The following is a 123524-nucleotide window of genomic DNA, read 5'->3' as shown; positions in this document are numbered from 1 at the left end:
TGGGAGTGTGGGAATTAGACAAGATAGTGTGAGTGATGTGTGTGTGTGAGGTGCATACCCAGCATCCCCTGGGAGGTGGAAGTCTCGTCCCTGTCCCCAAGGCTCAGGACCTCTGCAGCCCTCAGCCTCTCAGAGCTCCCATAGGGCCTCTCCAAGGTCGCCTTGGAAAAACAGAAATGCAGGGAGCCGGGAAGCTGGCAAGGAGAGTCCTGAAACAGCAGCCCCCCTCCCTCTTTTCCCTTCCTCACATTTCTCTCTCACCCTGCCTGAGCAACCAGCTCTGGGCAGGAGAAAGCCAGATGAGAAAAGGGCTCAGGTCTGGAGTAGGGACCCTGTAATAGGATAAAAGAGGGACCCCTTGAAAAGCAGAAGGAAAAGTAATTATTACTGAGCTCCCATGATGGGCCCAGCACATTCGATCTTTCCTCTCTAAGGCTATGGGACAGGAATTATCTCCATTTTACAGATGAGAAATGGGGTTCAGGGCAGATACCTACTCTGCCCCAGGTCCCAGAGCAGAAAGGGACAAAATCAGGATTAGACGTAGGCTTATGTTACCCTAAAGCCTGTGCTCTCAGCCCAAAGCCGCCCCAGTGTTTGTGCCGTGAGCCCATGGGGCAGGGGTCTCTGTGCACAGGGCCCTGAGGGGACCATTGAGTGACAGGCTGACTTCGAATTCCAGGCTGTGGGGCCCAGGCCAGTCTAAGGATGCCCAAGGGTCCCAGGCAGGGTCCAGGGCAGCCCAGGGTCCGGGAGCAGAAGGCACAGGCCCAGAAGGAGTTAACTGCATGAGGGGCCTGAGTGAATCAGAGGCTCCGCAGGCTGAGATGGAAATTCCCTGTGCATGGCGTGTGGTCACCCAGAAAAGGGAAACGGTGCTTTTCGGAGCAGGGGACAGCGGGGGCTGGAGCTTGGGAGCAGATGCCTACTTGGGTGGGGCTGGCGAGGGTGTCGTGACCAAGGAGGCCTAGCCTCCGGGTCTGCTCAGGTCCTGGGTGGGAAAGAGGAGGTGAGGAGCCGCCAAGCCAGCCAGGCCTGGTCATGCTATCATGTGTCCATGGGCTCTGATGGATGGGTAGGAGTTCACCAGGCCCAGAGGAAGGAAGGACACGCAAGCTGTGGGAACTGCTGAAACCAAGGCACAGGGGTGTGACTCAGAATGGAGAGCCCATCCCCCCTACTTTTGCTGGGAAACTCTTTCCTGTCCTGCAGAGCCCATCCCAAGTGGCACCCCTCCCACCACAGGAAGCATCATTTCTTCTCAGTGTCCCCCGGCCTCAGTTTCCCTCTGGAAGCTCTCAGGATTTTGCCTTTTCCACAGGACTGTGGGCAGGAGCCGTGTCCTAGCTTTAGAGACAGCTTGTACTCATCATAGAGCTGGCACCGAGTAGGTGCTCAGTGTTTATGAAATGACAATTTCACAGAAGAGGTTTCAGAGGTTCAGAGAAGTCAGGTGACACTCCATCAGCCAGCGGGCTATGGCTGAGCAGGCCTCGGGCTGGGGCTTTTGCCTCACCTGGGACTTGGCAGGATGGAAGGAATGGGGAAGGCAGATCCTTCCCTCGGGACAGGGCAGAGGGCACCAGGCACTGATGGCCTGGCCAGGAATAACCATCTGACAATTCTGCTGTCCAAGGCCTGCTTCCCCCTCAAGCTTCAGGCCAGCCTGCTTCTGCCCTTATAACAGTGCTGGGAAACTTCTGTCCTCCCAGAGGGGAGACTGAGATTTGAGTGAAGCAAGGGGGCAATCAGATGGGGAGAGAAGGGGACTGGGCGTTCAGAAGTCTCGAATCTCAATCCAGACACTGTGCAGCTGTGAACGTCGGACACATGGTTTCCCCTCTGAGCCTCAGTTTCCTTTATGATGGAGATAATGGGATAGGCTTCTTCTGGGGACAGAAGGAACTGACTGATATAAACTGTAAACCTTGGGAGCAACGTGAGGCAGTTTGTCTATTATTAGCTATTAGTATTAATTGTGTCATGTGGTGTCTCTCCTTGGCGCAGTCTCCTACTGCAGCACCACCCTGCCTGCCACCTGCTAAGAAGGGTGTGCGTGCTGTGGTCTCAGGCCCAGTGTCTGTCATCCCAGCTCAATGATGCACCGGCTCGAGGGCCTGCGACCCACACCAGCCCAAAGAGTGGGCTGAAACTCTACTCCAGGAGAGTGGCGGCTGGGGCCTCCTACCCAAAAACATGTCCCTGAAGTTCCCAGGTGCCACAAATTCCTCCACAGCACCCCAGATTCCTTGGCCCCCTGTGAAGGTTGAGGGTGCCCAAAGAAGCCACCCTCAGGCAGGGACAGGCAGCATGGTGGCTCCCATTGCTGCTGGAGATTTTCCAAGCACGAAGGGGAACTGAGAACTGTGGGAATGTGCCTTGCGCAGGCCAGGGTGGGCTGGGCCTGGTGGGAGGGGGCTGCTCTAAGGAGCCCAGACTGATGGGGTCCTGCGAGTGAAGAGGAGAAGGGGACCTGCAGGCCGGCAGCTGTGGGGCTGGGGAGTCACTGAGACGTGCTTGGCAGGTTGTCCAGAGAGAGCTGGCCAGGCAGTGGGAGGCTGGGGAGCTGCATGGGGAAGGAAAGAGGAAGCCATGGGGAGAGGGGGGATGGGGCTGCTGGGGATGGAGTGGGAGTGGGGGCTGGGGGCCTGGAGCCACTTTGGCCACAGCCACTTCACTTCTCCTGGTTTCGGTTTGTAAATAGCTGCTGGCTCCGTGCAGACGGGATGGGCCCTGCCCCTTCTGTGGCCTGTGTCCAGGGAGGCCCAGGTTTGAGTAGCTACGGATACTCAAACCCTGGATTTGAGGACCCCGAGAGGCAGTAAGGCCGGCCCGGCCTTTGACCTGGGTGGGCAGTTTCTGGTGGGCCCAGCGCTGGGCAGTCCCAACCTGTGGTCACTGAGGTAATGCAGCTGAGACAGAACTTGATGACTTGGCCATATTGGGCTTATTTATAACTGGGCCTTCGTGGGCACAGCAGCTGCTGAGCTGCCAACTCAGCACATGGGCTGGCCCAGGGCACCAAGGCAGGAGACAGAATGGTGGAGCCCAGGCTCACGTCATGGCTGGTCAGGCTGGGCCTCAGGGTCTTGGGATCCCCAAGGCCTCTCTGGCTGGAACCAGTCCTTGTGCTGCCTGCCATGGGCAGGCCTTAAGACATGGCGGGGAGCTACTTGTGGGGCAGGCATCTCAGAACCTCCTGGGCCAAGTGGGTGGCTGAACTCAGTCAGCGGACTGACCGGTCAGTTCCCTGGGGCTTAGGCCTTGGCCTTCCTGCAAAAAAACTCTTCCTCCAGAGGTCAGACACTGTCAGCAAACCCAACAAGAAGCAAAGTCATCTCCCCTCCCCTTCTTGCAATAGCAGCTTAAAAACAAAACAAAACACATTCGGGAAAAGGGCAGAGCTGACTCCTAAGGCCTGGCCCTAATGGTGGGACACCAGGCACCTGACACATGGGGAGAGGTTCGGGTCCCTTCTGGGGCTCCCACATGGCACCACGTGGGCACTCGTGTCCTTGGCTGACTGGAAGAGCTGGTCCTGCCCCCACCCTCCAAACAGCCGCTTGTCTTTCTTCTGAGGAAGAATGGGGGTGGAGGGTTGTCAAACCCTTTCCTAAGGTTTGCAGGAATAAAGATGTTCTTAAAATCTTTCTCCCACTTTTGAATCCTTCTGGATCAACCTTGTCACCTACCACTCCGTCCCATCAACCCCCTGCCTCCCAAACTTGGTCCTGGCCATCCCACCTCCAAGCCTGGTCCCAGTGTGGCCTTCCACCTGGCATGCCCGGTCCGTCCCCTCAGTCTATCCAAGTCCCCTCTCTGTCCGGGCCTGTGCCGAGCCCCACTCTGAGAGTCCCAACTTTAGTGCTCACCCCTGTCTCCAAAGCTGAGGCTCTTGGGATATAAAAATCAACAGATGTCTGAATCGGGGCAGAAATGAAGGAGGGAGTTGAAATCATGGGTGTCATGATCACTAAACAAAAGAGAAGCCAAGGTCTTTTGTGGGTCAGGGATGGTTGGCCAAAGGCATTCAGTGAGTGAAGGACAGCGCTGAGACCAAAGCTACATGCCCTGACACCGGCCTAGAGCTATCACCCCTGGGGCCTCTGACCTCTTGGGCCACCTGCTCAGCCTTGAGTGACAGCCCTGCCTGGCCTCTTCCTCTTGGCGGAAGCTGTTGGGGCTGGGAAAGACGGGGGCCTGGTGTAGGGGGTAACTCAGGCCATCCACCGCCCGGCCTAGGGCCTGAGGTGGCGGGCCCACTTAGGCCCCCTGGGCAGAGTCGGGGCGCCCAGCCCGGTGCCGCCCGGGCTGCAGCTGCCCCTGTTTCCACATCATCAGTAGCAAGTCCGGCGCCTGAGAAAACAGGAAGCGCCCAGTCACCACAGGAAGCATGTGTGCGCAGCCTCCCCGCCCCCGGCCCATTGCAAAATGCCAACAGCCCCATTACCACAGGCACCACACAGTGGCGGGCAGAAATGCTCCAGCCGTCAGGCCTGCCAAGAAGCCGGACAGACAGGCAGACTCCAGCCCTCACCCTCCTGGGCCAGGCCACAGGGTGATGTCCAGCTGCGGCCTTAAGGAGCCTGGGAGACCCTGGGCTCCTGGTCTCATGCCTTCCTCAGGGTTCTCAGTTCAATCCCCAGACTGGCCTGAGCCAGGCCTGCTTTGGCCATCATTAAATCAGAATATGGGGTCAGGGGTCACAGAGAAGCCATTTCTCTGACCTGATGGCTGGCATTTGAGAACTCTGTGCCCAGCCTTCAGACCCTGACGGGGCCCAATCCCCAAGCCTCGGTGAGGCCGTTGGCCTAGAGCCCGCCACCCTCACGACCCCAGGGAACCATCTGCTGTCAAGTCCACAGCTGCCACACCCTCTGCCAGCCCCAGCCCCAGCCCTTCCCAACTGAGACTTTGCCCGCCCCTGGGGTCCTACCCAAGCTAGTCTTTAGGAGGCCTGGGCCTCTCTTCATCCCGCCCTGTCTGCCCCGACTCACCTCCCGTTTCTGGTCCCCTCAGGCTCAACCCTTGGAAGGAGATGGGAGTCCAGTGAGGCCGAGGCCGGTGCCTGGAGAGGCCTGTGCTCCTCCAGCCCCGGGGACAGCAAGGAAAAGAGAAGAGAGCAGAGCATTTCATGGCTATAATAAATCAAAGGGGGAAGTCAAGCAGGAGAAATAAGAAACTTCCCTACCCTGGGCACAGGGACCTGCCAGGCAGCAGCCCCCGGTGCCCCGCAGCCTTGCCTCCTCCCTCCTGCCTCCCTGGCCAGGGCCCAGATCTGGTGCCATCTCCTCAGGCCTAGGCACGCCACCTGCCCAGAGACACCCCCGCTCCGGGCAGCCAACCACCTTGGTCGCTGTGCACCCTGGGGCTAGGCACCTCTCATCTCTGGGCCTCAGTTTCCTGTTAATGAGGAATGACATCCCCAAGGCATGGCTGCTCCCGCACAGAGAGACTGAAAATCAGCACTGCCCCTCTGGACAAGGACCCTCAGGGAACAAAGGGAGGGATGAGGCATCCTGAGAATTCCTAGTGGGAGAGCTGGGCTGGGCTAACAAATGTCTGTGATTGGAAACAGGAGGGCCCAAGCAAGAGGCAGGAGCCTGGAGCAGAGCAGGGAGAACTCCTCTGTGAGAAAGGGCAGGGCCTTGACCTCAATCTGTCCTTGACTCTGTCAAACCAGACCAAGAGGCCCAGGGGATGGGGTCCTTTGTGGGGGCACTGGATATGCACCGCTACTGCATGCATCATGGTGTGTCCTCCTGGAGTGTCCACTCAGGTAGAGACTTAGAAGGGAAAAAAATTTTTTTAAAGGGGGGAAAGCTGACATATTAAAAAGAAGGATGCAAATCTGTATGAATTTTTAAGATGAAAATGGGAACTTCAGAAACATTCTGGCTAGTTTTAGTGCCACTATGAGCCATGCCCTCAGATGCCCAGCAGACCCTTCAGCTCCTCAGCCATTGGGGTACACTGGAGGAGACTCAGGATGCCTGTCGTTGAAGCTCTCCTGAGACGGTGTGCTCAGTCCCTTACTCCAGGGCTCTCCGCTCTCACTACGGGCAAATTCTCATCAACGCCAGCCCTGGGTCTCCTGGTGATGTCTCCTGGCCAGCTGCCAGCCTGGCGCTCAGGGTTCTCGGGAGAGAGTGGCTGAGCCTGGGATCCCTCTGAGCCTCCGAGATCATGCTGCTTCACTCCCAACCCTGTCAGCAGACGAGATAAGAAAGTGGCAGTGACTGTTGGAGTCCAGACTGCAGAGCCAGACAGATCCAACAGCTTGCAGTGTGTGAACCTGGGCAGTGATCTCACCTCTCCAAGCCTCAGTTTCCCCATTTGGAAATGCCTATCTTGAAAATTTGCAAAGAGAGACAGACAAAGGAGATCATGGAATGGGGCCTCAGGGTGTTCCGTGGCCAGCCTCACACAACAACGGCCACTCCCATCTCCTCCTAGAAGCCCCACTTCCTCCCTCCTTTCCCCTCCACCTGCCTGACTCAGGGTGAGAACCTCTGCTCCCTGTTCTCTTCACCCCCAGCGCCCCTGGCCTCACTCTGACCTGTCCTGATCTGGGAGACTGCTGGAGCTGTGGTTCCCAGCCCTACTCCAAGGCCCTCCCCCTCTGGGACAGAGACCTTGGAGGCCCAAAATTCTGCCCTGGCAGGACTCCCCACTTCTGCTAGCACACCACCTGCCCTCACAAAATACCCCCTTTCATCCTCAGACAGCCACAAATGTTTTAACAACTGGTGCCATTCACCAGGCACTTCACATACACAGCATCTTGTAATCCTTGTAGCTGCAGGTATTCTTAACTGCATTTCACAGATGAGGAAACTGAGGCTCAGAGGGGAGGAGTGACTGGTGTAAGGTCAGCCGGCTAGAAAGGTGCAGCTCTAAGATGAGCACTCAGTTCTGACTGCCAACCCAGTGGAAAACCTATGCAAACCAGGAGGCAAAGCAGCACCTCTTTGTCTGGAAGAAGACTTCAATCCTTTTGGGGTGTCACTGGTGCCCAGGCCTGCGGTCATGGCTTATTCCCAGTTGCCCTGCTGTCTTCCCATCACCAGAGTCTCCTGCTTCTCCTGGTCCATCTTGTAAGGTGTCAGAGTTGGGAAAATCCCAGCTTCAGGTGCCCATGAGAGCAGAGAGATGATAAAAATCCAGAAAGGTGAGCAGTGCCCTGAATCAAGTGCTCTGGGCATGCACACCTAGCAGTGGCACTTAACTCCCTGCAGAGATGGACCCAAGGGGGCAGCATTACCTGGTGGTTAGTGCCAGACATTCATGGGTTTAAATCTCAACTCTGGATCTGATAAACCACCCCTGGGTAAGTGACTTCACCCTAAAATGGAGAGAGAAAGATCTCTCCTGGCCTGGAGATTTCACAGAAGGGAAATTTGTTTCTAAGGGCTCAGTTTTTCGCGCATGGTCTCATTTAAGCCTCATAACAGCTCTGACAAGTAGGTATTATTATTACTCCCATTTCACAGATGAAAAAACAGAGGTGAAGGAGTCTTCTCCAGGTCACAGGGGCTTGCAGGGGCTTGAACCCCAATCCCATGTACCTCCAAGTCAGATGCACTTACACTGCCCTAGAGAGGTCTCCCTTTTCTTCTAGGTCAGAGGCCCTAAGTGGCAAGTTAAACCAGGACTGGATGGGGTTGGAGGGCTTTGCCCTGCCCAGCTGTGGTGCAGCCCCCAAATGCCTGACTGTCCTTGCTGTTGGGTTGGACTTGCTGACAGCTGCCTGGGCACCAAAGGGTGGGCAGGGCCTCCTCCAGGCAGTTCCCCTGCCGTATTAGGCCACCCTATCCTTTAACCATGGTGGTGCCTGCCCTCTCCTGTAAGAGGGGTGTAAGACCTTCCAGGGGGCCTGCCCGGTGGGGCCAGGAAACCAAGAAGCTGCATTCGAGCTCCTCACTTGCTTGGGTTCCTTCCAAGGCCCTGGGAGAGGGGCCTCCCCAAATTTGTACTTGTGATTTTTGTCATCTTTTTCTTAATGAGGACCTCCAAATTGTATAAGCATCAGGCGGCATAAAACTGAGCTCAGTCCCCAGGTTGGGGGCAGCTGAGTTCCATCCCTTACCCCACTTGCTTTGAGCTGGCTGGCTCTGTGACTTTAGGAGAGACCCCCACTTTCCCATCTATACAGTGGGAAAGAAGCCTGGAGTCAGGGGGTACAGCAAGGGCAATGAGAGGAGCTCAGGGTACCCACCCTTTACAAAAGCCCCAACTCCACAGAGGCCTTTCACCAGCCGGCACCGGTTCCAGCTCCAACAGCCCTGCAAGGTGAATGAAGGCTCCTACCCTCATTTTCCAGCTAGATAACTAAGGTTTGGAACTGAATGAGCAGGTTGATGCCCATCCCCCACTGCTCCCTGGGGCCTCGGCCCAGGCTGCCGAGTCCCAAGCCGGGAGGAGGGGGCCACCGGGCAGACCCTTGGCTCTGGGAGTCCGGACAGGGGAGGCGGAGGCGGGCTCAGCGGAGGCCGGGGGAGGAGGCAGCATCCCGCACTGTCTCACCGCAGGACCGACCTCGGCCCTTATCTGCACTGGCAGCTTCCTCCCGCCACCCCAGCCCCGCTGTAGGCCTGGCCCCCGCCCCCGCCTCCCGAGGGCCGGCCCAGAGCGCCCCTCCCCCGCGGCCGCCCGCCCCCAGGGAGCGCCGGCTGCAGCGGGCTGTGCTTGCCCAGCGGAGCGGAGAGGGGCCTGGCCCCCAGGTGAGGGGCCGGAAGTGATAAATAACTCCGGCGGGGAGGGGGCATGATCGCAGCGAGGCCTTCCCTGCCCCAGCTTGCCTACCCCAACCAGAGAAGGGCACCCCCAACCAGGCCGCTTCAGCCACAGCTGAGAGGGTTTTTGGGGTCCCTTAAAGCCCCAGGAAGCAGAAGGAGCAGTGGGATCGGTCTCCACCCGGGGGACAGGAGACCCCCAAACCACACACACACACACACACACACACACACACACACACACGGTGTAATGCCCATGGGCGTCCCTGGCACAGGTGTGGGAAGGAAAAGAGAAGTGGGGACACCTTAGAGAAAGTGAAAAGCAAGCCACAAAGTGGAGGAGACGTCTGCCACAGATGCCCCAAAGGATAAGCATCAAAAATACATAAAGAACCTGAAACTAATATTGTATGTCAACTGTAATTGAAAAAAAAAAGTATTTAAAACAACTAGTCCTGACAAAATTAAAAAAAAAAAAATTCTTGCAAATCCATAGGGAAAAACGAGTGATCCCTCAGAAAAATAGATAAAAGACATGAATGGACATGCTAACAGGGGAGGAAACATTTGTCAGATACACATCTAAGCATGCTCAAACTCACTGGTGATGAGGGAAATGCAAATGAAGACCACAATGAGATGTCACCTATTTTACACCATTCGCAGAACAAACCTTAGCAAACCTGGCGCAACCAAGTGTTGGAGAGGAGGTGGAGCCACGGAATCTCCAGTGTGTTGCCAGTAGAGTACAACCAAGTGTTGGAGAGGAGGTGGAGCCACGGAATCTCCAGTGTGTTGCCAGTAGAGTACAACCGATACAACCACAGCCGGGTGGTAAGGATGAGGGCACACACAATCTAGCCTTATCTTATAAAGCTGAGGCCCAGCATATCCCCTCTAGGCATAAAATCAAGAGAAACTTTGGCATGTGCTCCAAGAGACACGGACAAGAACGTTCAAAGCTGCACTGTTCTTAACAGCCAAAATCTGGAAAAAACCCAAGTGCCCATGGACCAGAGAATGGCTAAATAAATTACAGTGGATTCATTCATACAGTGGCACATCATTCAGTAGCGCAAGCAAATGAACCAATTTCGCACAGTATCATGAATGAATCTTAGTCCCATATTGTTGAGTGAATAAAGCCAGTCCCAGAAGACAAATACCCTTCCTGTGAAGTTCAAAACCAAGCCAAACCATGTCTACAAATAACAACGTGGGCTCCTTCCTTCTGATACTCTTGTTATTAGGGGTGACAGGATTACCCACCCAAAAGATTCATGAGTATACTCAAGACTTACGAGTAATACTGAGAAATTATTACAACCAGTAAGAAAAGGTAGTTGGCTCCTGTGCAGTATCAGTAGGTCGTTCAAAATGTAATGGGAAAATATCCTATTCAAAATAGCCACAAAAATGTAAAATACCTGCAAAGAAACTTATTAACAGTTATGCAGGACTTACATGAAAACAACTGTAAAAATCACTGAATAATATAAAAGAAAACCTTAAAACAGTTTTCTCCCTTATTAACTAAAATAAACTAAATCAAACAGAATACTGTCTAGGCATGTACGTACGTATGTATGTATGTATATGAAAACACTATTTAAAAAAAAAACGACTGATCATCACAAAGTTCAAGTTCCCCCAAGAAGGAGGCAGGGATATAGGATGGGGGAGGGTAACAAGTAAACAAATATATCAATAAATAAACACATAAATTAAATAAAAGAGGTCCCTGCAAAAACTCAGATGACAGTGCCTAATGCATAAGATTTCACCCCAATTTGTGCTCCTGAGGTTGGAGGCAGGAAAGGGAGACATCAAATTCATTTGGACAGACTTTTATTCAGGGTATAGGCAAGCTTGCCTTTCTTTCCAGAAGCCCAAAGGCGGGGGGGTGGGGGGGTGGGGGGTGTGGGGGGTGTGGAGGGAATGCCTGTGTATACAGGGGACAAGACTAACGGCCCCAAAGACAAACAACACTAAGGGCTTTCAGGCTGGACGGATCCAGAAGGCTTCAGGGAGGAGGTGGCCTTGTAAACGGTCTGGATTTCAATCCACAGAGATGGTGGAAAGGGAAGAACATGCCAGGCCTGCCAGGGGTGGGGTGGGGGTTACAAAGGGGGTCAGAAAGGCAGAGAGGCTGGACAGAAAGTAGTGAGGCTTGGCTGCACAGGGGCTGCCCAGGAAGAGTTGCTGAGCGGTGGGGGAGGGGGAAGGAGAGGTCCTGTGGAGTTGTGAGACATCATCTGGTCAGGGCTCAGGATTCAGGGGAGAAAGCACCCCGGAACTCATGAAGGAGCTAAGACTGCTCTGGAAAGAACAACCTGAGGGAGGGTTGGGTTCAGCGGTTCCAAAGGGCCAGGTCCTCTGTAGGAGCAGCGGGCCTGGCTGAGCACCTCGCTCTGCCTCTTTTCACCTGTGACCTATGACCTGAGCCTCAGATGCTGTTCTATAAGAGATTGTTTCCTGCCTGCAGAGCCCCACGGAAAGCCCTGAGAAGGAGAAAGCCAAACTCTGGGAGCAGAAGAAATGTGCATCCACCCCTCAGCCCAGAACCTCTAGCCCTGCACTGCCAGAGGAGGGGGAAATTGTCAGAGCATTGGCAATGCGAGGCCATGGCCTGGTCTCACAGCCACCACCTGGTCACAAGGCTGGGGCAGTCCCATCTTCTGGAAACAGAAGGACTTGTTGCTGATTAAGACTCCCAGTAAAGGTACCAGAGCCGGCAACAACGTGTTGAAGTCAAACCCTGGGCAACGTAGTGAAGTCAGAGAAATGAGTCTGCAGTGCCCCAATCCCAGATGCCTCCCAGCTACTCAGAGCCAAGCAGTGCCCAGGCCCACCCTGCCCTGCTGAAGCTTGTCTCTGAGGCCTCCAAACCGATTGATGAGTGTGTTGGAAAACACTCCTCTGTGCTCAGCAAAGAGAGGAGAGAGGGTGGCCCCCCCACCCTATGTCTTTATCTGTTCGTTTCATTGCTGTAACATTTTCTTTATACCCATGTATCTACACCTATAAATAATAATAATCTCTAACCCTTAAATAGAACTTCCCACATGCCAGACATAGTTCCAAGTGCTTTATGTATATTCATTTATTTAATCCCCACAACAATCCAATTCAGTAATCCATTTTACAGATGAGGAAACAGGCACATGGAGTTAAGTAATTTGCCCCAGGAAGTCTGGTACCAGAATCTGGCTGTCTTAACCATCAAGCTAGGAGGCCATTAAATATACATATACATGCAGTCATGCAGTACATAATGACTGTTTCGGTCAACAAAGGACCACGTATACGATGGTGGTATACCATATCACTTAGGCATCTAGTAGGCTATACCTTCTAGGTTTGTGTAAGTGCTGTGATGTTCACACAACAAAATCACCTAATGACACACTTCTCAGAACATATCCCAGTTGCTAAGTGGCACATGACTGTACATATGATGAGAAGTTATGTAATTTTTACATAATCGCATAAATGTGATCATATACATGTTTTAACATGTTTTTACATTTTCCTTTTATATTTTTCCTCCCCTCACCATAGAATCCATTTTATCACCCTAATGTGTGATCTCCTGTATCTTTTATTTACTCACAATTATATATGGGTTTACATATACTGATACTTCTCATCACACGTACATATACAAGGTTCCTTTTTGTCATTATTTTAAAATAGTGGATTATATTAAATAAATATTTCTGCATCTCTCTTCTATACTTGGAAGCCCCTGGGAGATCTAATTCACTATTTTTAACAGTCACACTTTAATCCACCCTGTGTCTTTCTACCTGGCCCTCCTGCTCATTGTCAGCTTCTAGAGTCCCATCCCCACCCCCAATGTGCTTGTTTAATCCATTAGGGAGTCTGATAGTGGAAATTCCTGGCCTGGTGAGAGGAAAGGCCAGTGAGAAGGCAGTAAGTGGCATTTCTGGCTGGGTCTTGCCCATCCCCTGGCTGGTGGCCTGCAGCCCTCAGCCCCCAGAGGAATGCTGACTATGTTATTGTGAAATCATTTGTATATTGTGAAGTGCTTTGCATATTGTGAGTGATTTGCATACACGGTGGAGGGTATCTTAGAGATCCCAGAGCAGCATCCCTGAGTATTTTCCTTCCCTTTGCAAAGAAAGCAACCAAGGACTTCCACTTCAGAACTCAGGGAGGGGCACAGGAAGACATCCTGGCAGGCCTCCATAGATCTGGGGGTGAGGCAGACAGGGGCTTTCAGAAGAAAGCTGATCCCACCTGGAAGGAGCTGGGAGTCTAAGAAGGGCAGACATTGGAGTGTGAGGTGGAATAGGACTTCACGTGCAGCAGGTGAGAGCAGAATGTGCCCTCAGAGATCCCAGGAGGGGAGAGCACCTCAGGACAGAAGGTAGCTATCATGGGAGGCAAATGAAGGTCAGAGGCTTGGAGACCCGTCACAATTTCTGCCCAAGTGGGTATCCACATGCCCTTCCTGAATATTCTACAGTCCTGGCTGATTCCCAGGGAAGGATGCAAAGTGAAAACGCCAAGCCAGACTCCCACCCCCTAGAAGTGAAAGGTGCTACCACATGCTCTGGGTTCAGGGACACCCAGGTTTGAATCCTGACTCTGCCATCTATGTCATTGTTTCACCCTGGGCGAACAGTACCCACCTCAATGGGATAGAATGACGATTCAGTAAGAATGCAAGTACAGTGAATGACGTATAGTAGGTGTTCAGAAAATTGCAGTTATAATAATAATGGTATTGTTTGCTGCACTAGTCTAAGAGGGTCAGGCCGACTACTTCTAGGTGAGGGGAGCACAAAGCCTTTGCTCCCTCAGGTTTGCAGTTCAGAGCAGCAGTGTCAAGCCACCATGCACTGGACCCCAAAGGGTTACAGGCTCTGGAGACAAAGGCCTGAGGTTCCCAGTGAAAAACCAAAGCATAAAAATAATTCGATGAGTAAGAATAAAATTCCCTCTTCTGAGGTTCCCGGGGCTAGGCCCCTCCCTGCGGCAGGCACTTCCCCTTTCCCTTGTTCATGGAGGAGCCAGACTGGGCTGACTCAGAGCTGGAGCTCTGCAGCCATCCTCCCACCCAGGACCCGGGCCGGCCGAGCAAGGGGCTGCGAGTATGGCAGCCGAGCGCGCCCCCGCGCGGAGCCGGGAGGGACTGCAGCCAGAGAGAAGCAGCGGCAGCCAGACCCGCAAGCCTAGCCGCCCGGCCGCTCGCGGTCCCTACAGACCCACTACCTCCGCCCTGCCCAGCCCCGCTGAACGCGGTACTTGGGTCTCCCACTTCCGCCCGCCTCCCGTCCGGCCCGAGCGGAAGTGCGCCGGCCGCCCGGGTCCCCCATGGCCGCGCAGCGGAAGCGCGCCCCGACAGCCGCTCCCTCCGACCCCGCGGTGCGCGGCGCGTCGGGTTCCGGACAGGTCCCGTGTGACGTGGCCGCACACGGGGGGCGGCTCCGGGCCGGGGGCCGGCCGGCCGGGCCGGGCGGGGCAGACACGGGGCGGGGCGCGGCAGACCCGGGGCGGTGCGCGGCGCCGCAGCTGGATGGCTGGGGCCGCCAGGAGCACTGCCGCCACCGCCGTACGGTGAGTGACCGCCCGAGCCCCCCACCCCCACCGCCCCGGCGGGATGGACCCGGCGATCCCTCCGACCCCGGCCCGGCTCGCCTCGTCCTGGGCTGACCTTGGTCTCTCGCCCAGAGCCCGGAGTTAAACTTCCTTGGGCTCTTCTTCTCCCGCGTCGTGCACACGTCACTCCCCATCTCTCCCTCGCTCTCCTCCTCCTCGTCTATCTCCCCACTATTTCTGGCTCCCTCCGTCTTGACTCTTGTTTTCTCCCTTCCCTTTCCTCTCTGACTCTCTCCGTGCCCCCTTCCCTTCTCTCAAATCTGTGGTCCCCTTACCTCTACATGACCCGCCTCTGCCTCCAAGCCAGGCCTGGCCCAGTCCTGCCTTTGGTCCCCAGTGGAGCCCAACGGGTTTCATCAGGGTCTCCCGTTCAGGCCTGGAGATCCACGACGCGGGCATCTTTTCAAAGGCCAGAGGCAGTTGCTTTCCCTTCCTGCCACCTCCAGCATCGGATGAGGAAACTGAGGCAGGCACATCACCGGCTCAAGGTCACAGCCAGCACGAGGCAGGGCCCACCACATGTAAAACTCATGCCTGAATTTCCAGACTGAACTTCTCTCTTGGTTGACTCACATCCTCCTTCTCTAATCACTGGCTGGTACATTCCTGCTGCCCACTGCTCTGGGCCGCCTGCAACATAAGGAGGACATTCCTTCATGCCAGGCACGTTCAGCTCATCTCATCTGCACAACTGTGTGAGGGAGGCAGTTCTTATCTTCATCCTGTAGCTGAGGAAACAGAGGCTCAGAGAGGGGGCTTGCCCACAGTCAAATAGCTACAGGTGCAGAGCACAAAGTTAATGGCAGGTCTCCAAAGCCAGTGCTCTGAGCATCTGTGAGGCAGCCCCTAACTGAAGGATTTCTTCCGTCTTACCTCCTGTCTCCGTGCCCCAGGCACAATGGACTCATTTCCTAGGAAGAAGCTCTAATAGCACTGTCCTAGCTCAGCTGCTTTGTTTCCCCACCTGCACCTCCTAATGTCACTCCATCAAGCTAGATAGTTCCGGCTTCAGTCCCTGGGGAGTCCTCACCAGGGTACATTCTGGTGGCAAAACCTCCCCTGGCAGCCAGAGACACCCTGCTGGGCTGGGCCTGCTGGTGGCTGAGGAGAGCCCAGCCAGCGCCTCACCCTGTCATTAGGGAAAGTTTAGCCTCAGGCGGACATGCTGACACACAGTCTGGAGCTGGCTTAGAAGGAAAAAACGTATGGCTCTTGGAGTGAGGTGTGGAGGAGCAGAGCCCCTTTTGCTCTGTGCACCCACCGTTTGGATCCTCAGAGGCCCTGGGCCAGGCAAGCAGGAGGGCAGATGCTATGGCAAATGTGGGGTGGGAAAGGTTGAGATGCCACGTTTCATAGCGGTATTTGGCCAAGGGTGGCAGCCCAGGTAAGCAGCCTCTGTGTTTTTCAGCACGTGGCATGTCTGGATGTCCCTGCCCTGGCTGTGGCATGGCGGGCCAAAGGCTCCTCTTCCTCACTGCTGTTGCCCTGGAGCTCCTGGGAGGGGCTGGGGGTTCCCAGCAGGCCCTCCGGAACCGGGGGGCTGCAGCAGCCTGTCGCCTAGACAACAAGGAAAGCGAGTCCTGGGGATCCCTGCTGAGCGGGGAGAGGCTGGACACTTGGATCTGCTCCCTCCTGGGCTCCCTCATGGTGGGACTCAGTGGCGTCTTCCCGTTGCTGGTCGTTCCCCTGGAGATGGGGACCACGCTGCACACAGAAGGTGAGTGGCCCTGCTCCCACCCTCCTCTGGGGCAGCCAGCGGTGTGGGCAACATGCTACTGCTCTTCCACAGAGAGCTGGGTGTCACGTTCTGGGGTCCCGTGTGTCTGAGGCGGAGGGTGAGGACAGAATACAATTTCTCACCATGGTCCCTTCTTCATTCATTAGTGCATTCATTTTATCTGAAAGAATAGCAGTCAGCAAACATTCACCAAGAAGCAGTATAGGTAGTGGTTAGAAATACGGGTGCCAGCCTGCCTGGGTTCAAATCTTGGCTCTGCCACTGACCGACTGGGTGCCATTGGGCAAGTTACTTAACTTCACTCTGCCTCAAGCTCCCCACCTTAAAAATGGGGATAATAAGAGTATCTACCTTATAGGTATTATTGTGACAGTTAAATGAACTCATATCAGTAAAGCACTTAGACTTCCTAGTGCAGGGAGAAGGCTACGTGTTTGTGGGACCCTTGCTTGGGGTGGGGATGCAGTGGCCAGCCAAGCCCTGCCTCTCCCTTCAATCTCTGCTCATAGTGTGCAAAAGAGCTCTCAAACCAAAAGCCCCTGGGTCTTCTTTACCCAGGACAGGCTGGTCGCAGGCCTGCCTCGGGCGGGGGTCTGGGAGGAGGAGTAGCCGTGGGTGGAGGCTTTCCCTTGGCCACCCTTTCATATGGTCTGCATGTACTGTATCCACAAATGACATGTTGTAATGAAAAGAACACAAGATCAGATGGGGAGTTGCTAAAAATACAGGTGCCTGTCGCCCCCATCCAAGAGTATGATATAATAGGTCTGGAGCAGGGCCCCAGGAATCTTTGAAATGAGTGCCTCAAGGGCTTGTGCCCCCTATTCATTCAGCAGGTGGTTCTGAACACGTCCGTGCTGGGCCCTGGGATGAGGGCTGGTGTCACAGCTATGAATGGAGCCCTCCTGGGGCCCGGGTGTCACACCTGTACGTCAGCTCAGGCCCTCTCATGGCATCCCTATGAGGTCAATGTTAGGAAGGACTTGGATTATTAGCTCCATTAGCACAGGCACAGAGAGGTTCTTTGACCAGTCTGAGGTCACACAGCCTAGAAGCAGCAGCTTCCTCTGGGATGCTTGCTACCCCAACCCCAAGCTGCCTCTGTCCTCTGGGCCTCAGTTTCTCTATCATACCAACGATTTGGACATGGCCCTCTTTGGGCATTTCCAACTCTGGATGCTGCAAGCCGGCAAAAGTCCCCATATCTCTGTCACATTTCTGAGAGTAACACTGACTGAGAAAGAAAAGAAAATTCCCATTTAATGAGTACTTCCTATGTATATTGTCACTTAATTCCCACAAGATCCCTAGAAGTGACTGAGTCCCAGAAGTAATCTGCCCAAGGTCACCAGCTGGTGGGTTGGGGAGCTGGGACCTTAACCATGAGGCAGTAGTGGTTCCACAGTCGTTCAGCAGGTTGTGGTATATTCCTGCTGAGCACCCAGCTCTTGCTGGGCCTGGGGGACGGGGGATCCAGGATGGGCAGCAGCCTGTGTCCAGCCTTCCAGAGGCTTGAGTTCTGGTTAGGACAACACAAAGAGCCTAGAAAGCATGGTGAGGCAGAGGGTGGGCCAAGGGCCTCAGTGGATCAGCCTCCAGGCCCCAAATCTCTGCCTTGCAGCTGGGGCCCGGCGCCTGAAGCAGCTGCTCAGCTTTGCCCTGGGGGGACTCTTGGGCAATGTGTTTCTCCACCTGCTGCCCGAGGCCTGGGCCTACACGTGCAGTGCCAGCCCTGGTGAGTGAGGCCACAGGCTGGAGGCAGGAGGGTGGGGGGTGGAGAGAGTATGTACCCCTGCTCAGGGATGGCCTAGGCCCTGCCGTTCTGCCAGAATGATAGAGAGGGCTTCTGGGCACTGGCAGGGAACTTGTCATGGTCTCAGTGCCCTGGTCCCTGTGGGAATCCCTGGGGCCCGGCTGCCCCACCAGCCAGTCCTGGTTCCCCCTGCCCCGACCATGCCCTGGACTAGGTCCCATTCCAAATGGCCTCCCTTCTATGGCCCTGGCTGTGCCCGGCCTGTCAGTGTTTCCCTCTGCAGGTGGTGAGGGGCAGAGCCTGCAGCAGCAGCAGCAACTGGGGCTGTGGGTCATTGCTGGCTTCCTGACCTTTCTGGCTTTGGAGAAGATGTTCCTGGACAGCAAGGAGCAGGAGCGGACCAGCCAGGTGAGTCCCAAGCCCTGGGAGTGGGATACCTCAGCGTCTGTTGTGTGATGATGCCGGGGCCTGGAGCCCCAGGTTCTGAGTTGAACCCTGAAAAGAAGGTCTCTTGGCCTTTTCGGAGCTCGGGGAGGCTGGGCCAGCTTGTTTGGGAGGATCTGGGGAGTGAAGGCATCAGCCTGCGCCATGGCACGTTCTTATGGACTGGCAGTGACAGCAGTGCCGGGGAGATGGACCGGCGGCAGAATTGGGAGCACCTCACTGACTGCGCAGCAGAGTAGTCTAGCCAAACAAAAGCGGCGTTCCCTCTCTCTGTTTCTCCATCTCTTGCTTCTATGTCTACCCTGGCCAAGTGGGGGGCATCTAATGTCACCTCTCCCTCCTTCTCCTGGCCCTAGGCCCCCAGCAAAGACCCCGCTGCTGCTGCCGAGCTCAGCGGAGGCCACTACCTGGCCCAGCCGGCTGCAGAACCCGGCCTGAGCGCCGTGGTCCGGAGAATCAAAGTGAGTGGCCCACTCAGGGCCCCCTCCTCCTGCAGCTGCCCCACCCCGAGTGGTCGGCCCAGCTCACCCGGCCTGCGCAGTTCAGCCCGGCTTTCTCTCCTCTCACCTAGGTCAGTGGCTATCTAAACCTGCTGGCCAACACCATAGACAACTTCACGCACGGGCTGGCTGTGGCTGCCAGCTTCCTTGTGAGCAAGAAGGTGAGTGGGGGTTTGGGGCAGGTGGGGCTTAGGCCGTTCTGGTGGGAATGATGGCGCCTGTGTTGACCGGTTGGCTCTACCTCCAAAATAGGTCTCCAGCCCATCACTTGTTCCCTGCGTCAGCAACACCCTCATCTGAGTCCCCCGTCCTCCCTGTTGCACTCCTGGACACAGCCTTTTGTCCCGAGCCACTGGTCTGTTCTTGCTGCGAACACTCCTTGTTGGGATCACATGCCTCTGCCAGGCTGCTGAGCTTGGCCCTTGCCTGCTTCTAGATGCTTCTCCCTCTGCCCTCTGTGCTCTGGCCCCAGTGGTCTGCCTACTCCTGCATTGGCCCAGCTCTTTGTCCCCTCATGGCCTCCACCTCTCACTGTCCCCTCTGCCTGGAATGTTCTTCCTCCCCCTCTTTGATGGCTGGCTCCTCATCCTTCAGGCCTTGGCTTAAACGCACTTCCTCCAAGAGGCGTTGCTGACCCCTCTAAATTAGGCCCTCATCACTCATGCTCCATGGCACCCACCCTGACTGCCCCCCAGCACCTGTCACGGGCTGTGAGTACACGGCTTCTGTGTGTTTACTCAGTCCTGGACCCTCCCTTCCAGACTCTTAGCTTCATGAGAGTAGGTTCCTTATCTGGTTGATTGGCTGCTGTATTTCTAATCGCCAAACAGTGGCCAGCCGGAGCACTCAGAGCAGAGTAAATATTGGTAAATGAGGGAACAAGTGGGTGCCCTGGCCCTGGGCACGACTCCCATAGACTCCCCTTCCTGCAGATCGGTCTCCTGACCACCATGGCCATCCTCCTGCATGAGATCCCCCATGAGGTGAGTGCCAGAGGGTCCCATGGTCAGCACTGGGGGCTGGAGCTTGAGGGAGGGGTTGGGGTGGGACTCCCTGGCAGTGGCAGGCTCCAGGGCTGCACTTCCGAGGCCTGGAATTGCGCAGCCCACCAGGCTGCAGCTACCATCTCAGCTGTGCTCCAGCCTCCTGGCGCCTGGGGTCTCATCCAGGGGGTGCGGGCTGGGTGGCCCAGAGGCAGGGCTGGTGCGGGGGGCTCGGTGTGCATGTCTGTACCTGTGCATGTCAGGGGATCTGGCCCCACTGACGCTCAGAGTAATCATCCGGGACTCCCCTCAGGTGGGCGACTTTGCCATTCTGCTCCGGGCCGGCTTTGACCGATGGAGCGCAGCCAAGCTGCAGCTCTCGACGGCACTGGGGGGCCTGCTGGGGGCCTGCTTCGCCATCTGTACGCAGTCTCCCAAGGGAGTAGGTACGGGCGTGGTGGGTGGTGGCAGGTGGCGGTCAGCAGAGGGGCCCTGGCCAAGGGCAGTATCCAGGCCGGGTTCTGCCCCCAGTCTACCCTGGGAGGGGGTGCAGTACACACGGCTTCCCCGGGCTCCCAGCCAGTCAGGCCTTCTCCCGCTGCAGAGGAGACCGTGGCCTGCATCCTGCCCTTCACCTCTGGTGGCTTCCTCTACATCGCCCTGGTAAACGTGCTGCCCGACCTCTTGGAGGAAGATGACCCGTGGTGAGTGACCCACTGGGACTGCTCCTCGCAGGGCCTTTTGGGGTCCAGCGGGGAGGAGCTTCTGGCCTCTGTGCCCCCCTGAGCCCTGCCCTTCTCCCCACAGGCACTCCCTGCAGCAAGTGCTTCTGCTCTGCATGGGCATCGTGGTGATGGTGCTGTTCTCGCTCTTCGTGGAGTAACCACCCCTGACTCCCCCCCACCCCCCGCACAGCAATAAGACTCGGATTTACTCTGTGACCATGTGTGAGGCAAAAGAGGGCGAGTGTGTGTGCGAGCAAGCCTCTGACCAGACAAGAGGATGGGGTGTGTGCTTGCGTGCGTGGTGTGCACACGACCAGGTATGTGTGAGACCGACACTGTGATTCCTTGTGCAAGGGCCCAGGGCCCAAGCCTGCGCCCACCATGAACCCGCTGTGGTCCTCTCCGTCATCCTCCCGGAGTGAGCAGTGAGGAAAGAGCAGCATTGGTCCCAAGCAGAGGCCTCTCCCCACCAGGACCCTAAGGAGAGTGAAGGGAGCCCCAAAGCTGTCTCCTGCTGGGGCCTCATGAGTCCTGGCTGAGGTAGTAAAAACCCTGCTCATGCAGCCAGTCCTGGGGGGTCAGGCTGGGGTGACTTCTCTTTTGTACCCATCATCCTGGCCCTTCCTTTGCCAGCTCTAAGGCCAAAGAAGGGAAGCAGCTGCTCGTGTAACCCCTAGCCCCACTCAGCACTGACAGTTCTCGTCCCAGCATGAGGCTGGGAGATGCTTTCTAAGACCTTTTCCTCATGGCTACCTACCCTAGGCCAGCTCCTGTTCCCCTGGCAGTGCCAGCAGCTCCTGCCACCTCCAGCTGCCAAACAGCAGCCTGCTGGGCAGCCAGAGCCAGGGCAGTCCTGGGCCAGAGGCCTCCTGGTCCAGCTCAGGGATGCTCTTGCCAGCACAGGGTCCAGGCAGATATTCTGGAGGCAGAAAGAGTGAGGCATGGCTGCCTTTCCCTGCTATGGCCCCTTTTCCTGTCCCACTGTGGGTGGGAGCAAAGTGGGGGTAGAGAAGGCTCCATGTTGTCAGCACTCAGGAATGTGCTCTGGGAGAATGCTGAAGCCATAATCCCCAGCTATTTCCCTTGGCTGGTGCCCAGGTACACAGCTGGTCCACTCCACAGCCAGGCTCCAGCCCTGCTGCTTAACTGTGGACGTTTTGAGAAGTGGCCATCAAGAGGGTCTGAATTGTTTTAGTTTTGCTGTGGTTCGATTTGTAACTGTAAATACTTGTTCTGTAGATAAGATGCAAATAAATATTATACACAAACTCGCTGCCTGTTTCGCACACCACCATCCATGGCCAAGCAGAGCTTTCCCGGGTGCTGGCTGCGGCCAGGCCAACCTGGCTGATCTGTGGCTGGTCTCATCGTCCCCACCTTCCCCGCTTCTGCTTCGTGCTTGTCTCTGAACAGTTACCCTTGCAGAGCTTCTTGGAATGGGACAGCATTTCATGTTTTCCTGGCATGTTTTGTTAGCTTTTTTATCTCAAAATGAGCCTGGCACTATGTCATTGTAGCCTTGGCACCAAGGGTGGCCACTTCATTATATAGCCCTATGAGCCAGGGCTTTTTCCCTGCCTGTCCCTGAATAATTTTATCCAGGAAGGAAGCTCCATCACAAAGGCTTGGCCTTAATGAAAAAATATGGGATCCTTATTCTAAACAACCCTTGCCTCCTCCGAATGTGCTGCATGCAAAGATAGCAGCAGACAGCAGGGGGCGCTGCTTCTCCACAGAGCTATCAGGAGAAAGCAGAAGCTGGGAAGTGGAGTCCCACCCACTCTCCAAGCCAACCAGAACCACCTCCAGTAGCCTGTTGGCTGAGCTGTCTGCACAGCGCCGCGGGGTCTGGGACAGGCTGTGAAGCCTGAATCGCTGCACCCTCAGCTGTGAGTGCCTGGCTCGAATCAGTATCTACTCAGCAAAAAGGGATCTGTTTCCACTGTGAAATCCCCAGGGATCTGGTGGGTCTGTGCCTGATCTGTTAAGGAATCCCAGCCGTCTGGCTGGCCCTCACCCTCCCCAGGCGGCCCTGGGGCTCCACCGTGGAGCCTCAGGTGGTGCCTGCATGGTTCACTCAGGAGCCATGGCCAGACGAATGCCCCCACCGGTTAGAAGAGGGAACAGGGAATGTAGGAGTGGGGGTAGCTGAGCCCAGGGTAGGGAACACAACCAGAAGCAGGGTGAGGGGGTTGGGGGGGGGAGCCACATGGGGGCACATCAGGACACTCCCGTTGGAATGGGGCTTCGAAGGCCGGCCTGGAGGTGTTGGGGCTACAGGGGAGGGGATGGGAGCTGGGAAAAAGCCCAGACCCCCAGAAAGGCCCAGGCCCAAGCAGCTCTCAGGGAGCACACTCCCCTCAGGGAGGCGACCGTGGGAAAGGAGGGTGTAAGGGCTTTTGCCGGAGGGCAAGTGAGAGCTGGAGAGTTCTGAAGGGCTGCTACTTTTTCAAAGGCCATTCAGGGGGCCTTTCAGAGGATATGGGGCCTGACAGGGAGTGGGGATGGCAGAACTGTGGGGAGAGAACACAGAATGAACAAAGGTTGGGCCTAGAAAGGATCTCACAGTGATCTTGCTCCAGCCAGAGGAAAGGGGCCAAAAGAGCTAACGGGGGCATGTGGATAAACAGGAAGCTTGGGGACTGGGAAACAAAGGAGGGTCAAGGGAAAAAGACCCAGAACCTGGCTTTACAAGAAAGCAAGGCCCAGGGCCAGAGCACCAAATGCAGAAAGGCAAAAGGCTATCTCTACTTAGGCCCTTCATTCTAGAGCTACAGCGCCACCACCTCTGAGGCTCAGGGGGGGTGGTGGGAGAGGGGTCTGGAGGGACACGGTGGGAAAGGCCAGAAGACCCGAGGACAGCGGGAGCACTCGCCCATCCCTCCCACAGGGCAGCACCTGGGGAAGGGGTCCCGTGTGTGCACCCCCACTCATCCACGCAGAGCCCAGGGAAGGTGAGCAGACAGGCAGCAGGGACCTGAAAGCTTTTTATTGGGCGTTTCAGCCAGCAGGAGGCCAGGGCGTGGTGCGGCGGGCAAGCCCTAGGCGTAGTACTGCAGGTTGGCTTTCTTCTTGGCCTGCACCTCCAGGATGCCCTCCATGTAGTCCTCGTGGGTCAGCTCCGTGGCACCCCTGCGGAGTGCGATCATTCCCTACACCCAAGACAGACAGGCTCTAGGGTGCCTCCCGCACCCCTGGCCCAGTTCCCAGCAGCCACAGCTTTCTCGGCCTCTTCCCCTCAGCAGTCTCCACCGGCCAAATCTCCCTGCCCTGTCAGGGAAGGGGGCAAGAAGGCATGAAGCGCCCACCCACCTGACCCCAACACTCACCGCCTCCACACACACAGCTTTGCACTGGGCCCCGTTGAAGTCATCCGTGCAGCGGGCCAGCTCCTCATAGTTCACATCAGGGCTGTGGGGAGGGGCGGGGGAGGAGATGGGCTCCCAGACTGCCCCAGCAAGTTGCGAGCTCAACTAGCCGGGTGACTGTGGGCCACTACCACCCCACTGTGCCTTGTTCTTTTCTTGGTACAAGATGGGGGGAGGAAGGGGAACAGTCAAAGCAGGTTAGACCAGGTTATACTATGTGTCTCCTGAGCTCTATCTAGCCTTCTAGAAATCTGTACCTGCGACCCCAGCGACTGCCTCAGCCTGAGGCAGGGGAGCAAGAGGATGTGGAGACAAAGGATGCTGTCTGCCCCTCTCCTTAGTGATGCAGGCCCTTCATCAGCCCAGCACTGCCACTTGCTGGTCTCGGGCCAAGCACTGTGCTTGCCATTGCCATATCCCCATGAGGTCAGTGCCATTATCCCGAAGTCCCACATAAGAAAACTGAAGCTTGGAGAGGTTAGGCCACCTACTGAAGGTCACAGAGATCTGACCCCAGGTCCATCTGGCTCCTGGCTGAATCCCCCTGGCCACGTTGGACTGTGCTCATCTGCTAGGGAAGGGGAGGCTGGGAAACTGAGGGCCTCTGGCCTGCAGACTTTCCAGTCATGGGGGAGAAGGGGACGAGTGGATTCTAAGGAGCAGAGTCCTCAGAATTAGGGCCTGGGCCGCAGCAAGACTCTATCTGAGGGACGTGGGGAGAACTGGAGGTTGTTGGGCAGAATAATGCTTGTGCGCGAACAGATCTGGAGGGGGTGGATGGAGGCCTGGGCAACTCAGCATGAGGACAGACAGACTGCGCTGCTGCTGCCCCTGCAGGGGTCGCGCCCTGCTTGCAGTGACCATGCCCACCTAACGTTCATCTTGCGGGAGTGGATCTGCATGATTCTGGCCCGGGCCTCCTCATTGGGCATCGGGAACTCAATCTTTCGGTCCAGGCGGCCTGAGCGGAGCAAGGCAGGGTCCAAGATGTCCACCCTGTTAGTGGCTGCAATTACCTGAGCAAGGAAAGCAGCAGCAACTTGAAGAGGAAGGGGTTCACAGACAGGCAAGTCATGGCCATGACAGGCAGACAGGCAGCCGAGGGGCCCAGTGAAAGGGCAGGGGATGTTCAAGACAGACTCCCATTCCAATTTAGCTGCACGGGCCAGCGGACTGAGACGGTCCCCTGGCTGTTAAGCCCCATGCTCTTGATCTGTGAAGTGACAACAGTACTCACCTTTACTTGAGTGTTGGGCTGGAACCCGTCCAGCTGGTTCAGAAGCTCCAGCATCGTCCTCTGAACTTCCCGGTCCCCGGCTTTCTCACTGTCAAAGCTGGGGTACACAGGAGGCCCGAGACACTGGTGAGGCCACAGCTCGAGTTGAGCCCTCCTCTCCTCCACCCACCAGAGCCTAACCCAACCCATCCAGGGCAGGGGAATGTCTCGCTCAGCTTGAGGCCCCCAGCCCAGGGACGGGCAGAGGGAAGGGCTTGGTAACTGCTGATTCCAACATTCAGAGACTGGAGAGACTGTTGGGATCAGGTATTGAGCTGAGGATAAAACAGTGAGCAAAACCAGCCACTGCCTGGGCTATCCCCCTGACGCACGTGCCATTGCGGACTGAGCTAGAACTTACAAATCCAGGCATCCAGCCCAGACTTGGAGCGTAATGGGGAACCCAGGCAGGCCTCCCTGAGGAAGTATTCCTCAGCTGAGATCAAAAGGCTGAAAACTCACTGGCCGGCCAACCAATCATTGGAGAAGAGGGGGAAAGGAAAAGCACATTCTAGAGATGGAACAGCAGGTCTAAAATCTCTCCCACCGCAGAGCCAGAGCGGGCCTGCAAGCCGAGGGTACCCTGTGGATAGAGTCCAGAAGGAGGGGGGACGTAGGGGCAAGAATGGAATAGGCTGAGGGGAACAGGGACAGCCACACAGGGAGCCTTACAGGCCATGGAAAGCCCAGCATTTACCCTAAGGAGCAACATGGAGGCCCAGAAAGGGTTTTCAGTAGGATCTGTTTGTGTGAAGGACTGTGGGTGCATGTGAGTGAGGTGACCAGGTTTTGTAAGGAAGATGATGCCAGCTGTGAGAATGGATGCTCAGGGGAAAAGAAAACAAGCAGGGAGGCTAGTTGGAACTTAGGAAGGAAAACCACAAAAGTAGAGACAGAGTGGGATAGTAGGAATTCAGAACAGTCCCCTTGGTGGCACCCAGCACCCCTTTACCGCTTGGTGCCGATGGCATCCAGCTCATCAATGAAAATGATGGACGGAGCTTTCTCCTTGGCCAGGGCAAAGGCGTCCCGGACCAGCTTGGCACCATCCCCGATGAACATCTGCACCAGCTGGGGGCCAGCCAACTTCAGGAAGGTGGCCTGGGTGGGGGGAGGATGGGGACTGAGAGTCAGGCCAGAGCACGAGAGGTCCCTTGGAGCCCGTACTGCTCAGCTCCTGCCCACTTCCCCCTCATCTTTCCCAAAGCACTCACCTTGGTCTGTGCAGCGCAGGCCCGGGCCAGCAGGGTCTTCCCCGTACCTGGGGGCCCATACATCAGTACTCCCTTTGGAGGTTGGATCCCCAGGTTCTCAAACTTCTCCTTGTGGTTCATTGGCAGAACAATGGCCTCCACCAGCTGCCAGGAAGAAGTCCTGGGTGAGGAGAGTGAAGCCCTAAGGGCTCCTACAGCCCAACATTTAATGGCTTCAACCCCAATCTGCAACCCTCCTGTTCCTGCTCAGGGATACTGCCTCTCCTTCCCCCATATCAAGAGAATGCAGAATGTTCACTCCCACCAAGGCCGACTAAGGTCTTTCCAGCAACAACAGGATATGGTGGAAAGACACTGAACATTGAGTTCCAGTCCTGGCTCTGGCCCTAACCTTCTACGACCCCAGGCACGTCCTTCAGTCTCTCTGATCTTAGTCTCCTAAACTGTTTCACAGCATCCTTCTTGCCTCCCTAGGGGGACTATGAGGATAAGAGGCATATTAGAGGGAAGTGCTCTGATCAATGAAACAGAAAAACACAAAAAGCTGGCGAGACTGGTGGTGGCTGCCACGCCTCCCTCACCTCCTGAATCTGCTTGTCCAGGCCCCCAATGTCACTGTATTGTTCTGTGGGTCTCTCGTCCACCTCCATGGCCTTCACCCGTGAGTCGTACTCTGTAGGCAGGGTCTCCAGGATCAAATAGGAGTCTTTGTTCACACCCTGGGGGCAAAACACAAAGCCTTCAGATTTGTCCTAGCTCAAGGCCTAATTAATAGGCTGGGTAACAGGTGTTTATAGAGTGAAAAGAATGATATGGGACTGGGCAACACAAGATTCAAAGAGCAGATAGACAGGATCTCACTCTCCAGGCTGCTCTGCCAAGATTCAGGACCAATAGTAACCTGGGCCTGGGTGAGGGGTTCAGTGGGAGAAACCTCATTAGAAAAGCTCTGCTTCGGCTCGGGGACACCACTCACCACCAAATCTCCCGGCTTCAACTTTTCAGCATCCACCAACCCAATCACAGGCAGGAAGTATGTCTGTAGGAAAGATTCCAGAAGCAGTCTCAGTTACTGCCCTCAGTAAGGTTCCCCAGTCCTTTCCCCACCCATGCCTCACCCTCCTCAGTTCTCCTATTGTTGAGTCAGCCTCACCTGCCGTGTAGAGGTTTTGATCACTGCACATTTGCCCTTCCTCTGTGAGTCCAAGTCAATATTGGCACCATCCTCCTCTTGGTCATTAGGATCAACATCCAAAAGCTGGAAAGGGATAAAGCTCAGATCAACAGGCCCTGCTCAGCCCACTGAACTCCCCAGAGCCAGGTGCTTCCTGGGCTGAGAGAGTCCCAACACCTGCAGGGCTGGCCATCCCTACCTCACTCCTCAGACTAGCCCTGAGCCCAGCAAGTGCAGCTGATCAACCAGGGGACTGAGAACATCTCTGGTTAGGTGTTGCTTCTCTGCCCCGAGGAAGAATAACCAGTAGAAAAGAAGACGAGTGAGGTTTCTGAGGCCTTTCTGGGCCCTAGAAGGGGTGGCCCAACATGCAATTTGGGCCTCAAAACTTCGACCACTCTTCCCCCAATGGCCCCATCGCCGGCTATCTCCAAGCCCCACTGACCCCTCTCTTCCCCTCCACATACACACACACCTCGATGACGTTGGAGACAAGGTATGGCAGGGTCTTGTTCACTTTGATTTTCTCACTGTTCTCTTTGATCTTGTCCTTCATAGCTTGAAGCTCGTGGGTTACTCGTAACACTTCGCTCTTCATAATCTGAGATGAAGGTGAGTGGAAGCCAATGTTCAGCTTTGGCTTTGTTTATCCCAGGGCCTTGTAATTGGTGAGGTCCAGGCTGCCCAGGGGACCCTCCCGCATCTGCTCACTCAGCTCTTAGGCTTTGTGAATGCTGAGCCTGACTACACCCACGTCCGCAGAGGTCAAAACAGGAGGCCAGTCTGGAGACCTCCTGATGAAGTAATTGTAGTAGAGGGAAAAAAGCAGGACTTTGAGTCAAACAAGTACAGGTTTTAGGCTCTGCCTTTCATTAAGGACTGGGTACTTCACAATAAAAACCTCTCTGAGCCTCAGTTTCCTCATCTATAAAATGAGGATTTCCTAAAAAGATTTCCGAGAGGAATACTTGTAAGACCTAGTTGAGAAAGGCAGTCTGATGATTCCTGCTCACATAGGCCTGGTCTCCCAATAGCCTGTCCCTCTTCTGATCTCTCTTAAGGCTTAGTTTTCTTTTCAATTTCCTGGTTCAAGGAGGAAACCGCGTCTGGGATAAGCAAGGCCTGCCTTGTACGCCCACCTTGATTTCACTGTCCAGCAGCCGTGTGCGCTGGATAATCTCTTCTGTGGACATCTTGAGCACCTCCTCCCCGATTCCATCTTGCTGTTAAGAAAAAAAAAACTTTTTAAAACTCAGGGCAGGTATCCCGCTTTCTCCAAGCTCACTTACAGCCTCAGTTTCCCCGCCCATAAAACTAGAATGAAGCAATCGGGACCCTTGCCCACATCCCAAGGGGCCCTACTCTGGGATCGGGCCAGATCTTGGTCCCCAGGCACCTCCTCCCTTCCTGCCAAATGCGTCTCCCCACTGGCCACGACTCCAGGACCCCCAGCTCTCCCAGCGCCCACCTCAGCCTCATCCCACACGGTCGCCATCTTCTCCTGCCGAGTCACGCTACTCTCAACTTTCGGCAGCAGATTCATTTCCTGGAGGAAAAGGCCGAAGATCGGACTGGGAGGAGTGGCGGGAAATTAATATTGTCTTTCTTAACACCACCTGTTGACTAGTGGCAGACCTCTTTCTTCAGGTCCTGACTCTTGACCAATTTAGCGGCGCGTTGCCATAGCGAATCTGCTTCTCCGATTCAAAAGATGAAGCGCGGGCCACAGGACCCGCCCCCGCGGCTACTGAAAGGTTCCCGCCCTCGTCCTGTTTTCGCCCGGCGCTAGGAGTGGGTGTGTTATTGGCCGGCGCCAGCAGTGGGCGGGACCTGGATATATAACCGGAAGGGACGGGGAAGGGACCGGAGTCGCAAGGGCCCTTGGGAAATGTAGTCCTCGTCGTGCTCGTAACTGAAAGGGTGCTTTTGAACGGGTGATTCAATCTCAGAGTCTGGCCCAGTTAGTAATTAGGGGATTCGCTCTGCCTCCCAAACCATAAACAACATATGCCAGCCGTGTGCAAAAGGCAAAAAAAAAAGGGGGGGGGCATGACACCTTAGACTGCATTTTTATAATTATTATTTATTAAAATACAACCTGGTCACCTTATTAAAATACAACCGGGTTACCTGAGAGCATCATTAACTAGTTAGTTTTAAAGAGAGAGATCACTGCTGCCACTAACTTCCGAGCAGGTGCCACAGAACTTCCCTGTGGGAAGAGAGCTCAATTGGCAATCAGCCTCTACAATTAAAAACATTATGGGGCCGGCCCGGTGGCTCAGGCGGTTAGAGCTCCATGCTCCTAACTCCGAAGGCTGCCGGTTCGATTCCCACATAGGCCAGTGGGCTCTCAACCACAAGGTCGCCAGTTCAATTCCTCAAGCAACTAAGATTGAACACGGCACCTTGAGCTGAGCTGCCTCCCGGATGGCTCAGGTGGTTAGAGCACGGGCTCTCAACCACAAGGTTGCCAGTTCGATTCCTCGACTCCCTTAAGGGATGGTGGGCTGTGCCCCCTGCAACTAGCAATGGCAGCTGTACCTGGAGCTGAGCTGCACCCTCCACAACTAAGATTGAAAGGACAACAACTTGACTTGGAAAACAGGCCTGGAAGTACACACTGTTCCCCAATAAAGTCCTGTTCCCCTTCCCCAATAAAATAAATAAAAAGTAATTGAGGTTAAAAAAAGAATGAATGTATCAACTTTACCCCCACATCTGTAATCATTTCTTTTCATCTCACTGAGTAGCAGAGATCTCTTTGGATCTTATGAGACTCATTTGCTGCACTTGTGTCCCCTGTTTCTAGAGGATCTCTACTTAACCCTCTGAGGTGAGGCCCAGGGCACTCCTAAAATGAACTTCTTGTAAGCCATGTAACATATTTTAAGTCAAACCAACATCGATAGACCCTAAACGTGGTGAAAATCTATCCACTGTTTTTCTTGGAATGCAGTTGAAGGCATTTCATTTGCAGCTGCTTGCTTAGGCTGACAAAGCACCCTCACAGATAATAGTATGTATTCCATCCTCTCAACCGCCCTGGCCTGTGGACAGACTGAATTATCATTGTCAATGTTATTAGATGAGGACGTGGAGGATCAGAGAGGTTAAGTGACTTGCCCAAGGTTGTTCAGTGAGTCAGTGTCAGCACTGGCGCTGCCAACTCCAAATTCACACTTTTCAGAGTTGCCTGACAGGAATCAAGAAGCCCAGTTGGGGAGGGAGCTGTCCTGTCTGTGCTGGTCTCAGCACACCTGAGGCAGGTGCATCCTGCTCTGGGGCCTACATTTGGAGATCCCAGCAGATAGGAATATGTTTAGAAAGCCTCCAGTCTGGGCCTGTGATAGGTGGTGGCAGGCCAAACTTTAGACAGGCTCCTCTGAGCCCTCTTTTCCACTAGTCTTGACCTTGGGCCCTGTCCTTGGGTCCTGTCCTCAGCCTGCCTCACCCAGTTTTAGCAAGAATCCTGCTAAGTCAGGTTATCAAGACCCCCTGATCAAGTTCCTCATCTCTCACCTTTGATATATAAATCCTTGGCCTGCCTTTAACAAAAATCCTGTTAGGCAAACTTAGCAAGAATCCTCCTACTGTGATATCTCCGCTTAGTAATTTTCTATCCACTGAACCCTCACTGTGCTTGTTGGCTATAAATCCCCAACTGTCTTTGCTGTATTGGGAATTGAGTTCAGTTCTATACTGAATTCTCTATCTCCTATTGCAATTGACACTTCTCATTACCTCCATGGCCTATCACTCCGATTCAAACAAGCATCATGTCTCACCCAGATTATTGCAGGGGCCTCTTCGTTAGTTGGCCTGCTTCTGCCCTAACATTCCTGTGATAGTTAATTTTATATGTCAATTTGACTGGGCCATGGGGTGCCCAGATAATTGGTCAATCATTATTCTGGGTGTTTTTAGATGAGATTAACATTTAAATTGGTACATTGAGTAAAGCAGATTGCCCTCTCTAATGTGGGTGGGCCTCGTCCAATCAGTTGAAGGGATGAATAGAAGAAAAGGGCTGACCCTCCCCCAAGTAAGAGGGAATTCCTCCTGCCTGACTGCCTCGAGCTGGGATCTTGGTCTTTTCCTGTCTTCGGCGTCAAACTGAAACATCAGCTCTTCTTAGTTCTTGAGCCTGCCAACTTTCAGACTGGAACTACATCCTCCTGGACATCAGGCTTTCTGACTCAAACTGGAACTAAACCATCACTATTCCTGGGTTTCCAGCTGGTTGATTCACACTGCAAATCTTTGGACCTGCCACCTGCCAATTCCTTATAGTAAGTTTTTTCACATATCTATATCTACATATCTGTATATCTATGTATCTATATCTACAGAGGGTGCCAAAAATATATATATGCACATTTTAAGAAAGGAAAACTACTAACATTATAATAATCAATATATACTGATAACAAAAGATGAATACAAGTCATGTTTGACTTCTGCAATTACAAGAGGTACTCTAAGTGGTTACGATCAGCGTCCAGACACTTCTGATTATGGCGAACTATTGCTTGAGCAACGTTGACCAAAGTGTCCACTTGTATACTTTTTTTTGGTACCCCCAGTATATCTATATATCTATGTCTATATCTTTATCTATATCTACATCTATATCTATATATCTATACCTGTATATCTATCTATATCTGTCTTCTATTGGTTCTGTTCCTCTGGAGAACCCTGACTAATGTACTTCCTAAAGTCTGTTATTTTGAAGAATGTTAAATACATTAAAAAGTTAAAAGAACAGACAATGAGTACCTGTATACCTTTCACCTAGATTCACCATTTGATCACATTTTGCACATTTGCTTTTTCTCTGTGTGTGTTTTTTTCTGAGCCATTTCAAAATAAGTTGCAATGTAGAATTACTGTTGTACACCTGAAACTAAAATAATATTGCATGCCAACTATACTTTAATTAAAAAGATAAGTTGCAGATGTCGACAAAAAACATCCAGCCTAAGAGAAAACATGTAAGAATTTATTTGAGCCAAACTGACAACAATTGCCGGAAAGCAAAATCTCAACAGTTTGAGAAATGCTCCGCGAAATGGCAGTTTGTAGCTTACTTTATACATAGAACCAAAGGAGGAAGGTTACATGGAATCCACTGGTGATAGATTAAGGGGGTGGGAGAAAGCAAAGGGGGCGGAATCTCTGGGACTGGATAAAAGCCAATTGGAGAGACAGGTACTTCTTTCACATAGGTGGGTACAGGACAGTTAATAGTTCACATAGAGATGTTAATCAAGGGACAAGAATAATAATGAGGGATTCTGTACTTTCCTGCTCTGGTCCAGAAAAAGGGATTACAAACATTCCAAGGACGTCATTTTAGGTGCAAAAAGACAATAGACAGGCCCTCGTAATGGCACAGATTAACTTTATGAAGGAAGCTTTTGGCTAAAGATATGACTTCCTACCATGGCCCACTTAGTTATGAAATTTTTTATGCTCACGCCATTTTATGTGGTTATTTTCAGTCTCCTGAGCTTGTCAGGTTTAACCTGTAGCCCCTCTTCCGTCCTCACAGACATCATGACACTTCACCTCTAAATATTCCAGCTATGTCTTCTAAGGATAAAGACATTCTTATATGTAACTATAATACATTATAGTCTAATTCATTGTCATACCTAAGGAATTGAATGTTGATACAATAATACCTAACAGAGTCCATATTAAATTTTCTTCAATTATCCTGAAAACATCCCTTACAGCCTTAAAAAAACTTCAGTAGCAGGTAGAGGATCACACAGCATTCAGTTGCCATATCCCTTTAGCCTCCTTTAATCTAGCGCAGTTCCCCGTCCTTTTTTGGTCTTTGATGACATTGACATTTTTGAAGCACCCAGGCCAGTTGTCTGGTGTAGTCTGTTTTCAACACAGCAACCAAAGGAATTCTTTTAAAACCTAGTGAGATCAAGTCACTCCTCTACTCAAACCCCTGCAGCAGCTGCCTTCTCATTCCGAGCAAGAGTCCTTGCAATGGCCCCCAGGGCCCTGGGTGTTCCCACTCCCCTTTGAATTGCACCGGGACCTGACTCCACCTCCCTTCCTCCCCGCCCACAGCTACAGGCCTCCTGCTGCTCAGGGACCAGGCCAAGCCTGCGCCAGTCTAGCACTCTATTCCCTTTTCCTGGAATGCTCTTACCAGGACGTTTGCTTGGTTCACCTCCTCACCTCCTTCAATTCTTGACTCAAATGCCTCCTTCTCATCCAGGCCCACCCTTACAACCTGTTAAAGCTGCAGCCCGCCGCTCCCTGCCCCAGCCCTTCCCCAGGCTCCTAGTCCCCTTACTACTCTTTTTTTTTTTTTTAAATTACATATTTTATTTTGAGAAAAACTTCAAATTAGAGAAAAGTGGAAAATACAGTGTAAATAACTTTTCTCCTTCAATTTCAGGAAGTTAACATCGATATGTTTCTACCACCTAATCCTCAGATCCCATTCATGTTTCACCAATTGTCCCAGTAACGGCCTTTACAGCAGAAAGATCCAGTCCAGAATCAAGACCAGAATCGAGTATTGTATTTAGTTGTGGTGCTTAAGTCTCTTTCAATCTGGAATAGTTCCGCAGTCTTTCCTTGGCTTCATGACCTTGACACTTTTGAAGATTGTAGTTACTTTGTAGAATACTTCTAAATTTGTGTTTATTTGGTGTTCTTCATGATTTTACATTTGGGTGGCTCATCTTTGGTAGGAATATCACAGAAGACATCCTGAGTTTCTCACTGCATTAATTTAGATAGCACCTGATTTCATTTTGTCCCATTACTGGAGATATTAACCTTTCTCACTTGATTCATCTGGTGTCTGCCAGCGTTCTCCACTGTGAATTCACTCTTTTTTTGAAATTAAGAAGTATTTTGTGTGGAAGTACTTTGGAAATATGTAAATATCCCATTCTTCATCAAAATTTTTATTTATTCATTTATTTATTTATATCAGTATAGATTTTTGTTTTATCCAATAAAATCTGTTGGTGTTATTGCTATGGACTAAATGTTTGTGTCCCCCAAAAATTTATATGTTGAAGCCCTAACCCCCAGTATAATGGTACTTGGAGATGGGAGGTAATTAGGGTTAGATTAGGTCATGAAGGTGGGACCCTCATGATATGATTAGGGGCTTGTACGAAGAGGGAGAGAGAGAAATCTCTCTCCACTCGCAAGCATAGTGAAAGGCCATGTGAGGACACAGTGAGAAGGTGGTTATCTGCAACCCAAGGAGAGAGCCCTCTGATACCAGCCCTGCCGGCACCATTGATCTTGCACTTCCAGCCTCCAGAACTGTGAGAAAATAAATTTCAGTCGTTTAAGCCAACCTGAGCTAAGACCAGCATTACTAGTGGGTCAGGGGGAGTCCACTCAAGCTGGCTCTTGTGTCCTTTTGAATTATCCTCATCATTCTTTCGGCTTTCTTGGCCGTCTGACCCAAGATCTTCCAGGTTCATCTTATACCTTCCTTGGTCCAGGCCTAGAATCAGTCATTTCCCCAAAGAGCCTTGATTCCTTTTACTGGAACATGGTATTTAGAAGCCAATATCTGGGTGTTAGACGCACTCATTGCTACTGGTATTTCACTGCTCCTGGGCCAGTGTGCGTATGCGCGCGCAAGCGCTTGCACACACACACACACACACACACACACACACACACACACGGAACTATTTTGAAATCCATGAGTTCACACTGACCCCTACAGTTCCAATTCAACACCACAGGGTCCCTTCTGGTTTTCTTTTCTTGTAACTCTCTTTTTTAGTAGTGACCTGGCTCGCATTACCCTTAATATAGCTACTTATTTGCTCAGTCCCCCTATGTAACCAATTTCTCATTGCCACTCCCTTCCACGCACAGGTCCCTCTTCACACCATCATGGTTCTAATGCCCCACATGTAGTCCTGTTCCTGCTACTCAAGCTCAGACATCTCACACCTGACCTTCCTCAACTTGGCTGCCTCCTTACCCTGCTTTGGCCCCAACAGCCTGTGCCAGGCTGCCCCTCCTTACCCCACTTGGTGCTCTGCACTGGGCCACACTCCACCACCACCATGGTGTCACCTCCTCACTTTGCTCAGGCGCCAGTTCCCCATGCTAGGCCTTCCTCCTCCAGGGTGTCCTCATCACCCAGCTTTGGCTCTGACACAACAGGCCGCCCTGTGCACAGACACTGTCCTTGGGCTCCACTCCCAGACCATCCATCTGCATTGATGTCCTCCTCTCCTGGATCGGCTCCAACACCCAGCACCAGGCCTTGCCCTCGCGTGAGCTCCTGTCTCACTGTACTTGGGCTCTGACACTCCAGCCTGAGCCACCTATAAGTGTGGTCACCCCTATGCAGACTCTGTGCGGGTTTCTCCCACAGGGGGGCTTCCCTGTGCAGACACCTCCTCACACTGCTTGGGTTCCCAGACCCCACACAGGCCACCCCTCCACAGGGATGCCTGCCTTGCTCTGTCACACCTAATGGTTTTAGGACTGAAGAGAAGGGAAGGCAATGAACAAGAGGAAGAGGCACGCTGCTCTATTCTTTACTGTGCCAAAGCACTTGCCACTTTTGTATTCGTCCACTAGTTTTTGCCATTAGTTTTGCCATAACAAAATACCAGAGAATGGGTGGCTTAAGCAAGAGAAATTTATTTCCTCACAGTTCTGGTGGCTGGGAAGTCCAAGATCAAAGGGCCAGAAAATTCGGTTTCTGGTGAAGGCTGTCTTCCTGGCTTACAGATGGCTGCCTTCTTACTGTGTCCTCCACACCATCTTTTCTCTGAGCAGCATGGGTGGGGGTGGTGGGGAGAAAGCTCCCTGGTGTCTCTTCCTCTTCTTATAAGGACACTAGTCTAACGGATTACAGCCCCATCCTTACGACCTCATATAACCTTAATTTATTCCGTAGAGGCCCTATCTCTTAATACAGTCATACTGGGGGTTAGGGCTTCGACCTATGAACTCTGGGGGACACAATTTAGTCCATAACATCTTTCTATCAGACAGTCTATGTTGCTTGATTACATGTACTGTTTATCGCATCCTCCTACCCAACCTTGCATGTCAGCAGCTCTCTTCTGCCAGGGATCTTTATCTCAGTCTCACTGGCATCCCAAGAACCTGGAAGGGCAGCTGGAGGCACTCACACACATGTTGGGAGGGGTGCTTGTGTCTGAGGAAGCTTACAGGGAAAGCCGCATGCCCACTCTTCCCCAGCCCCTCAGACCTCGCTAGGGCAGGGAAGTCAGAATCGCTGGGACCAGGTACAAACGGTTTATTTTTCTATAAAGAGCAAAGTACAAAGAGGAAGGGGAGGGCAGCTGGGCCTTAAGGAGCAGCAGTGGACTCAGGCCCTGGTGGAGGCCCCAGGAGGCCCTGGCAGCTGCCCCAGGAATAAACAGCATCCAAGACATGGCCGGTCAGGGATCTCCAGTGTGATGATGGAGAAGGAGCAGGGGAGGTGAGGTGGAACCCCAAGATTCTTAACAGAGTCACACAAAGCCAGGCTTCATTGACGAGCGGCGGCAGTTGGGGCAGCTTCGTGTCCCATTGTTCTGCAGGCACCTTGGGAGGCAAAGGGCTCTGTCCACTCAATGAGCCTGTCTTTCCACCCCAGGCCCAGCCTCTCTCTCCTCCCCTCCCCTCTGTAGGGGCTAGGAAGGTGTCAAGGGAAGGGGATGGCCCCCAGGCTCCTGCCAGCAATACTGCTTGTCTCTCCCACTCTGCCTGGATGGGGGGAGAGGGGGTAGGGAGAGGGGGGAGCCTGGGCTGGGCATCAGTAAGTGGGGATGGAAGCCTATACCTGCCACAGCCCTGAGGCAGGTCTGGCCCTGAGGTCTGAATCCTGTCACCTTTGAGAAGTGTCTCTGAATTCTCTTCGGGGAGAATAATAGTAAGAATGGGACCTCATGGGGCTGCCAGGAGGATTCAATGAATTATACCTGGGAAGCTCTTCAGACATGCTTGGGAAGCAGAAAGCACTATGTAAGTGTCTGCGGTTATTACTGCGACTGTGATTAAGCCCTAGAGCACGCACAGAGGCCTGCATGCCCCTGCCACTGCCGGCCAGAGCCCTCACCGGAGGTGGAAGATGTGGGAGCAGGGCAGGGCCTGCAGCCGGCTGTTCCTCTCGCCTATGGACTCCCCGCACAGGCCACAGTACAACTCGGTCTCCTCCACGCACTCGTGGAAGCGCACGACGTGGGCTCGCAGCTCCCGTTGCAGCCCCTTGCTGCGGCATATGCTCTCACTCAGACAGTGCAGCTTCAGTTGGCTCAGCTGGGCCAGCAGGGACCGGAGAGTGGACGGAAAGGACGAGACCGGGTCAGTGTTGCTGAGCAGCCACCCGCTTCCCTCCTTGCCCAGCCCATGAAGCTGTCCCCATTGGGTCACCAGGCAGTCAGTTCACATGGGGTCCAGTGTTGGCTGAATTCCTGCCTTGCTGGTGGACTTAGGAAAAACATCCTGCCCTCTCTGGGCCTTGGTTTTCCCTCATGCAGAATGAGGGGATGGGTGAGGTCAGTTTTCCTCACCCCTAGAACCTGCTGTATTGACTCCATAATTAATTCGCTTTCCTGTTTTCGTTAATTAAATATACACAACAGCTTGTAGGCTTTTCTGATCAGCCCAAGATACTGGGCTAAATCTGAGTGGCTATAATCCAGCCAAAGTCACATATATTTGGCATTTCAGTTGGACTGTGTACCCTATCCCAGAGAAATGCACATCTTCTAGGAGATTTGAGAAACATTGAGCCTATTTTCAACATTTAAAGGTTTGGATACAATTATTAAATGTAGAGAGGCCATACGCCTTTGGAGTTAAGAGAGGCCAGGGACCAAATAGTGGGCCCTTGAATACCCTTCTGAGCCTCGCTTTCCTCATCTGTAAAATGGGGCCCATTGTGCCTACCTTGCAGGGAGACAGTGAGGACTGGAAGCCATACCTGTGGTGCCCCTCTCTCAGTGAGTAGAGGCCACTGTTGGGAGTTTTAATGACCATCCAGAAGCCTCTGAGGAATTCTGATATCCTCTGAGCTACAGAGTTCTTGCCCTGCCCTTTGAAGCACTTTCTGGGTAGGAGAGAAACAGCTGGGGTCTGGGGGTGGCTTGGGGCAATTCCTGGAGATCAGGCAGGGCTCAGGGCATGAGCAGGCTCAGGGGGGCCCCCTACCCACCCAAGATCCCACCTTGGGCTCTTGATTCCAGACTCAGGAGACAGAAGCAGGTCTGACCTTGTTCCCCACCTCCTCAGCCAGGTCCTGGGCTCTCTCAATGGCATCCAGAGCCTGGAAGGTGAGCACAGGCCAGGGTTGTGGGCAGAGCTGTCTGACAGAGGCCGTGGCTCATAGGATAGGGAGGGGTAGGGAGAGGTGGACATGGGGCGGGTGACAGAGCTGGGCAGCTGCCCTGTGTGTGGAGGGAGCAGGAAGAGCCTGGGGTGCAGTCATAAGACCTGTGTGGGCAAGTTACCTTCTGCCTCAGTTTACTCAGATACAGAGGAGAAGCATATTTCTGTCCTGTAGGGTGTTGTGAAATCATGGCAAGCGGTTAAAGCATCCTGAGTTCAAACCCCAGCTCTGCCCCTTAACCAGCTGTGTGACTGGGCAAGTCACTGGCCTTCTCTGAGCCTGGAAAGTGGCTTGGAATGTCTTAGCCTCACAGGATCGGGGTGAGGGCTGACGGTAGACAAAGTGTCTGAAAGAGTCCTGCCCAGGACCAGATAGACTCACAGATTGTTGGCTGACCTCCTGGCCCCAAATGGGAGCAGTGGGGAGAGCTGGGGGGCTGCAGGATTGGGCCCAGCCTCACCTTGTCCAGCGCCTTCCTGGCCACCCAGCATTTGGCCACGCCCAGCAGCACCTGCACCTGCCCCACACGGTTTCCAATCTCTGTCATGATGCTCATGGCAGAGTCGTACCTGGGAAAGGCTGTCTACACAGCCAGATGGGGGGTGGGTCAGGCTGGGCCAGGACACCTCACCCCCACCCCACATCCCGGTAACTTCACCTCTAGGTCCCCACGGCTCCGGTGGATGTCAGCAAAGCAGAGCAGGCAGAGTGCCTGTAGTGGTCGGTCCCCATGCTGCAGTGCGATCTTCATAGACTCCTGTGAGGGAGGCCTGTCACTCAGGCCTGCTCATCTGCCGTCCACCACTGGGGCGCCCCCACCCAGTGGGCCCCTCTGACAGGCAGCCCAGGGATCACCAACATCTTCAGAGCCCAATACACCCATCACGGTGCTCAGGCCCCATGCACTGAACCAATGAGACCTCACAGCACCCAGCAAAGGGCAAACTGAGGCTCAGAAAGCAGAAGTGACTCCATCGATGTCACCTGGCTAATAAGTGGCAAAGTTGAACACAGGTCCGTGGAACTGACTACTTAAAGTGCCTCTAGAGGGTGTGTGATGATGGGCAGAGGGAAGCCCCCTCCCTGAGAATGTACTGGAAGAGAGTGAGGTTTAGGGCAGGAGAAACATGCACACTTCAGGGGCTCAGCTATAGAAAGGCTGGATCAGGGACAAGCCTTGGGGCCTCAGTGGGCTGATTTGGAAGGAGGCCCTGCTGTGAGTCCCAGACCCTGGCCCACACCCCCACTTGCCCCCTTCCCTGCTGCCCCACCTCACAACACTCCATGGCACTGCCCAGGTGGCCCAGAAGACGATATGCCACCGCCATGTGGTACTGGCTCATGGCCCGGTACTTGAGGCTCCAGCCCTTGCCGTAGTCGTTGACGAGCTCTGCGGCCTTGCAGGGGAAGAACAGGGCTTTCTCATAGTCCTGCAGGGACACAGGGGGGGGCCGGGATGGGATGGGGCACACTGATGGCAGGAGCTGCCCCTCAGTCCAGGGTTCCAGGTCCTGGCTTCTCCACCAGCCTGGGGCCCACAGGCCCCACCAGGTGTTCATTCATTCATTCTAGAATCCAGGGAAAGAGTGATCTAGGCAGAGGAAACAGCCAGTGTAAAGATGTAGGTTCTACCACTGAAGGGGTTTCATCTGTTTTGCTGATGTTTGGTAATATCCCATGCTCAGTTTTTTTGGCACTTAGTAGCTGCACAATAAATATTTGTTGAACGAATAAATGAATGAGAAGGCAAGAAAATACAGTTGGCTTCTCACGCAGTGCCAGTTGGGCCTCTCAGCTTCAGAGACACACGGAAGGGTGGCAGTGGGAGGGATACCAGAGCCTCACTTGAGTTTGCCTCCTGGACCCAGCAGCAGCTGCTCCCTGCAGGCTCCGTGACTGGTTACCAGAGCAGCCGGCTCAGAAGAACATCAGGACAAATACACTGCGGCAGTGAAATCATTCTCTCATCCTTTCTTTCTCCTCAAGCCTCCAAACGCCCTTTCTACCTGCCCATTATGAGCTGATGACCTCGCCTCACACTCCACTGGGAAAACAGAAGAAAATCAGAGAGAGCTCCATTGTCCAGCTCATCCATGAAATTCCATCAGATCCGCCCTCTGCTTCCCTCCTGCTACTGTGGAGGAGGGCTCCTCGCTCCTCTCAATGTGAGCCCCTCCTCGGAGCTCTGGACAACCCAGTTGTCCCCGTCTCTTTCTACTGATTCATTCCCATCAGCATTTCTCATCTCATTTAAAATAGAAAAACAAAAATCAAAATCAAACAATCTTCTTTTGACCTCATGTCCCCTTCAGCTACAGCCCTGGTTCCCTGTTCTTTCTCATAGAAAACCTATTTGATCTTTCACTGGATATCTAACAAGCAACTCTGAGTTAATATGACCAAAAGAGAAGTCTCAATAATCCCAATAAAAACCTGTTTCCTAACAAATTTTGTTATGTACTTTTTAATTTGAAGCCATGCAAATGTTCTATCGGGTTTCAAAAAATTATATTAAAAATTTAAAAACCCTAAAAATAGAGAATAGAAATAAATGACCCTAACTGCATATCATGATATTATTGTAATTATGATAATTAAAATTATTCCAGATTACTATAGAATTATGTTATAATGTACTGTTACATATAATATATAAAATAGTGTTATACATAATATAATGCAATGTATTATTGTATTGTAGTATATTACGTTATAGTATATTAATATAACCACACAGAAAAAAAATTGCTTCAAATGACCTCAGAACATATACTTGGCCCATGGCAGATGTTAATCCATAATGGGATGTATTATAAAGACAAAAGATCGCAAAGAAATCTTAAACTTCCTTCAGGTGTCTTTTTTTGGGGTGTTTTTTTTTTTGAGTACTATTGTCTTTTAAACGTATCTTATGTATTTTGTAGGCTAAAATAAATATTTAATTATGTGGTTAGAAACCAAGATTTTCAGTCTAAGAGAAAAGAGAATCAAGTTTTCAATGAACTAAGGAAAATCCTGAAACGTTAGCTTTGAATTGGAAATATCAGTATAAACTTCAATTGTCCTGGCAACTGAAAAGAATTAGCAGCAACAACAACACAGTAGCAATGAATGCCCCGAGAGCCTACATTTCGTCTTTAAATACCATTTCCTAGTAAGAAAAACCTGGAGAAATGGCCAATTCCAGGTCTGGGGCATACAATATACAAAATGAGCCCAGGTCAGTTTATTGTGGCAGAAAACACAACGCTTTCAAAGACTGAATCTTGTCCGAAGGACACAGGAGTCGCACTGAAGGGAATCCCACTGACTGAAGTTAAGATAATCTGAGGATCAAAAAGAACAATGATGGCAATTGACTAAAGGATACTGAATAAATAAAAAAAAGTCCATGATTTCATAAAGATACTCCAAAAAAAGGAGGCAAAATAAACCAGTAATTGTGACCACTGAAGGCAGCTATTATATCAACTCCTTATCTGAAAAGTGGTAATTAAAGGAAAGGGAAAAAGTATTTATTCTTCTACTTCAGAGTAACCAATTAGCCCCAGCTAATGAAGGAAAGTTCTTTTGTATAGAAAAATCCCAGCTAATAATTGTAGCAAGAATAATAGAACTTGGAAATGGCCATTTCATTGGAGTTGAAGTAGAAGAATTGATCCAGGCAACAAACACCAATACTGGAAGCTAACTAAAACCATTCCGGAAAATGTAACTGCACAACCGAATATTCACAGGGTCCCAAAGTGTCACCCCACAAGTTAACCTGCTGGTCATGAAAGGAAAAACGCAAACCCTAAAACGGAGGGATCAGGTTGTCACTCCCTCAGCCACCGATAAGCTGTAACATGGAGAACACAGCATCGCTTATAGAGTATTCTTACCAAAAACTTGTGACCTAACCCTAACCAAGTCATTATATAAGTTCCTAGTTCAAAGGAAGTAAAAGACTTAAAGCGACAACTTACATGACTCCTTGAGGAAGCAATGAGACAATGAGATGGCACATTCTGCAAGGCTTCTTCAATAAATCAGGGACAATAAAAGGAGGGGGGGAGGAATTTTCTACCGAAAGGGACTGAGAAGTCACGAGAACCACCGCAATGTGCGGCTCTTGTTTGTGTTTCAATTCAAAAGAGGAGGCAACTTATTCCGTTTTCAGGATAAGTAGAGAAATTTAAGAGATGGTTGTTCATTGTGATGTGTGTGATAATAGTATTGTGAGTATGGAAGAAAGTGTTCTTCTATAAGCAAATGTCCTCTTCCCCCCAGGTCCCAGAGACGCAGACTAAACTCCTTCAGGGTAAAAGATCCCGATGCCTACCATGCTAGATCACCACACTTCAGTTTAGGATTTTAAGATATGTAAATCAACTATGGCAAAATATTAATGATTATTCCATCTAAATGGTGGGTAGCTGGAGATTCATTACATGATTCTCTCTACTTTCCTATGTGGTTAATTTTCTTCATAATAAAAAAGGTTTGAAAATACCCCTATTCCTCTCTAATCCTATCGCGTCTTACTGAATGGCTTTCCCTGTCTGTCTAGTTGCTGAAAACAAAATCCTCAGTGTCATCCTGGATGACTCGCATTTCCTCACACCCACCTCTGACCCATCAGCATCTACACACTCATTTACCCCCATATGTGTTATGCATCTACTATGTGCCAGGCAGTAACAACCGCCACAGGCCAAGTGCAGCCTGGGTGCCTAGGGGCAGGGGAACAGGAGCTCAGGACCAGAAGCCTGTGGCCATTGGCCCCATCCAATTGTTCACAATCTGACTTCTCCCTTCACCCTTACCTCTCCGACCCCACCACCTCCTACCTCCTCCTCACGCGCCTGCTGCAGCCATGCTGGCCTCCATCCTTCCTGGAACACACCAGGCATGCTCCCCCAGGCAGAGCTTTGCTTTAGTTGTTCCCTCTTTTTCATTCTTTTGACAGATTTCTGCATGGCTCCCTCTCTCATCTCCTTCAAAGCATCAGTCATCACCTCAATGAGCCCTTCCAACCCCCCTCCTCCCCCTCCCCGTTTGAAACTGCAACAGCGTCTCCTCAGCATTTCCCACCCCCTCCCCCGCTTGCCTTTCTCCTGAGCACTGTCTGGCCTGCTCTACAACTCACTGTGTTTATCGTCTTTCTCCCCCACCTAGAAGGCAAACTCCATGAGGCAGGGGACTTTGCTGTTGTTTTAGTGAAAGTTAAAACAGTGCCTGGGACATACTAAATGCTCAGTAAATATATGACGGGTGAATCCTTACAACCATGCTGTACAGTGGGTCATATTCCCTCCCCTGTTCTACAGATACACCTACCAAGGTTCAGAGAGGAGAGGTGACATGTCCACGATCACACGGCCAGCACGAGGCAGTGCAGGTTCATGGCCTATCCTCACACAGGAGGCTCCCATGCTCCCAGAAAGTCAGACAGATCAAAGTTTAAATTCTGGTTCTGCCCTTTCTGACCCAGTCTTTACCTTCCTGGGTAAGGGTTCCCTCCCAGACACATCCGCCTGGTTCCTGAGGACTAAATGGTGTAACACGACAGGGAACATGGCTCTCAGGAGGCTCTCAGGGAGGCGGAGTCCACCATCACCCTCTACCTGGGGCCTGGACTCACCTTGACCTGGGCATAGAAGCTGCCCAGGCTGCAACAGACGCGGCACTCCAGCATGGCGTCATCGTTGTTGTGGGCATAGCGCAGGGCTTTCTCGAAGCTCTCCAGGGCCTTCTGGAAGAGGCTGAGGCCCAGGAAGGCATTGCCCATGCTCAGGCTGACCTGGCCTCCAAGCTGGGCGCTTGCCCTGGTGCCAGGCAGGCCGAGGCAGGTCTTGCAGTAGGAGATGGTCTTGTGAAACTCACACAGCTTCTCGTTGCTGCGTGCCAGGTTCAGGTAGCCCTCCAGGAGGAAGTCAGCGTCCTCCAGCTCCCGGGCAGTGTCGATCTGCACCACGGCAAACTGCCCATGGGGGTGGTGGGCAGGTGGCTGTCAGCCTGGACTCTGAGCCTCGGACCCGAGCCTCCCTCCACCCCGCCAAGCCTCACATCCCAAAGCTTCAGATCCAGAGCTTCTACACCCAGCCGTAGACTAGAAGCTTCAGCTCTGGAGCCTCTACCTCCCAAGCTCAAACCCGGAGCTTTCACTTTTCCCATGCCAGCCTAAATCTACAGTCTCCACTAGCCCCCCACACTCTGCACACACAACTGCACCCCCAGCCTCAAACCTACAGCAGACTCAGAACCCCAAACAGGAAGGCTGGAACCTAGACTCGCCGAGACCTGGACTTAAAATCCCCAAACGCTGAGGCTGAGAATCTCAGCCTTAGTCTCAGACACTGAAATTCAAGGCCACAGGCCCATGTCTGAAGCCAAGACCCAGCATCTAAGACCCAGGGCCTTGGATTCAGAGCCTCTGTCCTGGGCCACTAGCTCGTGGGACACAGGGGAGCTTGAGGAGGCAGAAAGGGGGCAGGGAAGCCTGGGAGAAATCTAGCCCTGGCCTCACCCTCCCACGCCAGCGCTGGGTGCTCCCACCTTCAGCATCTCCTTGTAGCGGCCCATCTCCGAGTGGGCCGTGACCAGGCAGCCCAGCACGCGAAAGCGCCCCACGAGGTCCGAGCTCTTCTCCAGCACCTTCATCCACACCTGCAGAGCCTTCTCTGTCTGGTTAGACTGGTATAGCTGGAGCCCCTTCTCGATCTGCTGCTTCGTCTGGTCCTGCCCCATTTTCCCAGAGCCCTGTGCCCCACGCGGACAGACCCTGGTGGCTCTGTGCCTTTAGGCACTCATGGCAGGGGACCCACAGTGCCGGTTCCCCCTGAGACCCGGGAAGGAAAGCAGTGCTGGGCAGAAGCTGAGCAGGGCCTGATGGAGAGCGGGTGCCACCCTGGGAACAAAGCTGGTTCGGCCCCTGTCTGCAGCTGTCCCTGCCAGTTGGGGTCACGTGGCCGCTGAGGAATGTCAGCCTCAAGGTCACGCGGGCCTCTGCCGCACCCACCCCCTAAGCTGGGAGGTGGCTTCCCAGGGATGCAGGCACCCTGCCCCCTGGGCACCTCCTTGGGTGTCTCTTCGGCACCTCTGACACTGGCCCTGACCCTCCTGGCAGGGCAGGCCATCCCGCAGCCTTGCCAAGGAGCTGCCTGCAAGGGGTGGGATGAAAGCTGGGAGGAAGCAGGGGTGAGGCTGGGCACACAGGTGTCAAGGAAGCGGGGGCAGCACCCAGCCTGGCACCTTGCCTCTCCCTCCCCCACCCCCACAGACTTTGTTCCTCTAATTTCCCTGGGCACCGAGGTCATGTACCCACGTACATGCCCCCACCATTCCCAACATCCTAACAACCAAGCCAAGTCACTGACCTCTTTGGGCCTCAGTTTTCTCTTCTGTAAAATGAGGATAACAATAAGCTGATAAACCCTAACTCATAGGGTTGTTCTGAGCCAGCATGGTGTTGTGGGTAACAGCGTGGACCCTGAAACCAGCCTGCCAGGGTTCGAATTCTGACTCTGCCATTTATTAGCTGTGTGGGCAGCGTGACTTTGGGCAAGAGAGAAATGGTACCTACCTCACTGGATGGTTAGAACTAAATGATGTGCTAGTTGGCAAGGACTTCAGAACAGTGTCTGGCACACAGGAAACACTCTACGTGTTGACAAGCAAGGCGTCATCCCGAACTGTGTCTGCTCCACAGTAAGCTGCCCCCCAGGGACACAAGGGGGACCTAGGAGGTTTAAAAAGTGTCCCAATCCCAATCCCAACCCCAGTTTGAAAGGGTCCCTAATTATGAGCTATAGTACCAGACATTGTGAAGTAGGGCAGGGAGCAGACATCTGAAATATTGGGGCTCCTGGGATTGAGAGTCAGGCCCTAGGTAACGGGGCCCCTGCCAGCCCACCAGCTCATCTCACCCCATTTTTCTCTTCCCTTGCTGCAAACCAGGTTCCTTCTTGCCCCAGGGCAAAGTTCATCCTTTCAGAGCAGGCAGTGGTTTTTAGCATATTCCCAAATTTGTGCCCAAATCACCACTAATTGTCCCAAATCACCACTAATTCCAGAACATTTTCATCGCCCTGAAAAGAAGCCATGTACTCATTGGTCCTCACACCCCATTCCTCCTATGTTATGGGCTGAATTGCGCCCCACCCTCATTCATATGTTGAATCTTAACCCCCAGTACCTCAGAATGTGACATATAACTTGGTTACACTGTCTTTAAAGAGGTCAAGTGAGGTCATTAGGATGGGTCCCAATTTGATATGTCTAGTGTCATAAGAAGAGATTAGGACACAGACACACAGCGGGAAGACCATGTGAAGACAAAGGAAAACGACGGCCATCGACGAGCCAAGGAGAGACCAACCCTTTCAACCCCTTGGTCTCTGACTTTGGCCTCCAGAACTATGAGAAAATAAGCTATTATTTAAGTCCGCAGTCTATGGTAGCCTGAGCAGACTCACACACCCTACGACCACGGCCTGCTTTCTATGGATTTGTCTATTACAGACATTTCATACAAATGGAGACATACACTGTGGCCTTTTGTGACTGGCTTCTTTCACTCAGCATCGTGTTGTAGCGTGTGTCAGCACTTCGTTCCTTTTTGTGGCCGAGTAGCATTCCACTGTATGGATACACCTTTTTTTCCCCCATTAATTAATCGATGGACATTTGTGTTGCTTCACTTTTTGGCTATTATGGATAACCGTGCTATAAACATTCACCTACAAGTTTTCATGTGGACATGTTTTCATTTTTCTTGAAGACAGACACACACACGCACACCTAGGAGTAGAATTGCTGGGTCATGTGGTAACTCTGTGGCCAACTTTTGAGGAATTGCCAACCTGTTTGCCCCAGGGCCTTTGCACCTCTTGATCCCTTTCCTCCTCCCTTTCCCGACATTCTGGGGTTAAGTCCTGGTTTGGGTGAATCAGCTGATTAAACTCTCAGAGTTATATTTCATTCTGATATGAGATTTCTATCTATAGTTTTATATTCATTAATGAGGTTATTTGCTTAATGTCTTCTTCCCCCATTCAAATGTGTGGGCAGGGACTTTGTCTCCTTCATCACTGATTATATCCCCAGAGCAAGGTACACAGTGGCCACTCAGTAAATATGTTAAATGAATGAATGAATGGGAAAAAAGGGGAGGGATGCACGTTTAATTTTGAAATTTAAAGCAACCACTGCAGACTTAGCAGGCAATCTGCCACTCCTTGCCCCATGCCAGGGACACTGAGCACAGGTAGCGATGACCTCGTTTACTGTGAGCCAAATGGGTCCAGAGAGAGGCCATGGGGTGGGGAACGCATGACCAGCTCAGGGGTCCATGCCCCAGGCTCATGGCTCAGCAGAGGTAGAGGGGATGTAGGAGTGGACCCATGAGACTAGACAAGACCACCGGGACTCCCCAGGGGGAAGGGCCCTTGAACCAGGACCACAGGAAACTGGAGAAGATGGGGGAGAAAGGGAGGTACAGTGGTGAGTCAGGGAGCCAAGAGTTGGCTGGGATCTTCCTCTCAACTGGAAGGTGGGTCTGGGGTTGACGTTAACCTCCAGAGGGGAAGGAAGCTGGGCCCACAGGGAAAGTGCCAAGGAGCCAGCAGATTCTCTCCCTCTCCATAATCCAGACACAAGTTCACCTTGAGTCTTTGGCAGGAAGGAAAGGAGACGGACAGCCTGCAGCTGCACCCCAAAGGAGTCTGGGACCACAGTTTCCGGGCACTTGGGAACTCACATGATTTCGAAACTTGAAAACTTGACAGAAGAAAGTCAGCTCAGCAAAGAAATGACCATTACACACAGTTGGGTCAAGGTCATGTTCTTTTAGGGGAAGGGCTGTGGTTTGTCTTTGTACCACTAGAACCTGCACAGCCCTGGCAAAGTGCGAGGAGACCAATAGGAAAGAATGATAATAACTAACATTGCCTGAGCTAAGCATTTTCTCACTTATAGATAAGAAAACTGAGGTAAAGTGTCCTGCCCAAGACCGCACTGCTACCTAGAGACAGAGCAGGGACTGGACCCCAACCAGTGTGACTCTGGGAGTCTCAAAAAAAAGGAGAGGGAGAGGGGAGAAAAGGGAAGGGGAACTGGACACCGTTTTCAGGAATCAGTGACCTTCACCTGACACACGAGCTCACTGGGGATCTGATCCAAGGCTCTAGCCTAGGTGGGCAGAAGAAATGTACACAGAAGTGGCTAAGGAGACAATGGGCTGTCAAGCCTTGCTCGGCAATGCCCAGCGATGAAGGTGGACAAAAGGCCCTGGGAAGTCAGGACGAGCCTCAGAATTAAATGGTCTTTTCTGGGCCACTTACCCTCCCAGGATGGTGGGACAGTAGGGCATGGGGGTGCTTGCTGTGTCTGGTACCTACGTGCCTCACATTTTAGGTCCCTCTTTTATCGTCAAAAGGAGAAAATTATGTTTGGGGTCACAATCTCACATGTGTGGGCTGAAGATTTCTGCGTTGGTTGTTATTTGGGAGATTTCATATAAAAATCTGCATTTCCTGCTTCCCTTGGAGAGTGAAGCTCAAGCAAGCCAAGCCTGTGATTCTCTGTTAACCAGTCAAGTGGTCGGTGTCTGGTCCTAACAGACTGTCTCTCTTTAACCCTATTCTCACCTTAACACTGAAGCCAAGTGTCACCCATCATCTTAGATTGGCCTCCTTTCACATGCTTCCATCACCTGCCTGGTCTCTGCAGACATCTGCCTTTGCAATGTCTGCTCTAGAAATACAACAAATGTAACTGAAGGGAACGGTCCCTGGCTCCATCTGTCGTGGTCAGTGATTGGGAAGTCTGTCCCTCTAAATAAATTTGTTTTTCCTAGTTGTAAATGGGGTATCACCTCTCTGGTAAGGTTTCTGTGAAAACCAAATGAGATGGTAAGAACTTACTTTGAAAACAAGATGTTGAACTCATGTCCCTCTAATGGACCTCCTGAACCTTCCTTGAATTGGCTTTTACTATTTATAACTGAGAAAACTAGAAATAATCTGTGTCCAACAGGAGACTGGTTGAGACACCATGAAACTCTATGTAGCCTCTAAAAATGTGAGTTGTAGACACTGGTGTACGTACCCAGATGGAAGGGTGCCCGTGACATAGTAACTGAAAAGATGCAAGCCGCAGAACGTTCTCTACATTATGGCAGGATTTCATTTTTATTAATAAAAATGATGTATGCACATATTTTTGTATGTAGAGAGAACATTTCTGGAAGCACACCTACCCCATCTGTTTGTTATCAGTGGGCTGTGGGATGGGAAATGCGCACTTTTATGTACTTACGGCTGTTTGTAACTTAAGCACTTGCCAGGGCAGCGCTGTGCCAAGCGTTTGGGACAATCTCTCATCTTCCCAACTCTACTGTGTGTGTGTTTATATTTCCGTTGGACAGATGAGGAAGCTGAGACTGAGAATCAAGTCACTTGCCCAAGGTCAATACAGCAGGTATTATAGGCAAATTAAGAAAAACACAAGCTTTTCCCACCACACTCTATGGCCTCCTCCTAACTATACAAATGTTATGCATTTTAAAAAAAGACCCTCAAACCCTAAAACAACTTTTTTTAAAAAATTTTATTTAGGAATATTGGGGAACAGTGTGCTTCTCCAGGGCCCATCAGCTCCAAGTCGTTGTCCTTCAATCTAGATGTGGAGGGCGCAGCTCAGCTCCAAGTCCAATTGCTGTTTTCAATCTTAGTTGCAGGGGGAGCAGCCCGCCATCCCATGTGGGAGTCGAAGCAGCAACCTTGTGGTTGAGAGCAGGTGCTCCAACCGAGCCATCTGGCCACCAGGGAGGGAGCTGAGCTGCAGCTCGTTGTTTTACTTCTAGTTGCGGAGGGCGCAGCTCGCTGGCCCATGTGGGAATCGAACTGGCAGCCCCGTTGCCCAGAACTCATGCTCTAACCAACTGAGCCACCCGTCCGCCCTAAAATGACTTTTAAAAAAAGGTCATTGTGTCAAGTAAGCCTCATGCACGGGGCACACTCCATTTTAGAGGTGACAGGGTGGATGGCACTCTCAGGGCTGGAGGGTCACAGGTAGGGTCCCCTTCCCCAGGGGCTGTCCCTGTTAAAGGGACTCTCCAGCAGCAGAGGGCCCTGCAAAGCAGGTCCTGACACCAACTTCCTGGAGAACAAGGCCTTGGTGAACTGCCTCAGAAGTTGTATTAGCAGGATTCCTGTAACATGGCTCCAAGGGCCTTGGCTATTTGTTTCACAGCCACTGAGGGTCTACAAAGAATTTGGGTACTGACTGGTAGCTAACAATCTATGAATTAAGTATGGAAAAAAATTAATCCCTTTCTTCTGGAGTGGATGGAAATTTCTAAATAAAACTCTAGTATGTGTGTGTGTGTGTGTGTGTGTCGGGGGGTTGAAGCCCCTTTTTGGGGAAGCTCTTGGACAAAAGTGACTGTCATCTTTTGATATCTATTGTCCATTTACTCAGTGTTTCCTGAATACTATCTGCCAGCCCTGGGGCTCCAGTGAGGAATAAGACAGACATGGTCTCTGCCTTCATGAAGCTCCGTTATAGAGATGGAATTTCAACCAGAGCACCCGGGGTCCACCACAGACTCAGGTGGACCTGGGTTAAAACCCCTCTCCTACCTATAATCACGTGACAGAGGACCTGCAGCCTGTGTGTGCCTTACTCTTTACCTTCCTATGCTGCCAGCTGGGGATGGGCTAGTCCAGTGGCTAGGATCCATAAATGTAGTTACTTCATATTGTTAAAAGCAAAGCAACTGGCCAGGACAGTCCTGACCACTGTAACAGGCTGCAATGATGGAAACGATTGTGTCCAATTCGGTAGCCAGTAGTCACATGTGGCTTCACCGTGAAACTGAGGAATGGAACTTTTTTTATCAAACAGCTCCAATGCTAGTGGGTAACCATTCTGAACAATGCAGTCAGGTCTAGAAGATTGCCAGATCCAGGGTGAAGTGAATGATACAGCAAGCAGGTAAGCAAGAGGAGCTGGGAGAAGTGGAAGGGACCGGGCGGCTGCAGGAACATGGCTGGATTGCGAGGAGACAAGCTCAGAAGGGCTTGGAATGGCAGAAGCAGGTGGCATAAGGCTAGTGCTGAGTAGTTTTCAAGTAGGGGGAGGGAGAGCATGCCTCAGGAAGTAGGTTAAATGAAAGCCAGACATAAAAAGGCACACATTGTATGACTGCATTTCCATGACACGTCCATAATAGGCAAATCTATACAGCAGAAAGATTAGTGGTTTGCTAGTGGCTAGGAAGGGCGGGGGAGGGGGTGGTGACTAAGGAGAATGGGGTTTCTTTGGGGGCTGATGAAAATGTTCTAAAATTAGGCTATGGTGATGCTTGCACAGCATAAAAGTCAATGACTTGTACACTTTAAGTGGGTGAGCTGTATAGTGTGAAGAATCGTTATCTCCATCAAGTGGTTTAAAAACACCAAAAACTCAGGCATCAGGTCAGTGGGATCCCTGCGGGGGATGAGGTGGAGATGGAGGCAGGGCCGAAGTTCCTGTAGACTTGGCTGCAGGAGTGTCAGGATGGCCCTTTTCAGGTGAAATGGATTCAATTTCCCATCCCAAGACTCTGATTTAAAAAAAACAAGAGCCCTCTCTATAGCTGGAATCTTCACCAGGAAAGAGAAAGTCAATGTATGCAAAAGAAATTAAACACCAGCTGGTGGGGGTTGGAAAGGACTCCTGAGAGAGAAGGAAAATGCTTGAAAAAGGAAGGTGTAAGAAGCAGCCATCTATGATCTCTCCCGGAAGGGCTGTTATCAGACATTAGTTTGACATTCCCAGAGGTGAAGGGACAAATATGGTCTTTCATTTCCTTCTCGATGGCGGTTCTTCATCAGGAACGGAGATGCTCAGATGGGCACAGCATGTACAGAACCTGGGAGAGACAGGGGAGCTGTGTGCTAATGGAGAAGGTCAGTGCACAGGCTGTCTCTGCGGTAAAGCCAGGAACCAGGGGTGGGGCAAAATTTAGGTACTGAGGAATCTACTCAAAAGTAAAAGGTGACTGAATGTTGGTTTTTAAAAGGAATATAGTTTAAGACACAGAGATACGATTATGAAGATGCACAAGTCTACATTTTGAAAGCTTAAAAACAGTACTTTTGGCATATTCCCTTTTTTGTAAATTCTGACGAGAAACAATAGCCTTTAAGTGTGTTAAATGGGAAGACGTTCAAGTTGTACTTAGCGTTCTATTTTTATACCAAGTTCTGTCTCAGAACACGGGCGTTCCAAGACCACGTTGGTCTTGAGTCACAGAAAGAGCCGTGCTAGCGTGGAGATGGGATGGACAGCAGAGAACAGTCAATAACACTGTGATGACTTCTGTGTGGTCAAAGAAGGTAACCACATCTATTGTGGTCACTTCATCATGTATATATATATATATCAATCCCTACGTTGTACACCTGGAACTAATGGACTACTGGCAGTCAGTTATACTTCAATTAAAAAAGAAAACCTGGGGGGCCGGCCTGGTGGCTCAGGCAGTTGGAGCTCCATGCTCCTAACTCTGAAGGCTGCCGGTTCGATTCCCACATGGGCCAGTGGGCTCTCAACCACAAGGTTGCCAGTTCAACAACTCGAGTCCCACAAGGGATGGTGGGCTGTGCCCCCTGCAACTAGCAGCGGCAACTGGACCTGGAGCTGAGCTGCGCCCTCCACAACTAAGACTGAAAGGACAACAACTTGAAGCTCAACGGCACCCTCCACAACTAAGATTGAAAAGACAACAACTTGACTTAGAAAAAAAGTCCTGGAAGTACACACTGTTCCCCAATAAAGTCCTGTTCCCCGTCCCCAATAAAATCTTAAAACAAAAAAACCAACCTGTGCTAGATGGGACAGAACTTTGGGTTCAACCACCCTCTAATCACAGAAAGAGGTCTGGGAAGGGAGTCCATGGAGGAAGCCCAATTCCATCCTTGCCCAATTTCCCAAAGTGTGAAACACAGCCTGGCAATGGCATCCAATGACCACTTCATAGGTGTATATATAGAAAGATGCTTATGTAGCTAAATGTGTATTTTAGGTGACATTGGAAATGGTGCATTTCAAGTTGCTTTAAAACACCTTAGATGGTCATGGTAGTATAACATTATAAAGGACTGAATACCACTGAACTGCCCACTTAAAAATGGTTAAAGTAGAAAATTGTGTGTTATATGTATGTTACCATATGAAAACCATTAAACATCAGGTAAAGACGTTTCGGTGGTACCAGATCTAGGCAAGAACTGTGGCAGGCGAGCCGTTCCGGAAGCAGCCGCGTCCTCACAGGACATGGCCTCGCAGGAGCAAGCTGACCAACCCCTCAGGGCTCCAAGTTACCAACAGACCCCCTAAACACCATGACAGCAGCTCTGAGAAGGGCAAAGCAGTAACGATTCACCTCCCCAGGGAGCCACAAGTTGCAGAGTCCCCCAAGTTCCTGTCTCTAGAGCCTAGAAGGACAGTGTGGAGTCATGTGAGATGGAGACCGGTTAATTAAAGCATCTACTGGGTTTATTATGTCTCCTCGGTCTGGTTAAGGGCTCAGGAGTCAGGCTGACTGGCTGGATTCCCGGTGCACGCCCCTTTCTAGTCGGCAACCCAGTTTCTTTCAACCTCAGTTTACTCGTCTGCAAAATGGGGATGGGAACAGTAGCTCACTCCCAGGGATGTTACAGACTGGAACACACAATGTATACCAAGTGTTTTACAGCACTTGGATTGTGGTCAGTGAACATTAGCTTGGATAATTACTGCATATTACAACAAAGTTTTGGTTTTCAGTTCAATGTATTTTTAATGAATACAAATGAGAAAGCAATATTCCTAAGTTTATTTGCGTTCAGAACCCCTACTTCACAGAACATTTCATGGGCTGGTGCTCAGTGCAACTCTCACTGGGATATATATTCTACTCCAGACATAGCACACACAGAGGGACTCTGACGAGAAGGCTGAGGCCTGGCCCACCCATTGGCCACGTGCTGGCTACATGTGTCTAGACAGCCACCAGCTTCCCAAGGTCTGGCCTCCTTGGGACGGAGGACGGAGGGCGCAGAGGCAGCAAAGGAGCACGTAAGGAGCAGACAAGCTTATACTTAGGCCAGAGGGCCTGAGACTCCCCGCCAGCCCAGGGGCTGAGCCCCTCTTTCACGGAGGACTGAGGTGGCCCAGGTGCAGTGCCCACGGAGAGTGATCTAGAATTACTGAATGGTAAATCCAAGGAACCTGAGAAATACCCTTCTGTGACCTTGTTCTAAGGAGTTGACCCACTGTGGGCTGGAGCGGGACGGGAAGAGTCCCATGCGCCACCTCCGTGCTGGTCGGCCACCTCCCTGGGTGTGGGAACTCCGCAGCCCAGGTAAGGGTCTTGCACTTACAGGTTTGGACCAATTCTGCAGTATGGCAGCCACTACTGGCAGAGAAGAAGCACGAAAATTAAGGCCGCCAAACAAGTTTTAAGGTGCTGCCATATCGGCAGGGATGCTGCAAAAGAATAGAGGATGGTGGAGAAGACAGTGTTTTGGGAGAAATTACCGTTTTTCAAGAGCCTTTGGTGCGTTCACTTGCATACCAACAGGTACATCAAGATGAAACCTTTCTTAGCAGGGCACCTACTCCTTCTCCAGGAATGCCACCGACCCCAACAATCAATAACTCTGAAGACAACATCAATTCTTCTCAAACAGTTTAATAGCAAATAAACAAAGGAAGAAGGTACCACACTTGGCAGATACAAAATGACTTTTTGTCCGTGTGTCTGTGCAATTAAAACAGATTTAGATTCCCCATTGGGACAAAAGGAAAAACACACAAAAAAAGGAAGGAGATTCCTTTTAAACACATACTCCCTTGCTCCAAACTTGTAACATTTTTTTTTTCTTTTTTAATCCACTACACAAACTCTGTGATCAGGTCAGAAAAGCGACAAGGGCTCTTCTTGCCTTTTTTTTTTTTTTTTAAACCATTAAAGTAAAATCCATAATTTTCTACATAGTACAACACAAGTTCACACAAAAAAGACATTTTCTTTTGCAAATCAAAACAGGAAAGAAAGGAAAAGCTCAAACAAGGTAAAGGAAAAGCGTTTCTACGGCTGAATCACGACTTTGAGTTGATTGAATCCCGTGGTTGCTGAAGAACAGACTGTGCGTTTGGTCATAGTGGCAATTTTTTTTCTCTTCACATTGTGAAATCACTTTACATTGTTTTCTAGTAGAAAAGGCAAAAAACTGTACAAAACCCCTAGTGTTAAATACAACGTTTGTACCAATAAAAAACTCACACAGGTTTGTCTCCAAAATGTAAAGGTTCTTTTTTTTTTTCTTTTTAAATTATTCACAAAAAGCAGCTGGAAATCAGAAAGGCAGCTGCCTCTCCAGGGTCTCAAATCCATTAAAACCACCACAGAACAATTAAAACAATCAGAGAGAAAAGGAAAAGGAAACAACGTCCAACATTTGGCATTTGGTTTTATCCACAGGTTTTCCCAGAGCTCCTCTTGGAATTGAAAGCAAAATATATTGGCAAACACGGATTCTGAATACACAGGAAGGGGAGCCTCAGCGCGCCTTCTGCCAACAGAGGCGGCTCTGTGCAGTCAGACTGTGGGGTGCCCGGCAGTCTTGCTCAGGCTGGGGTTCCTGGCCTCTTTCCACCCAATCACCCCTTCCAGGAAACGAGGCAGCCTACCATACACTGGGCCTCCATTTGGCCGCCCTTTCCTCCCAGTAAGAGCGGCCTCAAGCATAATACTAGGCCACCCCGGGCCCCAGAGCAGAACTTCTGCTGGGACCCCTTCCTTCAGCAACCCCAGCACCGATGACGCTAACAGTGCCTCTACCTTCCCCACCCCCTCCCCCGTCCCTCAGCTACCCCTCACCACCCACCTTCCCTGGACAATCCTACTACCCAGCTCTCCCACCCACCCAGCTTAGGTCTGCGTGGGATCTATCACCAACTCCTCCCTTGGCAACCTCTTACCTCCACAGACCCATCCCGTGACCTCTCATCTCTGGCCTCTCCCTCCGCCATTCACATTCTCACTCAAGTCCCTAAGACCCTGAGGCTGGATGGTGCCACAAGAGAGGAGGGCAAGTTCCTCGCAGGGAACCAAGGAACTGGCTTGCCTGGCACCCAGGGACAGTAGCTATTTGGCTCTTCACCCAATTTAAAGAAACAAACCCCCACCCCACCAGCTAAGCCATAACAGAGCTGCGGTGAAGAGCCAGTGTGGGGTGGCTGGTGGCCAGAGCTGTAAACAGTGTGAAGACTGTAGTATTGTGCTTGTCACCTAGGAAAAGCGCTGGCAGGTGTATTGCCGTTAGTGCACAGATGGCCTCCTCCGAGAGGCTGGAGCACCCCCCTCCTTCTGGGCAGAGGGATGCTCACTGCCCCTGATGCGCTAAGCCTCCTGCCCACCTGCAGCCACCTTCTGGATCCTATCTCTGCTCCTCGTGCCTCTCTGGGCACCCCCCCAACCCGTCTCTGAGCAGAGCAGCCAGCCTCCTGGAGGCCCCGCTGAGGCCTGGAGGCCACATGAGGTGACAGTCTAAGTGCACAGGCAAACGCTCTAAGGGCAAAAGAGGAGAAAGTTGCCACTTCAAAATAAAACAATACAATCTTGAAAAAAAATCAACCCCACAACAATTTAAAACAGCTTCTTTGAAACCCTTTTAAATCGGTCAGTTTTTGCACAAACTATAGAAAACAGAGAGGTGAAGGTGATATATACGAAGGTGTGAAGAAACAGCAGGAAACATGCAAAACTTGTTTTTTCTGGGCATAATCTTAGTAGGAAAGGAAAAAATTCAAAACAAAAACACAAAAACAATACAAAAACAGAAAAAAAATCAAAGCATCACATTTTGCTGTGGAGACTGTAGAAACAAGCATGGGGGTGGGGACAGTGGCCCAAGGGGAAGGGGCCGGGGGCCGGAGGGACCTGAAGGCTCCCTGCAGGTCGCAGGGTGGCTGCAAGGAAGAACCACAGAAGAAAAAGGGCTGGCTGGGGCCCAAACTGCAGCTGCTGTCAAAAAGGAAAGGGGGTTCTGGTGTTTTCTGCAGCTGAGAACTCAGAAACAAAAACAAGAACACATGCGGTCTCCTCAAGCCCCATCAACTGTATCAGCAAAATGTGCTCAGGAGCCTCAAAGGTTTTAGTGACATCTTTTATTTCATTGTTTACTTCAAAGTTGTCTTTAAAACTAAGCACAGAGAAACAAAGCCTAGGAAGGGACTGGCTGTGTGTTCACAGAAACACAAACACCACGCGGTATGTGCTAGTAGGGCTGCTCTGAAGACAGTTACAAAGAATTGGAATCACAAAATCAAGTGGTTATCTTATGAAGTTCTAGAAAAATAGATTTTTTTTATATTCAAATGCAAGTTTAAATATTTCCCCTTCAGCAGTCGTTCTAGCAAAACCAATTTGGCAGCACAAAAGAAAAAAAAGGAGAGAAAAAAGAAAAAACAAAGAAAGAAACAAACATAATAAAAATACACGTCAGCATCAAAGGTCAACACAAGGTCAAAGGTGAGAGTTCAAGCATCAGAGAAGCTGAAGAGACAGGGATTTGGACGATGTACTTGACGCCACATCGACATGCTTTAGGCACAACGATGAACAAACGGCAGGAATCTAGAAAAAAAAACAAACCAGAAAGAGGGAGACCCACTGAGTTACACAGAGCAATACATCCAAACAAAGAGAGAGAGAACAGAACACTCACTGTGTACAGTCCTGAAATGAGGAGGCGGGTGGGGCAGGGGCTGGGTAATGACAGGGAACTTTTGCACATGCTAACAATGGACACAGGGAAAAGTCAAAAGGACATGGAGGACACCAAGAAAACATCCAATTGCCAGAGACAGAAGGGAACCTAAGGCTTGGATTTCCCCCGAAGCATCCGAACATGTCTGAGAAGGTCTCTGGTGGGGCAGAGTCTCAGCCTCTCGCCCAACTCCCTGGTCAAAACCCAGGGAGAGAGCAGGAGACGCTGGCTGGGGTGGGAGAATTCTGTAGGGGAGAGGGCCAGGATTTCTCCTCAATCCTATGGGGATGGCCCTTTGCTCCCAGAAATCCAAGCTCTTAGCTTCCACACAGGCCCTGGCCACTCAGGTGGGACCCAGGAGACAGTGTCTGGCTGCATTCAAGGCAAATCAATTTCATGATGAAACCCAAGTAAGAAACAAAACTACAGCAGAAAACACATTTATGTAAGTGAAACCCCCACACAACAGTAAAGGATTGCTTAAGACTTGACTGCGAGTCTCCACTCTCCGAGCTGAACCCTTTCACACGGTGAGACTGATAGGGGAGCAGCTTCTTCACAAACCATCTTTGGCCTGGGGAGAGAACTGTGCTCAAGGGCAGTGCTGCTGTGCTAACTCACTGGGCAGGGGAGAAGAGGACAGACACAAGTGCCCGGTCTCACCAGCTGGCGGCCGTGGCAGCCCAGGGCCCTCCTGGGGCACACGCTCTTTTTAGAAAAGAGAACCTACCCACGAGCAGGTATGAAACCTCAGGGTCTGGTATCAAAGACGGGCTGGTCGCACCTTTGCCTCTGTCATTTGTAAAGGGGTTTCTTAAGGTCCCAGCACACGGGACAAATCCTTGGACAATAATGGTGAAATGGGGGAGGAGGGAGAGAAGGGAGAAAGTGGGAACGGAGTGGAGTTCTGGGCTTTGGAAAACCCCACGATGGCCGAGGAGGAAGACAGAACAGCAGGTTAGCAATCACAGCACCGCAGCACCTGAGAGCACAACTCTCTCCTCCGCCAAGTCACAGCATTAACTCCTTCCCCCTCTGGCAGATTAGCTGGGCTGCAAACAGGCCACAGAAAGTCAGTAGTTTCAATCATACACAGCACCCTGTGTGTATAACAATCACATTCTGGATTCTACAAAATCCTGGCCTTTTCCAGAGATATAATTTAGGTAATAAATATTCTCCACCCCGGAGCTGTATAAAACTTCTATAAAAATAGAAACGACATTCTTGGTTCCAGCCGGTTGGGATTCAGAACAGCGCCTCCCCAACCTAGCATTTTTTTCTTTTTTTGTTTTCTTTTTTCTTTTTTATTTTTATTTTTTGCATTTATTTAAAAAATCCCATCATGACCCTGGAAGCCTTTGGAACAGTTTTATCCTTGAAACACAGGACACATTTCACCCAGTGCGCAGAATTCAAGTTTACGTGGTTCAGCTAAGAAGTGTGTTTCATGTTTGTTTCTTAGAGGACAACAGACCCCAGTTATCACTATGCGAAGGGAACAGCTGTCCCAGCTTGCATGGGATAATCCAACACCACCAACTACCCGTATGACAGCAAGATGGTCAATCCCTGTCTAACCAAATGGACAGCGTGACAAGGAGAGAGCCCCCATCCGACTTACTTGTGAACCAACTCCTTTCATCTCATCTCTGCTGCTAGGGGTCAAGCCGATGTCTGTGAAGTTTAGGATCGCAGGGACCCAGTCCCTAGCCTTGGCTAAGAGTCGTATCCTAACAAGGCTACCTGTGCGCAGGTGCCCATTCCCAACAGCAGGTCCTTCCTGGCTCTCTCCCCCCACAGCAGTTCTTGGAGCAAAGGCCGAGCCCAGAGGCTGGGTGGGTCACAGGCAAGAGCTGGAGTGAGACCGTGGGAGGCAGCGGGGAGCTAACTGTAAGCACGAGGACAAAAATGAACACGGTAATACTGAGGTAAATGAACACTAAATCCATACGGAGGCTGTAAACGTCCTGTTGTCTCCTCTGTCTCCAAGAGCAGAAGATGGGGCTGGAGTGGTTAGAAGAGGGGCCTGCCTTGGCGAGAACACTATGTCTGGGACACCTCACTCAAGGAGGCAAGCGTTGATTTCTTAATCCTTTGAAGCACTAAGTGCTGGCCACTGGCAAATACAGCACTGGCTGGAAGGGCCCTTCTGATGCAGGCTCACCCAGAAGCAGGCTCCTTCTCCCCTAACTCGATGGCTTTTGATTCCTCTGCTCAGGAGAGGTGCCCCTTCAGCCGGGTCCTCTAAGCCCTTCTTGGTTCTGCCCTCCTGAGAAAGCTGTGGCTGCGACGGAAGTGATGGTACTTGCCTGGTCAGCTACAGGGAAGCAGCCCCGAGCATTTCCTTAGAGGCCTTCTCTACCAGGACCTCTTAGAAACGGGCTGCGGGCTAACGATCTGGTGTTGACATAAACCAAAAATTACCTCTTTGACCAGATGCTTCTTTCTAACAGCCACCAGCGAGGCAGGGCGAACCCAACACCAACGGCTAGCTGGGGAAGCTGGTAATGGGTGAAGTCTCCCTTTTTTTGCATGTCAGGCTAATTTAACAGGTGCTTTATTTCCAGAGAATCGTTAGCCCCTTCTTGGGAAAGAGGGACAGAAATCCTAATCAAGAATCTGAAAAACTGGTGGCAAGAACTCAGAGGGCAGCCAGGGAGGAGTTTCAGCCTGCAGCTCCAAGGGCCGCTGGGTGTCAAGCCCCTCTCCCTCTCCTCCAAAGCCACCCCCACCCGCTCCAAGCCCCCAGCTATTGGACGTTAGTTCTCATTTCATCCGCTCTCGCACTTAAGGAGATTCTAGGGGTCAGTTTTTGGTTTCATTCAATCCTCTCTCTTGGGGGAATTTGGGGCAAGTTCTGATCTTCTTTTTTGATGTTTCTCCATCCCCTCTCCTCCCCCAGGGCAGTTTGATGTTGGTCCTTCTCAACACACACTGGTTACAAACACAGCAAACTTTAAATAAAGAAAAAAACTCAGGATATGGCACCTAAACTCCAAAGTAAAACACTGGAAACCAAAGCACAAACTTGTCCTCTGTACGAAGCGAAACTCCCACAGAAGGCAGTAGCCGAGTCTTCAGGGCAAGCTGTGCCTGCGAGAGTGGCAGGGATCAGGGTCCAGGGCTGTCAACACACAGCCTTAGGGCTTCGAATCATTAAGGGTGCTCCTCCCCAACTTACCAGAAGACCCTCTCACTCCAGTCTCAGAGGGGAGCACGTTCAGTAGGGCTTGCTGTCATTCTTCGAACGTTTGAGCTGCACTTTAAGCCGCTTCATGCCAATCTGAAAGCCGTTCATGGACTGGATGGCAGCTTGAGCCGAAACAGGATTGTCGTAACTTACAAAACCTGTGTGTCCAAGCAGAAACCTAGGTGAGGGACATAACGAGGCAAGGGGATTCTCAGTCCTCCTTATGCAAGATACTTTATGAGCTTAGTCTCAAACCCCAATTTTTCTCAGCAGGGACAAGAATTCTGGAAATTCTATCACATGAAATAAATTAGGTTCCTAACAGTACCACCTGACATCGGCATGGTACTTTTCAGTTTTTCGGCCAAGCCATTTTCCATATATTATTTTAACCTCTGGAGCAACAATGTGGGCAGAAATCACGCCCCCTACAGAAATAAAAAACAAACAAACAAAAAAAGAATGTACTACACCTCAAAAAGAGGTCATGTAGCTATCAACGGCTGAGTTAACAACCCAAACTCCAGCGCAGCTTCCTGCTATCAGCCCCTTCGCCTTCTTTCTCAGTGGTAAGCACACTTACCACCCCGTCCCCCGCACACTCCAGAGGAGAAGCCAACATACCGAAACACTTGCTCAGGTTCGTCTGCTTGTCGATAAACACCTTGGCCGACACGACATTCCCGAAGGGCATAAACATCTGCAGCAGGTCCTGATCCCCAAACTCCTGGGGCAGGTGGTAGATGAACAGGTTGGCTCCCTCGGGACCTTCAAGACACCCAACGATGGAAAGATCAGTGTCAAGCACGCTCATACCCCTGCACCAACAGTCTCTCACTTCCCTGTGTTAAAACTGTCAGCACCCCAACAAACAGAGATTCATTTGGAGAATTGAACAGATTCTCCAAAGACAAGGCAGGGAACTGAAGAGCAGTAACTGAGACAGAGTCCTTCCCTCATGCTTAGCCACACTCCGTCTCACTGAGAGATGTCAGAATTCGACTTTGTGGGAGGAAGGTACGCTGAGACGATAAACTCGGCAGACTTGTGTGTGGAACAATAAAATCAGAGACTAGAGGCTTACAGAGGAACACAGAAATGGAGGGAGAAAGAGATTATAAACAAAACAGGTTTCAAAATGGTGCCTAGAAACTATAGGGACAGCAAACAGACTGGCAGTTGTCAAGAGGCAGGGAACGACTACAAAGGAACAGGAGGGAATTTCTTGGAGTGACAGAAATGTTCTGTATCTGTGATGGAGGTTACAGGAGTGTATACACTCAGCAAAACTCATAAAGCTATATTCCAAAAAACGGTGAATTTTACCATATGTAAATTGTGCCTCAGTAAAAAAAATTACATTTTAAAAGTTGCCTATGATTAACACTGAGCTCAAAAATAGAATATGCTTTCCTTTTCCCGCCACTCAACTCACCGATTTTCTAACCAAAGGAGAGTTTCATTAAAACCACAGTCCAGCCTTTCTCCAACCACCCTGACCTCCCTGATGTTGTCAAACACATTAAGAAACATCGCTGCCTCAGGGCCTTTGCACTTGCTGTTCCTCTGCCCCCATTACTCTTCTTATTCTGCTTCCATGCTTCCTTTGGGTTTCAGCTTACATGGCAACTTAGAAAGGCCTTCTATGACCATTCCATATAAAATGCTGTGCCTCTGGCACTCGCTTCTCCTCTCTTCTTTCCTGCTCATCATTCTACAGAGTATCATCCGGAACACCTCCTGCTTTTACCTGTTTATTGTCTGTCTCCAAAATTCCATCAGTTCCCCCACTACCACATCCCAGGGCACATAAGTGTATGATTCAGAGCAGGTAAGAATGTACTAGACCAGGACTTCTTGTTGCTATGGCAAGAAATTGGATACTTGTCTTTTTCCTACACTAGTGCTTAAATATTGCCAGCTCCTGGTTATAAAAACCCAGTCAAATATGCACAGAGGAATCAGCACAGAGGAATCAGCAGGACTTTTCTCTGCATACAAACCACCTTTAGCCCCTTTTCTACCTAGAAAGCCTCTCTTGAATTTAATACCATTTATATCAAAACACTTATTGCCCACTGCATCAACCCATGGGCCCTAACTCTTTCTGTCCAATCAGCCTTCAGTCTGTCTCAATAAGGAGAAGCATAGGTCAGAAAGCGAGGAGAATGCCAAACGATGTTGCTGTACACAGGAGATACCCTCTGACAGGTTTGTAACACAGAGAAGACTTCCTAAGACTTGATTACTAGATTGCCACACTGGTGTCAGACACAGTAAGGTTGGTATGTTTCCTCCTCTAAAAATGGCAGCCCAATCCCAGGAGGGTGCGTAGACGTTCAGATATGAGCCATATCCAGAAAACATTCCAAATGCAGATCACACTTCACCGTTTCTCAGTCTACCCCTGACAATGACCACCTTTGCCCTGCCTTTCAGTTCTGGTGCAGATGGAGAAACCACCCCCATCCCTGACTCCAGCCTCCCTTTGCACTCACCTTCCTTCTGGCTTCCAGCAGCACCAATACTCTGCTGTGTCAACAGATTCTGGTTATACAGAGTGGGAAGCGCTGCGGCAGCGTACTGCTGGATCCCCGAGTAGGCCTGTGTGAGGGCCTCCATGGTGCTCCCAGTGCCATTGGAAAGGCCACTGCTGCCCAGGCCGCCATTCAGAGCAGCCATCCCTTGGGTAGGGAGTGGGGAGAGAACAGGATTAGCAGACTGGAAAGACTCAACCGACACCAAAGACAAACTTCGAAGTCCTCCCTTTCATCTCTCTCTTAAGCTTCGCCCTGAGGAGGAATCCCCATCGGAGTGGTCAGATTTCAGGACATTCACCAGGCCTTGTTGCTAACAGGTCATTTAAAAATGCCATCCCAGGTGTGGCTCTCCCCATTACCTTCTTCCAATCTGTGCATTTTGGCCTTTCTGCCACTTTCTCACACAGAGCTGGAATCTGGTAAATAAGAGTCCCAGGAATGGAGACTAACAGGGGGAGATGTGGTTTACAACAAGATGTGGGTAAACCCTATCAGCAAAACAGCACCTAACGTTACTGAGTACATTCTATAGGCCAAACATACTGAACAATGTGCTCAGAACTTTACCCATGTTCTCATTTAACTTTCTAATTACCCGCCAAGTACTCTATTCCGACTTCATAGATGAGAAAATGACCTTAGAAAGGTGCCTGAAAGTAACAGCTAGTTAAGAGGAGAAATGGGATGAAACTCAGGTCTCAATCGAAATCCCATGGTTATTTCTAAGTTCACTAGGCCACTCGTCATTCTAATGATGCCTTTACCTGGGCTGTTTAAAACGAGCTACCTGCACAAAGAATGGACTGGTGACATGTGGGGCTGCCCCTCACCTGCCAGAGAGCTGACATTGAGGCCTGCTGTCGCTCCAGCTAATGTCTGCAAGGCTCCAAGGGAGGCGATGGGGTTGACGGAGCTGCTGCTGCTGGAGCTTGGTGAAGACCCTGCTATCAGAAACCCATGAGTTAAACTCAAGCCAACACTTGCCTTCTGACGTCAACAGAAACCAAAGCCCAAGAGTGACCCTACTTAAGTACCCTCTTTTAAAGAGGTTTTCAGTTACTAACTTTGATAACTCTCCCTGCTGGACACAGACTCAAATGATGGTTATAAGACCCTAAAAATTATGAGCTTTCTCTTAAGTCAGAGGATGGCATTTGAAAATCTGTTGTTCATAAACTGACACCTTTGGGAATGGGAGTTAACTACTCTCCATAATGACATCCCGTCTCTTGGATTCTGGCCCCTACATGCTTACCTGAACTGGTGAGTACGCTGAGGGGACTGCTGGATGTAGTGAGAGCACTGGTACCACTTGGTGTGTTCTGAGCAGCGCTGGCTGCAGCAGCTAGTGCAGCCAAATTCTGTAACTGCATTGCATTTAACCCTGGAACATCCAAAGCAAGACATCAGCCAGCAGACAAGGGTTCGTCCTATCTGCTCCAGCGTGACAGCACACACTGGCAGAAGGCTGGTTCCAAAGAGGAGCTGTTCTAGGTAAGCCTTACAAGCAATCCCACAGGGCTCCCGAAAGATCCAGGATCAGTCAACTCATTAAGAAACTGGACAGCATTTCCTCAGGGAAGAGGTATCTAATCCAACAGCATGCCACCCAAGTGAGTGTTAATAATGGGCTGGGCAATTAGGAAACCAGGAAAGAGCGGTAGGTCTGTGGTGTACCATGGGCCAGGTATCCAAGAGATCAAGAACGCCAAAGCCTGCGGCACAGAACGGGACAGCGTCTGAGACCATCACTCAGACTTGACAGGGGATGTGCTCTTTGAAATGGAGGTGAATAAGCAGAAAATGTAGCCGAGATCCAGAGGCCAAGGAAGGAATGACGAGGAAAATACATGTGAGCACAGCAACAGGAGGAAGAATAAAGGAAAACACAACAAAACACCATTTGAATAGCAGATTAGTCATCCGAAGGAGAAGAGAGAGAAAACACTTGAGGGAAAGACTTGCAAGTGAACCTAGGCGGCACAGTTCCAGGAGCGAGAAACTGGAACTGTGCTGACAATGTGCTGGAAATCATTTACAGACGAGGGGCAGGCGGGGGCGGGGGCAGAGGTAACGCGACGACAAACCACCAGATTCCCAGTCTACCACTTCCTAAGTCTCCAGGACAAAGTGAACTACACTATCAACATTTTCAAACAGCAAAATGCGGGTCAGCTTAGCCCAGCCCTTTCTCAAATGCACTTGCCAAGGGGCAGGGGCAGGCAGCTCTGGAGCTACCCCACTACCTGCCTAAGGTTTGTCTGTGGAGCCCATTTTGTTATAAACTCAGGTATTTGTCAATTAAGTTTCCTGGGCATGTTAACATCAACAAACGGTAATTCACCTAACAAGTAACATGTGTAAGACACAGGTACACTGCCTGCCTGGGTTCTAGCGGCTTCAGGGGAAGCCATCTGTGGCTTTTCTTCACAGGCACTGGAAAGAAAGAACTGCTGCAGTTTTCTCATGATCAAAGGGCCTCAGATAAGTCTGCCGGTGCTAACAGCTCTTTTCCACATTCTTCCTCAACGTCTTGGTGGGGAGCAGCAAACAAGCCCAGAGGAAGCTGGTCTCCATGACTAATAGAACTTCCTTCTAGAGACAAGGCAGTAGAGTCCTGGGATGTTCATTTTATGTCAGGTTCACATAAGTGGGAAAATATTTTTCCTGCATAAACAGTGCAAAACTCTGAGCCTACTGTTAGCTGGGTCTGTTGGCCTGGCTGCTGCAGCTCCTCCACGCAGTGAAACACTTACCTCCCATTGGGTGGAGGCTGCTCAGGGTGTTGAGGTTCCCAGAAGAGGCAGTCTGCTGAAGGAGCTGCAAATAAAGCTAGACATTACACCAAAAAACAGAACAAGAGTGAGAGTGAGGGCTGGTTCTGCATCTGGGGAAACTCTACAGCACAGCAAAGCGAGGAGTGCAGAGGCCCCCAGACAGAAGAACGTCGAAGACAAGAACCCGAGCCAACACATCAGAACGTAAGGCCGATGACAGCACAGGACATACAACACAGCTAAAGCCCTGGCCCCGCGACAGTTATATTCCTTGAGGACCGAGGCAAGTTCAAGTCCTGGGCAACAGAATACAGCCTAGCAAAGGACAGAAGCAGAGGAGGGAGCTAAGCTCCACTCCGGCAGGGATGTTGTCGGCTGCGGTGAGCGTCTGCGTATGGGTGGCTGCCACTTCTATTTCCTCTCTCCCAAGTTCTCCTTAGTTAGGTCCACACATCTTATTTTGCAGACTGTTTCCATCTGGACACCCAATTTCTACTTTATACAACTCTCTTACATATCAAATCTGACCACATACGGGTCTTCCTTGGAGTCATTCTTTACCAGCCACAACAGACCAGTGCCTCCCATGCTCCACATCCAGTTATGTCCCCCCGCCAAGCTGGTCTTCACTGCTGCGATGACCAAACGATTGCTGGATCAGTCCATAACAGTTCAGTGAACATTCTCTTTGAAAGGGTGTCCCATAACAAACGAAACAAGAGCTGTCCATGAGCTTATGAATCTCCATGACCTTACGAATCTCCATGACCTTGACCTTATTCTGTATCTTAGCAAACTGCAACCTTCATCTAACCAACCTGCTGAAAACCTTTGCTCCATACAAACACAATCACTGTTCCTTACGGATAACTGGTATTCTTGTTTCTAGATCCTTTAGTCAACCTGTTCTCCAGTTCCTTAAATATCTAACCTGGTTTCTCTGTCATCATGAATCCCTTTAGTCCATGGGTTTCAGAAGGTCCACAAACCTCCAGAAGTAGAATGAAAAAAATGCACATACACACAATTTTCACTAGGTTCTCAAAGGGGTCCACACCCCCACAATTACTAAGAACCACTGCTCTAGTCCAATAGAGATCAGGTTCGATCTACATATGCCACAAAGAACCTCATAAGTATGATGCTGCACTATCCCTTACACAGCCCATTAGCACCCGCGTCCTCATTTTTGTCTTCCTAAATCCCATGGGCAATGTGTTCAGTCCAGCTGGCGGACTGCGCATGCTGTACTGGGCACCTTCATTTCTCTCTATATGAGAAGAGCTCTTAGGGAGGGATCACACCTAACTTAGAGACCATAGCTCTCACCATGTATCATCATGCACTTGTTGCAATGACAACAAAAAGGGGAGTGTTCCCGGAATAAAGGCTCCAAAACTCTCTAAGAAAAGTAAATGAGTATCACAGAGATCACATTCAAAGCATTATCACTTTGCAGAAGACTAAAATCTCTTTGAAGTTTCTGAACTTTTAAGCAATGTTCTAGCATTAAGAAACAACTTAATCTGTTGCAATAGAACAATCATCTACACTTTTTTTTTAATGATTATTGCTTCAATGTCTTTTTTTTTTTTTTTAAGGAGGGCGCAGCTCACAGTGGCCGATGTGGGGACTGAACCGGCAACCTCGATGCCAGTATCAGCACCACGTTCTAACCAACTGAGCTAACTGGCCACCCCCAACCATCTACACTTTTTGACTTCAGAGAAATACTAGCTAGGATAAACTGGGATTTCTTCTAACATTTGAGAACTATGGAGACCAACGGGCATCAAATTAGCCAAATAATCTTTGAAAGGATGAGGAATGAATGACTATTCCTATGTGTATATTTTTGGACTATCCATATAAATGGAATGCTTTCACCATTTATTTTCCTTCATTGGTAGCTTCACAGATGACCTGTCATTTCTGATTCGCAGATGACACAGTTTTAATTATGTTGTCCTGTCTGCAATTCTTTTAAAGGTTAAAGCAGTGATAATCCCCTAAAACACATTAAAGACCCAGTAAATCTAAATAACAAACTGGAACCTGCCCCTCTTTTGGACTGTATGACTCAAACTCAACAGGAGATCAGATTAAAAGAAATCTATTTATGACATAGTGAACTCAAATATACATCTGTAATACTCATTTAATAATGTCCATGCTTGATCTCTTAGTCAGCAGAAAGGAACATTTATCATACTTTCAGGGAGACTCAATTAGGTCTTTAATGCTGCCCTCTACATCTGGTAGAAAGAGACATGGAGAAAGATATTTGGTAGTTAAGATTCCCTTAGGAATATTTTTTCTTAGGGGTAGGGACACATGAGATGTTTCTAAATCTTTTTATCAGGAAATTAGAATTTCACTTTAATTGTAGCAGAAGCCTCAAGATATAATCAAAGATGTGTGACGAGAGAGGGAGCGAGGGAGAGAGGTAGAGAGGTGGTGGGGCGGGGAGAGGGACGGGGAAAGGACTTAAAGAACACTGCATTGCCTAAATTCTGACATAAAATTTCAATGTGCTAAAAGTTGTAAATGCCATTATGTCTGTTAGCTGGGGACAGCAGAAGAAGAAACAGCTGGGAGCTTGCACAGTCTGCAGAAAGCAAACCACAAAGACTCACTGCTAAATACTGGGGTCCGAGAGTATTCAGACCAGCGAGGTTTCCCCACACAGATGCTGCACTGATTTGCTGCATCTGCTGCTGGAGCTGCTGGGCCATTCTCTTCTGTTCTTTGTCCTTCTGTGTATCAGCAAATTTTACCACCATGGGGGATGAGCAACCCTGTGAGAACGCCAAAACGAAAGGGTCAAACTTCTCCTTCTAGGGGAAGGAAAATAATCCTCCTTTCTAGAGACACACAGGCTGCACTCTAATTTCACTAATTGCCAAATGATTCTTTTCCTGACACTTTTAAATGATAAAAGATTTAAAAAGGCAACTAGTTCCATCCAATATGTTAATTTTAATGTTAATTTAATAACATTCAATATGTTAACGAAAGCATCAATTTTTAACTTTAAGACGCCTGGCATGCTTAACTTTCAGGGCAACCAGATACTGTGCATGCTGTTGGGCTTTGAAGACCAAACGTCTGGGTGCTCTCAGCTACGAAACGTCCCTCTTTCATTCATCTGTTCCCTACCTCCATGGTCTGTGCTTGGTGCATTGCCTTGATAGCTGTCTGTGCCATGGCTCTTGTTGTGAAAGTCACAAACGCACAACCTGGTAAGAGAAGGGTCAATAACTCATTCATTCGCTTATTTATTTATAGACATTTACTGAGCACCTACTATGATGCTAGCAATATAGACATGGTTCCTGCCTTCGGGCATTCATGATGTAGTGGAAGAGACAGATATGTTACACCAGGGCGATTAAGTGCTACAATGAAAAACCAGGAAAGCACAGGTAGGAAACAAAGTCCTTAAGGGATAGATACGAGGATTCATATCCTCTAGTTCCTCTTGAGAAGGAAGTGTTTCCAATTTTGGCATCAACAATCTCTCCAAAATGGGAAGAAGAAAAAGAAAACCTCTTTGAGCACAAAAAGATACATGACACTGGAGTGCAGAATATAGACTCCTTAAGGGTGCTGGGAAAATATCAAAGGGATCAACTGGTAAGAGGAGTTGTGATTGGACCTAGATATACAACACCACTCCTAACCTTTCCATGACAGAGCCATGTTGGCTAGGGATCACTGGTTTTCACTGGTCCAACTAAAAAGAGAATTTAAGATAAGCACATTTAACGGCTAAAAATGGACCTACCTCGGCTCAGTCCATCAGGTCCCCGCAATATTCGGCACTCTTCAATCTGCCCAAATGAAGAGAACATGACTCGGATGTCATTTTCAGTGCACTTCTTGGAAATCATACCAATAAACAGCTTCCTGTCTTCCACTGCTAAGAGAGTAAAACACAAAAGGCTTGAACATTATTACTAAAGAGGTCATATACAGCACAGACTCTGGAGGCAAGACCACCTGGGTTTGAACCCTGATTCTGTGCCCTTATACCGCATTTCACGGATTCTAGGAACACACTTTTTCATAATTTAGCACCTCCTATTATAAACAATGGTATCTTAAAATTCTAATTGGAAGCATTTAGATGAAATATGGTAGTTCTGTCATCTTGTAAAAGTTACTTAACCATTCTGTGCCTGTTTCTTCATCTGATAACTAGGGATAACCGGGTTTACCTCAAAAGTAGCTGCAGGCATTTAATGTACAGTGCTTAGATTCTTGCCTAGCATTTAGGAACTGTTTGCTTTTACTACATAGCAATACTACAAAAGAACAAGTTTTCACACTTAACTGATAGGACAAGAGTAACAGAAAACATCTTTCAGAGTCTAACTGTCCACTTTCCTTTTGTGACTCTACTCTTGAGGACTAAGTTCTCCTTCCTAACTTGTTTATTTCCCCCCTTCACTTCTGTCCATAAGAAATTATACTGACCAGACATTCCACTTTACTCTAAAATGTTCTTATACTGTTTCCCTACCAACTAACTCTATTTATTTGTTATTTTTCATACTTATATTAAAGAAAAAACAGACAATTTAGATGACAGATTACTTAGAGCACTGAACCACTCTTACACCATACATAAAAATTCACTAAAATAGATTAGACTTGAATTTAAGACCTGAAACCATAAAACTCTTAGAAGAAAACCATAGGCTTGGTAAGCTCCTTGACATCAGTTTTGGCAATGACTTCCTTGGATATGACTCCAAAAGCAAAAATTAACAAGTGGGACTACATCAAACTAATATGCTCTGCAGAACAAAGGAAATCATCAACAAAATGAGAAGGCAACATATTGAATGGGAGAAAATATTTGCAAATCATGTATCTGATAAGGGGTTAACTCATTTAACTCAAGACAAAAAAACCCACATCTAATTAAAAAATAGGTGGAGGGGGCGGCCGGATGGCTCAGTTAGAGCGCAAGCTCTGAACAACAGGGTTGCCAGTTTGATTTCCACATGGGCCAGTGAGCTGCGCTCCCCACAACTAGATTGAAAACAACGAGCTGCCGGTGGGCAGCCAGATAGCTCAGCTGATTAGAGAACGAGCTCTTAACAGCAAGGTTGCTGGTTCAATTCCCGCATGGGATGGTGGGCTGTGCCCCCTGCAACTAGACTGAAAACGGCAACTGGACTTGGAACTGAGCTGCGCCCTCCACAACTAGACTGAAGGATAACAACTTGGAATTGATGGGCCCTGGAGAAATACACTGTTCCCCAACTGAAAAAAAAAAAAGGTAGAGGATCTGAAATGACACCCTCCCTCAAAAACGACAAACAGATGGATAACAGGTACATAAAAAGATGCTTTATATTACTAATCATCAGGGAAATGAAAGTCAAAACTACAAGATATTATCACCTCAAACCTCTTAGAATGGTTATTATCAAAAACACAAGAAAACAACAGACGTTGGTGAGAATGTGGAGAAAAGAGAACTTTTGTACACTGTCAGTGGAAGGTAAATGCATGTAAATTAGTGCAACCATTACAGAAAACAGTGTAGAGGTTCCTCAAAAAATTAAAACTGGGACTGGCCCGGTGGCTCAGGCAGTTAGAGCTCCATGCTCCTAACTCCGAAGGCTGCTGGTTCGATTCCCACATGGGCCAGTGGGATCTCAACCAGAAGGCCGCCAGTTCAATTCCTCAAGTCCCACAAGGGATTGTGGGCAGCGCCCCTTGCAACTAAGATTGAACACGGCACCTTGAGCTGAGCTGCCTCCTGGATGGCTCAGTTGGTTGGAGCGCGGGCTCTCAACCACAAGGTTGCCGGTTTGACTCCTGCAAGGGATGGTGGGCTGCGCCCCCTGCAACTAGCAACAGCAACTGGACCTGGAGCTGAGCTGTGCCCTCCACAACTAAGACTGAAAGGACAACTTAAGCTGAACGGCACCCTCCACAACTAAGATTGAAAGGACAACAACTTGACTTGGAAAAAAGGCCTGGAAGTACATATTGTTCCCCAATAAAGTCCTGTTCCCCTTCCCAAATAAAATAAAATAAAATAAAATAAAATAAAATAAAATAAAATAAAACTGGAACTACCATATGATCCAGCAATTCTACTTTGGTTTTGTATCTGAAGAAAATAAAAATACTAACTTGAAATGACACATGCACCCCATGTTCATTCTAGCATTATTTTCAATAGCCAAATATGGAAGCAACCTAAGTGTCCACAGATGAATGAATGGATAAAGAAACTGTGGTGTGTGTGTGAAATGTTATTCAGCCATAAAAAAGAACGACATCTAGCCATTTGCAATGATATGAATGGACCTTGAGGGCATTATTTTAAGTGAAAGTCAAACAGAGAAAGATAAATACAGTATGATCTCTCTTATATGTGGTATCTTAAAAAGAAAACAAAACCCCAAGCTCATACAGAGAACAGACGACTGATTGTTGCCAGAGATAGGGAGTGGGAGGAACTTCCGGTTATAAAATAAGTCAGTCATGAGGATGTAAGGTACAGGATGGTAACTACAGTTAATAACACTGTATTGCATATTTGAAAGTTGCTAAGTGGATCTTAAAAGTTCTCATCACAAGACAAAAATTTTTTTGTAACCACATATGGTGATGGATGTTAACTAGACTTACCGTATTGTGACCATTTTACAATATACACAAATAATTGAAACATTATATTGTACACCTGAAACTAATATAATTTGTTAATTCTACCTCAAAAAGAAATTACTTAGAGCACTACACAATCCGGATGCCATGAGAAACAGCAAACGAACTAGGAAGAAACCTGGTAAGGGGAGGGCTTGTGTGCTTGCTTACCATTGTTCTTCTCACTGTCGGCAGGTTTCATCTGTATAGGATGATGCATCTAAAATGGAAAATGAATATTACCATGGCACACGTTGAAGGCCTTCAGGAATATAAATCAGGGTTCGAAAGGAATACCAAAACGAAAGCCTTAAGAGTTCTCTTGAACTCACGTCTGCTTCATGATCTTTCCCCCACAAAATACCAGAATAGGTAGAATGCTGAGTCAAGAAGTCAAAATTCTCTTGGCTAAGAGACAACTACTTTCAGCCTATCTTCTTTGAAATGTCCCTTTACATCAATCCCTGTGGCAGTCGCCCTTTGCCCAAACTGGTTTTCAGGATGCACCTGATATGCATCAGCACGTTCCACGTGTCAAAACCCCCACAGCCCCACTAACCAGTAGGAGATTTCTTACCCCTGGGAGGACCTTCATGTTGTGAAGAGCATTCTGTGCTTCCAATGCAGCTTTGCGGGTGTAAAATGTAACAAAACAGCACCCTGCAATAAGTAAGATTTCAGAAAATCAAACCAGTCCTTGGAAAGTGGACAATTCCTAGAGCACTCCCGGATACATTGGAACTTAAAAAGGGCAGGGTTTATTAAAATTAGCCAGAGAGAGACACACAGAGAGACAGAGAGAGACACAGAACCTAGCAGAGGGGGGAAAAAAACAAAAAAAACCCCCACATTTTCTATGCATTTTCTTTATTGTTATATTCTCTCAGTTCTATTAAAATTCTTTTTTTGCTGCTCCTGTAACTTCTCCGGGAAAAATGACTTCCCTTACAGAGGTCACAGTACCATGCCATTCAACCCACCCTACTTGGAGCAACAGGTAGTGTGCTGGGCAAGATGACTCAGGTTCAGACAAGACCGGGGCTTTGCACTCGTGCGGCATGGAGTCTACGAGAAACTCTTTCTTTCGCAGAATAAACCACTCCTTACATTGTAGCCAGTTCCTACCACATGCCTCAAACATCATGATCATTTATTAAATTATAAAATGACTTACAGAACCTCTTACTATCCTTTTGTGGACTCTTGGTTCTCATCAAATATAATTAAGCTTCTAACAGCACATGGCGCTGACAGATCTGTAGATTTTGTGCTTTGTATCTTTACTGGGGATATGAGGGAGGAAGTAAATCTTGTAAACCTCAGGTCCATAGTCCCTCCTCCTTGCTAAGCCATCATCTATATACACTGACAAAAATCCATGGGTACATGGACAGTCTTCTTCTTTCAGCTTATCCTAGCCAAAACACTAAAGAAAACCTTATGTGGTTCGTTTACTTACACTTTATTTTTGTCAATCCATTCCCAAGATCAAATGAGACACTAACAAGTGTCTGTCTCTTGAATTTGGAGTTCTCGCAAAGGACCGCTCAAGATCCACTTTACAAATAATTCTCATGAAGTCACCTTAACTTTTTATGTTTTAAGCCATTAAGTGTGTCTGGGCTGGAATATAAGCCACTATAAAATGACAGACATCCCCCTCCCCCCATTACCACAGGAACATTCTGCCAATGAGAAAACAGCATGCACACACCAGAAATTACTCTGCAAAACCGAAGCCCTCACCTTTGCTCTGAGGAGGGTTTTGGCTCCTATCCCTTAGGACGTTGATTTCATAGACAGCACCATACTGTTCAAAGAGTTCCCTCAAATCCTTCTCAGACCAGGTCCTCGGAACCTGGCCCACAAACATCTTGATAGCATCAAGATCCGGTTGATCTGGGTGGTCCAGGGTGCCGTTCATTTTCTTTGAGCTGCATTAGATAAATTAAAACTCTTATGTATTCATGTTGCTTTCCAGAGGGAGTTTTCTTTGCTGTAAAGATGTCAACTACTTTCTCGAAAAGTAGGGGGAAAATTCTACTTCCTTTCACTACTTCCACTCAATTTATGAGTTACCAGAGTTCCCCGGTCCCCCCTCACCGTGGCCACCCCCTTCCATTATAATTAGATCCCAAACTGAAGTCACCATTCTGATTAGGACATCCCGCATTTTAATTAAGAAACTGAGTTTCACTTATTCCTTGTTTAGCATGAGAATTCTCAGAAGAACTTAAGAGGTAAAGTTCCTAAAGCAAAATTTAGTAATTTTTAAGCACAGTTCACATAACTTTTTAAAATGTCTGTAAAATCACAAAGGACTACTAATTATGAATAAGATTCAGGAATCTCAATGTATACAATGACAGGTAAAAAGTTTTCTTTCAGCAGACATTCCAACAGAAGCACTTGATTTCCAAGGCCTGAGCTGAGAACTGACCAGAATGTTGGCCTCTGTGGCTGTCTCATGTGTTAATCCTGGTGCTCTCGAGTTAGGCCCCCAGACTATAACAAAGCTTTGCCTCTTCAACTCTGACAAATGATGGTTATATAAACATAAACAATGATGCCATCATTCTGGGTCTTTACTGTTTCTAAGTTATCCAATTTACTGCTATTTTCCCAAGACTTTACCGGTTAATTCCCATACCAACTGCAACCATTACAATGTCAACAAATTCCTCCAATCCTATCACACCCAACTTTTAATACTAACTTGAATACCTTCCTTGCTAGCCCTGCAATTGCCAAGAACCTAGGGGGATTCTTGCACAATAAATATTTCCACCACTCAGATAACTCAAAGGACTTCTCCCACCACTGTTTCAAGATGTTATCTAAAGTAATAACAACTTCAATTCCAAATAGCTAGCATAATTAACTTTTCTGGTAGTGTTTGTTGTTTAATCCAGAATCACATTATCATATTCAAATTTGCCATGTTTTAATATCCAGTCCTAAACAAAATGCTAGCTTTCATGAAAGAAAAAACAGAAGCTTTTCCACCACTATTTTTTTGAGTATTTAAAATCCTTGAGAATGCTGAATCTATGAAAGCAGCTCAACCTTTGTCTTTTAATTCCTAAATCTCTTGTAACTAAACACCCACAGGGGCTACTCTCACATCACCTCTGCTGAACCTAGCACTAACTAAATCTCAAAAGCCGATGAGATGAATGGTATGGTATAGAGACCGACTCTCACTGCTGTATCTGTGAAGTTTCCCCACACTCTAGCTCTTAGTCTAGAGCTCCTTGAAGGCAGAAACTGTTTTATTTCCTATTCATTTTTGTAGCCACACCTGCTACAGTCAGTGCCTGGTTCAAAGGAAGTACTCAATGTGGGAAGGGAGAAATTTCTTTTTCTCAACAATTCCCTCTATTTAAGCAACTAGCCCAGATAAAAATGAATGCAGTTAATAAAGAGGGCTCACAAATTAAAGAGCAGCTATTATCTCCTATGATTACTTGATTGTCACAGAATCCATCTAGCCTTTTTTTTGTCACAGGATCAATCTACCATTTTTGTTTGCTTTTAAGTGTTTTGGGATGCACTGTTTTATTGGTTTTCCTTTAACCAATTAATTTAAAAGCACATGTGGCAAGTTGTTCCAAAAATATAATGTAACTGCTTTTAGAAGCCTAAACCTAATGTTCTAACAGAAATCATGCTACTGTGATTTTTTTTAAAAAAGCACTGTGCTTAGTTAAACAATGAATGTCACTCCCTATGACCTGCCCCCAACAAGTTTAATCACCAATTTTAATATTTTATTAAAATGTTGCTAATCTTTAATCATATTTTTATTCCAGGAAGAGTTAAGATAAAACCCCAGTGGTACTCAGAGTGTTTACTAAGGAAGCTGATAGCTATTTCTGAAGAGACAGGGGTTTATTCATTTGCATTACACTGGAGGCCACTGTTCTCAGTTTGTCCCTTTCTCCTGAACTCGTGTGCCATTTCTAAACTTTCTTCATCACTGTTTAGTGCAGAAGAATCAATATAGTCAACACATGTGCATCACGGTGTGTCTAACAGTTCAGCAGAGACTCAGCACTCCAGATAAATGCCCTTCCTTTCTCTTTACTCTCTAAATCCCTCATTTCTTCACTTCACCTACTCCATGAACAAACCCGCCCCCCCCCCCATTTCAATTCATTAGAAGAATCCCCAAGAGCAGTGCTACTCTAAGTGCCAAGGGGCAATCTTCAAACTGAACTCGTTAGAAACTTTTACAGCAGTTGGATCAAGTGATTTTATAAATGTTCAATCTAATAAGACACACCAAACGCAAATTCACACCTTATTATTTTGTTTTTCTATTCAACTGTTTTTACTGGATTTTATAAGCTGGGGGCAGGGGCAGGACACAGTCCTTTCACCAGTTTGAGAAGCATTTCTAGAGCACAGCAAATTATCAGGCCAGGCTCAAGATACTGTGGATATCATGCAACTGGAGTTAGGCCCTGGCTTAGCCCTCCCTCTAGTAAATACTGGGCACTGACTTACACAGGCCAGGCACTGAGTTAGATGTGGCATACAATGGTGAATAAGGAAAACATTTCTTTGGAGCGCATGAAGATGACAGAGTTAGAAATAAAAGTGGCAACATCAGCAGAGGAAAAAAAGAGAAGCAAGCACATGTATACCTATGTATATGTAACAAGCAGTCAGAAACTTTCTCATCAACTGTTATTGTGTCTGAAGCGATAAGCAATAATGCTCTTCTGCAACCTTCCACACATATTTCCAGTGTGCATGTTGTCCTTATTTAAAAGTAACCGCTGCAAAAGCAAATCACCTGGGGACAAGACCCCCAGTGTGATACGCCAAGGATCCCACATTGTCCAGATATGGCATTTTCTACAAGTCACTAAATCCACTCTCAAATCTGTGCTTATGTCCCCCCTGATGGAGAGCTCCTCAGGGTCAGCAACCATGAATTCTGCGTATTTATTACGCCTGCTCAAGAGCCCCCCGGAGAAGTGACAGGGTCCATGTCACTCCTAAAAGGCAAGTCTGTGGAATTCTTATCTTCTGTGGGAAGTGCCAGTACTTCTGTGAAGTATTGAACTGAGAGTAAGATGGAAGAGAGAAAAAAAGCAGGGTCTGCAGCAGTGCAGGAAGAGGGTAGATAGATAACAAGGCAGCAAGTACTTTAGGGGAGGGGCATGGCACTAACCCACCTCTTTCTATGTTCCGTTTCTGACAGCAGAAGCAACAATGGCACCAAGTGGCAAACCACTAAGAACAAGAAACTGAGAAATCAGGACCAGAGGCTTCTCGTCTGATCTCAATAGAACATGCCATAGGGAAACAGAGCGGAGAACCAACTTGGAAGAGAAACAGGGGAGGGAAAACAAAGAGCTTTATTTTCAAAGCACATATCTGTTCAAAACTCCTAAGCTCTCTCTTCTTTCTCCTATCTTTCTCCCTCTGGAAACTCGCCAGCGGCAGGCCCAGCTCAGGGAGCAGAGCTGATGCTCTCTACTTTCTTCCCACCCGCAAGCCCCAGCTGACTAGACCAGGGGGTGAATCTTAGCCCAACATGCGGATGCACTGGCTGGCCAGAAACCTAACAGCATGACGGATGCTTAAAACAGAAAGATAGGCCTTGCCCGTCAAATTCCTCTTCAGATGCACTGAACAAGACAACAGCCACTACCCACACGTGGCTATTTAACTTAAAAAACCCAGTTCCTTAAGATTGAACACGGCACCTTGAGCTGAGCTGCCACTGAGCTCCCGGATGACTCAGTTGGTTGAAATGTGTCCTCTCAACCACAAGGTTGCCGGTTTGACTCCCCCAAGGGATGGGGGGCTGTGCCCCCTGCAACTAGCAACGGCAACTGGACCTGGAGCTGAGCTGCGCCCGACACAACTAAGACTGAAAGGACAACAACTTGACTTGGGAAAAAAAAAAGTCCTGGAAGTACACACTGTACCCCAATAAAGTCCTGTTCCCCTTCCCCAATAAAATCTTAAAAAAAAAAAAAAGCCCTTTAAAAAAAAACAAAACAAAAAACCCAGTTCCTCAGTCTCACTAGCCACATGTAACTAATGACTACCGCATAGGACGGCAGAAATAGAGAATATTTTTATCATCACAGAAAGTTCTATTGTACAACACTGCTCTAAAGAATCTGGAAATGGTTAACAGAAACAGGCAGTGGTGAAGCCAGAAGTGGAAAAGGTGCAACTAGAGACAGTGTGAGTTAAGCTGACAAGATGAAAGGGCAGTAGCAAGAGATAACAGGGGTCGTGCTACAATATAGATGAATTTTGAAAACATTATGCTTAGTGAAAGAAGCCAATCACAAAAGGCTACATACTGTGTGATTCCATTTATATGAAATACCCAGAAAAGGTACATCTACAGAGACGTAAAGTAGGCTAGTTGTTGCCTAGGAATGGGGAGTGGGGAGGGGGAGAAGGGGTGGGAATGACTGCTAACGGGTACAGGGTTTCTTTTCAGGGTGATGAAAATATCCTGGAATTAGACAGTGGTGATAGCTGCACAACTTTGTGGATGTAGTAAAAATCAATGCACTGTGCAGTTTAAAGGGGTAAATTTTATCTCAATGAGAGAGAGAGAGAGAGAAAGAGAGAGAGAGAGAGAGAGAGAGAAAGAGAGAGAGAGAGAGAGAGAGAGAGAGAGAGAGAGAGAGAGAGAGAGAGAGAGAGAGAGAGAGAGAGAGAATGAGGTATCAGAAGACAGGCTGGAAAGGCAGTGGCAAGATAAAGAAAGCCAAGCTGCAACTGAAGGTTACAAGGCAGATGAAGAGCAGAAACAGCAGCACACGTAGGGAGAGCAGAACATGCGTCCTGAGTCAGAAGGATAGTTTCCAGGTCTTCCAGCTGTGGGGTTCCAGATTACATTATAGCACAGTCCATAGCAGTCCTTAGAAGAAAATCTTGCATATACACTAGCTTGAGTGGGTATCTGTTCCTTGCAGCCAAACAGGCTGGCAAATATTACTTTCGCATCTGTTTAGAAAGCATTTCTGAAATCTTTCACTATTTTTTTCACTCTTCCTTCTCATTACCTGTTGACCTCCATTTGTTCATTATACAAACAGAAAATTTTCAGATACTTACCAATCCCTTCACCTCCGCAGCAACCACAAATATTTGTTGCATCCCAATCTCCAGCCACCACCCACCCCTACCAGGTCCCTCTGGCTCACATACTGGGCTATGAAAAAACTGGCACAGAAGACCATCAAAATAAAAAGGACCCAGAAACACTGTCCTCAGTTACTTACCAGCTGTTCTCTAGTGGGAACAAGACAGAATGTGTCTATGCTGGAAGGAACTAATTTTCATTTGGATAAAGGGAGATCTTTCTATGTTAGCTGGGGTGTTAGGTACTAGGAAAAAAAGCTATCAATAAAGGTTTTTATGTGACCGTTCAACAACAGAACAGCTACCAATCTGCTTCTGAAGGTTTTCAACCTTCCTCCCCCAGTTATGAGATAGTGTCTGTAGTCCTTATCTCTGTAATCATCTCTATTTAAAAAAAAAAAAAAAAAAAACACCTCAGGGGTGGCCGGTTAGCTCAGTTGGTTAGAGCGTGGTGCTAATAACATCAAGGTTGCCGGTTCGATCCCTGCATGGGCCACTGTGAGCTATGCCCTCCTTAAAACAAAAACAAAAACACACACACAAGAATGCAAAAACAAAAACAAACAAACAAAAAAAACCCACGGGACTTATCATTCATTCAACTGTATTTTCCAAACTCCTACTATGTGCCAGACACTATGCACTATAAGGGTCTACTAAAGTTGACCGAATGAGTCCTGCCCTGGAGGTAATGGCACTGAGCAAACAGAAGGGCCCACTGTAATACCCTACACATGCTTTAACAAAGGAATAAAAGTTCTGCGGAAAACGTGGCTCTATTTTATTTCGAGGAGAGGTGTGTGTGCAGGCATTTAAGCTGAATGGATTAAGCAGCTGGAAAAAGTGCTATATAGCATGGAGGTATGAAAGCCTAAGAGGTGATGAGGAAACGCTAAGGTCTCAAAAGGGAAAGGAGAGTGAGGTTAACATTAGAAAGGTAGAAAAAGGACTTGAGACAGTTAGGGGAGTATAAAAATATTTTAAAATATTAGAAAAAAGAAACTATATTAGAAAATCAATGAGAATAGATAGTTGGAAAGAACCAGTGAGGGGCTTTCCACGTTATACTGAAAAGCTTGGACTTTATTCCAAGATTTTTAAACAGGAAGTGATCACATTTGTCCTTTAAAAGATATCGGGCAATAATCTAGAGGATGAAATACAGTGAGGAAATATGGAGATCAGGAGGCTCTTGAAAAAACTAGTTCCAAAAGTTAGGAACCAGTCTCAGGCAACACTGAGAAATTTAGGGGGGTGGTGGGTGGGACAGGATCCACTAGAACTTGGAGATTACTCAATAAAGAAGATGAGGAAATAGAAGAAGTTATCGATTCTAGTGCAGACAATATGGGGCTTGTTTGCGTGGGGAAGCCTCCATATGGAGGTAATCAATGAACAGTTTTTAAAACAAAGTTATAGAACTCAGGGGACATTTAGGGGATAGAGATCTGAGAATCAGAAAAGCACATCAGTGCCCCCTTAAGCAATGGAAGACCTAAGAGAAAAGACCTGAGATACAAGCCCTGGAGAACAGCCATGTCTTAGGGTGCAAGCAAAGTAAGAAGAACCTGGAAGCTGAAGAGTGATCAGAACAGAATCAAGGACATTATCACAAATGTGAACAGAACTATGGCCCAGATCCCCAAGGCCTTTCCACAGCTCCTCCACCAATTCTTCTCTGCTATAAAGAAATTTGGAAATAAGACATTGCTAGATCACATTCCTGCTTCAGAGAGAAAATCACTGATGTCAAGCCTGCTAACAGTAGTAAGAGTTAAAAGGGCTTAGAATCCAAGAACGAAGCAGCAAGCACACACCATCTCAAGACCTTTCTTCTGCCCAACTCTGTGGTGTTTTGGTGTATGACAAGAGTTGATGGTAACTGCTCAGTGACACCTGAGGCCTGGTCTAGGGGGCAAAAATAAAGAGAGTATACCATTAAACTTGCATTGTAGGCCCAAGGTTGACACCAACTCTCCTCAGGCAAGTCAGTTATAATTGCTCTCAACTGGGTTTCTTATCTGTAAAACAGGGGCAACAAACCTCACAGCGCCTTTGTGAAGACAGATGACTAAAACAGATGCGAATGCACTTGGGAAAAAATGGCAGAACAGTCTAGTGCTTGATTACCTCTACTCAGAATGACCTGTATTGAGCCCGTTACTTCTCAAACTTCAGTGTGGACGACACCCATGTAAGGTATTGTTAGACAACAGATTCTTAGGCATCCCTGCAGCATAAGACTATCTGCACATGGGCCCTGCAATCTGCATTGTTACATTCCAGGTAACGTTCATGCAGTGTTCCATGGTCCAGATTTCATGGGATACTGAATCAGTCCACCACTTAAAAGATGAGAAAACAGACTAAGGAAAATGCTGTACCTAAGAACTGAACACTAGGCAATGGCAAGGCCTAGAGAGAGTGTTACTAAGAAAGATAATTTGAGCCACGAAGTCCTATTTCTAGGGATCATGTACCTGTACACGGGAGTAGTTCCACTATGTAGTAAGTCTTCATCACAGCATTCACTGGGATTTCACCTGCTATCTACTGCTAAAATAGAGTTTAGCAGTAAAGAACTCTCATAAAAAGACATCTAGATTATTATTATTTTGGAGACTACAGAGAAGGCTAGAATTTATTAGGTTGGTACAAAAGTAACTTTTTTGCTCCAACCTAATATTTCAAACAAGCAAGCAGGCTAACTTTGAGGATCCCAAATTATTCCACGAAGAGCTGTTCAGAATCTGCTATTATCCACACCTGTTACACCAAAGCCTAGCGCAGCCTGAGTTGCACATGGAGGCCTAAACTCAAAAACTTGCAACTACCACCTGTTATCTAGGGAATATTCTACCATTGAATATTCCTGGCTTTGAATAACCTAAGACTCATTTACTTGAGGTTCCAAGATACTCTGAAGCCTGGTTAAAGTAACTGAAATCAGGAGTTAGAAATGTGTTCTCTGCAAAGCCCAAACTTCAGGTTCCCTATAGCTACAACTCAGGGCCAGGTTGGCGTTTTTGCTGTGTACAAGGGCACTCACTTCCTGTCACTTCCTCAACAGTACTACAAACTGATGAGTCCTTTCATTCCCATATTGAAAATTTATTTGCCAATCAAGACTGATCTAGATTTTTTTTTGGGGGGGGCATCTCATATCTCCCAAATCATGTATTGTGTTGCATTTTCAATTAGATTGGGGGGGAAAAATCAAAACCCAGAATAACAGTATACATGTCAATATAGCATTCTGTATATACTACTAAATACACTCTCTGTGCTATGAGTCTAAGAATTTGATCATTAAAAATAACTTCCCAAAAAATTATTTGAAATTACATATCCAACCCAAAGCAATGAAGCTACAGTTAAAAAACGACCCTGGAATATATGATATGGGAAAACAGTTTGAAGAGACAGGAGCCAGCACACTCGCATTGATGCTGCTGGTCACCTATCAACGGGACCCTTATGTACAGAACTTAGTTGCTGCTCGAGGTCATCGGCAGTAATGACACGGAATCAGACAACAATAGGAGATAACAATAGCATGGGCTTTGGCTTCCTCACCCAATTTTTTCTTCTCTCTTTTAAGGGACTATTTTCATTAAATAACCAAGAAGACAACCCAGTTCCTCTGCTTATGATAAAAAAAAAAAATTAGACAACAGAAATACTTACACGGGACTGGAATTCAAAGAGCAATGATCCACCATCATTTCTGGAAGGAAATCCAACTTAAACGCAGCCATCACCTCACTCTCCCCTTCAGAAGCCAATGATATTAACTTGCTGCACTTGTCTGATCCACAAATACACACAGCTTTAGCTTCCTGGGCCCCACAAAAACACAAAGTGGAAACAGGAGCTCAGGGAAACCAGCAGTGAGTGCCACAGAAACAGGCAGGGCTGGGGAAAGGAAAGGGAGTACTGGATTAAAAGGGGGCTGTGACCATGTGCAGGGAGGCTCAGCCCGGCACACAATGAAAGCGCTGATGCGCCAGGCTTGTTTTGTGTGATTTTCCCTGGCGAAGCAGTACTAAGTGCACTGTCAGACAAATAGAGTGTCAGATCCATGAAGACAGCAGTGGCTAACAGAGCGGAAGAAACACAAACTTGTTTCACATCTTCCAAACTCCTTCCTGCAAACCATTTTTTGAGGGCCCCCAAAGCCTGAAACTACCTGAAGGAAAAAAGAAAAAAAAGAGAAGGAATAAAAAAAGGCAGCTCACCTCATGTGGTCTGAAAATGGTTTTGGAAAGAAGAGCTGAGTTGAGCCTTGGTCTGAACTTAGTTCCCATGTGCCAAAGACAGCACTGAGTACAGCGCTTGGGTCCAAACTGACCTCAGAACAGTCACATAAGGAGGAACAGTTCAGACCATCAGAAGGAGGCCAGAGGCAAGCTGGCCGGAGAAATGGCCACCAGAAACTTACTGCTCACACACGACGCCCTGCACTGGACCGGTCTGGCCTTCTGGATGGTGCTGAGAACAGTGTGCTTCCTCACCAGACTGAAGGACTTTAAAATCTGCTGCTTCATGCTATTTATTAGGTGGCACAAGGCAGAACTTCTTGGCTATGAATCCTAATTTGCCAGAATATTTAAAAGGTAAAAATAAAAATGGAACTGTAATATTCTGCCCCTTGATATAGTACTAGGAAATAATGTCTTCTCAGTTGTTTGACCTTTCTAATAATGAAAAAGAACCGGAGCCTGCTAGGGACAAACACTCAAACATGCAAGGAAGGACAGAGAAATGTAGACTAAGCCTCTTCGTTTTCTGTCCTCTTTTAAACTGTTGCTAAAACCAAGATTAATGAATGCGCACATAAAAATTCTACTGTGGGTGAGCAGCAGAGATGGATATACTTAGCAGCCAAGGCAGATGTGGTGCTCCCGTTCTCAATTTAGCTCCACATCCCTCCAAACAACAAATGGTGGCATTTCAATATTTAGGCAGTGACTCTAAAACTGTATCGCTGAAGGTTCCCAAATTTCACAGGCCTTCTTTCCATTTTTATCATTAGGGTTGCCTTACCTCAAAGATTTCACTTCACTCAAGCTCAGTTCATAACACAGGGAACTTTGAAAAAAAGAAGTTCAGCCTGTAAAGAGGTAAATGAACGAACTCTAAACATGTAGAGTTGCTTTGTAAAAAATAATGAAAGGCTGCACGTCATGGTATCAGCCTAAATGTTCTAGTCTGTGTAACAATGGCTGACATCTGCCTGCATTTGACCCCAGAAGGTAGAAACTGTGTTTTCTGTCCAATATCCAGACATAACCATCCAAAATTTAAAACTGTTAATAGCACCTAAATGGTTTTCTATTTTGTCAGAGATCCTGGCTCACTTGATCTACTGCTGCAGAGACAGAAGTGGCAGGAGCTCTCTTCCATCCTATTAAAGGAGGAAGCAGAAACAAGTTACAATTGAGAGGAGACTGTGCAACTGGCACACAATCCACAGTTCACCAAGCCCTGATTGCCAGACAGGCAGAAGATGGTAACCCAAGCTGGGACTGGTTAAGTTACTGGTTAGGCGTGTCCTACTTTCTCCTATGTACACTGAAGCTGATCACATGCTTCTTCCTACAGAAAGCTACCTGGACCAAGAAGTAAATTTGTGAGGTCAGTTAACAACCAAATTAGATTTTTTAGTTCAAGGATTCCTTCAAAAAGGAATCAATAACTGTTAAGAATCCCACTGGTTACTGTTATGCTTTTATTATTCACTAAAAATACATAGCTTTTAATTGCATCTCTATTTCAATCTGTAACAAGAGTACTTAAATGTAGGATACTTTACTGAGTAGCCGGGCACTGCTTGGTGTATGAAAGGATGAGCACTCCTCACAGTAATGTTTACCAAGCCAAATGCTGGGAAGCATCGATTTAGAGCACTGTTTTAAAATTCATTTTATGATTCTATTCCTTAAAAACCTACAAGATGAAAATGTTATTACATGAAAGAGGATGCTTCTCTTTAGGCAGGTCACAAGAGTTATCTCAGAATAATTAAATTCAACATGCTTATAGGGGAAAAAGCACAGAAATTAATCACAAGTCAGTCAACTTTAGAAAAGGGTTACAAAGTTAAATGATGATAAAAATGATTGTGGGAATATAAAAATGCAGGTGTTAAGAGAAAAATGAAATGGTAGAATTAAAAGTTATCCACAAAAAACTGCCTGTAAGTTTTCTTATTTCTTACTCAGAAACACATTCTAGGCTTTTGCCACAAAGGATGCATTAGAAATAGAGATGGCAGGAAGAGTCATAACCAAGGGTCCACTGCAAAAGAAGGCCTTAACTTTCCCTCAGTCCCTTTTTACCATGGGTCCTCTCACTATGAATTTACATTAGTGGGGTCCTCTTCTTTCACTGGTTGTCTGACTGCCTCAGTTTTCTTTGCTTTGAATAAGAACAACAATTCAGAGCCTGATTTTGTGAGGGTAGGGACAATCAGCCTGCTAGAACATTATCAACTGATGATAACATTTAGGCAGTGACTCAATTAAAACTGTATCGCAGAAGGCTCCCAAATTTCACAGGCCTTCTTTCCATTTTTATCGTTAGGGTTGCCTTTCACTTCACTCAGTTCAGTTCACAACACAGGGAATTTAAAGGAATCCTTGAACACAGGGAACTTTTAAGATTATCATCAGCTGATAAGGGAAACCCCTCAAAAGAATAGCACACTCTGCATTTACAATATTGTAATGGAATAAACAGTTTAAAAACTGGATTAGCAGAGAGAGAAGTGCTAGAAATCACAGCATTCGTTTTGTCAAGAGTAAAAGAACAATTCAGAAAAGCATAGTTGAGCAAAAAAAAAAACACAAAAAAACACGCAGGTGGCACGTGCAAATGTCAGGCTGCCTATCTTAATGTAACCAGGGAGTTCAACGACAGGTGAAAAGCTTTTATACTTCCACCCTGGTAATCGAAATGTGTTTTAAAGGGCAAAAATGTGAAGTTTGGTTATACGAGCTTAGAGGAAGTTAGAGCCTACTACTAAATTATAAAAAAGAATCTACGTCATTAAAAAATCACCAACAGTCTCTGTAAAGAAAAGTATAAAAATCTAGGGAAGTGAAAACCTCAGTTAAGTGGGCTGGATATCCCCCCTCTCCCAGCTTCTGGCAGTTAGATGACATAAGCAAAAATAGAAATTGATATAACTTTAAAATAACCAATCAGAGGAACTTAAAAATTTAGCTTAAAACCTTTATGGACCTGAATGTCACTGTAAAACTTTAGTACTTCTAATGTAATTAGTGGGTCTCCTAGAGAGCTCCCAATCCAGTATCTTGCATATGCAAAAACATACTGACCTATATTGATAATTATCTCTTCAGCATCTCACTTTGTGGTAACATTTTTGCAAAAAACATAATGGTTAAGTATACTTTAAAACAAACCAGAGTGAGTTTCCAGTAAGTCTTGACAATGAAAAAATAATTCTAAACGTGGGAGAAGGGGAGTTTTAAAGTAAAGGAGGAATAGAAATATTGTAAAAAACAAAGACAAAAACAAAAAAACTTTTCTATTTCAAATCTAAAAATCACTGTAAGACAAAAAGCACTCAGTTTTGTGATTGTTTATGCAAGTTGGTTTTCCTGTAAAATTATCATAGGCGGTCTATTGAGAGGATATGATAAGGCTGAAGGGGAAGAAACTACCACCTTTTTTGAAATCTAAAAGGTTTTCCATTTCTTACCCCATCCTTAATCACTGTCTCCTCCCCTAATCAGTGTCAAAGATAAGGACCAGCAGAAAGACCCTCTTCTCAGCTTAGTGCTATCAGCAAAAGTATAGGTCAGAGCCTCCCTTGGAGTTTCTGGGACTAAACCTGACCTAATAAATTGTCCTGTGAAATTGTGATCACCCTTCAAATTAGGTCATATTTTCAGATCCTAAACTAGTTCTGGAACTTAAGTATAATTCTTTAAGCTCCAGTACTGAGTTAAAAATATTATAAGATATTATAAGATTATAAAATATTGTAAGATTATAAGAATATTGAACAAATTCTGGTTCTAGGAGGGTAAGTGTTATCTGTGTGAAATCCATTAAGTTCTATCCTCATCTTTGTTCTAGTTTACTTGGGGTGTTCCAGCTATGAAATGGGAATGGCGACAGATAGCTGGGTAGATGATGTGTGGAATACTGCTCCCAACACACACACATACACACATACACACACACACACACACACACTCACACACACACTCACATACACACTCTCTCACACACCCTCCTCCCCCTCCCCCCATCCCACAGCTGTTAGAACTAGGCAGCAGCTAGTTCAACTGGGAGTTACGTCTGCCTTAGAAAATACCTAAGGAGAAAGAGTTGGGAAAGAAAACAAGAAATATTTCTAGCTTCCTAGGAACAGGAAATTATATCCTATAATGTAGGGAAAAAGCCATCACCTTCCTGAAGGCAATTTTTTCATATCTGCACAACAGGCCTCATGCAAGGTTAAAAAGATGCCCATGAAGCAAACCCATCCAGCAGTTAGCCCATACCTGTAGCTTTACACCTCCCTCTCTGGGCTATGTCTTCACTCTAAAAAACCAAGGAAAGAAAAATAAGTGGGCCATGCCTACACTTCTCATAATTCCATATATCTAGCGTCTTTCCCAAGAAAAGCCTCCCCCCTTGTCACCTTAGCTAAAGATTTTAAAAAAATTTTTAAAGAACCCTTCCCTCTCCCATTTTTAAAGTATACAATACCTTAAAGATAAATGCATTTAGCATCTCAAAGCTAATTTTAAAACACCATCAACTAAAAAGAGGCTTGCCCCAAAATATCACAACAAATAGTAAGACAATGACTCGGATTTATGAGGTTGAATTTCAATACATTTAAGTCACCAAAATAATCAGTTTTAACATCTGCTTTCGGATGGGAAATTACAGTAAAGCTAAAGGCTGTATAATTTTTTCCACAATTAAGGATCATGTTATTAACATGGAGAGGCCACATTTCCCCAAAACAACCTTCCTGATGAATTGCCAGGCATAAAACTGTTTAAAGGCAACCAAGTTCCTGGCTGTGTAAATGCATCTCGCTGGCCCTGTAAATGCAGGGTGGTGGTGAACCACTGAAACCAAAAAAATCAGAAGATGGGGAAGTTAATTGAAGGTAAAAGCAAACAGAGGAACCACAAAACCAATTTGTTTTATTTTTAAACATTATCAAACAATCTTGCAAGTAAAGATTGATTCTGTAAAGCTGCCCAACTGCCTACAAACTTCGTCTACAACCCCTGCCAGTTGTACTTCCGTCTGGCCCTGGCTATTGACGGAGAACTACTCAAAGTCACCAAGGACGAGGCCTACACTACAAAGTGTAAGAACTACCATGAAGGACAAAGCCAGAACCAGAGCTCACTGTGAGAGCCTATGACACTCTACCTACCCTCCCAGAAGACAAAGATGCTTCCTGACTGGCAGAAAATCATTTACTAAATTCACAATCCCTCATTCAGTCCTGTACCATCATCACCATTTAAGGTGGGGACTACTCTTAAGGATTTAGATGCTAAAATAACATCCACAGCAGATTCTAACGCAGAGCCTACGGTCTGTCTGTTTGTCTGGAGAAAGGTGACCATCATCTAGGAGGTACACACTTTTACTGAGGCAGGTATCTTGAGAAGGCTCTGCAGTAGTGTTGCTTTGGAGGGTAGAAAGCAAATTAAATTTCTACCTGTCAGTTTTATTGCAGGTGGTGTAAAAGGCAAAGAAAAGACCAAGGAGTCATGTTTCCTTCCAAAAATGGTGCACGGAACATGCATGAACCGTTGAGAAACACTGCTGTTCTGTGACCCTGTGAGACCAGACTCAAAGTGCATGCTAGTTGGGCATTTCCAGGATATAGAAAGCAAAAGGGGGGCCTGGTTGTTAAGAAGGGTGAGGGACATGTCTCTAGGTCCCAGAGAACACAGCAGCACCCATGGGGCTGAGGAACATTTGACCAAGAGAAAGAGAAAAATGAATTCTTTAAAACAAACATATAAGATATTAATCACCCTACTCCTAAGTCACCCAAAGACTTTTAAAGATAAACACACAAAAAAGGATCAACACTGTTTTCGCCCACACAGGCCCTGGTCACTTGAGGGAGGACAGTGGGAAGCCTAATACAGGAATGCATTTTCTTTAAAAGCTGTTTTCCCAGTTTTGCTTTTCCTACATTCTGTTGCCTAGCCTGTAAGAAAACAAATGCTTTGGGGACAGAGGAATGCTAAATGGAAACTAAAAGATTTGAATTTTTTACGCCTTTCAATTTCTGTGAGGAGCTAAATAAAAGGCATTAAGCTCTGTGAGGAGAGGAAGCCGGTACCTCCCTGGAGCCCCACAGAAGTCTGTTTCCATTAACGTTACCTCTACCTTTCACAATCACCATGCAGAGAGGCATAAAGGTGGTTCCAAAGAGGGGTGAGAAGAGTTAAGACAGAGGGGGCGGCCAGATGGCTCAGTTGGTTAGAGCGCGAGCTCTGAACAGCGTTGCCGGTTCGATTCCCACATGGGCCAGTGAGCCGCGCCCTCCACAACTAGACTGAAGGACAACTACTTGGAGCTGATGGGCCCTGGAGAAACACACTGTTCCCCAATACAAAATTAAAAAAAAAAAAAAGTTAAGGGGGCAAGGGAGCACCAGAAAGGGGAGGCAATAGAGGAGGATGAAGGGCAAGCTAGCCTAGCTCTGAGGGAAGCAAGCAGTATTATCTGCTTGGGATATGTTAAGATGGTCAAAATATGACCTCCTTTGAAGTTTTAAATTATACTTGGTGAGTCAATGGTACAGGAGATTCTGAAAAGGCAAACTACCGATCTGACGATTTCCCCAAACAAAGATAACCTGGAAAGAATTTGTATTTGGTTTTGGGCCACATCTTGGAACTTATATATGATCTTGACACGTTTCAAAGATTCAAGAATAAATGAACAGCATCACCTCTCAAGACTGATACAGAAGCTCTCAGATCTCCTACAAGCCTTCCTTAGCGTAGGCAAGGTAATGAACCTTTTTCATTTCTCAGTTTTCTGCTGACCTATGGAGCCTGTATATCGAATAAATGACAAAACACTGTCCTTCTCAGAAGACGGCCACTGACTCACTCACCATCAGCAGCTCTTATACAATCTGCACTGAATCACAAACCACAGATACAGGGGCTAGTAGTAAGTACAGTCATGCTCAATGACCTACATAAAGCTTGAACCCAGGGCTTTGGCCTCATTAGCAAAACTCACTCTTTAAAAAAAAATTTTTTATTGAGGTAACGTTGATTAATAACATTATGTAAGTTTCAGGTGTACAACAATATAATTCGGTATCTGTTGTCACACAACAGCCTAGCAGACTGCCCCCCAGTGTCTTTCCTTAAGGAAAGAATAGTCTGTGAGACTATGCATCTCTGGGACTGTATATTTCTCTCTATTTAGTCTCCAAAAGAGGGTTTGCAGCCAATGACGACTAAGATCCCCCACGGGGGGGGGGGACAACTCAAGCCAGGCGGAACCCCATGGAGACCTCCATGAGCTGCCTTAGAAAGATTTGGGAAGGGGCCTTGTCTCCCCTTCACCCTGCCTGAGAAAAGCGGCTGCTGGCTCTGGTTTTCCCTCTCACCTAATTGGGAGAAAAGTCTTGAGAATGATAAGATTAAACTCTCTGCTCAGCTCTGTGAAACAATTTCAACATGTGATATATGTCCCTTCAAAGAGTTGCATACCTCACCTCAAGGACTTTCTGCTTCGGTTGTTTGAAGAGCAACATAATTGGTTTGGGTTGTTTCTATAACGTGATAAGTGAGTCTCACAGACCGTGCCAAAAACACTGCTACTCCCTTGTATACTTATCAATAAAAACCTCCAGTCGGCTTTATTCTGGGCTCCAGTCTTTCATGACTGTGAGACCCCTGACCTTCTGAGATTTAAACTGCATTAAGTCTCTGTATGTTTCTTTCTTAAAACTTAACCCAAAGCCACCCCTTCTCGTACCCTCACTGCCTGTGTTGCGCTGGACGCGACGGGTATCTGTATACTCTATTGTGTGCTCTCCGCCAAAAGTCTAGTTTCCAATCCAGTACCATATATTTGACCCCCTTTACTCACTCTGCCCTCATCCCAATCCCTTCCCCCTCTAGTAAAACCATTCTCTTAAGGTTCACTAAGAGTTACCTTACTAACAATTGTTAGTAAGTGCCCTCAACACCTTGAAAAACTATGTTGATATAAAGCAGGAACTAATGAAGAATTGAATAACTATGCAGATTAGGGTTTTCAAACATTTTTAAAAGCAGAAGTGTTTTTTCCCTAAACATAAAAGTGAAGCTATTCAGGTTGAAGATAGAGGAGGGCAAGGTAGGTCCCACCTGTTTACCCATCCTTGCCCTCAGGGTAACCCTAACCCTTGGTCTCCTGGGAAATATGAAAACAGGCCTGGAATTCAAAACAATAATTTACAGATTTAAGGGTGGCCTGTTAGCTCAGCTGGTTAGAGCGCGATGCTCGTGACACCAGGGTTGCTGGTTCGATCCCCGCATGGGCCAGTGTGAGCTGTGCCCTCCACAACTAGATTGAAGACAACTACTTGACTTGGAGTTGATGGGTCCTGGAAAAACAAACGTAAATAAAAGTTTTAAAAATATATTTTACAGATTTTATATCCAGCTTTGAGATGAACAGTTTTTGAACAGATTTTTCTGCCTTATAGAATCTAACAGATTACCACAAACCAAGGAACTTAAGATTCCATCAGTGGTAATGTGTGTATCCTCGAATCAATGGAATATGGTATTTAAAATTTGTAAACCTCATCCCCTGAAAGTAGGGGAAAATGTCCACATATTTACAAAGGGATAATAATTATAAGAGCTAACATTTTCTGAGCATTTACTGTATTCCATGTGATGTCTTGGGTGCTTTCTATTTAATCCTCATACCTAACCTATCCTTATTTACAGATGAGAAAAGACACAAGAAATGAACTCTCAAGAGCACCTGAATCCAGGTAATGAAGGGGCTGTAATATAAGGTCAGACATTTTAACCCTTGGATAAAAGGTCAACTCAGGTTAAAAACTGTACAAGCAAGATCATGCACACAAACCACAGAAAAGGCTGTTTAAACGACGAGGGCCAGAAAGTTGAGTCTGACCGTTTTTCTAAGGCAAATCTTGTTAAGTGGGTAAATGTCCAAACTCTCAACTGTCAGGCGAGATGCAATTAAGAGTAGTGAAGCCAGGTGGCTCAGGCGGTTGTTGCGCCGGGCTCCAAATGCCAAGGTCTCCAGTTCGATTCCCACATGGGCCAGTGAGCTGCGCCCTCTACAGCCAATATTGTGAACAACAGCTCTCCCTGGAGCTGGGCTGCCATGCGCTGCTGTGTGCCTCGAGGAGCGGCCAGCAGCCATCGTGGGCAGCCAGCAGCCGGTGAGAGCTGCCGACCAGCGACCAACTAACTGCCTCAGCCGGAGGGAGCACAAGGCTCCTAATACCAACATGAGCCAGGGAGCTGTGTCCTACACAACTAGACTGAGAAACAATGGCTTGACCAGGAGTGTGGGGGTCGGGGGCAGAAGAAGGGGAAACAAAAACAAAAAAACTCCCTCTCCCAAAAAAGAGTAGTGAAAACTTCCTGCTGTTACTCAGATGTGTGACTCTAAGCAAGTTAATTAACATCTCTAAGTGTCACTTTCCTCACCTATAAAAAAAGGCTTAATTACGTATCTGAAAAGCACCAAATGGATGCCCAGAATTCAATCAAGCCACTGTACAAATTTCTAACTGGAAGAAAGTGACAAATAAAAATATCTTGGGGAAACTGCTCTTTTTAAACAGTCTGTTAAACTTGAGACCTCTTTCAATGCCCTTCCTTCCTTCCTTCTTTTCCTCCTGCTGTGTTTCCCCGAAAATAAGACCTAGCTGGACAATCACCTCTAATCTTTTGGAGCAAAAATTAATGTAAGACCGGGTATCACATCATATCATATAATACTGGGTCTCATTTTACTATAAGACCACGTAAAATATAATACCGGGTCTTATATTAATTTTTGCTCCAAAAGACGCATTAGAGCTGACTGTCTGGCTAGGTCTTATTTTCAGGGAAACAGGGTATCATATGGCCTGCTCAATAAGAAGGCTGGGCTTCCTACTTTGGAAAACTGCATGTCCTCCCACTCCCATACCCTGGAAAGCCAAGTGACCAGATAAAAGGATCAACTGGGAAGCTTTCCAGGTTAGCCTGGCTTATCCCAATGCAAAAATCCACCAGGGACTGGTGCTAAAACCCAGTAGTTTGCCTGGAGTAGTCAATCTGTCTTCCTTGGGAAGCTGTAGTGGGGAAGTAACAGTTACCACCAGATTCCAATCCAGGATCCTGGGCACACACATCACAACTAATAGGGTAGAATCTACCTCAAGGCTAGTGCATTAAATGAAATAAAATTTGGAAAAAGCACTCAGCAACAAATAGGTGGACCCATGACTGAATGACCAGAGAGAAACTATTTAACCACTAACTGTTTTTTGCTCATCTGTAAAATGGGGGTGACTAGGTGGATTAAACAAATACACTGCAGCACAGAGTAAATTCCCTTCTAGTCCCATCATTCCCAGAAAAACTCCTTCCACTGTAATAACCTGCTCGGTGTGGGACAGCCCAAGTCGTATGCTGCACCAGGCTCAGTTCTGGCTTGTCTTGGTCAGCAGGGATAGAACTGAACACTTTCTCTGTGGAGTGTACAAAAAAAGAAAAAATTGTGACACTTGCTCGGCGACTACTCTTTCCATTATTCAGGCTTAAGTTTGGGGCTTCTAACTCTTTACTGACTTAGTCATCTATGTTTGTCCTCTCCCTGATCCTAGAAGAGTTTATAAACAGATCTCAATCTCATCTTCTCCACCAGCCAGTATGCTCATCCTTTCTTTGGTGTCAACAATTTTCCCCAGCTTTTAAAAGAAACTGGTGAAAAACACACGTAAAATTTACCATCTTAACCATTTTTAAGTGCACAGTTCAGTATTGTTGTGCAATGTGGCAACTATTTTAAAACCTTTCCATCATGTTTCTCAGTCTGAGACCATCAGATAGATCTCTTTAAAGTCCACAGATGGGTTTAGGGGAAATGGGAGATCTATGAACCCTATATTTTTTTGCTCAACTGTGTGAAGATGGACACTGGACATTTCCTGAAGAGAGAACCCAAAGCCTTCATCTGATTCTCTAAGTGACTCATGACCACTGCTAGAATGGTGTCCCCCTTTGACTCTCTCTGCTGCAACATAACAAAACAGGCAGTATCTTAGACAAACGCCAGACCTGATGCCATGTGTGTGATCTTCAGTGAGTCACTTTTCTGGGCCTCAGTTTCCTCATCTATAAAACTAGACCACAGGACTAGAGTAATCCAGACTATCATTAAATCATCTAAAAACATTAATTGTTTTCTCCAAATTGTTTTAAAAGTAATCCAAGGTCTAGTTCAATCCCTACCATATATGAGATACACCTGGAAGAAACTATGTGTGAACCTCATTTCTAAATTTTTGTTAATAAATACCAAATGCTACCATTTTGTGAATGAGTAACAAGTCCCTCCTTCTTTTCTGTTTATATCCCAGGACACCTGGAATAAAGATAACATATCAGGCCTTCAATTGTTGAACTGGAATTCCCTAGTTTACTCTAATTTATAAAATTTCCATTACTATTTAAATTAAGATATCTACACATAAGTATTTGTACTATTTAGTAAAACATGTCTTTTTCCCCTTTAATGTGTGGATATTAGGGTAAAAGCAACATTGTAAGCAGCCCCCCCTTTAATTTTTATTAAGAGTTTATTTGAGCCAAACTGATGACATATGCTGGGGAGAAAGATCTCAAATGCCCCACAGTAGCCGCCTTTTTTAATAGAAGTAGATTTATTACTACTTATTCCCCTTTAATTATTCTACTTCTTCAACTTAAAAAAATTTACCTGTTTATTCATTTTTACATAAAATCACATTGTGGGTTAACTCCTACAAAACTTTTTATCTATGCATATATTAAGATGCATACACACTCAAAAACACATTATCAAATTAAATGTACTGTATATTCTATTGCATAACCTACTTTTTTCACTTAACAATTATAAACATTTTCTTATGAGCAGCCCATATTTAAGAATCAGCATCAGAACTGGCCTCAAGTCTGACTTTGCCAACAGCATCCTTCCTATATGTCACAACCAATAAACGTAACACCTATTTTACAAAGCCATTGTAATTATTAAATCCTCTGAAATTGCTACAAAAAAAGCGGTACACTAACGCTGGCTGGGGGTGGATGAGTTCGTTGCCTCTTTGTTCTCCTTCGTTTCTCTCATATGCCATCTATCTCATCTCCTGTTTAGTTAGATGATCTTTCCTTATGACTACACACACCTAAACAACAGGTCATCTCACCTGAGCGACCATCCCATTTTTGGAGGTGCTCAGGTGAGGCAGATAGGGAATGCAAAACACATTTTTTAAAAATCCCTTCTCCTACTTCCTTCTAAAATGCCTATACCCTCAAAGTAGTTCTCAAATAGCTCTCTACTGGGGGTTGGGGGTGGAGTGTAGGAATTGCATTCTGTTTTAGCTCCTCCAGTTTCCTTGGCAGCATTGTCAGAACTGGGCAACAAACTGCTGGATGCAGCAGTAGCAATTTACATATGGTAGCTAAGCTAACGTGCAGCTCTCTCTGGAGAGAATTGCTAACTCTTCTATGTATCTTCCTAATGTGAACCCAATATCCAGGCATATAAAAGTTAAATATCTGCCTAGTGGCTTCTATTTTCATAGACACAGGGAACCATGCACAGAAGTCAGAGGCAGCAAAGGTTCCCCATTGTTTGAAAGAAGTGGGGGCTCTAAAGACACAGAGGGGACCTTACCTACAGGGACTGAGACACCGGACAATGCACCTAATCCACACACGAGGGCTCACTCATTCTCCTTTGCCATAATATTCATGTATCACTTGCTCAAATTTGGCATGTTCTAAGACCACCAGTTCCGCCTTCGTATCATTGCCCTGCCATAAGGCCAAATCTGTTTCAGCTAGTGAGTCACTACTGCTCCTCTCTCCAACTGCATTTTGATTTCAGCCCACTTGTGCAGCTCATCAGGGCTACACCATATGTTAGTACCATGTAGGCAGAATGTGACTAATTTTTTTCTAAAACACTGTCAGTTACTTTTAAAATTACCTTATAATCTTGATGTCTCTGAAGAATCATTTCTATAATACATAACCTCCTGGAAATGACTTTGTAATTATTTTTCTGACTGCTCAAAGGAGATTCTTTAGCATTTTCACTTCCATTTTCAGATGAGGGAACTAAAGTGAAAAGAACGAATTAAGTGACCCAGGTTCCACAACCAGCCAGTGAGACTTGTATTTTCTGGAGTCACAGCACACCATTTGGTAAAATGTTGTTTGTTTTTTTTTTTGGGGGGGGGCTTAAAATATTACTTTGCTTTTATTTTCTGAGGTGATTATTAAACATTAGCTGTAAGGTCTACTTGGAATTTAAAGGCTAATTCTGATGACTAAATGGTCTCATGATATCCATCTGAATAGTTTTAAGAGCAAAGGACTGAATGAGCCATGGACCACAAACGTTTTTCTGATTGGTAGAGATCATAAATGGGTAAAACTAACATTTTGAAAGTAAGGGAGAGAGACGTGCAGATTCAACTGTCATCACCAAATTCAAATAAAATAAAGTAAAATAAAAAAAAAAAGGAGGGGCTGCTCCTGCCAACTCTAGGTAACTTTCCTCTTCTCTGGCAATAATGGCTGCTAGGTTTGATAATGAAGCTTATCTTGAGGTTTCTTAAATCTTCCATTTCAGGTCATTTTAGGAACTATCTGGAGTGGCAGTTTGCCATTGCATCGAGGCTTTTCTGATCACGAATAGTATTCTTCAATGGGTAATATCACTTGCCAAATATAAAAGAGGATCTTAAATATCTTACCAATATTGAAAACTACATATGCCCCTTGAATCCAGTAATTCCAGTTCTAGAAATATAGCCTTCAAATAAACTTGTACCTGATGTACACAGGGTATGCCAAGGGGCATTCATAAGAACATTGTTTATAACAGCAAAAACTGGACACATATATGCCCATCACTTGGGTGCTAGTTAAATACATTACAGTATAGCTATATAAGAGAACACTCTGAGCTAGTAGAGAGAGTAAAGGCAGTTCCAACCACTACTAAGAATTGATCAGGAGGACATATTTATGTAATAAGAAAGGAACTACATGTAGCTTGTATTTAAACAGAATATTTCTGGAAGGATAAAGAAAAACCTGCTAACAAGGTTGCAGATGTGAAATACTGGCTGAATTGTTCACACATGGATGTATTACCTAGTCTACAGAAACTTTTTTTTAAAGAAAACTCTTGAAGAAACTATGAGGGACAAAGTAAATTCCCATCTCATGCTCTATCTACCGAAACAAACACTTTGTTTTTGTAATTTTTCTGCTTTGCCCGGAACTTTTATGTGGTAACAGCCACTGTCCAGGTGAACCAGCAATACACCACATGTCAGCTGGGTAACTACATTACACCATTTGAAGTTACCCTAGCAACTCAACTGATGTTCATGCAGCTTGGACTGCAAACCTTACAACTGGCCTATTTTCAAAGTTTGGAGCTATTTTCAATCACTCAGCTGTAGATCTATGTGTACATTTTCTTCAATCAACCTTTCCTGCCAGGCAGAGAGCACCATTAGCTGGATTCCAGTAAGGAAGGCAAAGGGACACGGTGAGATAATATGCCAAAATAAGTTCTATAAATACAGCTTTTGGCCTAATAGCTCAAAAAAGAATCAAAACAAATTCAAGCTTAAAGAGAAAAGCCTTCCAGTCCTGCAGTATCTTACCTGAAGGCTCTAGGGAACAGAAGAATCTAGGGATCTGGAATCCTGTTTCTCACACCATCGCGTGTCTCCCTCTCCCTAATCTCAGGGGGATGTTAAGATCAAATTGCAGCTATCACTCCAGGTCAGCATCTCCTCCCTCTTCCTTTATCTTAGCCCTCACACTACCCAACACATCAGTGTCCCTGCATTGAGCTCACCTCACCCCGCAGGCACACATGCCCGACACATACAACACACAGCTCCCCCCAGCACCGAGCATCTAACTTCTATTATCTCCGAAACCCTTCACTCAGCAGCCAAGAACCCTGCCTGGACCATCTGCCCCAACCTCACCCCACACACATGGGCACTCAAGCAGGAGGCTTCCATATGGCCTTTTCTCAGGAGGTTTACCCTGTTTTGTTGAAAAGCAGGAAACTTTATACAATCTCTTTCTGTTCTTAATGTCATAATCCTACAAAACCAGAAAAGATTTTTTTTTTTCTATGGAGATGCTTCCTGAAATAGAGTATGTGCAGAAAGTACAAAAATTACACCTCTGCTTCAGCCAATCAGGGAGTCTTCTGACATAGCTTGATTCATCCCAAAGGATGCGCAACCCTAGGGCAAACTCTAAATCTCTCTTTAATGCTGTCACTTTTTTAAAAAGTTACTTCAATTATCATGCTTTCATCACGCTCAAATTGTCCTTCTAAAAGTGCTTCTCACATTTAAATACCCATTTATATGATCTCCATCACCTCCTTCAATTCATTCCTAAAAAAAAAATCCACTGTTCCACAAAATTAAACTTGTCAGTGCTTTGATTTCATTTTTACAAAACAAGCTCTTTATAAAATGGGAGCTCTATCAATCAAAACCGCATGTAGAGAACATCCACTTATTATAAACCTAGAAGGTACATGAGGCCCAAACCCTGTCCTTAATGAGTTTATAGTCTCATTCAGAAGACATGACTTACACAGAAACAAAAACACAGGACAGCATACATCCAAGGGAAAGCACATATGGCAAAGGACAATCTGCCTTCAATGTGAGAGAGACTAAAATATCTCAGGAGAGCTGATTCTTATTTCCCTGTCTAAATCAAACTTTTGTGCTATTCAATCACATTGCCTAAGACAGAATAACATTTTGCTACCTTCTACTGAAATTACTCAGCCTACCAGTAATTCTCCCATCATCATTTCTTTTGAACAGATCTCAGTTACCTTGTTACACTCACACGAATCATAGTTAATGGATTAGGCAAAACTTGCTAGTCCTCCCTTCCCATGCTTCCCCTGTGAGGGCATCTCTTGAGGATGTGAAGTGAGGGAACAAGAGTCAGAGAAGCCGGGCGGCCAGATGGCTCAGTTGGTTAGAGTGCGACCTCTGAATAACAGGGTTGCCGGTTCGATTCCCACATGGGCCAGTGAGCTGCGCCCTCCACAACTAGACTGAAGGACAACGACCTGGAGCTGATGGGCCCAGGAGAAACACACTGTTCCTCAATATTCCCCAATAAAAAAAAAAAAAATCAAAAAAAAAAAAGAGAAGCTAAAATTAATTTGGCTTTCAGTATCTTCAATAAACGGCTGGCATTAGCAGAGATAAACTAGGAATTTGGAGGATACTCCATGGATTTGTTATTTGCCTTGCAGCTCTTTATCATCAATAAAAGAATTACTTGACAGTGGACTGCAAAACTGACCTAAAATGAAACTGGGTTAGACTAATTCATGATTCAATAATCCCAAATAATATCCGAATGTGTTAATAAAATAATAGACAAATATTCACTACAATATAGCCTCCATTCAGACTCTGGAGTCACACCACTGTGTTCTAATCCCAGTTTTGCCCGCTAACTAGCCAAGTAACTTTGGGTAAATTGTTGGCTTTCTTCACACCAGTTTCCTCCTCTGGAAAATGGTTATAGTAATAGTATCTACCTCATAGGGTGTTTGTTTGAATTAAAGGATTTACATATGTACAGCATTTAGAGCAGGGCCTGGCACATGAAAGTGTTTCCATCTCATTATTATTCCATGGTCAAAGGCTGGTGCCTATGGTGAGACAGGCTGAGTACCATAAAGTCTTATTCTCTGACAAGATGATTATTTCTCTTCAAAATGGGAGTACCTAAGATAATATAGAAATATGTCCTATTAGAAGGAGGGCGAGGGAAGTAAGAAGGGAATGACTGGCTGACAGGCCTTCGACCTCCAACGAGACGTGTTAGCTCCAGTGTAAGTATAACGTTCATTATGAAATACTGAACTACTTGTTCTAAGAGTACTTATTTATTTATAATCATCTACTTACTACCCTCATCATACCAAAAAGGATTTGTAGCTTTGAAATGCATATAATGAAAAAATATAAACTAATAAAATGAGACCAGGGAAACTGTAAATTTCTTCAAAAGATCAAGAAAGGAACGCTGGAATAGATGTGCCAGTCACAGTATCCTGTACTGAGGCTGAGCTGTAAAAATCAACGAGCTGCCACTGAGTTTAATCTCCAATGACAGCCTCTCCAGAGGGTGTACAATGATTCATGGTATAAATGGGAAAACAGTAGGATGGTAAAATGAGATGGACACTAAGAATTGCCAAGAAGGGGAAGGTGAAGCCTATTTAATGCCACACTTAACAGAATTTTAGAAAGTCATTAAGTATGCAGGACCCATGAGAGACTCAGCACCAGGTCTTAGGCTCTAAACAAACACATACAACAGAAGCCAACAACGGGCAAGTGGTAGAATAGATTCCTAAGTACTCAGAGTCAGAACACATCAGCAAATGGTTGCTCGGAACCCTACTACACAGCCCCAGGAAGAAGCTGCCTCAGTGAATGTGTTTCTCCAGCATTTAAAGTCCTTTTCTCTCCTCATCGGCCACAGTCACAAATATGTGCAGAGAACTGTCTCATCCCTACTCAGCTGACAAGTTCTATTCCCAACTCTGCATGCTTATGACTCATGGGGGTGGGGGAGGGGAATAAAAGAAAGTATAAAACAAAGAAATAAAATTGAATTTAGACTGAAGTTGATCAAGAGTGAGAGATTCATTTCTGTCTAATCAGAATATCTCATAACAAATGAAAATCTCCTTTAAAAACATAGTAACAGACCAAATACTATTTGGAATTAGCCTGAAATCTGTCTACATGTCATGTCCCCTACTATTCCTTAAATAGACATGACACCAAAACACACTGCAAGCCCTCTAAGGCCAAACTTTACAAAGCACTCTGAATCAGTGCAAACAGAGCACTGGCCACTGCAAAGCCCAAAGCCAACAGGGCATTTCCCACAATTCCTTTCCCAGCAAACAGCCAGGCCCCTACCGCACCCTCCTCCAAAAAGTTGTGTACAAAATAATTTCTTAAAGGCGTAGAGGTGTCTCAGCCTCTTTACTCAAATTTACATCAGCAAATTTGTGTGCCAGGAAAGGAATTAATTTCCACCTCTAAGAACTGATTTCCGTGACCAGTAAAAAACAAAAGGGGAAGAAATAACACTAATGAGATTAAGTTTCTAAGAGACCCCAAAGACCATTTCTGACACTATGTTTACCAGCTGGACATCCTTTTTCTAAAACAAATTTTGTTAAATATAAATCTTGCCTCCTCACCCCATCCCGGAGACTCTAAACCACTGTCTACAATTCATAACTGACAAACAAAACGAAACAAAACAGACAAACAGGTCACCTCTTTAACTCGAAAACCTGAGTCCTCCACAGAAATGTACACAGACAGACAGATGGACCCACGAAAGAACAGAGCCCTGGGCAGCCCAGAACCAGTATGGGTGCACAGGGCAGCCACACAGCCTAGCTAGTGGGCTGCTCCTGCTGTTGCTGTACAAATATAGAAAGCTGAAAAGTGGAACAGCAGCTTCAGCAGAACAGATTCTGCTCCGCGCTCAGAGAGGGAGGAGCAGGGGCCTGAACAGCTTTACCCATACATGGTTGCTGAAAGGGGGCCATTCGTGAAAGCCCAGTTATCTCACACACATGCACGCTGTTCACATGCTCCAGACAAAAACCAGAAACACACAGGCTGGTACTTGAAGAAAGGTTTGAGAGATTCTATTACAGTCAAGGAACTTCCCAATGATTTTGGTCACAGCAAGAATCCCTCAGCCACGGGAAACAGATAAGACACTGTAAAAACTTTACTAGGTGAGATTCTTAGCAGATCGGCAGTAGTCTTTAAGCTAAATTTATCATTTAAATTCTGGAATTTAACACACAAAAACAGTTATTTCCCATCTGTGTCAATGATCCTAACCTGTACTGGCCCTTTGCTGTTTTCAGAATGAAGGTCTCATCCCAACTCTCAGACTGTATTTTGGGGTCTTTTTTATTTTTTCTGGTTGGTACAAGTGATTAAAAATTCTAATATGGTATTTTAAACATATTTCCCAGGATGCTGGCTTACATAATCAGAAGCCAAATATTTATATTCCAAAAATTACTTTGCTTAGAATAATTCATTCAGATTCATCTCAATGTGAAACATATGAAAAACTTAATTTCTAAGCAGAATAGACCCTCCAAGATGAGAAATGCACTGCCAACTGGCTTAAATGGTTCTGTGCTTTAGCTCTTAAGTAACCAACCAAGTACTTACTGCACAGTGTATATTTTTCTTCAGTATTGTACAGGCTGTGGAACAAACATAAGCCACGCCATCAATGACCTCCAATACTTATAATCTAGTTCTTGGATAAGAATAACACAAGATAATAAACGCTGGTAGTATATAACTAGAGCTGAAGTATGGGGTACAGACTATAAATGCTACGCAAAATAACGGGAGAGACTGAGGCCAGACAGGCCAGGACCTTCCAGGGGTCCCACGTGCCAGCACTCTCACTAAGTAAGGGCACCTGCAGTGAGCTTAAACGTCAGGATATAGGGTCTGGACCACATTATTTCTAAAGTCCCTCCATTCCTGAAATCCTTGAGTCTGTCATTTAAAATGTAAAGTAACTTAAAGTTAAAATGTTTCACAGTTGTATGAAATTCATACCACACTGCTTATGGAAGCAAAATCAGTTTTTGCCGACTTCAGGAAAAATATATTCTAAAGAAAGATAAAAAATAAACTGAGACCGTAACTCAGCATCCACTCTAACATCTCTCGTAACACTTTCAGGAAAACATTCTTCCATCTCAGAAATCTCTGCCTAGCCTTTTGAGGAAATTTTACACCACCATTAAAAGAAAAACAAACACACCTGCCACAGGGAAACAAAATGGTGGAGCTAAAAGTGTTGGTGCTGTTATACTCTGAGATCCTCAACTACAAAACACGCTAAGTCATGCAGCCAGGAAGGGGGGCTCCAGAGAACAGAGCACTGCTCAGCTCCTTTCCATCACTGAGCTACCACGTGTATGTGTGCAGTCCCAAGCTCCTGGGGCACAAATACACAGATCTACTAGGCAGCCCCTTAACAGCAGGCTTTCCCTGACACATTAAGAAAACCATTCAAATTCTTAACGTATAATTGGTCCACCATAATTACTTACTATAATACATTTTACCAGCAAATTAACCACTTGAAATTTTGAAATTTTCTCTTGGCCCCTTGTAAGTAATGCAGTACTAAGAAAGGGTGCTTAATGAAAGCAAACTTGACCTTTCAACCCTACTACCTATTACAGATGTCCTACTGCAGGCAGAGCCCTGTCCACACTGCAGGATTCTTACAGTAGAGGCACTAAGAACACATCCCACAAAACACAGGCATGCAAGTGTTCAAAATTGATTAAAAACCTCGTAACTGTGTATAGTGGCTTATATATTTAATTTTTCTGAGCAGCCCTGTTATTGCAACTTTGATTTCCCAAAGAGTTGCTTATTGTGAATTGATATGCTACGTTTTTGGGTAATATCAGAGCTTTAATGACCTGTTATGTACTTTATTAAGGTTATTTATGGTATGTGAAGGCAACTAAGTAAAAATAAAGAACACAATGTAAAATACCACAATTGTATATACCAAGGCTGATTACTCAAAGTATAATCTCAAAATCAAAACAGCTATGAACACACAGTATAGCCTTTGGCAAGTTATTTCTCCTCTCTGGACCTGTTTCCTCAAGTGAAAAATGGTACTGGACCAGATCAAGTATTTCATGGATCCCAAAAACTCCCTCATATTATGTGCAAGATTTTACATTTATATGTAAATTATATTTATGTACTTATTTATTTATATTTATAGGGAAGTGGGTCCATAGCTTTTTACTACATTTTCAAAGGGGGTCCATGATCCAACATAGGTTTAAGAACCCAAGACTAAACAATATACAGTCTGTTCCTGTCTAACATCCTGTTATCTCCTCTTACACTTCTAGTCCAAAAAGAAGGGAATCTTCATGACGAAACCCAACCAAGAATAAACAAGTTACCCTGGCCAAGAAATTATTCAAAATAATGTATTCCAATTCAAATTGAACCTGAATTGTTTTTAGATAACAGACTAACTTTTCAATGCTTTAAAAAAAAAAACAACTTTCAAGCAAATTTTTCCACTACAGCTCATCTCAGGGGGCTTACATGGGAGAAGATTCCTTAGGTGTGCTTAGGGATACCCCACTAGATAGTTCCTTTCTTACCAGGTGCACTTTTTAAGAAAGGAAAAGCTTTCAGTTTCCTACTTCTAATCTTATCCTGTAGCAAAGAGTAACAGGAGAAAGGTACAGAGGGAAAAAACTAGAGCATGAAAGATTGGAATGAAGGAGACTGATAAAAGACAAAGACGTTACCCATCCTGTAAGCAAGAGGAAATATATGAGAATGGCCACTGCCTAAAATCTCAATTTGTAAAAAGCATATTAGATAAAAGAAAAAACGAGCTTTTCTCTAAGACAATAAAAGAAAAAAACAAGTCTGTTACTGAACCATTTAAGCCTAAAATTTTTAAGTTCTCATGGCAACCTAAGTCATCACACTGCACATACTGTATATAAAGCACATATTTACAGGCTTAACTAGTAAACTCAAAATGTGACATATGTGCAGTGTGGGCGACAACATTATTCTGGGAACTTTAACTTTAAAAATCTTCCAACTTTTATTTGCAGCCCCAAAGATGATATAATAGAGTCAACTATGCAGAAGGTGCAAGCTCAAGGAAGAAGAGATGCAAAGAACATAAATATAGAAGCAAAGAGATGAAAGACAAGAAAATTCAGGCTATCAGAAAGTTTTTGAACATGGCTCTCCCCCCCTGTGAATCAACCTGTAAACGAGGCTTAAAACACAAGACTGCCAGTGAGGACATGTATCAAGACAGCATTTGCAACACTCTTGAATGTGGGCCCAGTCCAAAAAGGGCATGGTCACAGATCGGACCATTTTAGTAAATGTGGCACTGACTGCAAGGCAACCCCGGACAGGGTTGGTGTTTTCTTTGTCTTTTTTCTAGGAACTCACGGAACATGGGCTGTTTAGAATCAAGAAGCAATTACAGAGCTAAAAGAATGGCTGTGGGTCATGGGAGTTCCGAGAGGGGGACCTGATTTTAAGAAAAGGGAAAATATTAAAAAGAAGTTGGCAGTCTTAACGTCACATCATGTCTCACTAGGGAACCAAATAAAGATGTAACATCCAGTTTTCTCATCTACTAAATAACCCATGGGGGGATACCTCCACCTGTCTGCTCATAGGAACTCCATTATGATCCACGCATTTCTTTTAAAAGACTTGAAGATGCTATGCTATGAATGCTACCTACCTTAAAACCACATTCCATCCACTTCTGTTAGGGTTAAATTACTCCTACTTGCCAGGAAGAACACAGGTAAACAGTTTAGGTAGGGTACACAAAGAGTGTCTCACTAAGGTGGGTAATTGGCGTGCCTATCTTCCTAAAGCTCTGTTAAGAACTTCTAGAATAAGATACTGAATTTACATTAATAGTTAAAAATTATACTGCCACATGAAAGAGAATGGTTACAAAAATTAGTTATTTCATTACTGTTATGAGACCGGGCCTCAATAAGCAAGAAAAGAACAGGAAAACAGCACAGCATTTGGAGTGTGGACTGGTAGCCAGTCCTGTCCTACCACTTAATAGCTGGATGCCCCAAATAAGTGACTATCTTCAGTGAGGTTCCTACCCCAAGTTTCCTTGACGACAAAATTGTAAGGATGCAACCACATCTCTCGCCCACCCTCTTACTGCAGGTCTGTCTCTGTCTGTCTCTCCCCCACCCCGCACCAATGTGAAGTCTAACAGCTAGTTTCTTTCGTTACACTACAACCTGGCATATTATCTTATCAAGGAAAACTTTGTATAATGAACTTTTATGCAAAAATTCACTGGTCAATTATGAATCAGAATAGCAACTAAATAATAAATGTTTTAGAGTAAATGACTGAAAAGGGCACTGGGATGAAGCTAGGATAAGAGATTTCTTTCAGAGCCAGGCCACACCTGCTAATGACTAAAACATCTGATTACCTTAATTATTTACCTTGGCCGCACAACAAGAAGTGCTGGGGGTCATGAAATTCCAGAATATTAAAAACTTGGCCACATTTTCATTATAGCATTCTCTACTGTGTTGAAGTCAAGACAACAAGACTGCCAACAGCATTTTCACTTTAATTTTCTGGTAAGAGAAAGAGAAAAATTAATATTGGAGCCAAATTCTCCATTTCTAGGTACGGCAAATTCTTCCAGAAAAAAAGTATCTGTGATTTTAAGAAACTGAAAACATTTCTGTATAACTTATTAGAAAATATTTATTTGTGCTTTGTTTAAAAGATAAAAAAAAAAAACACCTCAAGCTAATAATCTTAAATGGTTACCTATTACTACCTTTCAAGCAGTTCTAAGAGGAAAAGTAAAATAAAAGCTGAAGCACTTACTGACAAGGGCATTACACGACTAGCATGCTGAGCAACATGACATCCAAAAAACGGACCTAACAAAATCCCTTTTTTGGTGTATGTAATTAATAATTACCAAAATAATGTTGGTTTTAAACACCAAACTCACTTCTGTGTAAATGAACCTAGTCTAAACAATGACAAAAGCATTCACAAATGCACCAGAAAAAAAAAAAAATAACTTGCCTATTTGGCTTTTGTCTGTGCCTTTAAAATGTTCTCAGGACTCTTTTGATACTCTCTAGCTCACGATCACCTCATCTTATTAAGCATATTATAAAGCACTTTAAGCTGAACATAGCATTTATCATCACTTCCCTCCCACCTGTTAAAGAGCTAGCTTACTCCACATATGGCATTATCTTTTCAAAGTTCTAGGTTAGGTATGAACTAATTCTTTTAACAAATTAGCTGTCTTGTCGTGATTGACAAGCATGACTTAAGTGGAGATAAACAGGCTAATGAAAAACATTCGGGTCTGATTTTCAATTGCTGTTTTATAGGGGAAGAAAAACAAAGTGTATAGCTTTAAAATAGGAAATCCAGGTAAAACTATCTTCTCTTTTAATTTAGGCAGTGGGTTTTTGCTAACTAGACAGGTAACCTCTACGGCCTGTCCAGAATGGTGTAGAAGGATTTCTTCCCTGGGTAGAAAGTTTCGCTGCATCATCTCTAAGGTCCTTTCCAGCCCTCAGAAACTGAGATTTCATTTATGAAAAGTAGAGGCATGGTAAACAACGCAGGGATGAAAGCAACAGAACAGTATGCTGGAAAATTAGAAGGCCTGGACTGGAATCCTGCTTCTGCTTCTATACGAACCTAAGCAAGGCGTTTCACTTCCTTCATTTGCAAAGTGAAAGGATCAGAAAAGAAAAATCTCTGAAGAGCCTAACATTCTAAGCCTATGGCTCCCTAGGCCTGCCATAGCCACCCACCACCTTCCCACTACCACACCTTACACAATTAGGCAGCTTTTTAAAGCATCTAATTAATGGAACACAGAAGAAATTAAAACCTTTAACTTTCTATTTCTGGCCCGTTGCAAATGTGCAACAGCATTTTATCAAGGCCTAGTTAGTTAATGCCACACAGTTCTTGATATACTGGCTTTTCTTTGAACCCCAGTGACAGTTACACAGTGACAAGTTGTAAGCAAGGAGTTTGTTATCATGGGGACCCACTAGGATTCCTGGGGGTGGATCCAGCAGGCCTTTCCCCCCGCCCTTTTTGGTCAAAGAATTTTTTTTTTTAAGTTCTGGGTCTGGCGATTCAAAAAGCCTGATCTGATTTTTCTTCAGCAAGCTGCCTTCAAGAAATATTACCATGTAGTATACAGTTCTGAAAAAATATTACTCTGTTTTAGTGCCTCTCTCTTGCAAAAGAAGTTAAATATATTCCAATCTTTTCCCTCCCTATTCATAAACACAATTAAATATAAACTCAATGAAATTTCAGTGACCTATGTATGCTGCCATTTCTTTCCAGATCACCATATTGCATAATTTTTTTTATTTAGTAGTTTTCCTATCAAGACTGCAGTCTTCCAAAGCAAGTCTACTCGAGAAATTTCAGTTTCCCAACACATATTAGAAATATATCAGACACACAAAATATAATAAAACTGATGATAAAATAAATCAACCTGATTAAACGAGAGCAGAGAAGTGTAAGTTTAAATTCCACGTCTGCTCCAAAGTTGCTGTGTGTGAACAAAGGGGATATAACTCAGGGAGATGAACTGCCACTCCCAGCTAAATGTGGGCTGCCGCTCAGCTCCCCCGAGATACCTTCTGTTAGAAGATACCTTAGAAAACAGATCATTTACAAGTCTGATCTGTGGATCTGGATTGTTTAGAGAAGTGGGGCAGTCAAAATTCAAAAGAAAACATTTTTCTAAGTTGTACACTTCTTGGAGCAGAGTGAAGTTCTTTCTCTAGGTCTTAGCCCAGAGCAAAGTTACACCAAAAAAATGAACATTAATAAATTAAAAACAGTACTTGATTTCACAGTAATGATCTAGAATTTCAGCTATCCTAGGCCTGATCCACAGTAACTTGAGAGCTAGAAAATAGTACCTGGAGCAAAGCTCAAGAAGTGATTCTGTGCTCATAAAAGTTTTTCCTTGATCTCAAACTATTAATTATGGAAAATTTGAAATATAAATGCCACTAAGATAAAATATGTTGGAAAGCAAATTCATAACCATATTATAAAAGTAAAACAGAAATAGCAAATTCACAGGCCTAAAGAAAAAAAAGATCTAAGGAGATAGGGCATACCATCAGTTAAAGGTAAGCAACAGGTATCAAGACATTCCACAGAAATATTGTATTTGGTTTTGATATATTTACCCACGTAACCTTTCCTGTAGCAGGTCCAAAAGGGTTATTTTTTAAATAGTTTCCCAATCCCATTGCCACAATCTATAACCCAAATTAGTTCAATAAAGAATTTTGCAAGCTTTTTTTATTGTACTTGTAAATGTATCCAAAGGCTATTAAACAGAAACAGCATATGATAAAAATCAATAAATATATAATAGACATGGTGTCTTTACGTGATTATTCCCCATAAACTTGAAAGGGGAAGTGCAAAGGACAAGCCCAGAGGACAGTTTTGCCACATTAGTTTAATATCAGAGCATCTAAAGACAAAAAGGAGAGACTCAGGCCATGGGACACGAGAGGAGGCAAACTCCTGGGTGCTTTATTCATTTTCACTACGGGTTTACAATTCCCTTGATTTTATTTTTAAATGCATGTCTTGGCCCAGAAAAGCAAAAAAGCATAGACTGCCAGGAGTATCAAATTCTCCTTTTCTTATTCTCTGGAGCTACAGAAAACAGAGCCAGGATAAGGGTTGTCTAGGAGCCTTCTGAGTGCGTCCAAGCAATATACTAATATAATATGAGGTTTCAAGATCACAGAGCTACATACACAAAGGCTTTCATAGTACAAATCTTAGCCAACTTAATGTCTTTCAATGGAAAGCTGCTTACTTTATCCAGCCCCCATCAAACTCCTTGGAGCTTTAAAGTACTTTGATTATCTTCAAAAGGCAACGATTTGAACGAACAATAAATTCATAGAATTTCAATTTTAAACATTTTCTTCCTAATCCTAATCCTTAGTACTGAACTGTTTCAAAACATAAAACTAAAGTGCCATTAGACCAGACATGAGCTATTTGACAAATATTTATTGAGTATCTACTTTGTGCAAGGCCCCGATACGAATAATCACAATGGACTGTACAAGTCGTACGCACAGCAATTTGGTTCAATACTCTGCGCACACTCCACGAAGGCACGACACTGTGTAGGTATATATCCACAGCAACTTGGCCTCCCATGTCAAATAATGTCTTGCAGCTTTTTCTACCCTGCAAACCCATTCCTTCCTCCCTGGCTGTGTACAAATCCACATTTCAAAGCTGGCTCTTGTCTCTTTTTAATGCCTGCTCATTAATATTACAGGGAAATTTTACATTTCTCTGGAATGAAGTCTTTCAACTTAGAAACCAAATGATCACAAGATGAAAAAATACCAAATTAGAAGCATTAAACTGTCTTTCTCTGAGCTTCCCTCTCTCCCTCATTAACATTTTTCAAAGAGAAAAACTCCACTGTGATGCTCCTATTACAGATCATTCATGAAGTTACAAACTGGGCAGAAACCAGACAGACTCCATCAACTGGGCACACAGCCACTCACCATTACCCTTTGTTTAAAGTCTCAACTGCCGCTCAACTCACATTATTGTGTTCCACTCAAGTCCATCAACCCTTTTTTTTTTTTAAGAGGAAACAATCAGGAAACTAAATGTGTTACTTAACTAGAAAAGAAGAAAGGACTTAATCCATATGCCTCACAAAAAAATTCTTTAAAAGTGATGGCTTACTTTAAGTTTTCTATCTGAAACAGTATTTTATTATCTGCCTTATATGCCTAAAGAACTGGTTAAAATAAGGTGATGGAAGGAGAACTGATTCTGATGGTGAATACACAATGTGATACATAGATGATGTATTACAGAATTGTACACTTGAAACCTATGTAACTTTACTAACCATTGTCACCCTCAATAAACTTTAACTTAAAAAAAAAAAAGAACTGGTTATAAACAAATAATCATTAAAACTTGTAAAAACTAAACAAAACTTCAATCTTGATCTGACAAAGCACCAAAGAGAAGTCCTCTATACACCAAAAGCAACAACACAGGTGTATATCTACACTACAGACTGAAGAGCCAAGCAGCCTAAGCCTGGGTTTGGGGAGACTGTTGGGAGGGAAAGGGGAAATCTTCCAAAGAGCCATGATCCTAGGCCTGACTACTCTAAAATTCAAATGAATTTAAAGAATGTTAGGCAGAACTCTGTACTAAGCGTCTTATGCAAAGCTCCCAGTTGTAATTAAGAGAAACCTCCTTCAAATTAACAAGCAAAAAAATGGAACTGAAAGGATACTGGAGTATCTCAAGGAACCCAAATATGGAAAGTACAACACGCCACAGCTGGAAAGCCTTTATGTACTATTCTGCATGTGGACGGCTGCCTCTCTTTCCAAAGTTGCATTTCTCATCTATACATCTTTCTGGATAAATCTACTTAATTCTCCTTCCCTGCAGACAGGCCTTCACTGCTTCCACATGTATGAACCTGAACATGGCTGCGCCCCAGCCTCTGAGTCTGTATGTTACAAATTCTCTAAATTCAGGCGATCTGACCTGAATCTCAATTCCAATCTCAAATTCCTAGGAGAAACTGATTTACCCTGCTTGGCTTAGGGGTCCACCCTGGTCCAATAAACTATTAAAAGAAGGGTTAGATCAGAGTATGATTGGGGTATACTAATTATACTGGTATCTTTAGAGTCAGGCTCACAGTCTCCCTCCTCAAAAGATATGTAATACATTAAGCAATAAAGCAGTCTCCATCCTCAAAAAGCTTAAAATCTTGCTCAAATGAAAAATATAACATTAACTGGGGTGGCCGGTTAGCTCAGTTGGTTAGAGCGTGGTGCTGGTAGCACCGAGGTTGCCGGTTCAATACCCGCATGGACAACTGTGAGCTGTGCCCTCCTTAAAAAAACAAACAAACAAACAAACAAACAACACACACACACACACCGTGTTTCCCCAAAAATAAGACCTAGCCAGATCATCAGCTCTAATGTGTCTTTTGGAGCAAAAATTATTACAAGACCCGGTATTATATTATATTGTATTATATTATATCCGGTCTTATATTAAAATAAGACCAGTTATTACATTAATTTTTGCTCCAAAAGATGCATTAGAGCTGATGGTCCGGCTAGGTCTTATTTTGGGGAAAACACTATATACACACACACACACACACACTAAATATTAAATAATATCCTATGATACAGTATTGGAATGGATGGACAAGAAAAGCTTCATGAGAAAGGTTAGCTGTGCACTAACTGACAAATGGAAATTGAATCATGAGCAAGGAAGCACTGAAGAACTCAACATGCAATGCCTGCTCCTGTTGCTCTAGCCATCTAAGAAATATGAACCTAAGGAATAATCTTTTAGCACAAAAACAGCCTCTAGTGAAATATCCTGTTGAAAGCCTTCAGTAGGCTTAAAACGACTATATAACCATAAAGCAGTCCTGCTTCAATGTGCGGTAATACCCAGCTAACTGATGAATGTCAGTTATCCATTTTCAAGTTGCCTGTCGCCACCACCCTGACTTCCTCTCACTCCCTGGACTCCCTAAGACTCTTTCTTGCTCAGACAGCACTGCGAATCAAGCAGGCAGCCAGGAGGACAGACGACACAGGTGTTTCTCTCGGGGAATACCCCACCCAACCTAGTATGGTAAGCTGGCAGCATCATGCAGACAGAATTCAGGCAGGAAAGAAACACTAGCCAAGCTCTGTGATGTTAGTGTGGAGGGAGGGGACCAGCAGAAAAGAGGACCGTTTCCCACACAAAAGCACGAAAAAGAATCTAGAATCTATATAGAAACTAGCAAAATCTTAACAGATGTCCAAATAATATTGGGTTAAAGACAGTCTATGCACAGTAGACTACTAGTTACCTCACATTATCACCAAAATGTCACACATCCCCACACTCTCTACAAGAGCTTGCTTCAATCTCACAGGAAACAAAAAGATAAAAGAACAATGAGAAAGTGGTGACAGTGTCTAATTGAGGGATTCTTTTTGCTGAAGGGTGGCAATGTTATGTAAATGAGAACTACTGGTCTTCTAAAATAAAAAGTGTAACACTATAAAACTAAATAGCTTTGGAACCAAAAACCTTCATTTTGTAGAATCCCCAAAATAAAGACATTTTCCAATTCAAAAACAAAGTTTCAACGGAGTTTCAATATGGGGATACTGATATTCAACTCCATGTTTTCAAAGCCGAACATAGCTGTAAAAAAAAGAGCTGGCAGCAGTCCATGGAGGTCAGAAAGTTAGCGAACAGTTCTTTCTAAAGTCACACTCCGTACCTATGAACACATCCCAAAGTGGCACATTAAAATCAATTACTTGAGATGCAGCCTCTAAACTCACTATTCCTCTTTATACCTGGGGCCAAATTTTCTAAGTAGAGGAAAAGAAAAAGCAAAGTGTTACAATCCAAAAGCTGTTCTGAAAATGAGTCCATTTCCTGTAAACTGGGGAAAAGGTCAGCTGATTGAGTGTCACATCAGAACTTGACAAAGATCTGAGAGTTAAAATGTTTTAAATCACTTAAGATCCTGAAATATCTTATATTCAGTCTCTTCCTCTTTCTCATCCCTTGAGAAAAAAGTCTAATTTTAATGTTTATGATTTTAATGTTTATAATGTTTAAAGTCTAATTCTAACTTTCCATGTTTATGAAATTCACGTTCTCTGTATAAAAATTTAAAAACAATAGTAAGTATGAAAAAGAAAAAAAGAAATTACCCATGTCCCAATGCTCAGAGAAATTTGGTATTTATCCGTCTAGCCTGTGAGATAAAGTTTTTAGGAGAATTAAAGAAAGACTACATTAAGTCAATATGGAGTTTATGATGGATATAAAGCAGTTTCGGAAAATTTTACACATCTGGAACTCAAAGAAGTTTAAAATAAACATATATGCTCATGGCCACCACAGCAGAACAGAAGTTAAAAAATAACTATAGAGCAATTCTGCTAATTCTTTAAAGAAACTCCTATTTTAAGGAGATTCTAACAGCCAATTCCATGACAAGGATAAAGTTACAATTACAAAGATCTCATCAAGAAAACTGTTTTCAGCAAATTACAAAGCTCAGATAAGGGTTCTTGATACAATATAGTTTACAAAGCAAATAGCTACAATTCTTTCCTCTACATTACAACTCTAAATATTAGAGTTCTCCCATCTTCCCTCCATGCCTAAAACTCGTTACCTACTTAGGAAGAGACCCAGGCGTCCCTATTACAAATCCAATAACATACTCATCTGTATTTTTCAGTTTTCTATCAACAGACTCTCAGGTGAAGTAGACAGTGACGAATAATCAGGAAACCACATTCCCCAAGGATTCCACAGGGAACAACGAGCTCAAAGGTTCTATGGGGAAGGATGTCTTATGTAGCAAAACATTTGGACATTAGGAAAACAATTTTATCCCTTAAACTACAACAAAGGAAAATGCAAAGCAAAATGTACCCAAAGGGAGAAATAAAAGGAAAACGGACTTAGTAGCTACAGCCTACGTGTGGCACTGCTGGGCATTTTAACTGTGTCATTTCACTTGGTTGAACTGCATCACTGACCCACGTGATAAGTAGTATGCCCATTTTTTACAGACGAAAAAAGGAAATAGCATTATCAACACTATACCAGGCACTGTTCAGTGCCCCGCATAAGTTATCTCAATTAATTGTCACCAGTCCAGGTTGGTATCTCTATGTTAAAGATGAGAAAACAGGCCCAGAAATGTTCAAGTCACACAGTGATGGTACCAATTTTTAAGTGCACTGGCTGGAGCTGTCATCCCTATCCGCCCCAGGGTCTGCTTATACACCCCATTCAAGTCACATCATTCTTTCAAACCACAGGTTTTCATTTTAAGGACACGAAAATCAAACAACTCTAAATTACAGGAAAGACTACTTTTCCAGGTTTTTTAATAAATTTCTTGTTTCTATTATACTTGCCTTTTGACCATTTTAGTGGCCCATAGCACACCTCTAGGAGTGTGAAGGTAAACACAGGATTCTATTATCATCAATCAACTTTGGAATGTGTTAGAAAGTTCTACTTGGGAAGACTACACTGAAAGTTAATTCTTGGCTCAAATTATATTTCTGAAAGACTTGAACTTCCATGATACATTCAATTTCTACTATTATCAAAAATAAAATAATCAAGAATCAAAGAATAGTTTTGAACAAAAGACTGGTTCATATATATCCTCCCTAACACTAAAATAACATTTCATGTGTTAAGTACTGTGAGGGTGTAATACCTCATGGGACAATAGGGTTGACTAAAGAAAACTTCCAGTTCATCCCAGGCCCCAAGGATTAATACTACACTCCCTTTATTACTGGAGAGGAGGAAAACGGAGTGGGAGGCAAGGTCCAAAAAGCAAAAAGAGGAGAAGTAGATAATCAGGCAGATCAAAATCAGTTATGAACCTCTAAAAAATAAGTAGAAGCTCATCTTAATAAAGCCTTTCATGCATAAGAATACTCCAAACTACTTGGTTCCTACTGAAACAAAGTGAGAGACCTATGACTACCTTCAACATGCTTTTCCCCTGAAAGTATTAATCAAACTAGGCCATTAAATGTCAGGTTTTTAAACTTATCTGTACACAATATGGAATACCTGAACCTTAAAAACTCTGTGCTAAGTGAAATAAGCCAGACACAAAAGGACAAATGTTATACGATTCCAGTTACATGAAATACCTAGAACAGGCAAATTCATACAAAAAGTAGACCAGCGGGTTACTAGGGGTTAGGAGGAAGGGAGAATGGGGAGTTAGTGCTTAATGGTTAAACGTTTCTGCTTGGGGGGGGAGAAAATATTTTGGGAAAAGATGGTGGTGATTGTACAACACTGTGAATGTACTTAATGCCACTGAATTGTACCCTTAAAAATGGTTAAAATGACCTATAAACATAAAAATATAAATCTCCTACAAGAAAATGTAGGGAAAAAGCTTCATGGTTTTGGACTCAGCAATGATTTCTTGGATACAGGACCAAAAGCACAGGCAACAAAACAAAAAACAAATGAAACTACATTAAACTTTAAAACAATTAAATTTTTAAAGGCTATAATCAACAAAGTGAAAAGTCAATGTATGGAATGGGAGAAAGTATTTGCAAATCATTTATTTGATAAGGGGTTAATATTCACAATGCATAAAAAAACTGAAACAACAAAAAATCAAATAATGTATTAAAAAATGGGCAAAGGACTTGAACAGACATTTCTACCATGATGATATTGGCCAACAAGCATATGAAAAGATGTTCATCAGTAATCAGAGAAATGCAAATCAAAACCACAAATGAGGTATCACCTCACATCCATTAAAATGACTACTATTTCTTTAAAAAATAAAAAAAAAACACAGAAAACAAATGTTGGTGAGAATATGGAAATATTGGTGCCCTTACGTTGTTGGTGGGATTTAAATATTGTGCAGCTACTATGGAAAACAGTATGGAGGTTCCTCAAAAAATAAATAAATAAATATAGGGGCGGCCGGATGGCTCAGTTGGTTAGAGAGCGAGCTCCTAACAACAAGCTTGCCGGTTCGATTCACATATGGGATGGCGGGCTGTGCCCCGTGCAACTGTGACTGGACTTGGAGCTGAGCTGCGCCCTCCACAACTACATTGAAGGACAACAACTTGGAGCTGATGGGCCCTGGAGGAACACACCGTTCCCCAATTTAAAAAAATTTTTTTTAAATAAATAAATACCAAAAGATCCAGCAATCTCATCTCTGGGCATTTATCCAAAAGAATTGAAAGCAGTACTCAAAGAGATATTTGGATGCCCATGTTCATAGCAGCACTAATTACAATGGCCAAAAGGTGAAAACAACTCAGGTCACCAACAGATGAATGAACAAAATATAGTATCTATATAAAATAGAATTGTTATTTAGCCATTAAAAGGAAATCCTGTCACATGCTACAAAGTGGATGAATCTTAACATTACACTAAGTGAAATAAGCTAGTCACAAAAAGACAAATATTATATATCTGACCACTTACATGAGGTATCTAAAAGTAGTCAAATTCTTAGAAATACAAAGTAGAATTGTGATTACCAAATGCTGGGCGGAGGGAGCAAAGAGGAGTTGTGCAATGGGTATAAACTTTCAGATTTGCAAGATGAAAATTCTATAGATCTGTTTCCCAACAACATTAATGTATTTAATGCCACAAAACCATATATTCAAAACTAGTTAAGATGACAAATTTTTTGTTACGTGTTTTACCACATCAAAAATGCGAATATAAAACATGGTTAAAATGGCAAATTTTGTATATATATTTCACACAATTTTTAAAAATTAATAATGTAATATATCAAAACCCACTAAATTGCGTGTTATGTTAATTATATCTCAATAAAGCTACAGGAACAACAACAAATAAGGCAGAAGAAACAGCAATTTGTTGGGAGTATCCTAGAGCAGAAAGGAGTCTAATGCTCCTACTTCCTCCAACTTCACCCTGGCCTCCAGGTGACAGCTCTTCTCTTTCCCTTTCCAAGGCCCACCACCACTTCTAACCTCCCACTTCCTTATTAGGTCCAGCCTCACAGTAAAATTAAGCTCAAGAAGCTACAGTGGCAGTCACAGGAAGGGGCACCGAATTCAGGACTCACTCTACATTTAGGAGCAGAGCCTGAATATTTTAAAAAAAACAAACAAACCCACCATACAGTAGACATACAATCACTGTTAGGTCTCTGCCCTTCCTCTCCTCCTCTTCCAGTCCAGCATGTTTAAAAGAGCAACTTCTCTGCTCCTGTACTGGGATATCCACTGGCCTACCTCACACGTGCTGGAGCTGTTAATACAGAGCATCATTTAAAGTGTGGTCGTTAAACCATGCCTATGACCTATTATTAAATCTTAAAAACATGTCACAAAACCATTACTAGGGGGTTCTCTTTTGGTAAAATCAATATTTCTATAACATATAAAAAGGATAAGATAAAGACTAAATATTAATAATATTAATAATCACCTGACTGGTGGGAGTAAGGGTGAGTTTCTTCCTTTTGGGTTTATCTATTTTTATAATAAATCTATAACTTAATAAGAAAAATAAATACAAGTCTTTATAAAAAATAAACAAATCATCAGGCTCAATCAAAATTTCCCTGTCTGCCTCTCATACCACAGGCACTTTCACGTGCTATGGCACTAAAGTTAAATTAGCAGCATGTGAGGTAGACACTATTTCCTCCATTTTGCAGATGAGCAGAAACTGAGGCTCAGAACAGTGAGTTGGTCACAATTATACAGCTAACAACTGACAGAGCAAGGATTACAATCCAGGCCTCCTAACTCCAAGCTCAGGAACCTTTCCAGTCCATCACATCTTAAAGGGCAATTTGCTCGTGGTATTGTTTTTAAAAAAATCTGTGATGAGACTGTTTTAAGAACACTTGCTATGTAACCTTGGGCAGAAGTCACTTAACCTCTGGAGGCCTCAATTTCCTCATCTGAAAAGGGACGGGGTTGGAAAAAACATTCTTTCTCTAACAGCCCCACATGCTAATGGATTTTAAGTCCAGACACTATCTAGGTGATAGCATCTAGGAAAAGAAAACCCTATGAGGAAGAATGAATGGATGGAGAAAAGTTGTGGCCTATGCTCTGGGACACGAATTATTCTTAATGGAAACAGGTGTCAAGAGGAAGGAACCACTGGGGGAACCATAAACTTCCTGGTTAAAGCAACAGCTGAAAGCTCCAGATTCAATCTTGGCTAACTCATGATCAGAACTACGTAGTATAAAGCTAGAAGAATATTAAAACTGGCACGAGGGAGTGTGGGGAAACTGTAGCAATAGTTTATGCATGCTACGGTAACTCCATGCTTTTCCAAGTGGACTTATCCCGTGTTCAAACAGAAAGAGCCCTGGACGATTCTAAGTGGAGACACCTCCTTCCTCACCAAGAATTCCAGGAGACTGAAACTTGCATAGCACTCCAGATGCTACACTTGAAGAGAGCCAACCCAACACTTGTTGGAAAGGTGAAAGGATGCAAGAAAAGCCTCTCCAACCCACAGAGACTCACAGACAGTAAAAAGCCTTTAAAAGGTGAAGTTCCTGTAAGGAATTCACGGGGTATCTGTAACCTCTTACACTGCAGACATTACAACACTCCACGCTATTTAAAACTGTTATACAGCCTTGTTACTCGAGGGTAATAAAAGTACAGCATTGACTCCGCTGGCAAAAATGCTTCCATTTTGCTGAAAAGTCTCCGAACAAAATCTCGCCACCTTCTTCTCAACTATAAGGACGAGCCTAATCCAACAAGAAGCTCCTTAAAGCTTGAGCAACAGTCTTCAAGAATTAAAACATCCTGCCCCGAGGACAACAACCAAGACAGCAATGGCTTTAAATTCAAAACCGGGTGCCTAGCAGAAAGCATTTCACTGCGCTCCGCGCTCCCGGGTGCGAGATCCCAGCCCTGCTTCTAGTAGGCCATGACTGGGTGAACACCTGATGTGGGGGGAGGGCGAGCCAAGGCCCTTGCGGATCTGGGCCGAGGAAAAGGGGCTCGGAAGGCTCCTGAGGAGAAGCGCTGCCCTCCAGAGGCGGGGGGTCCTGGGGCCCCCCAGCAGTGAGCTCCAAGAACACGTGGGGCGACAGGAGCAGGGAAGGGGTGTCTCGGGCAAGCAGCCTGGGTCTGGCAAGGCGGCCGGAAAAAGAGAGGACGGACCTACCCCTGGGCAGAGAACGAAGGCTTCTGGGCCCGGAGGTGAACGCAAAGGGCGCAGAGAGAGGGAGCGAGGCCACGAGGAGGGCGGGTCTCCCTGGCCGCGGGGGCACGCGCCGGGCAAGAGCTGCGGGACCCGGGGAGCTGAGGACCCCGACACGCTGAAGGAGACAGCTGACCTGCCTCCAGGGCGCGGGGAACGAAGAGCGGCCGCGCCCGGACGGCCCTGTGCCCCACGGCCGCCCGGACCGGACCCGCCCCGCGGCGCCTCCCTCCTGCCTCCTTTCCCTCCCTCGCTCCCTCCCTCCCACCCGTGGCCCGTTATCCCGCGGCCGCCGCACTCACCAGCGGCTGCACCTGAGCCCGCCGCTACCTCAGCTGCTGCCTGCGCCTCCGCAGCCGCCGCCGCCTCGCTGCTGAGGCCGAGTCCCGGGGGAGCCTCCGCGTCCCGCCGCCGCTGTCGCTGCCGCCAGAACAGAACACCCCAAAATGGCGGCACTTCCGGCACCTACCACCGGCGGGGAGGGCCTAGGAGGAGGGGTAGGGCGGTGAAGGGGAACGTACCATCGCGGTGCCGCCCGCAGCGCCGATCAGAGCGGAGCGCGGCGCAGGGGCGGGCCGAGCTCCCGGCGCTGCAGCGCCCCCTCGGGCTGGGGAGTAGAGAAGCAGCAGCGCCGTAGCCCCCCGGGGCTGCGGGGGAACTCGGGGAGCTGCTGGGGCTCATCTCTTTGTCTCTGAGCTTTCCTGGAGGGAAGGGTGGGAACACCACGGCCTGGGAATCTGAAGTTCTCGGCTCTGCGTACCGCACCCAGCAGGAACTCTGGATGGCTTGGTGGGCGAGGACCCCTGCTTGGCACTGAATATGCGCATAATAAAATACTTGGTAAATGAATGGTTGGGTTGAATGCCTTGGTGTTCGGCCACAAGACAAACTCTCCTTTCTGCCCCAGCAGATGAGTTACAGGACCCAGGCCTTTCTCCTTTGCTGAGATGTGGAATGTGAATGTATTGCAAGCTTTCTGAATTAGCGGAGTGCTTTCTAGCGGGTTGATCCGCTGTGTGAACGCACAACCTTGCAAAAATCCCTGCAGCACCACGAAGCTTATAGGGGTTCTGTTAAGAAACTGATGTCCCAGCCCTAAACTGCTTTTCCCAGAAAAAAAAAAAAAATTCTGAACAGCCCAGGTTAGGACGCTAAAGATCAGGATTTAGGTGGAATGCAAACAGTGCAACAGTTTATTCTTTTTAAAAGGCTAATAACGTCTTTTGTTTGGCAGGTTCTACACCTCGTGGGACAGTGAAATAGAGTCAGAAAAAGAAAACTTAGTTCTGGGACCTTTTGGCCCCAGCAACATGCAAATAACTAATGGGTTTGCAAATGATTTTCCTGCAACGTCATCGGGCTTTCCAAAGCAAATAATTCTCATACCCACCAATACTGATTATACTCTACCTTACCACAAAACACGCGCGCGCGCACACACACGCACGCACATAAGTGGACTCCCAAGCATAAGTCTCAAGGGTTATCACATATATTGGAAGCAACTCTTTCCCTTTTAGGAGTAAAACAAAACTAACCACAGTTTTTGTGGTATCTTGTAGAGCGGAACAATTAGCTGCTGAATTTAACACTATCATATTCCCTAATCATGCTATGTAGTTTGTCATTTTACATTTATTATGCTAAGATATTATCTTGTTAATTGTTTTATGTGTAATTT

At 46.4% G+C, this 123524-nt stretch overlaps 4 protein-coding genes and 1 non-coding gene across 29 annotated transcripts; 2 read left to right on the top strand and 3 right to left on the bottom strand.

Moving 5' to 3' along the window:
- The first annotated feature begins 14207 nt into the window (after nt 1-14207).
- On the top strand, nt 14208-21773 carry SLC39A13 (solute carrier family 39 member 13). Its single transcript, XM_033119440.1, is given in 10 exon segments — nt 14208-14321; nt 15772-16080; nt 17723-17836; nt 18138-18262; nt 18655-18759; nt 18870-18959; nt 19731-19781; nt 20095-20244; nt 20247-20485; nt 20589-21773. Coding segments are annotated over 9 exon segments (1251 nt in total). The 5' UTR covers nt 14208-14321; nt 15772-15779; the 3' UTR covers nt 20665-21773.
- A 1701-nt stretch (nt 21774-23474) lies between these two features.
- Nucleotides 23475-29260, bottom strand: PSMC3 (proteasome 26S subunit, ATPase 3). Its single transcript, XM_033121887.1, has 12 exons — nt 29007-29260; nt 28678-28761; nt 28014-28139; nt 27518-27622; nt 27341-27403; nt 26946-27083; nt 26365-26508; nt 26103-26251; nt 25112-25208; nt 24745-24890; nt 23836-23917; nt 23475-23658 (listed from the first exon to the last, which is right to left on the bottom strand). Exons 1-12 carry the CDS (start codon nt 29079-29081, stop codon nt 23548-23550), a joined length of 1320 nt encoding a protein of 439 aa, XP_032977778.1. The 5' UTR covers nt 29082-29260; the 3' UTR covers nt 23475-23547.
- Nucleotides 29261-36815: 7555 nt separating this feature from the next.
- On the bottom strand, nt 36816-45850 carry RAPSN (receptor associated protein of the synapse). 3 transcript variants are annotated; one of them, XM_033119070.1, is made up of 8 exons: nt 45447-45850; nt 44533-44871; nt 40178-40336; nt 39565-39663; nt 39367-39489; nt 38790-38843; nt 37635-37834; nt 36816-37120 (listed from the first exon to the last, which is right to left on the bottom strand). In XM_033119070.1, exons 1-8 carry the CDS (start codon nt 45636-45638, stop codon nt 37048-37050), a joined length of 1239 nt encoding a protein of 412 aa, XP_032974961.1. In that variant the 5' UTR covers nt 45639-45850; the 3' UTR covers nt 36816-37047. The 3 variants fall into 3 exon arrangements, with proteins under 3 accessions (XP_032974961.1, XP_032974962.1, XP_032974963.1); XM_033119071.1 differs by having other exon boundaries at nt 45546-45824; XM_033119072.1 differs by lacking the exon at nt 40178-40336 and having other exon boundaries at nt 45447-45824.
- Nucleotides 45851-55591: 9741 nt separating this feature from the next.
- Nucleotides 55592-122308, bottom strand: CELF1 (CUGBP Elav-like family member 1). 23 transcript variants are annotated; one of them, XM_033120231.1, is made up of 16 exons: nt 122146-122298; nt 89544-89583; nt 84691-84918; nt 75625-75812; nt 74456-74538; nt 74050-74098; nt 70991-71122; nt 70363-70442; nt 69840-70001; nt 67183-67258; nt 65682-65810; nt 65257-65370; nt 64385-64570; nt 62511-62654; nt 61878-62044; nt 55592-61789 (listed from the first exon to the last, which is right to left on the bottom strand). In XM_033120231.1, the coding sequence occupies exons 3-15, from the start codon at nt 84759-84761 to the stop codon at nt 61917-61919; spliced, it is 1542 nt and encodes a 513-aa protein (XP_032976122.1). In that variant the 5' UTR covers nt 84762-84918; nt 89544-89583; nt 122146-122298; the 3' UTR covers nt 55592-61789; nt 61878-61916. The 23 variants fall into 23 exon arrangements, with proteins under 23 accessions (XP_032976122.1, XP_032976129.1, XP_032976125.1 ...); XM_033120238.1 differs by having other exon boundaries at nt 67183-67246; XM_033120234.1 differs by having other exon boundaries at nt 67183-67246; nt 70991-71125; nt 122146-122297.
- Nucleotides 93505-93578, top strand: TRNAT-CGU (transfer RNA threonine (anticodon CGU)). Its single transcript has one exon. It is a non-coding gene; the product is annotated as a tRNA-Thr (tRNA).
- Nucleotides 122309-123524: the final 1216 nt, after the last annotated feature.

Source organism: Rhinolophus ferrumequinum, chromosome 11 (assembly GCF_004115265.2).
Source record: "Rhinolophus ferrumequinum isolate MPI-CBG mRhiFer1 chromosome 11, mRhiFer1_v1.p, whole genome shotgun sequence".
NCBI classification, from domain to species: Eukaryota; Metazoa; Chordata; class Mammalia; order Chiroptera; family Rhinolophidae; genus Rhinolophus; species Rhinolophus ferrumequinum.
The sequence above is the reverse complement of the archived record's forward strand: the minus strand, read 5'-3'. Positions and strand labels throughout refer to the sequence as shown.

Bases quoted from the DNA above. Each gene is read 5' to 3' on its own strand.
- RAPSN (XM_033119070.1), bottom strand. From the start codon at position 45,638: ATGGGGCAGGACCAGACGAAGCAGCAGATCGAGAAGGGGCTCCAGCTA. The intron at 38,844-39,366 runs GTGAGGCTGGGC...CTCACCTTCCAG, and splicing joins CCAGGAAGGCGCTGGACAAG to GCTCTGGATGCCATTGAGAG. The intron at 37,835-38,789 runs GTCAGACCTGCT...CTGCTGGCCCAG, and splicing joins CTGAGGAGGTGGGGAACAAG to CTGAGCCAACTGAAGCTGCA.
- PSMC3 (XM_033121887.1), bottom strand. From the start codon at position 29,081: ATGAATCTGCTGCCGAAAGTTGAGAGTAGCGTGACTCGGCAGGAGAAG. The intron at 26,509-26,945 runs GTGAGGGAGGCG...TCTTCCTGGCAG, and splicing joins TGGACAAGCAGATTCAGGAG to CTGGTGGAGGCCATTGTTCT. The intron at 26,252-26,364 runs GTGAGTGCTTTG...CCCCCCACCCAG, and splicing joins CCTGCGCTGCACAGACCAAG to GCCACCTTCCTGAAGTTGGC.
- CELF1 (XM_033120225.1), bottom strand. From the start codon at position 84,761: ATGGCTGCGTTTAAGTTGGATTTCCTTCCAGAAATGATGGTGGATCAT. The intron at 74,099-74,455 runs GTAAGAAATCTC...TTTCCATTTTAG, and splicing joins ACATGAAGGTCCTCCCAGGG to ATGCATCATCCTATACAGAT. The intron at 71,126-74,049 runs GTAAGCAAGCAC...TTACTCTCTTAG, and splicing joins CGACAGTGAGAAGAACAATG to CAGTGGAAGACAGGAAGCTG.